At 54.0% G+C, this 119,261-nt stretch overlaps 6 protein-coding genes across 19 annotated transcripts; 5 read left to right on the forward strand and 1 right to left on the reverse strand.

Annotated features, from left to right (window-relative positions):
• Positions 1 to 2,420: 2,420 nt before the first annotated feature.
• Positions 2,421 to 9,526, forward strand: GAREM2 (GRB2 associated regulator of MAPK1 subtype 2). The gene is made up of 6 exons (XM_075147967.1): positions 2,421 to 2,532; positions 3,946 to 4,086; positions 5,863 to 5,993; positions 6,372 to 7,487; positions 8,267 to 8,430; positions 8,587 to 9,526. Exons 1-6 carry the CDS (start codon positions 2,421 to 2,423, stop codon positions 9,458 to 9,460), a joined length of 2,538 nt encoding a protein of 845 aa, XP_075004068.1. The 3' UTR covers positions 9,461 to 9,526.
• A 1,242-nt stretch (positions 9,527 to 10,768) lies between these two features.
• On the reverse strand, positions 10,769 to 38,921 carry HADHA (hydroxyacyl-CoA dehydrogenase trifunctional multienzyme complex subunit alpha). Of its 3 annotated transcripts, XM_075144764.1 has the most exons (21): positions 38,597 to 38,752; positions 35,252 to 35,293; positions 34,031 to 34,072; positions 33,872 to 33,942; positions 32,953 to 33,086; positions 31,587 to 31,725; positions 30,442 to 30,561; positions 30,255 to 30,357; positions 26,714 to 26,836; positions 25,911 to 26,029; positions 25,006 to 25,062; positions 20,636 to 20,745; positions 20,212 to 20,346; positions 19,409 to 19,580; positions 18,612 to 18,698; positions 16,156 to 16,296; positions 14,808 to 14,876; positions 14,242 to 14,437; positions 13,233 to 13,347; positions 12,538 to 12,683; positions 10,769 to 11,391 (listed from the first exon to the last, which is right to left on the reverse strand). In XM_075144764.1, exons 1-21 carry the CDS (start codon positions 38,682 to 38,684, stop codon positions 11,246 to 11,248), a joined length of 2,355 nt encoding a protein of 784 aa, XP_075000865.1. In that variant the 5' UTR covers positions 38,685 to 38,752; the 3' UTR covers positions 10,769 to 11,245. The 3 variants fall into 3 exon arrangements, with proteins under 3 accessions (XP_075000865.1, XP_075000866.1, XP_075000864.1); XM_075144765.1 differs by lacking the exons at positions 35,252 to 35,293; positions 38,597 to 38,752 and adding an exon at positions 38,836 to 38,921; XM_075144763.1 differs by lacking the exon at positions 35,252 to 35,293 and having other exon boundaries at positions 38,597 to 38,719.
• Positions 38,783 to 53,722, forward strand: HADHB (hydroxyacyl-CoA dehydrogenase trifunctional multienzyme complex subunit beta). Of its 6 annotated transcripts, none has more exons than XM_075144771.1 (16): positions 38,783 to 38,850; positions 40,591 to 40,665; positions 41,052 to 41,093; positions 42,588 to 42,687; positions 43,287 to 43,331; positions 44,603 to 44,702; positions 45,938 to 46,025; positions 46,622 to 46,809; positions 48,105 to 48,285; positions 49,378 to 49,499; positions 50,783 to 50,862; positions 50,952 to 50,999; positions 51,408 to 51,495; positions 52,054 to 52,128; positions 52,617 to 52,781; positions 53,597 to 53,722. In XM_075144771.1, exons 2-16 carry the CDS (start codon positions 40,599 to 40,601, stop codon positions 53,630 to 53,632), a joined length of 1,425 nt encoding a protein of 474 aa, XP_075000872.1. In that variant the 5' UTR covers positions 38,783 to 38,850; positions 40,591 to 40,598; the 3' UTR covers positions 53,633 to 53,722. The 6 variants fall into 6 exon arrangements, with proteins under 6 accessions (XP_075000872.1, XP_075000873.1, XP_075000874.1 ...); XM_075144772.1 differs by having other exon boundaries at positions 38,831 to 38,850; positions 42,591 to 42,687; XM_075144773.1 differs by lacking the exon at positions 38,783 to 38,850 and adding an exon at positions 38,966 to 39,045.
• Positions 53,723 to 56,516: 2,794 nt separating this feature from the next.
• On the forward strand, positions 56,517 to 58,049 carry LOC142081274 (sterile alpha motif domain-containing protein 12-like). The gene is made up of 3 exons (XM_075147968.1): positions 56,517 to 56,647; positions 56,919 to 57,189; positions 57,302 to 58,049. The coding sequence occupies exons 1-3, from the start codon at positions 56,588 to 56,590 to the stop codon at positions 57,304 to 57,306; spliced, it is 336 nt and encodes a 111-aa protein (XP_075004069.1). The 5' UTR covers positions 56,517 to 56,587; the 3' UTR covers positions 57,307 to 58,049.
• Positions 58,050 to 62,515: 4,466 nt separating this feature from the next.
• Positions 62,516 to 75,844, forward strand: LOC142080002 (interferon-induced very large GTPase 1-like). 6 transcript variants are annotated; one of them, XR_012672836.1, is made up of 4 exons: positions 62,516 to 62,619; positions 66,130 to 66,322; positions 67,483 to 75,169; positions 75,594 to 75,844. XR_012672836.1 is itself a non-coding variant. In XM_075144738.1 (3 exons), the coding sequence occupies exon 3, from the start codon at positions 67,485 to 67,487 to the stop codon at positions 74,796 to 74,798; it is 7,314 nt and encodes a 2,437-aa protein (XP_075000839.1). In that variant the 5' UTR covers positions 62,516 to 62,619; positions 66,130 to 66,322; positions 67,483 to 67,484; the 3' UTR covers positions 74,799 to 75,844. The 6 variants fall into 6 exon arrangements, 5 of the variants coding, with proteins under 5 accessions (XP_075000839.1, XP_075000842.1, XP_075000840.1 ...); XM_075144738.1 differs by having other exon boundaries at positions 67,483 to 75,844; XM_075144741.1 differs by lacking the exon at positions 62,516 to 62,619 and adding an exon at positions 63,425 to 64,028 and having other exon boundaries at positions 67,483 to 75,844.
• A 4,333-nt stretch (positions 75,845 to 80,177) lies between these two features.
• Positions 80,178 to 118,838, forward strand: SELENOI (selenoprotein I). 2 transcript variants are annotated; one of them, XM_075144743.1, is made up of 10 exons: positions 80,178 to 80,325; positions 98,397 to 98,465; positions 98,791 to 98,899; positions 102,679 to 102,753; positions 103,216 to 103,478; positions 106,296 to 106,404; positions 108,316 to 108,364; positions 109,357 to 109,537; positions 110,357 to 110,539; positions 112,670 to 118,838. In XM_075144743.1, the coding sequence occupies exons 1-10, from the start codon at positions 80,278 to 80,280 to the stop codon at positions 112,784 to 112,786; spliced, it is 1,203 nt and encodes a 400-aa protein (XP_075000844.1). In that variant the 5' UTR covers positions 80,178 to 80,277; the 3' UTR covers positions 112,787 to 118,838. The 2 variants fall into 2 exon arrangements, with proteins under 2 accessions (XP_075000844.1, XP_075000845.1); XM_075144744.1 differs by having other exon boundaries at positions 112,670 to 112,735.
• The last annotated feature ends 423 nt before the right edge of the window (positions 118,839 to 119,261 follow it).

The following is a 119,261-nucleotide window of genomic DNA, read 5'->3' on the forward strand; positions in this document are numbered from 1 at the left end:
GAGGCTGCCGGCATCTGCCTGTCCTGACGTGGAGCCCCCGGGGTGGGGGTACACCCGGCTCCCGGGTGCGTGGCCGCAGCACCCCAGGAACCCCCGGCTCTTGGAGAGGACCTTTGCAAATGCATTTAGGGAAAGTGGCCGTTCAGCCCTTCCCTCTGCACGCCCGCGGCTCCCAGCCTGGATGTGCACTGCGGGCGGGTTTTCCAGCTCTCCAGGAGCCCCCGCCGCCGCGCCAGCAGCCGGGGACTGCGCTGGGGCCGAGCTGCTGTCCTTCCCCACCGAGCAGGATCCTTTCGCGCTTGCCAGTCCCCTCTCCGCAAGCTCTCCTGCCCACGGCGAGCGGGTGCCCCCGGGGTCTCCCACAGCCTTTGGGCGCTCCCGGGTGGGGGATGTCACCCCCCTGCGAAAGCTCAGCGAGGGGCCAGTCCCTGTCCGCTGTGGTGTGGGATGGAGGAGCGGGGACATGCTTCTCCTCCTTCCCTCCCGCTGCCATGGTGTCGGTAACCGGGAGAGGGTGTTTTTGTGCTGCTGTCGGTAATAAAGCTGCTGCTGAGGCTGCGACTGTGTCACGGCTGCGGCTGCAGCCCCTGCACCCGTGGGTCCCCCTCGCAGGGGGATGAGGCTGTGGGGAGCAGCTCAGCGATCCTGAATCCTCCCCATCCCCAGGGACTCATCAGCGTTTTGTGGTGGGGAGGAAGGACTTCATCCCTGACCGAGTCACCTCGGCTCGGCTGCTGCTGCCAGCAGGAGCCAGGGCCTGGTGCACCGAGGCAGGGCCCGGGGGCTCGCGGCGTGGCGGCTCTGCGCAGCCATTGCCATCGCGGTGGTGGTTGTGCGAGGGGTTCCAGGGGGGCTCAGGGAGAGAGGACCTGGCAGGGCCTTTGCCATGGACACTGTCCAGTGGCTGTCAGGGTGCTGCTTGTCGGTGTCATCCCCATCAGTGAGTCTTGAGTCTTCCCTTGTCCTCCTGCTGCTGTATCGTCCCTGCTCCATCCCCATCCCTGCTCCATCCCCGTCCCTGCTCCATCCCCATCTCTTCTTCTTCCCCATCCCTGCTCCACCTCCATCCCTGCTCCATCCCCATCCCTGCTTCATCCCCGTCCCTGCTCCATTCCCTTCCCTGCTCCATCCCCGTCCTTGTTCCATCCCCTTCCCTGCTCCATCCCCGTCCCCGCTCCTTTCCCATCCCTGCTCCTGTCATATCCCTGCTTCATCCCCGTCCCTGCTCCATTCCCTTCCCTGCTCCATCCCCATCCCAGCTCCTTTCCCATCCCCGCTCCTTTCCCATCCCTGCTCCATCCCCGTCCTTGTTCCATCCCCTTCCCTGCTCTATCCCCATCCCAGCCCCTTCCCCTTCCCTGCTCTATCCCCATCCCAGCTCCTTTCCCATCCCTGCTCCGTCTCCATCCCTGCTCCTTGTCCCTGCTTATTCTGGCAAGTTTTTTGTGTGTTCCAACACTTTTGGGCTTTGCCCCGGAGGACTTCACTGCTGCTCTGATGGCACCTTTGGGTCCCCCCCACTAATCCGCACCAGGACCCCACTGCTGCGCCGGGTCAGGCCCTGGAAGAGGGGTCGGGGTCTCTGGCACCCATCGCTGAGGGGCTCTGGCAGCAGCCCCCGTGCTGTGCCTGGGGGTGCTGCTGGAGGGGTCCCTGCTCCGTGTGCCGGTGCCACTTGTGCCTCGAGTCTGAGGGGCAGCGCTGGGTCCGGGGGGTCCCTGTGGGGGAGTCGGGGCGTGGGGCAGCGTCGGGCTCCTCCACCTGTCCCTCACCGCGGCCCTCCGTACCCCCCCGGCCCCCCGCAGCCCCCCCCGCGTCTGGGCCCCTCCAGCCCTGGTGTCTCCTTGGGAAACCCCCGGCGAGGTCCCCGCGGCTCCGGGCCCCCCCGCAGCCCCCTGCTGCCCCCAGCTCCGGGTCACCCCTCGCCCCTTCCCTCGGCGGCCAAAGGAAGCCGAGCCCCCCAGCACCCCCGTGGGGGTCCGGGCGGTTGAGGCTGAGCCCCCCGGCACCCACGGAGGGCTTCGGGCGTTGAGACTGAGCCCCCCGGCACCCCCGGGCGAGCGGCGGTTCCTCCGGACGGCGCGGGCGGAGCCGCCCCCATCCCCGGGGGCCGCGTCCCCTCCCCGGGGCACCCCCGGGAGCCGCCCCCACCCCGGGGGGTCCCCGCCGGGGGGGTGCCCGGCCAAGGAGGGGGGGGTCCCGCCGGGGGGTCCCCGCCCGCCGCCACCGCCTCCCCCCGCCTGCCGGGGCGGGCGGGCAGGAGGGGCCGGGGGCGGGCGGGGGGCGGCTCCCGGCTGCCCCGCTCCCCGCCGCCCCCCGCCCCCGGCCCCGGCCCGCCGCTGCCCCGGCCCGGCGGCGGCGATGGAGCCCGGCGCGGCCGCCCCCCCCCGCGGCCCGGGGCCGGCCTGAGCCGCGATGCGATGGAGAAGCTGGCGGCGGGGCTGGCCCGGCTCCGCTGGAGCCCCGCGGCGCTGCCCCTCGATGCGATCGTCAGCCAGTGCCGGCTGCCCACCCTCGTCTGCCTGGGGCAGGGTGAGCGGCGGGGGCCGGGGCCGAGCGGGGGAAGGCTGGGGTGGGAGTAGCCCAGGGGAGATGAGGGCCGGAGGGGCGAGGAGGAGGAGGGAGGAAGGCTGGAGGGAGCAGGAGGAGGGAGGGAGGAAGGCTGGAGGGACGAGGAGGAGGAGGGAGGAAGGCTGGAAGGACCAGGAGGAGGGAGGGAGGCTGGAGTGATGGGGAGGAGGGAGGGAAGAAGGCTGGAGGGAGGAAGAGGAGGGAGGGAGGCTGGAGGGAGGAGGGAGGGGTGGAAGGCGGAGGGATGAGGAGGAGGGAGGAAGGCTTGAGAGTGAGGAAGAGGAGGGAGGGAGGAAGGCCAGAGGAAGGGATGGAGGGTGGAGGGACGAGGAGGGAGATAGGAAGGCTGGAGAGGTGAGGAGGAGGAATGAAGGCTGGAGAGGTGAGGAGGAGGAGGGAGGAAGGCTAGAGGGATGGGGAAGAGGAGGGAGGAAGGCTGGAGAGACACGGAGGAGGGAGAGAGGAAGGCTGGAGGGGTGAAGAGGAGGAAGGAGGAAGGCTGGAGGGAAGAGGCTGAGGAAGGAGGAAGACTAGAGGGACCAGGAGAAGGGAGGGAGGCTGGAGTGATGAGGAGGAAGGAGAGAGGAAGCCTGGAGAGGTGAGGAGGAGGAGGGAGGAAGGCTGGAGGGCCAGGTGAGACATGACCAAGCTGCTGTCCCAGCTGCTGCTGTTCGGACCCTTCTCCCGTGGGGGGCCGGGGGCTGGGGCGGGAGGGGGCAGGGGGCCGGGGGGGCCGGGGCAGGGGCTGCCTCTCACCTGGATCCTTGGGCTCCTGCCCCGGGCCTGATGTGCCGCCCGTGGGGGTGTGGGGGGGTGTGGGGGGCCCAGCTGCCCCCCGCCCCCCAGCCATGGGGCCGGGCACTGGTTGCCCTCGTCACCCTTTTGGGGTGGTGGCACCAGGCTGGCAGGGCCTCGGAGCCACCGTGTCCCCTCGCCACCCTCCCCGGGACACAGCCTGGCTGTGACCCCCCCGCACAGGCTGGGTGGGGAGCAGGGGGTGCAGGGGAGCGGGGTGCACCGTGGGGTGCACAGGGTCACCCCGGCGTGGCCGTGCAGGCGGTGCCCCCCTCCAGAGCAGGGTCCCCTCCGGAGCCGGGTGGGTGCTCGGGGCCGTGCCGGGGGTGGGTGCCGGGGCCGCGGGGTGCAGCGGCGGTGGGGGCCCCCGTGCCGGCCCCGTCTCAATAAACTTCTTGTTTGCGGCGGCTGCAGCTTCTCAGGGGGGACAAAGAAATTGTTTCCTGGGCAACTGGCGGCTCTTGGCAGCGGGCACCCGCTCATCCCTCCGGCCCCTGTCCGTCCGCCCGGGCACCCCCGGGTGCCCCGGGGAGCGTGGGGGGCGTCCCGGGGATGGTGACAGCCCCGTCCCCCCGGCAGGCGAGCGCGTGGAGGGGGTGAGCGCCCAGGACGTGCTGCTGGTCCACTCCTGCCGGCAGTGGACGACGGTGACGGCTCACAGCCTGGAGGAGGGACACTACGTCATCGGCCCCAAAATCGACATCCCGCTCCAGTACCCAGGTGGGGGCGGCCGGGGCGCGAGGGGCGAGGACAAGGTGTCGGTGTCCCCTGGGGCATCAGGGCTGGGACCCCCAGCCCCCCGCTCTGGCGGCTGAACTGGGGCTGCTCCAGTATGGGCCAGTCTGGGGGAGGAGATGCTCTGGTTTGGGGGCTGCTCTTTGCCTCTCCCAAAGCCGGGGTGCGGGGGGGGGCTGGCAGGGATGGGGTGGGGATGAGGATGGAATGGGATGCGGACAGGGATAGGGACAGGGACTGGGTGGGATAGGATGGGATGGGAGAGGGATGGGGATGAGGATGGGGACAGGGATGGGGATGAGGATGGGGACAGGGATGGGACGGGGACAGGGATGGGACAGGGACAGGGATGGGATGGGGATGAGGATGGGGATAGGAGAGAGATGGAGATGGGGACAGGGATGGGATGGGATGGGGAGGAGGATAGGGGTGGGGAAGGGATGGGATGGGGACAGGAATAGGGATGAGGTTGGGATGGGCTAGGATGGGGACAGGGATGGGGATGAGAGATAGGGGTAGGGGTAGGGGTAGGGATAGGGGTGGGGGCAGGGGTACAGGTAGGGATAGGGGTAGGGATAGGGGTAGGGGTGGGGGTAGGGATAGGACTGGGGGTAGGGATAGGGATAGGGGTAGGGGTAGGGATAGGGACGGGTAGGGGTAGGGACAGGGGTAGGGACAGGGATAGGGGTAGGGCCAGGGCTGGGGATGGGACCGGGGCTGGGGCTGGCAATGCAGACGAGGGTGCTGAGATGCCGGCGGCCGCTTGTAGCAAGAGCCTTAATGACCACTCTAAGTGCTCGTCATGTCGGTAATGAGTCCTGCTAATAAATAAATAATGGGAAATGGCGTGGGGGAGGGGTTAATCACCCATCCCAAGGGGGAGCCGCGGAGGGGAGGGCCAGCAGTGTGTTAACCGGCGTCAGGGGCTCGGCCGTGCCCACCCCGGTGCGTGGGGCTGCCCCCGGCTCAGGCACCGCGGCTCCAGCCTCGACCGACTCCTGTGTCCCCGGTGCCACGGCCCCGGCCGGGACCCTGCCCGGCGAGGGGCAGCCGCGGGCCCGGCACGGCTCGGCACGGGGCTGGCAGCGGCGGAGCCGGCTGGCGCGGGCGCGTCGGGGCATTGATATTCCCCTCAGGTCCGTCCCTGCCGAGCCGATGCCAAGGGCCGCAGTTTTGCTGCCGGCCGCAGCCCCCCCTCCGCTCCCGGCTCCTGCCATCGCCTCCGCCGCCGGCTCTGCTGCTGAGCCCTCGGTCCCCTCCCCGGGGGCTCTCCTGCCCGAGGCGTGGGGCGGGGGGGGTCGCGGGGCCCCGGCGGGGTGGGGGCTGGGTTTCGGGGGGCAATGGGGCTCCCTCTGATCTTGGCTGCCCTTGCTCCAGGCGGGTTCCTCCGTCCACGGGGCATTTCTGTGGCCGCTTTGGGGTGTTCCCGCAGCTCGGGGGGTGCCGGAGCAGCATTGCCAAGACACCCCATGTGCCCGGGGCTTTGTCCCAGCCAAAAGCCCCCCTTGATGCTGTGTGGGTGGGGAGCAGGTATGGGGGGGTGCTCTGCTGTCCCCTCGCAGCACTTGGCCACACTGGGTGAACCCCTCTACCCACAGAGGTGCCCCCCCCAAAGTGTGGTGGGGACCCCAGGCCAGCCTCGAGGGTGGCTGCCCCCCGCGACGGGCCGTGCTGACCCCAAGGTGGGTCACAGCAGGTCCCTGCGGCCAGGACCTGGAGATGGGCTCTTCTCACCGCCGCGGGTCTGGCTGTCCCACCCAGGGAAGTTCAAGCTGCTGGACCAGGACCGGGACATCCGCGAGCCCGTGCAGTACTTCAACAGCGTGGAGGAGGTGGCCAGCATCTTCCCAGACCGCGTCTTCGTCATGGAGGCCATCACCTTCAGCGTGAAGGTCGGTATGGGGACAGAAGGGATAGCAGGGGACGGTGGTGGGACAGCAGGTGAATGTCAGGGAGTGGTGGTGAGGCAGCAGGGGATGGTGGTGGGACATCGGGGTTGGTGGTGGGACATTGGGGATAGTTGTGGGTAGCAGGGGATGGTGATGGGAACAGGGGTGTGGTGGTGGGATATCAGGGGTCGGTAGTGGGACATCAGGAGAGGACAGTGGGCCAGCAAGGGATGGTGGTGGGACATCAAGGGTTGGTGAAGGAACATCAGGGGATGGCGGTGGGGCACCAGGGGTTGCTGGTGGCACATTACAGGATGGTGGTTGGACATCAGGGGACAGTGCCAGGGCAGCGGGTCCCATGGCGGGGCTGTCCCGGGGCAGGTGGTGTCGGGGGAGTTCAGCGAGGACAGCGAGGTGTACAACTTCACGCTGCACGCGGGGGACGAGCTGACGCTGATGGGCCAAGCGGAGATCCTCTGCGCCAAGACGGTGAAGGAGAAGTCGCGCTTCAACACCATCCTGCGGAAGCTGGGCAAGGCGGCGCCGGCGGTGGGGGCCAGGCAGGTGAAGGGCAAGATGCCCTGCCTGATCTGCATGAACCACCGCACGAACGAGAGCCTCAGCCTGCCCTTCCAGTGCAAGGGCCGCTTCAGCACCCGCAGCCCCCTCGAGCTGCGGCTGCAGGAGGGCGAGCACACCATCCGCAGCATCATCGAGAAGGTGCGGCTGCCCGTCAACGTGGCCGTGCCCAGCCGCCCCGCGCGCAACCCCTACGACCTGCACGCCATCCGCGAGGGCCACTGCTACAAGCTGGTCAGCATCATCTCCAAGACGGTGGTGCTGTGCTGCATCCTCCGCCGGGACGAGCTGGTCCCCTTCCACTTCCTCCTGCTGACCGACATGCCCCGCTTCCAGCTGCCCGAGGGGCTGCTCGCCGGGGACCCCCAGCTGGAGAAGCTGCTGCGGGACAGCGCCGCGTACTGCCACGACCGCTTCAACCCCGACGAGTACTCGCGGGCCGTGCGGGAGGCCAAACCGGACTTTTCGGAGGAGTGCGCCAGCCCCCGGCGCCTGCGGCTCTGCCTGCCTGCCTGCGCCCGCGAGGAGCTCTGCCAGCCCCTCCAGCGCCTCTCCCTCTGCGCCTGCAGCACGGGGGTCCCCCGGGAGCCCGCCGCCCGCTGCCAGGGACCGCGCGGCGTCGCGGGGGGCACTCTGCGCCCGCCGCTGCCCGACTTCCCCGACCCCGACCGGGAGTACATGACGCCCGACTGGGCTGAGCCCGAGTTCAGGACTCAGGAGCCGCTGGAGATCCCCTACGAGGAGCTCTGGAGCAACCCCAGCCCGGAGGGCTGCTGCGAGCCCGGCGGCGGTGCCGGCCGGCAGGACCTCGTCTCCTTTGGGGCCGTCACCCCACTGGGCTCCCCGCACCGCCCCGGCGTGCCCGGGGACGAGCCCCGCGGGGACACCCCGCCCCCCGTGCCACCCAAGTCGGAGGCGGTAAGAGCCGCGGTCCTGTCCCCAGGGATGGGGAATGACACCCCTGGGGTCCCGCCAGCCACCCTGGCCGGGGCCGATGCACCGGGACAGCCGGGCGGTGAGCTGTCAGCCCCACGGCGCAGCCAGCCCGGCCCCTCCCCGGGGGCTGCGGGGCTCTGGGCTGGGAGCCCCTGGTCCCTGGCTGCGGGGTCCCTCCCCAGCTCTGTTCGGTCACCAGAATCCTCTGGGCTCCCCGCCACCACAGGGTACCCAGTTCCCCAGGGCTCCCCATCACCAGGGGGTACCCAAATCCCCAGGACACCCTTGTATCATGGGGTACCCAGTTCCCCAGGGCTCCCCATCACCAGGGGGTACCCAAATCCTCAGGACACCCTTGTATCATGGGGTACCCAGTTCCCCAGGGCTCCCCGTCACCAGGGGGTACCCAAATCCCCAGGACACCCTTGTATCATGGGGTACCCAGTTCCCCAGGGCTCTCTGAACCATGGGGTACCTGAATCTCTCGGGCTTCCCAGCACCATGGGGGTACCCAAATCCTCTGGGCTCCCCTGCACCGTGGCTATTGGAGTCCTTAGGGCTCCCCTGCATCGTGGGGTACCCAAATTTTTGGGGTCCCTGCACCATGGGGTAACCCGTTCCCTGGGGTACCCAGAGCTTCGTGGCTTGACCAGGGCTGGCTGCCCCCGAGCCCCCCATCGCCCTCTCCAGCCACGGGGTCCCGGGGGCAGATCCCCCGGCACCGGTGACTGGGGGCCTGACGGCGCTCGCCCCCCTTCCAGGTGAAGGAGGAGTGCCGGCTGCTGAACGCTCCCCCCGTGCCGCCCCGGGGCAGCCGCCCCCCGGCGCCCTGCAGCCCCCCAGCACCCCTGCGCTGCCCGAAGCTGGCGCCCGCTCCCTCGCCCAGCCCCAGCCTCTCCTACTACTCCTCGGGGCTCCACGATGGGTGAGTGGCTCCGGTGTGGCCGGGGACTTCGGGATGCTGTGGTGGGGACGGGGTGGCGGGTTGGCACCCTGGGTGGGATGTCCCTGCAGCATGGGGCTGGGGCCGGGGGGGGAGCGTGGTCCCGGGGCGATGGTGATGCTCCCCTTCCTCCGGCAGGTCGGTCCCACGGAGCGGCAGCGGCTCACCCTCGCCCGACGCCTACTCCCTGTACTGCTACCCCTGCACCTGGGGCGACTGCAAAGCCGGGGAGGCCCCCGGGCGCCCGCTGCCCCCCGCCGCAGTGCCCCCCGCCGCCCAGCCCGCCCCCACCTCCTGGTCGGACCCCTGGGCGTACGCCGAAGCGGGCGCCGGGGCGGGCAGCGGCTGCTCGACCCCGCTGCCGGGGGCCGAGCCCCCCCTCAAGCCCTACCGCAGCTGCCCCCGCCTCAAGCCCATGCACCCCCAAAAACGTTTTGCCCCCTTCGGGGCGCTCAACCCCTTCGCCGGCCCGGCCGAGTGGCCGGAGAGCCCGGAGTGGCCCAAGCTGCCTTCGGCCCCGGCCGCCCCCTCCTCCTCCTCCTCACCAGAGCCCTTTGCCCCCGTCGAGGAGCTGGCGCCCCCCCCTCGCCCACCCAAGGGCTTCGAGGGGGACAGCATCGTCATCCGTGGGGCGGCCCCGCTCTCGCCCGCCGTCCTGCGCGGGGCCGAGGGCGGCGTCACCCGCGTCTACCTGGCGCAGGGCGTCATCGAGGTGCCACCGGCGGCACGGGGTGACGGGGGGGTCCCGCCGGCCGCCCCCCGTCCCAGTGGGGACGGCTCGCCCTGGCTGCCCCCCGCCGACCTCTCGGCCCTCTCGCTGGAGGAGGTCTCCAAGTGCCTGCGCTTCATCGGCCTCTCCGAGGACGTGGTCAGCTTCTTCGCCCGCGAGCGCATCGACGGCAGCATCTTCGTGCAGCTCAGCGAGGAGATCCTGGCCGACGACTTCCGCCTCACCAAGCTCCAGGTGAAGAAGATCATGCAGTTCATCAAGGGCTGGCGCCCCAAGATCTAGTCGCACACCGGGGACCCCCTGGGCCGCGGGGGTCCCTCAGCCACCTGGACCATAGCTCCGGCTCTCCCTGCTCCCATCCCCTGTCCCGCTCCGCGGGCGCCCCGAAGCGGCAGTGCCCACCGGCTGTGGGTTTTCCTTCTCCCCAGCAGCTCAGCCCTATTGCCCAGCCCTCCCTCCTTCCCATTTTAACACTGGACGGTAATTTTGGCTCAAGTGGGCTGGAAAATACTGGAGTTTGCGTTGACTGGTTTAACTTAATCCTTGTGGATTAGCGTAATAAACGTACGGGAGAAAAATGAGCCACCGGAGAAGCCCCTTGCTCGGGGAGGAGGGGGAAAGGGGCTCTTGGTGGGGACGGAGGCTCCTTACATCCTCCATGCAAGGGAAGGCGTTGCTCTCGGAGCTGCTCCGGGCTGCCCACACCCCGGGGTGATTTCAGGGCCCTGGAAGGAAGCTCCCCTGCCTGACGGACATGGCTGACCCTGGGGAAGGGAAGCTGAGACCTGTCCTCGGGGCCGCATCCACCACCCAAAGCACCCGACTCACCCAGAGGTGCCCCAAGCCCCGCGAGCTCCCCACGCCCCACCGCGCAGAGCTTGGCGGGGCCACAGCAACGGCGGGTCTGGGACCAGAGCGCCCCAGCCCCAGCTCCAGCCCCTCGGCCACGCAGGGGAGCAGGGCTGCCCCGGACAAGGCTCAGACCCCCCCCCACAGCCCCTGCACTGCCCTCCATGCAGGGGGCCCAGGGGCTGCTGCACCCCCCCGGAGGGCTGAAGGCTGGTCACCAGCTCCGCAGGCAGCCCGGCGCCTCCCGCAGCAGAGGCAGGATGAGACGATGGCTGAGCCCGACTTTGTCCTGGTGGCTTTGAGACATGAACACCGAGGTGACATGGAAAGAGCAGCGTCACCCAGCTCCCGACCCAGGGCCTGCCAGGGCACAGGGAAAAGGCTGGAGCCCGAGGAGGCAGCGAGGCGGAGGCCAGGCCAGCTCCGAAATCGGTGGCAGGTGCAGAGAGATTTAAAGCCTTTTAGTTTAAACCGAGCTCTCCCCGCGGGGGACCCTTCTGGCCTCTGGCTGCTTGATTTGCAATTACAGGCGGCTCCATCTGCCAGGATAACCCCGGCGGCAGCGCTCGGGGCCAGACAAAAGAGCCGGAGGCTTCTCACAGACCCTGATTGATGGCAGAGGTGACAGAGCCGGTCTTTGTTCCGCACTGCCGCCCTCCCCTGCCTTTCCCCACCCTCCGGCAACTGCCGGCAGCCCCTTTGTGGGTCTCGCAGCTGGCAAGCACAGAGAAGACCCCAGAGGATTGCCTGAACGCTTTATTTCCGACTCGAGCGGTTCTCTTCCTCGGTGCCGAGAGTCTGCTGCCCCAGCGAGATGGGAGGAGAAGCAGGCATGGAGTCCAAATCCAAGAGACGGGGATTTATGGTTGGAGGTTTATGGAAAGGCAAGGCCTCGGGGCCAGACGTGTGCTGGATGCTGCCTGCCAGACCGGGAGCTCTGGAGGTCGCAGCATGGAGGTGAACGCAGAAGAAATTCTCTCTTCCAGCAAGGAGGAACCAGGCCCACGCTGGCAGGGGACGGGCGTGCCCAACACACAGTAGCTGGTAAGGCACTTGAAATGACTACGAGCCCCGAGGCCACCCACTGCCACCCTCCTTCCGTCCCTGCCCTCCCTGGGTGCTTTGCAGATTAACCTAGAGGATGGGGTGTCGCTGGAGAGCCGGTGGCCCCCGGCTCGAGCTGTCGGCGTGTCACGGGTGGGCGGCATCGGGCCACGCTCACTGGTGGAATTTCTTGCTCGGGCTGTTGGCGTAGTCCAGCAGCAGCTGGCACGGCGTGAACTGGCTGCCGTAGACGGCCTCGTATTTCCGCAGCTTGTCCACCAGCTGCTTGGCTCCGTACGAGTCTGCGTACCTGAAGGGACCTGCCAGGACAGGGGGACACATCTGAGACAAGGAAGCGAGAAGCACCAAGGTGCCTGGAAGGTGAGAGCACCGGATTCGGCCAATCCGCCCTCCAAAAGCGATCCCCAGCCTCTCGGCAGGACAATGCAGGACCCTGCTCCCTGCCTGCCCACCTGCGCCGAGCAGAGGCAGACTGGATTGCCGGGGACAAGCACAGGTAACCGGGACTGCTCCCTTAGTCCGAGTTGCCTCAAGGCAGGGAAGCGCTAGGTACTCAGCAGAAGCACCACCTCATGCCCGAGAGCCCTCAGTACCCTTCCGTTGTGACCCAAACCACAGCTCGTGCTTCGTCCACTGCCCAGGCCACGGCCACAGCCACCCAGCCAGGTTGCAGATGGGTCCAGGAGAACTTTGCCCATGCTCTTGGCTAGTACCTTGGCCTGAAAAGTGCCGTGCACCACGGCCGAGGTTATCAGCTCAGCTTTATCCGTGCCATGTGCAGGCATGGGGGGAACGGCGTGTCCTTGGGCACCATTTCTCAACTCTGCGTGCAGCACAAGACCTGGTTTCCAGAAGAGCTGCGAGACGCCTGCCTGCCCGCCCAGGCAAGTAGCAGTGGCAAGAGATGAGATACCAGAGCCTCATTTTTTCACCGAGTGCCACAGGCTGCACAAAAGCCAGGGATTTCTTAAAAATGTAAGGCTTTTGCAAGTCTCCCATCCCACCTACACCCCCGTGACTATCAGGCATGGTAAAAGCTCCTCCTTTGAAGTTCTCACGGGAAGTGCTGATGAGGCTGGGACCAGCATGGCTCTGCCTTCATATTCAAACCTGAAGACACAGCAAAGGGCCTGGTGAGAGTCCCTTGATCCTCGCCAGCCACAGCTCTGTGAAACAGCTGTACCAGCAGAGGAACTCCACAGGGTCCCGGCAGAAGCACCTCACAGCAGCTCTAGGCTCACTGCCACCTCTTGTGGGGTGGGAATGCTGGAGCATTCTCTGGCTCAGGCTTTACGTGGGAGAAGGACACTCAGGCTTGTCAGACTGCAGCTCAAACCTGGCCTTAACAGCTGACTCGCCGCTGGTGGCTAGAGCCCACTGGGCAAGCCCACTACGAAGCTTTCGAGCCAAGCCATGTAGCCCAAACCCCAGCTGAACCCACTTACCTCCCAGGCATGGCGGGAAGCCCAAGCCGAACACAGCACCAATGTCTCCCTCCACAGGGTTGCTGAGGATCCCTTCCTGCAGGCACATGGCTGCCTCGTTCACAAACCTCGTCACAAAGCGCATCTGGATGTCCTCATCTGTGCAGCTGCAAGAAAAGGGTCTGTAAGGGCTGTGCAGGTAACGCAGCGGCGGGATGGAGGAGCACGTGAAGCCAGCCCAGACCGGGGACAGAGCCAGGCCTCACTGAGACTGTCCCTATCTGCGCGAGGATAAGGACTAAGTTCTGTGACGTGTCCTGAAGCAGGCACGTAAGAATGCCAACGGCTCGATCGGGCCAGGTGGGAACTTGCTCCAGAAGATGTTTCGGTGCCAGGCTGTACAACAGGTCTGATGCCAGGAAGGCCACAGCAGGGGCTGCACCAACTCGCCTGCCCGGACAAGCCCCACCACAGAAAAGCTTTCTGCAAAGGTGCCCGAGCAAATGCTGATAAATTCGAGGATGCCCCATTCGTGGTAGCACAGGCTCTCCAGAGCCAACAGCCTGCCCCCCCCCACGCCAGCTGGGAACAGCGAAATGCCGTCTGCAGCGACTCCGTGTTCAGCGCTGTCCTCCGGCGCTGCTGCTCAGGGGCAGGAGAAGGCGCTGGGGTGAGAGCCAGCCCACACCACCGCTCAAGCATGCACAGCTACTTACACTTCAGGTTTGGCTGGCACTTTGAACCGCGCCAAGATCTCATCCATGCCAGAATTCACGCTCCTGTTCTTCACCCCCTCCTGGTAAACATAAAAGCCTTTCCCTGCCTTGCGACCTGCCGGGGATAAAAAGAGACATCTTTACATCCTGCCACGCGTCCCGTTTGCTCCCGACACCTTCGCTTCTGATCTTGCGACTCCTGCTTCTGTTAGCACGAGCAGATCCTCCCAGCACAGGCAGCCTCTCTGCACTTCAGAGCGAGCCTGCTTCCTGCCTCACCGAGGCCGGAGGGAAGGGGCCCACGTCCAGCTGGCTCCTTGGCAAGATGTTGCCACTGTGCCAGGCCCTAACGCCTTCACTAGGTCCAGAGGACAGTCAAATAACGCCACCGTCTCCATGGCTACAGCAGCCAAAGGACACAGTCCTTGTCCACGCTTGGGAGCAAGGCACAGAGGTGACAAGATCTCCCGAGTAACCCTCGCTGCCAGGGGTCTGGTCGCAGCAAGGGTCATTGGAAGGTGAGAGCCATCACGGTCCAAGTGCAGGTCCCACTGCTGCTCCGTCCTGGCGTGCCCAGAGGCACAGCGGCCTCTGGCACCCAGTGCCACCAGGGCACAGCTTTGGCCACGCAGACAGAGCCATCATCTTTCCTTGCACAGAGCTTCTAAACCTCAGCTCAGGGCTTGTTTCACTTGAGCACATTTATTTCCAGCCATTTGCGCCCCATGTCCCAGAGCACTTGCGCAGGTTTCACGAAGGGGCCAGACACAGATTCATGAGATCCTGTCTGCTGCCTTTGCTCCGGGCAGCATCTTTGCCTGCTGCTGCCATTTCTGCAAAGGAAGGTCTGGCCACAGCCAAAGGTCTACCCAGGGTACAGCTGGGAGGGATTCCTGACCCATTCCAGAGCTGTTCTCTGACTGCTCTCACCTGAGGCAGAAGAGGCAGATAGATGCTTTTCCTTGACGAAAGGGGAAACATGTTCAATTAAAATAGCCTAGCATCTCACCTAAGAAGCCTTTTTGCACCATGAGCTTGAACAACTCGACGTCGCCTCCTCCAAAGCGCTCGCCAAAGGCCTTGCCAAGGTCCTCAGCCACGTGCGCAGCCACATCCACACCCACCTCGTCGATCAGTGTGGCAGCACCCACAGGAAAGCCAAAGGCTGTAGAGAGGGCATCTATTTTCTTTGGGTCAGTGCCCTCCTGCAGGTATAGAAGGGGAAGCAATGGTATCTCTGGTTAAGGTCCTGGAAAGCCAGCGTGGGGGCAGAAAGCCCTCGCTCATCTGGGGCCACGGACTGTGACCAGCCCCATTAGCCGTCCGATTACAGACAGGAGCAGTGTGATCATGCTTGCAATGCTCCTGACTCTCCCCTGGTGCCGTCTGGGGAGGAAAGAGCCTCATCACTGCCTGCACCAGGTCTCATCAGCCAAGAGCAGGCTGGGGACAACCATGGGCACCGGGACTGGTTACCCACCTCCCTTCTTGGCCAGGGCTGGGGTCAGCCTGATCGGGGTCAAGGAAGAAGCAGAGTTTACACGACTATTTGGCAGATGCTGTCGGAATACACACCTGGAGAACTCGAACCACTTCTGCGAGCATCGGCCCCAGGCACCTGGTGGTGTAGAAGCCAGGCCCATCCTAGGGAAGAAGAGTGCAGCAGGAAGGCAGGTGAGTACGACCTGCAGGAACACACCCTCTCTCCGCAGCACAAGGACTGTGTTTCACAGCCCGGGCTGCAGTTCAGGCACTGACATGCAGGGCAGACACACTGAACTCCATTTCTAACAGTATGTTATCAACTGCTAGAATAGCTTTTTCCTGTAGGGCTCAGCAGTGTTTGAAGACTTCCATGAACTTACTCCCTGGAAGAGTGTTTTTACTTGAAATAGTGCCTGGAGGTCCCAAGCAGGCTGCAGAAGTCCCCTCGCTTCACCAAGCCCAACACGCTGATGGGGGAAAGGGTGCTCAGCGCAAGTGAAACAGGCATAAACTGGTTGTTTCACCTCTGATATTGCTCACAAAGTCAGGAAGCAACAGATCAGCTGCAAACTGCCACTCATGGAAGCGTCTGATGTGGAGATGTGGGTTAGAGAAGCAGCACTGTATCTCCGCTGGCCTTTAGAGATGCCTAGAGCACTTTTAGACAAGCCAGTTTTCCCGGCACCACAGGAGAGACCTGCTCAGCGTTGCTGGCAACCTCACACATCACTGAAGAGATCAATCCAAAAATACACTCAAACTGCCCTGAGCCTACTGGCTGAACTTCCCACACAGCTGAAACAGCATCACTGATGCTTTTTACTAGGGAGCATGAGACCAGCTCTCTCTGGAGGGCCGTGTGTTCAACAGCAGCCATCAGCCTAACAAACCACCCAAAGCCCATGGCTTTTCTGAGAGCCTGCTGCCTCTTCCTACAGGTCACAGTGGTTTCTTCTCAACTCCTGCCTCGCTGTGCTGCGCTCAGTCTTCTCCCTCTGCTTGGTATAGCTCTTCCCCTATGCTTGCACGCGTATTTCTGCCCTCTCTCACACAAGATTTAAACCCAGAAAGAGGAGGGTTACTGCTCACAGGCCCCTCTGTCCTTGCAGCTTGCCAGGGAGAAGAGTTGGTGAGAGTCCTGGTCAGATTCTGCTCCATCTCGGACGCGACTACAGATTTCAGCCTCCTGGAAGTTGTGTGGAACAGGACTGCCAGCAAATCGTGCTGGCCGACCAGACCGTTCCTGAGCCCTCTGGCCTTCCATGGCTCCAAAGGACATCTGAGAGATCACCTGGGCACCTTCTAACCTTCATTTTTACTTCTCAGCATGAGTAGCTAATGCCAGTGTATTCACAGCCACATTTCAGCCTCCTCTCAGTGCACAAGCCTGCCCTTTTATTCATTATCCCAGCTCATACTTTGTGCAGTGTTTCCTCACCTTTACCACGATGACGACCTTGCCCTGTTTGAGGCCAACAGCAACAGCAGAAGCAGCCGTGTCCTGGGATGTTTTGTCTGTGGTGATTATTTCCAGCAGCTGCATTTTGTCAACAGGGGAGAAGTAGTGCATCCCGATCACCTAGGCAGAAGGAAAAGCTCAGGGTTAAGCAGGGTTAAGGCAGACTTTGGCGCCCAGAGTAATCTGCTGGGCAAGTCAATGCCCAACTGCAGAGGGAAGCAGGCCAGCAGGGGCTGCAGCACCCACCACCACCGTGCACTATCCATTCAGCCACACACTCCACTGTATCCCTCTGACGGGAGGGCTCTCCAACTCCCTTTCCCTCCTCGGCTTTCCCAAGGACACAGCACATGCCCCACAGCTCTTGCCTCAGTGAGGATTTAGGGAGAACGCTTACAGGACCAAGAATGCTGCTCAGCTCTCTCTGTACTTGTTGATAGTCTGGCAGCAAAACCTGTCTGGGAATCTTAGCCGAGCTCAGTCCCCAGGCAAATTACAGGCACTGCGTGATCTGCAGGTACTGTCTGAGCTGGCAGAGGAGCCACACGCCTGGATGGTGCTCCTGGACTCTGAAAGCGGAACAGCAGTCACGGAGACAGATGTTGAGCACAGTCCCTGTGTTCTGCTCGTGAATGTTTTGGTTTTGGTGGGTTTTTTTTGGTGATGAAGTGAATTTAAGGACAAGAAGGCGTGTTTCCAGAAACTAATTACAGAGGTAAGTGCAGCCTTTCTCTGGGAACAGCATTCAAGTGGAGATTAGTCAGCTGCGTGCCTCACTTTCTTAACACGACCATGTAATCAGCGTGTCACCTTCATGCCTCCTGGAAGCTACACTTGGCACTAAGATCTGTATAAGTCAGAGGCACCTTGCAGGAGAGTTGCAGACTGCAAAAGTAATTAAAGAAAATACACTAATTAGTTAACTGATTTCCTATTAGTTTCCCCATAAAGAGCCATTACACAGGCAATTTATACAGCAAGAGGATGTTATTTGCAAGTATGAACAAATAAGACTCGGTGTGCATTTCCGATGCAACTAAGGTCCGACAGCAAACCAGAAGAGGCTCACGAAGGTCACAGGAAGCTCCAACAGTGGGAACACACGCTGTTACTCTGCCTTTGCAGAAGTCCACAGAACTTCTGCAGGAAGACAAGCAGCAGAGGCAATGCACTGACCAGGGCAGTACTTGAGACCCTTGTAAGAGTTTAGGGAACCAGCCAAGGTGCTTTTGCATTTGTGTAACACTTTCCAGCTGAGCTCCAGAGCTTCCCCCTCCTTTTGCCCAAGCTGCTACTGCCTCCCCAACCCACCTGTTTTAGAGAGGGAGATGGGATTACCTAGCAGGAGAACTGCTTGCCCTTTCCTTCATTTTCTGCAGCCCCAGATTCCTCAAATGAGGGGGAAGTGTTTCCCCCCTTTTTATATCAAGGCCCTAGACTGATGCTTAGCCCTCGGGAGGTGACTCCACCTGGTCACACAGATCCCTCACACTACTTCGGACACTGCAGTGTCACGTCTGGTCTCCTGCTGCTGCTCCCTGAAGGGAGCAGGTCTCCTGTAGGGCCTGCGTCAGCTCTGCCAGCCTCACGCTAGCAGGTATTACAGGTACCCTCGGAAGTCACAGACGGCAATGAAAAGCAGCACGCAGCTGACTCCTCCCAATCCTCATTCACACCCCTCAGATGGTAACTCCACCAAGGACGTCCCTCAGGGCAGGCTGCTCCACACGAAGCAGTGTTCCTACTCAGCTGTGTTTGCCTGGGCGAAGGGATGAGGATGCAGCTACTTTATATGCTGTTTAGACTTCAAGCAAAGGGATGAAGAAGTCCCTTGCTCCAAACCTCTGCCACAAGCTGCTATGTTGCTCTTGGTGTCCTGTTCACATGGATCATTTGGAGCCAGAGAGAAAACCCCACCACTCCCCCAGGAGCTGATCCCATGGCTGACCAAGGCTTCAGTTTCAGCACCTCCGAGTTCAGCTTCCAGCCCCAACTTTTCTTCCCCTTTTGCTGCTAGGTTAGTGCCTTCTCCCTGAGAAGGCATTTTCCCATCATGGCAAGTCACTCCTATGTCTAATCAACATAACAAAATGACTGAAATCTTCCTGGCTGGAATTCTCTCAGCTTGAGTCCTTCTATGGCTTCTCTGCCCCGTTGCGTGCATTAACATTTCCTGAAGTGCTCTCACCTCCCTACTGCACCTTGCCTCGCCAACATCGTACTGGGGCTGAGTCTACCTTCACACCCTTCCTACCCGTCCAAGGACCACAAGCTCTTTGTCCAAAGCTTGCACTGGGGGCAGAGGATGAGCTGTTTCACGTTCTGAGGAGGAAGCAGAAGATCCCAGCGCTCGCCTACAGCAAAGCCAGTTTGCCCCTAACAGGCAGCTCAGCGCAGAGCAGGTTCACAGCAGGCACATTGCACTGGGTACTCACCTTCTCTGGCCTCTTGCTAACAGCAGCAATTTGGCTGATTGGGAGGGCAGATGTGTTACTGGCGAAGATACAGTGAGCGGGGATCACCTGTGGCAGGGGGTGGAAGAGAGAGCGTAAACGCACAGGCTCCTGAGCCAGATCCAGAGCATGCTGTGCAGAGCCCTGAGAACAGCACCAGCACCCGGTAACCCTGACAAACAAGGCAAGCTTGATTTTCTCTGTCAGGGCAGACAGCATTAGAAACTAATTCTAAAGCAGCAGCCCAAGTCAGCCAGATCCGACTTCCCCTGAACTCTCCCCAGGCCTGTAATATTAGTCTCAGAGCACCCATGTTTCTGCCAGACCACTGCAACTACATTAAACACTGCAGGGAGGGATTTCAGAGAGGTGCACAGACCAGCTCCTTTACCATACGCTTATTTTCCCAAGAGTGCTCTTGAACAGAAAAGAGCAGCAGCAGCAGCAAGCTAGAGATAGTAAGTAAAAAGTTACGGAGATACCAAAAGACATTACTGTCATATCAATGTTTTTTTGGAGCAGCTCCCAGGAGTCAGGGAATGTCAGAACTGCCCCATCCAGCTGAGAACTCGTGACTCCTTACTGAACACTGAATATCCTTAGTCAATAGGAAGGCTGCCCTTGACACTCACCCAGGTACTGACATAAAAACTTGCACCAAGCACCAAACCGCAGCACAAAGGAGATGTGACAAACCCAGCAGCACAGGACAGGACACCCTGAGTCTCCACCATACAAGGGGCCACATCTAGCACAAGCTGCTCAGAACTGATACTCACGGCCTCCACTTCCTTCAGCACTTTGTGCTTGATGTTAATGTCCTCGAACACAGCCTCGATCACCATGTCTGCCTTCTCAAAGCCCTTGTAGTCCAGCTGGCCCGTCAAGTTGCTGAGAATGGAGTCCCTCTCAAACGATGTCAGACTCTTCTTCTTCACCTTGCCGTTCAGCCTAGGGAAGGACAGCTCTGTCACAGCTCCTGGGCAGGCCAGCCCAGACTGCTAGAGGTGCACCACAACACCAAGGGCATCCCTCCCTCCTGGAGCTGGGACCCAAAACACCGTCTCCAATCCAGCAGGACTGTCACTTTGCCTACTGGCCCCTCCTTCCATCTGGAAAAAGGAGAGCCATGCTCACACAACTCAGCTGGTACATTAGTCTGAAGGTCAATCGCTGACATCCCTGATGATGCACAGCTGAGCACTATTACTGCTGAGCCAGGAGGACAGGGGGAAAGAAATCCAGCTTTCCAGAAGTCTGACCCGATGCCTCCCGATGGTCCTCTAGGCAGCCAGGATTACTCCCTCCCCCCCTTAGCTCTATAAGCTACTGCTAAATCTAAAAGCTAAAGCAATCATCTGTTAAGTCATCTACCTACCTAAGGAGCTAAGGCTGAATACACTGGGCCTATTTCGTAGCAATATCCCAGCACACTGCATAGGGCAACCTTAAAAGAAAGCATTTCTGTGACATCTGATGGTAGAAGACCCCAAAGGAACAGAGGTGTCAGGAGTTCCTGACTGCCTGAAAGCAGAGGAGCAGCCCCATCCCATCCCGAGCAAATTCCTTTTAACTCACGTACCCCTTGAAGACCTGCTGCTGTCCTCTGTCCAAGCCTTGCTGTGCTGTGTCCTTCAGAATGGTCTTCAGTCCCTTATCCACTGAAACCTGTGCGATCCCAGCTCCCATCAGCCCTGCTCCCAGCACTGCCAGAGTCCTGCACAGAAAAGGACCAGCAGACATGTTCAAAGCTACAAATAACTGAATTTCCATTGTTACCATCACTCGCACAGATCCTGTCCACCCAGGCACTATTTTTAGTGAGGTCATGCAAGAAGATTTCACTTGTGGGCGAGACCTCCAAACTGCAGAGGATTAGCCTTCTGGAGGCTGGAAATCTCTCTGCTCTGCCGCGCTGCTTTTCAGGACTCTAGGCCACTCGGTCCCAAGAGCCTTTCAGCAGAGGTCCTCCAACTGCTCCTCAGGCATCCCACACTTGCACTTACTTGACCTCTCGCTGAGGTGTTCCAAACTTGTTCTTCTTGCAGCGCACCTGTCCGTGGTAAAGTCCAATCAGCGCCTTGGATTCCTTAGTCACTGCAAGTTGGCCAAAGCTCTGGAAGAAAGGGGAGAGGGAAGCGAGAGTTTAGCATTTAACAGCTGTCTCGCTTCCTGCACGCACCCATCAAAAACATGGCAAGGGGAGAGCACAGCCACCCGTGTAACCGCACAGACTGGTAACCTGGTCAGAAAAGGAAGAACGGACAGGGCACGTGTATCCTCTGCAGAGAGGCACCTTCTGTGCTAAGCACAGCCCGCTCTGCACCACTACTTCCCTATGGGCTGCCAGAAAGGAGTAGGAAACTGCTTGTTCAATGTCCTTTCCCATAAACAATATAATTTAAAGCATCTGAAAGAGCGTGTACCTCTAACACTTGAGCCTGGAGGGCCGGGGGGTCTGCCAGGGAACAAGAGCAGCCATAGTATTTCCATAGTCTCCTTCCCATCCACTGAATCATTCACAGCTCATTTCCCCCCTCCCAGCACAGCTTTGGGAGGAGCATTCCCTGGCAGTTCACTGGTGTGACGGTGAGCCAGAAGCAGCTGCGGGGTCCTACGAGATCAATGCAGGAGCCACTTCTACCTCCCCAGCGGCAGGACTGTATTTCACCTTGGGACCCTTCCTCCCCCACGTGCATCCTGCACTAGCTGGGGCCGTTGCCCCAGTGGCTTCCACGGGGAAGGGCCCTGCCCTCAGGCTTTGAGAAAAACCTTTAAACAGGCCAATTCTCACCGACAGCAGTAGCCTGATACTATTTTTGGAGGATCATAGACAGGCAACAAAATCAAAGGCCTGCATAACCTCCCAGCACTCAGCATGAAACGGGAAAGCAGTCAGGAAGACAAAAGACAGCGTAAGGCAGGAGAAAACTAACGCTGTCTACGTCAAGTCAGCTAAGGAAAGCCGCCAACACAATGTAGTTTAGAGCAGGCTCTATCTTCCTTCACCACTGTTCTGTGAGTTAGAGGCTTGCTAAAATATCAGAAACACAAAGCCTGGAAGAGAATCTGCAAGTCTCCTATTCTAGGGGAAAGAGGGAGGCATTAAAAAAAGACACGACGCTGACACTTATTATTCCTCAGAGGGTTCTGGGAAGATCTCCATCCTGCTGCTATTCTCAGGAAAAAAACATTCATTCTTTTCTGTAAGGAACAGAGTATCCCAAGCCTTTTATTCAGCACCAGACCAAACGTGGGTGGAATGCATAACCAGAACAGATGGGGTATACCCAAGAAGTCACTGTTAAGGTAGGAGGCACCCAGCTACACCTCAGACCAGGACCTTATCAGCAGAAGACAACAAAAGGAGCAGGAAAGGCTGCGGGATGTGACAGAAGCAGCGTGAGAAGCTGGTGAAAGTTACAGATAGTACCACAGGGGACGGATGGATTTCACCGGCGGTTAAGGGGCAGCGACGTGAGAGATGACACAAATGCAGAGATAACCAGATGGGAACGTTGTGGGTCTTCTGGGGAGTCAGGTCTGGCAGAGCCGGCAGTGCCCAGGCAACCACACCAGTGACACTGTGGGTGGCCAGTATTACCTCATCAGTATCAGAAATACCAAATTTGAGTACAGACTCAAAAACTGGGACCAATGAGGAAAAACTAATTAGGGGCAGGTTGTTTATTAAGGCAGAGACAAGGGCAGAGAAAGGGAGGGATCAAGATGGCTGAGGATGAACAAGCACGGGAAAACAAAGACTCTGTGTGTGTGTGGAATAAAAGGGTCACGCATAAGCAAGCTGTTGGTGAGTACGCTGGCCTGCTCAAGCCCTGGACCAGCCCACCACAGGCTGTCCTACCTCCATATTAAACTCTATTCCTATTTTCCCGAGCGTGTCACTAGCAAACCTCAAGCAGGACTGGATGGCATTTAGGACATAAGGTCCATGTGCCAGCAGCTGGTCAGACTGGGCCCTGTGGCCAACTAATTGACAGATGAAACATCTACAGCCAGCTACTAACGGGGGATGTGTGTGTGCATGCACACGTGCACTTACTGCCGCACATGAACTTCAATTCTGATGAGCCAACCAGGGGGAACAGCATCAATCATCCACACTGGCCATGCCTGTGAGCCGTTTGTGCTTATGTGGGTCTCACCAGCAAAGGCCGCGCTGTCTGTGCAGCCAGCCGTGCGTGTACTGTGTTTGTGAACGTACGTGCGCGTGTAGCTACGCCTCTCAATAGGATACGTCTTCTGCGATTCTAACACCTGCTCAGCCTCACCACTGGCTGGATCTACGAAGGGGAAAAGCAGCAAGCAGAACAAGAGGTGAAGTCTTCTGGGCTTTAAAGTGCAAAAGACTTGACTTCTCTTAACAGTCATCATGGGTGCTGAACAAAACTGGTGTGCCAGGGAACTAAAGAACTGAAAGGAAAGGAAGAATGAAATAGAGGCTCATTCTACAGAATCACAGAACCACTGAATAGATGAGGTTGGAAGAGACCTGTGGAGATTGTCTTGTCCCACCCCATCAGTCAAAGCAAAGTCAACTACAGCAGGCTACTTAGGACTGTCCCCAGTTGGGTTTTGAATATCGCAATGGAGGGAGACTCCACAGCCTCTCTGGGCAACCTGTTCCAGCGTTCAATCACCTTTACAGTAAAAAAGTTGGTTTGCATATTTAAGTGGAACTTCCTGTTTCAGTTTGTGCCCATTACCTCTTATTCTGCCACTGGATACCAATGAGAAGAGTGCAGCTATGCCTTCTTTACTGCTTCCTACCAGGTATTTATACACACTGATAAGATCCCCCCGCGCCTTCTCTTCTCCAGGCTGAACAGCCCCCGGTCTCCCGGCCTCTCCTCGTGTGCCAGATGCTCCAGGCCTTTATTCATCCTTGTGGCCCTTCGCTGGACCCTCTCCAGTCAGCTGGCCCCCAGCCTGTACTAGTGCACAGGGTTATTCCTCCCCAGGGGCAGCACTTGGCACTTCCCTTTGCTGAACTTCATGAGGTTCCTGTCTGCCCAGTTCTCCGGTCTGTTGAGGTCCCCCTGAATGGCCAGAACTAGCCAGTACACTGACTGGAGTGGCTGCTAAATAGGTAAGTTCGACCAAGGGATAAGGAAAAAGAAGTCTTGTTCTGGGTGAGAAACTACTACTGAAAAAAACCCACCTAACTTTCAGAAGCAGCCCAAATTATCAATGGGTGAAAAAGGACCAGCACAAAGTATCTGGACTAGAAAACAGGACAAACAGCAAAACAAGAGTAATGGAGAATCAACACCCTGAACAAAGATGATGGTGAAAAAAGGTGACAGAGTAAACAGAACACTGGTAAAAATGAAAGTTAATTATTGGAGGAAATTACTTGTTTGCACCAAATTGCCTGGAAACACTGATGCCAGCAGGAGTAGGGAAGTGATTGTCCCCTTGTACTGGGCACTGGTGAGGCCGCACCTCGAATCCTGTGTTCAGTTCTGGGCCCCTCACGACAAGAAGGACATGGAGGTGCTGGAGCGTGTCCAGAGGAGGGCAACGAAGCTGGTGAAGGGCCTGGAGCACAAGTCTGATGGGGAGCGGCTGAGGGAACTGGGGGTGTTCAGCCTGGAGAAGAGAAGGCTGAGGGGAGACCTCATCGCTCTACAACTCCCTGAAAGGAGGTTGTAGCGAGGTGGGGGTCGGTCTCTTCTCCCAAGTAACAGCGATAGGACGAGAGGAAATGGCCTCAAGTTGCACCAAGGGAGGCTTAGACCGGACATTAGGAAAAATTTCTTCACTGAAAGGATTGTCAAGCACTGGAACAGGCTGCCCAGGGAAGTGGTGGAGTCACAATCCCTGGAAGTATTTAAAAGACGGGTAGATGTGGTGCTTAGGGACATGGTGTAGTGGTGGGCTTGACAGTGCTGGGTTGACAGTTGGACTCGATGATCTTAAAGGTCTTTTCCGACCTAAACGATTCTATGATTCCATGAGACTGAGAGCACTACACCCACGCCTCCAGGTTACCCGTTCCATCTGACAATCAGAAAAAACAAACAGTGCTCAGAGACACAGAGAAATCAAAGTCCTGTTATGTGAAACCTGGATCGGTGAACTCCGTCTGGTTATTCCCCACTCAAAAAGATAACACAGACAGGAATGAGAAAAGGCGCAAACTGTTTTCACAGATGAAGAATCCCGACAAACAGTTCTGTTGTTCAAGACAGGCCTTTTTCACAGACCTACTGCCAGAAGAAAGGGCAGGGAGCAAGACACCATTTTGAGCAGCCTGTGACGAATATTATCCTTTGTCTATGGTTAAACACAAATCCTGCTCCCCCCCAACTCCACAACTTACCAATTACTGCCAGGGATCTCATCTCCTTACCTGGGATTCAGTGAGGTATCCAGTGTCACGCCCCTGATCAAGACCAGTCTTTACAACCTAGTCAAAGAACAATAAAGATACGCTGCTGTTAAGTCATGTCTGCCAACAGCTACGCTTTAATGAGGTTACTTGTTTAGCTGCACCTCCTGTTTTCACCAGTGACCCCTCCTCAATATTCAAGGCACACTTCAGACTCTCTGGGTTCTGTCCATGCTGTTCAAAGCAGAGCTATGAATCACCTTGTCCTAGCACAGAAAATTCCTTGCCACCGTAGCTATTCTATCAGGTTAATTTTTACACATACCTTGTGGTTTCAGGAATTGTTTTCAGTAGGACTGTGTTCCTGTAATGTCATTGCTCTCAGAGTCAGAGAGGGGCATTCACAGGTTTTAGAGAAGTCTTGGCAACAACTTAAATAGTGAAAAGTCATTTTAAAATAAGGATGCAACCATGGACAGTGCCTGTAAGTAATACAATGCCTGTGTAACTCAGGGGACTAACTTTTAATGTATTGTGTGGTTAGTGCTATGAAAACAGCAATTTATATTTTCCTGGCTTCAAACAGGTTAACCCAACTCTTTGGAAACTGTATAGGAAACCTGGAAAAACTGCAGCTGAAAGTTTCATGGACGAAGTATTCCAGCTAAGCCTTTCCTCGATTTGGATTCTTGATCTTCCCCTTACTGGTACCAGTACCACATAAATTGGTGATCATATCGCGGGAAGCTACGCTGAATTTTACCGTGCTTGCTCGATACACCACACAGCTAGCACTCATCAAGACTGATCTTCTGTGAATGCATGGCTTGACTCAGAGGAAGGAACCACGTTCCCTCCGTCTGTTGCCATATCATCCCACAGAACCACCTTCACTGTGGTTTCCTGGGCCTCGCATTGGGAGTTACCTCAATGATCTTTAGTGGAGCAGGGTAAAGTCCTTTGGTTTGCTTCTGAACTTTGCTCTCCACTGTCTTGTAGACTTGCTGCCTCACAAACGGAAGAGCCATAGCATAGTCTGTTATCTCTGCAAGATGGGACAAAACATGTCTCAGCACAGTGCTATATGCACAATCATCCTTTAAATGATTAACCTGAAAGTTAAGAGTATAGATGTGAATATTGCATATCTGCAATAGAAACATGCACCTGAAACTCAGCCACACGTAGCATGGTCTGCTCAGAAGGGTCTCCTATGGCTCGTTCCACAGACAAGCCTCATTTAGGGCTAAAGTATCCTCCTAATACAACTGGTGACAGACTGAGCTCTGTGGGGTAGAACTCACACAGAGATGTCATCATTTCTGGGCTCTGCTAACTGCATAAGGGCGCCGCTAAAGAGGATTAGTACAGAGCAGACCCACGTGCCTCTTCCCACTTGATTACACAAGCTTGGTACAGAACTTGCTACTAAAATTTTCAAGATGGATAGTCCTCTGGAGGTAGCTGCTGCTCTCTCCCCGAGGTCTGGCTCCCTTCTAGTACACTTCAGGAGCCACCACGTGCAGCTCTGGCAACGCCACTTGAAGATCAGATCTGCAGAGCAATGTTTTTTCTACCAACCCACCTGGCTCAAGAGACAATTACAACATGAAATAACTTTGTTTTGAAAATGTAATTAAATAGGAGCACGAACACATCCCTGAGAAGCAAAGCTGGATTATACTCACTACAGTCCCTTGGGATTTGGCTACGACGCCCACAGACTTACTCTGTATTAGCCCTTTCGATCGTTTGGCAGACACAGTCCTGTTGGCTAGTCCTCTGGCAAAGCCAATTGCCACCTCCTCCAAGTATTCAATCGTCCGTGCTTCTGGAGTCTTCGCACCTGGCCCTGTGAACAAAAGAGACATCTTGAGGAAATGCAGCACAAGTTATCACTGACGGATGACGACGCAGAAAAGCAAGGATGACAGAGAAACATGATATTCCTTTGAATCGCTACCACTCTATTCCCCCCCGCCTGTTTGACTTTTCTTGATTATGAACAATGATGGAAAGGCTCAACAGGCAACTATATGAAGGCCCCAAGGCATTTAATATTCATGGCATTATACAGAAATGCCAAAACGCCAACTCCCAATGGGAGCAGACAGCAGTATGCAACTTAAACATCAACACTACTTTCACAGAGCCAGGGAGCAGCTTTGGTTGGAAGGGGACATGGGAGGCCATCTGGTCTGATCCACCGCTCAAAGCAGGGCCAAGTTCAAAATTAAATCCAGCTCTGGAATTATATCAGGTTGCTCAAGGCCATGTTTCGCCAGTCTCTGAACACCTCCAAGGATGGAGGTCCCATCACCTCTCTGGACCCCTCTTTCAGTGCCTGACCATCTTGTTGCAAATTGTGCCCTTTATTCCTCAACCTTTTACTTTGCATAATTGCAGGCATCCCCGTATCTCAACAGAACTTAAGTGTTCTGCCTCCCCTCCGTCTTGTTGCACCTCTCCTTTCTTACGTGGTACAGTAAGTCTGCACAAGTAAGTTGTACCAAGACTGTTGCTATTAAACATACAAACAACAGCTATGAAGCACTGCGTCCCTGAAAATTACCTGTACTGGAGCTGATGTCCAATGAAACCTCAATCTTTGATCTCAGGTGCAGGAAATCTCTCACTTGCTTTAGCTCGTGCCACACACAGCAACACCTAGCCAGGCTCCAGGTGGTGTGCCATCCATCTTGTGGCCCGTCTGTGCTAACTTAAAGCTGTCCCACAAACAATGAAGCAAGCCACCACAAAACGAGTTTTTGCAATCTCTGAGGGCGGGTTGCACAATTTGCAAGCACAGGATTTGTATCATCCGTACAGGAGCATAGAGTACAGGGCTGAAAAGGCAGCTGTGTAAAGTTGCTGGAGGCAAATACAATGAGTCATTAATGAAAGAGCAATGCCCAGTGAGTCTGCACAGGGCCACAGCTAAACGTGCAGCCTTGGGCTGCCTCGGACCTAGCAGAACAAACCTGATGAGGTTACAACACTATATCCTTACAGCTGGGCAACCTCATTAACCTTCGCTATAAGCTGCTCTAACCATACCCAGATGCTGCGCAGAGCCTTCAGATCTAAGAAAACACCACAGCAGACAACTACTCCCTGACACAGGAGACAGTTAAAGAACAAAAACAAACCAGAAAACCCTTCCTCTTTCACCTCCCACTACTCTTTCCCTCCGCCAAAAGTTGAGGTCTTCAACTTTAAGGTTTCACTTCTCTTTGCATGAAAACTTGAGAGCGTATACTCAGCAGACCCCAGATGCTGCTGCCTGCTGGAGGGTCTCTCAGCAAGAAGCAAATAAAAGAGCACGTACGTTTTGACCAGATCGTGAAAGCTCACTGTTAGGAAGTCTCACTCATACCCTGGCAGCATGTCAGGGCCAGAGTAGAGGAAAATAGTCCAAACAAAACAACACATTTCATTTTACAGGCAGCTCAGAAAACTTAACCCAGAGCTGCTGCATAATCTACATTTCAGCAATGCCCAGTGGATTTTAGGGAATTTACTGGAAATTTGATAGCATTTGGGATTTCTGAGCTCAAACCCTACCAGCTTCCAAATTCTCTTCCCACCACGTCAAGGCAACATGTCGGAGACCTTCAGCTTTAGTGACCTGATGTGCTACAAGATGCGAATACCTGATTTCCCCTTTCCATTAGCTTGGGTGTTCAACATCAACAAGCGCTGGACTTCGATACTACAGCTGAAGAAAAGAGCTGTTTATTTGTAAGTCTGAGCTATAAGAACTGTTCAGGCGAGGTGGTCAAACCCACATATGTGGGTTTACTTTACCTGCAGTTACCTCTCAACATTTTGTGGTGCCCTAACCCAGTAGCTCCAAGCTGTCAACTCACATCTGCTTTCTTATATAAAAAGCACACGCCAGAATTAGATCTGGGCACAGTAGTAAATACATCAAGAGAATGCTGTAGACCTCCCTACTGAAGGAGAACTGATTGCACCCCATGAAATTGCCTCCTGATTAATGCCGTCTCTCTCCTTCAAAGCTTTCTATAATCAGTGAAAGCATCACCCCAGTTAAGGCTGCTTTTGCCCAGATGTTAAAAACGAAAATGAGAACGCTCAGCAGAAAGCCTTCTGGCACTGGCTGCTATTTGAGTGAACAAGGAATGCCTCTAATGCTTCCATATAATTTGTATTTTGTGTTCCTCCTACGTGCTTCTCTGCTCTGAGCTAGGATTCCAAACACCTCTTCAGAAAGTTCAGGTTTCCTTTAAGCAAGGCAGTGTAATCATTGGTATAAAAAGCCACATTTGCTGGCTCTTAAAAGGCAATTCACATTTAAGCCAGTATACAGTGGTAAAGTTTACTCGGCCGATTTTAACTCAAGCCTGGGTATCAGTGATCCGTTTTACAAGCAAGAATACAGCTAAGGACATCTCATCCCGCTGAACACTGGCATGTGAGACAGAAGAGACACAGGGCCTTCCCCTGCATTTCTCAGGGTAGGCAGCAGCACCTCTTCTTTTTGTTTATTTTATTTTCTTCAACTTCAGGAGCTAAGGGCCACCAGGGTACTCTGGCCATGCTCTGCCTGAGGAAACAAAGCTCAGCACACAGCAACTGCATGGCAGCACCAGCTGGCACAGGCTCTAGCTCCTGGCTGCAACTGCTCAGACCTTTCAGAGGAGGCTGTGGAGGGTTTGCCCCTCCGTTTAGTCACCTTCCAAGAAAGTCCCCCTAGTGAAGGAACAGCAGAAGCAAGAAATTACTCACTAGCCCACACAGCACTTGGAAGTGCAATTTGGTCTGCAGCTTGCAAGGAATTTCTGCATCCAACTTAAAGTCAGTTGGCAATTCAGAGTGCCTAAGCTGTGGGGGTTGACTTCTTCTCAAGATCTTGTCACAGAGATTAGCATCTGCAGACTGCATAAACGTAGGCATCGGTCATCTATTCTCCTTTCATTATGGGTTGCAATCTGTCCCTCTGACATGATAAATGAGGAATGCAGGCTCTTATCTGCATAATTAGCTTATGCAAGAAAGCGAGCAGGCCTGCCCTCTATGCTAACCTTTCCTTACTCACTTAGCTTTAGCAGGAGCCTGACGTTTCAAGGGCCCCACGCACTTGCCTCTAAGGTGGGACTGGAGATTGCACTGCAGAGCATGGTCAGGACTTTGCAGTCCACATGCTTTGCCCCCACTAGGCTGCTGACTGCATCAACGGCTTCTCCACCCATTTCAGTAAGGTGGAGAGGTTAACTGGCAGGCACCTGAGAGGCATCATGTCTGACCTAGTGGGTCCACGAGCTGGTCAACCAGACCCATCTTCTTTGCTCTGTCAGCACGGATGTTCCTCCCAGTCAGCATCATATCAAAGGCAGCAGGAAGTCCCACCTGGAAGGGCAGAAAGGGGATTTCAGAATGGGAGCATGCCATGCAGCAGAAGGGGCTACTGAGTAAAGTTTTTCTCCTACTTACCATCTTTGGCAGCCTCTGAGTACCTCCTGCCCCTGGCAGGAGACCCAGTAACACTTCAGGTGTTCCCAAGACTGTTTTCTTGTCCTTTGTTGCTATTCTGTAGTGACAGGCAATGGCAACCTTAAAAGAGGAAGAGAAAACTAAAGGTTTCCCTGTGAAAGACCACAGAAGAACTGGGCATCCATCACAAAGGTCTCTTCTACACACTGCCTCAGCTTTCTTCTCGACCCTACCCCAATTCCCTAATTCAACTGCACAAACTCCCTCTGTGGTCACTGACGGCTTCTTCCAGCAAGAGAAGCGCACACTGGGCGGATGATAGCCAGCAGCTATGACATGAACATGAAACTACCAAACTGAGCCAAGTGATTTTTAAATCTCATCTAGACCATCAAGGACTAAATTCATTCACTACCTCGAGAGCACGGTCCCATTTACAGATCAGCCACGATACTTGGTTTATCACAGGATCACCAAGTCCAGAACTGTCACCATAGTGCTGGTAAAAAGCTGTGACTGTTTCAGAAATCAGTACGCAACTGAAGAGACTCGACTCCCACAAGGTTATTCTGTTTTAATAACAACTTTGCTCCAGGAATTACCAGAGTCTTTCAGTTTACAAAATCCTAAATGGAGATTACGAAGCAAATACTGCACCCAGCCGAAGTGGCAAGCGATGGAGCAGAGTACTCAGGCCAGGGTGGAGCCTGGCCAGGTTCCCCACACTCATCCCTCTCACAACAACCTTTAAAAGAACAGAAGTTGCTGGGATACGGGACTCAGTTCATCTGAAAAGCAGTAATTTCCAGCCTGAACTCTGCCAGCAGCATTTATCCAGATCCAATGCCTGCTGGAAAGAGCACGTTTTCCCTGGGATGCTCTCACCTAAATATTACCCTGGCCACACAGCTTCATATTGGATTAGCTGTCTTTCAACAGAAGCAGAAAAATTAGCATGGCAGAGCCCTGAAGCACAACCAAGCCATTAACTTGCCACAAACTCATTTGAATGGATGTAATGAACCCATGTCAGGTTCTCAAATCCTTCTCACACTAAGTAGTCCTGCAGGCGTTGTTTGGATAGTTTAGAGAACCAGTGCTATCAACTCCCACTGCTGCTTGTCAGACCCAGAATTGTTCAATACCTCCAGTCCTCCTCCCAGGCAGGAGCCACTGATGGCAGCTACTATGGGCTTTGGAGACTGCTCAACTTTTTCTAGCATCTTCTGTCCTTCCTGAGAGAGCTGAGTCACTTCCTGAGAAGTCTTGCAGGCTTCAATCATGCTGCAGTGAGGCAGAAAGGCTGATCAGAATGGGAAAACCACGGAGAAAACAGCAGTAAAACGGAGAGTGCTTCAAGGAGTTTGTTCTCCTTTTCCCACAAAGCTCTGACAGACAGGCAAGAGCTATTTAGTCCCCCAGACTTAGAGTAACAGACAACACGGGAAGACTACTAAATTCAGCGGGTTAAGTCACTGCATGCTGACACCGGGCTGCGCCTGCAGGCAGTGAATGAGTTTCCTTGTGTCAGAGCTGTGAAAGCCTTTCGGGGAGAGGAGGAAGGGTCATAGGAAGCCTCAAAGCACTTGCCAGGAAGGGTGGAGGGGAGAGCCCAGGATCACTTTTTAGAGGAGCAGATGGCCACTGCTCTGATGTTGCACTCCGCCAATTAGAGACTCCCTGTGCCAATTATTCTTACGGAGGCTAGCAGCGTTTGCCAGGCAGGCACAATTCAGGAGACTCGTAGTGTTGAGACCAGCAGACACCTCTTAAAACACAGCCTGTCCTTCTGCTCTGCTTACCAGGTCTAGCTACTGGCTCCTTCCCACCACAACACATATCAAGTCTCTGCCCCTGAATAAGGCCAGCCAAAAAGGTAATAAGATTTTGAAGGGCCTATTTGAAATTCACCTTCTTTCCTCAGAGCTTTCCGGCTTTTAATGTCTTTAAACAACTATTCTGTCCTGTGTGATGTCAGGACTAGGAGCCAATGGCACTCCAGGTCCCAGTGAGAGCACGTACACGGGTCATCCCACACCCCGCGAAAGTTACCCATGCTGAATCGCCTGGGAGGCTGCTCAGATGCGGAGCGCCAAATCCTGCCTAATCAAGGGGCCACGCTGGCAGACTGCCAGGCACTCAAACCCAGCTTAAATGGAGTCCTGCATGTAAATTATCTGCTCTTGTTGTGTCCCAGACCAAGGGACAATGCTCACCCCGGAGCCGGGAAGGGTTTCCTTGGCTGCACCCCAGCACGCAGGAAGGAGTGACCAAGTTACAGCCAAATGGGGTTTAACGACTAGCCACGTTCCTCTTTATCAAGGTCCTAACTTCATTTGAGCAAGTTAGGCATCCTGTGCACACAGATTTCATTCCCAGCCTCTACCTCACCCCTGGGGAGATTGTCAGTGACAAACTGCTCGGACTTCACAGCGCACCAGGCCGCTGGCCCTGGATGCTGGACTCCAGAGAAGGCTCCAGCAGCGTAACTTCTAAGGCCCCCATACTTACTCGATATCTGCTCCAGCAATGAAAGAGCCTGGCTTTGAAGAGATGAGGACAGCACTTTTGACAGATTCATTGGCCCAGATCTCATTCATTACATCAGTAAACTCTGAGTTCAATTGTCTGGATAGAGTGTTCACCTGAAGGCAGCAAATAAGCATCGTAAATAGGGAGCCCAGCAGACAATGAAGCTTAACCTCTGATTAAGTATTGGACTTAATCATCATATCATCAGAAAACTTGCACAGAAGACAGACTGACAACAAAAAGCCAAAACCAATAGTAGGTCTAAATAGATTTTCCAAGCCAGTAGGAGCAGCGGCTCTACAGCCTTCCAAGATTTGCTGTCTGAAAAGTAAAGGACTAGACCATCCAGGAATTCGCCCAACAGCCAGACCATTGCTTGGCACAATTACAACACTTCTGCAGCGCTCAAATTGAGCCCAGATTTGCTATAAAAGTTAGTTCATCTTGTGTTGTAATACAGCAAGAAAAAAAACTCCAGGATGAAACCCTGGGGCAGGTCATCAGGTAATCTGTTATTAAGAATTTCCTCCTTAATCTCACCAACAGTGGGTTTGTGACCTCAAACACAGATTTTATGAGCTTCTAAGCTTTTTTTTTCTATATATAACGGACACTCTCCTTATCCACCTTGAATCCAAGAACTTAATAAGATTTAGCAGTATATTGTGCCAGTGAGAGAGACAAGTTAACTTAGTACATACAAAATATTTCCACGAGGCGTTTTTAGATGTCTCATGCCCAAATGCTTAAATGCCCAAATGCTCGTTTTCCTATTTCTACTTTGCTCGCAACTTTGAAAGGCTGCAGGTTAGGAAAGTTCTTGGTCTTAAATTAGAATTTTGAATGCCTTCTCCATACAACTGATATGCCCATTAACCACAGCCAGCTAAAACAGTACCTTTGAATTTGGTGTGTTGAAGCGTACAACAGCGACATCTCCTTTGATATCACAGGTAACGTGAGTTCTAGCTGGAAGCAAACAGAAACGTGTTATCAGCTTATGCTCAGTGGATTTTAAGAAAGAAAACGAACTCGCATAGAAAAGCTTTACACTTACTCTGGAGAGCAGTGGAGGTGGAGATGTTACGGCAAGCATAACCTAAAGAAAAGATGTTGCAGATGTTAAAGGAATTCCCAGTAGTCTCAGCTTAACTCTCCTTTATTAATGCATCCTCCCCTCTCCCCGCATCTGCCGAGTACAGCGTTTCGGAAAATCCCGAGTATGAGCCAGTTCCTTCTCTTACGGCTTGACCACCAGAGTTCAGCAGACTCCACGCTGTTGAAGTGACCTTCACAGCACAGATTCCACACTGCAGCTTCCAACACCGGCAATGCCAAACTGAGGGCAAAAAAAAAAATCAACGCCTTCTTCCCAAAGAGCTGACAAGAGATGACACGGGCGGCACACAGGGGTGTTCTGCCTTCAGTATGCACAGTTCAACACTTCTTCACACGCTAAACCAGCAACCTTGCTGCACTTTGGAGAGTTTCAAGCCTGCAAGTTAACTTCTCTGCAAATCAAACATAACTGCCCTAGGATATTTCTGCAAAAACACACTCTTGTGCCAGTGAATGGTGCCACCCCAAGTATTACTTCACAGGTCTCAGGGTGTACATCTGGTGAGCCACAAAAAGAGCACACAAAATATTTATTCTCGCCTCCACCTATCAACAAAATACTTGATCCATCTCTTCTAATTACATATGAAGCACCTAGACAAACTTGTCGTGTTTCAAAGCACTCAGAAAATTCAGACCACAGTATGAACGAGTTCTGCCCACAAAAGTGAAATGCCACTTTTCTGACTCATAAATCCCAGATCCCCTTTCTCTGCTGAGAAATTGTATTTGGCCTGATGATCTCTCACTACACGAATGAATCTCAGTTCCATTCAAGCGACCTTGATCTTGACTGAGAGGATCCTTTAACGCAGGTCTAGGCTGAATCACTGCCAAAGCTGCTTTAAGCCTGAAATCTAGTAAAAGCGTTACTTCTTAAGCACCACATGCACATCTATCGACTGGAACACAGCCGTTTAGCTAGGGGAGGTTTACTGCTCAACGCTGATAAAGTGTTCAGAAATGAAACATTCCCATTCCCAGCAACAAGAAGGCAGAAAAGCCAGAGCAGGGAGAACAAACTCAAAACCTCAGCCTGCACCCCACCAACAGGTGCTTCCCCCTCCTCGCAGCCCCGTGACACGGGCTCAGGGCTGGAGCTCCGCTGCACTTTGGCCCTCTTTCCACTTTGTCTCCAGCGCTGGCAGCAGGGACTGACCTTTGCGCTCCATTCCCCGAGCCCAGGATACACGGTGTGACGCTGTGGGGATGGAAATTCGGTGTCAGTCTGTCCCGGCAGACAGGTTTGCGTGCGCGCGTGTGTGTCATGTGCCCACAACACCATTTTACAAACAAAGAGCGAACTGGTTTCTACTCCAAAGCTACTTTAAAGTATTTTTGGACTAGGACTGATTGTGATTGCTGGCAGCCAACATTAATTTCCCTAAACTTTTTGTGTGCTGAAGTCAGGTACTCCTGAAACTAAGTGCCGATGCTCATTTCCCACAAAACTGAGCGTGGTCTGACAACAATTTCTCCGCTAACAGATGCTCCTCAGCAGAATATGATGCGCTTTCAGTGGCAGTATTTTAACTTGATAAAAGCCACACAGCTCCATTACTTTAAAAAGAAGGCAAGGACTGAACTATCTTACTGAATTAATTCACTTAAATCCTGTATTGCTGCACATGGCTAGGCACAGCAGGAAGGAGAATGAGGCCAAACAAATCTCAGCTGCAAGGCAAGTGATAATGTTTTCCTTCCACACCCTCAGTCAGGCGTCTGCTAAGGCTGGGATGCGGGAAGGTAAGCAGCACATCACTCTCCAACACTTTCCAAAAGCAAAGCACTGACTACATAGTAAAAACTACATCGCACGCAAAGCACACAATCTCAATTAAAAATAAAAAGTGAATGGATTAATTAACTTTTTTCTGTTTCTATGGTCTAACATGCTTTCCTCTTTCACATCAGTTCCCAAACAGACTGCTTCCATGAAAACAAACCTTGAATTCCACTTTGCCTTTCAGTTCTAGCAAAGCAAAAGATATGAAACAGGAAAAAAAAAAGATATCAAGGGCACGACTGAACAAATCTCACTACATTTTAATACAAACTCTTTTGGGAAAGATACTGTCATTAGAGTAACAGCTGCTTAATATTTGAGTGAGGTTTCTTTAGTCTGACAGTATTTTATTTTAGAGCCCAGCATACTTGTGGAAAACACGTCTCAAACTAAAAGCACATTTACTTGGTCACAGTCACAGCACATCTGCTTTAGGCGCCGATTCATTCAGCAGTACTATGGTAACTTGCCAAGACCGCAGCCAGGAAAATCCTCCTTCAAAATGCTGAAGGAAGCAGCAGCAGGCCAGATGTACGCTTCCACCATTTTACTAACATTCACTCTAGAATTAAAAGTCTTGAATATTGATTCCGCTTTCACTATTTCACTCACTCCAATTAAAAGACTCTCTAGAGATGGGGACACCAACACTTCAGACAGTTGCTCTCAGGACTCCACCGAGAACTTGGATGTAGCAGAGAACAGAGAATACTCCTTTCACACAGTCTGGCTGGGACGTGTTTCTTCCCACTTCCTCTTTTTTCTGTTATTTCCTCGCCTGCTTCCCTGTCCAGCACTTCCCCTTCCCGCCCTTCCACTCACCCGGACGCAGCATGCCACTTGAAGTGGGAACAGCATCCATGGATGGTTCAGGAGAAAAGCCTTCTTGCAGTCCCGGACCAAGCCAAGCACCAGCGGAGCGAACCAGCTGAAGCTCAGGACGATCGCCCACGCTGTCAGCCCGTACCTGCGAGCCGATGGCACAGAGCGCCGAACTGCGAGCCGTGGGACGGGAAACTTTTGACAAACTGAGCTTCCCTATCCCCTCTGGGAACCTGCTAGCACACGGCATGTGGCCCAGCAGGTACGGCCAGCTCTCGAGCTCACACTGCCTGCTTGCTGCCTTCTGGGTGCTTTCTGGCCTGCCCTGGTGAGGTCTGCATCCAATTTAACCAATGCTTTGTTAGGGCAGAACAACGCTATTAATTACGGCGAGCTACAGCGTCCTCACAGCAGCTTCAGGACTGTCTGTGATGAAGAACATTGCCAGTTATAACAAGAAGTCCAACCAACGACAGCCCGAGCGCTCGCTGGAGCTACCACAGTTCTACTCGTTATCGATCGCAGCGCCCTGCTCCTGGAGCCACCAGCTCACGTACAAACTCGCTCCAACACTGCACCTAAGACAGGAGTTAGGTTTACATGAAATGTAAACTGCTAGATTTCAGCTCGACATCGATACCAGACCCTGAGGCCCTTCAAAATGCAGAAACAAGAACTGGTTTCCAATGCCTCTGAGCCTTGTGCTTTGGCCTTCCCAGGGGCACCTGGCGACTCCTTGCTTCGGTACCTCTGCGAGGAAGCACCACGATCCAGCACTGCAAACAAGCAGGAGCACCCGAAGGCCCTGCCGGGGTCAGCAGATCGCAAGGGAGCATTAGTCAATGGCTGAAGACGCTTGCATACCAAAATAAAGACAGATCGTGAGACGCAAACAGGCCTGGGGGCATTCTCCCCACCCACCGGGGGACACGGGGACACCCCCATCCCACAGACACACCTGCGTGCCCGGAGGGCAGCCCCAGGATCCAGGCATCCAAGGACATAGGGACATCCCCCCCCGGGCATGGCCACACAGGCGTCGGGGACACGCACACGTGCAAGGACACAAGGACACTCTCTCCCTCTGGATCAGCTCACGTGCTGAGGACGATCCTGCCCGGAGGGTCCCCCTCACCCCACGCAGGGTCACAGCGACCCCCCAGAGCCATACATGGATTCCCAAAATGTACCCATGCGCAAGGACACAGGGACCGTGGCCGGGCACACGAAGGCCAGCCTGCCTCGGGGCTGGCGTGGTAGCAACTCCCCCGTGGGGGCACACCCACACCCACGGACACCCCACCCCCCCGTGACCCCCAGGACATGCAGGCACCGACCTCTACCCTGAGAAAATCTTGGTAGGGGGTGTTAGGGACGTGCCAGGGAACCCCCCGCGCGATTCACGGACCGTGGGGACAACACCCTGGCATAGGACACATACACACGCAGGGAGACCTCCACGGCGGCAGCTCCCACCCCACAGCTCCCCCGGGGACACGCACACGGGGAACACCCCCCGCGCCGTTCCTCACAGACCTTTCCCCTGTAATACCCCGTTCCTCACAGCCCCCACGCTGACACGCGAGGCCACCCCGCCCTCCCCCCCCCCCCCAGCAACACCCTCACGCGTGGGCACACCCCCCGCTGCCCCTCACAGCCGCACGGCAGTTCCACCCTCACGCGTGCCCCCCTCAGCGACACCCCATCCCTCACCCTCCCCCCCCCCGGTGCCACCCTCACGCGTGGCCACACCGCCCGGGACACGCTCACGCGAGGATCCCCCACCCAGCCCCGAGAGACCGCGCCCATTATCCCACCGCCGCGCCTGCCCCCCCCCCCCATTCCATTCCCCCGGCGCGGGAGGTAGCAACCGCCGCGCCGGAGGCTCCGGCTCACCCGCGGGCGGTGGGCGGCGGGACGGGCTGTACTTGGCGGCGGCCGTGAAGCGCCCCAGGCTGCCGATAGCGCGCACCGCGGCCGCCATCTTTGCTGCGCGCGAGGTCGAATGAGGGAGAGGCCGCCCGGGGGCTTGGCCGCGCCATGCCCCCACCCCTCGCACCGTCCGCGGCTTCCCGCGGCACTGCCTGTCCCTTCCGCCGCCGGCACCTCCTCCTCCCTCGCTCCTCTCCGCATACCGCGGAGCCTCGGATGTTTGTGGATCATACGGAGCGGGAGCGGCGGGCGGTGAAGCGGGGGGGCGCGGGCAGAGGCTGAGGGGCGGGCGGCGTCCCTCAGGCGGGCGATGGGGCAGCCCGGCGAGCGGGGAGGGCGCGGGGCCCTTCCTGAGTGGCGGCGCGGCGGGCGGTGGCGGCGGCAGTACGGGGCGGTGCTGGGCGCGGGCGGAGGTGCGCGGGCGGCTTGGGGGGGCGGCGGGGGCCGCTGAGGGTGAGGGGGCGGCGGATGGAGGGGGGTCGGCGGGTGAAGGGGATCGGCGGGTGCCTGGGGGGGTCTTACTTAATTTTGGGGTGGTCTGGTGGGGTGCGTGCGGCCCCGTGAGTGTGTACCTGGGGAGGGGGGGGAGAATTGTCCGTGCGTGGCGTGTGCGGCCGAGGGGGTGCGTGGCGGCTCTGGGCTGTGCGTGGGGCGAGGAGAGGGTGTGGAGTGTCGGGGGGTGCCTGGGGCAGTGCGAGAAGCGGGTGCGTAGCGGGGGGTGTAGCTGCGGGTACCCGGGGTGGATGCGCAGCGTGCGAGCGGGTAGCTGAAGGGTGTTGCGGTGTGTACGAGGGTGAGGGGTGTTGGGTGTGCGGAGGGAGGAAGGGGAGGAGGGGCCGCTGTGGAAGCGGGGCAGATGCTGCAGGCTCTGGAAGGAGCTTTGGGCAGATTGATTTGTAGGGGTGTCTCCTCAGGGGGAGTACTTCTTTTGTCCGGGCAGGAAAAACGTGGAGAAAAGTTTCAGTCAGGCATGGGGAGGGAGCTCGGCACAGATGGAGGAAAAGCGCTGTTGCAGAGAGGCGACACAGAGAAAGATGCCGGGGAGGAGGAGGTCTGTTTTCTGGACCTTTACTGAGTCTAGGTTTGGTTTGTGGGATGCCAGCGTAGCCGGAGCGGGCTGGGGAATGAGGAATGCTGCCTGGCGTGTCGCAGGCGTGGAGCTGTAGGGCGTGAGATGTAAACGTGGAAGAAGGGTGGCTGGCAGCTTACGCTGAGTTTTGAGAAGCTGTAGAGAGCTGCAGTGCCTGAGTGGGCTGGGCTTGGGACTGCAAGTGTTTCTCTAACCCTCCAGGGAAAACGCCTGTATTTGGGAGAGAGAGTGCTGTTAGCTTGAACGCTAAAAGCGTGAACGTTGCTGTGAAGCAGTCAAAGAGCTGGAGCTGCGGGGACCGTTTTTTGCCTCGGGCAAGAAAAACTGCAGATGAGGATTTGTTTGTAGGGAAACCCTGTTTTGGAATGAGCTTTGGGAAAGCTACAGAGGAAGTTTCTGGGGTAGCAGATGCTGTTCTGCTTCCCATGGGGATACGCAACGGAAGTTACTGAGGTTAGCGTCAACAGTTAAAACGAGGGGTAGTGGCATGAAATTATGCCAAGGAGAGTCACGCTGGCAGTGAGATTGGCTGGGCACTGGGACAATTTTCCAGTGGGGAAGCGGTGGAATGTTTATTGGGAAGGGAATTGAAAACTGCGCTGGCTGCTGTTAGTACAGTGCTGGGTCACTGGGGAGTTGAGTATTTATTTACAGGAACATTTGCAGGCCACAGTCATAAACCAGGCTCCTTGTGTGTTAGGTGCTGTTCAAAAAGCGTAATAGAAAGTAATTCTCAGTGCTGCTGCCCTTGGAGCGTCTTCTGTTTCTTCGCTTTTTTGGCTCTGTGTGAAGCAGGCAGATCATTTACCTTGAAATTGTTCCAAATAGACCAGATTGGACTAATACCAGTCTTTCTTCACCTCTCTAGATATCAAAATGAGTTCTATGCTGACCCATGCCATCAGAAACCTCCCTGCTTCCTCAGCATGGGCTGCCAGGGTCTGTAAGTATCTTTACATTTATTAAAAGCTTGAATTGGTAGGTCATAAAGTTCTGGTTTAAGTGTTGGGTTTGGAATGGATGGTTGTAGCTGAATCTCTGTTCCCTTGTCATCTTAAAAAAGATGACAGTGGTTTTTTTAAAATGACAATTCCACTGTTGCCATATTTGTCCGTTACCACATCAGATGTGGGAGGAATCTCATGTTAACGGGTAGTATGAACTGTGTCATTTTTATGAACAGAGTAATCTAAAAAATATCTCCCGGATATTGAGGTGCAGTTGTCTTACTGACATTATCTTATTTTTTTAACAGTTCTTTCAGAAACTAGAAATGTTGTTAACATTTCAGGTTTGACAGACCCTATTTTTCTGTTTCTTGTTTCTCAGTTGCTCGGTCCCTCTGCTGCTCTTCACAGTTACAAGCTGCAGGTAACGTAATAACACCAGAAATCTCAGTGGGTCTGGGCTACTGAAGACTATTTTTGAAGCCGCCTCCTTTTTCCAGAGCCTCATTCGACATAAATCTCAGAAACGCAGTGCAGACAGCTTTAGTTTGAGTGCCCCTCAAAAGTCGCAAACAAGTAAGACTACAGGCAAACCACTGTGGGCAGCAGAGTCCTCTCAGCCTCTGCGTGCCCCTCGCTCCCAGCAGCTGTGCCCAGTCCAGAGCTCACGCCCTGTCGTCGCCTGATAGATTGCTATTTCTAGAATCTAAACTAGAGGCTAAGCTCGGGGTTTATAAGCTGTCCGGGCATAACCAGATCGCTTGCCCAGAGGGGAGGGGATTGCCCCTGACAAGGAGAAGCTTGTGGAATTAGCTCTGAAGTCCAGCGAGACCAGTAAGAGGCTTAGGTCTTGGCGGAGCCGCTGAGCGTGCACAGTTACGTGGGTTTTTAGCTGTGGCCCTTAGCGAGCGGTTGGGGTGATCCGGTGTTCTGGGATTCATTGGGGGGGGTTGCTCAGGTGACTAATGGTTTGAGCTGCCTGGATTTTGGAAACCAGCCTAGACAGCAGCTCCCCCTCGTCTCCTTGGCTTTGCGCAGAGTGCCTTATATAACCCAAGAACAGTGCTGGCGTTTCGTCCTGGTGCTTGCACTTGCTTGAGCACAGTATTTAGCTGGACTTAATCTGCTTTTACGTGTCTGTCCTTTTCCTGCTTGTAAAAGGAGCTGCCCCGTGCTGCTGTACATGCTCGTTAAGATTTGCAAGCTTGATTGCATTAGGAAATTCTCATTGAACTCTTTGTTAATCATTGCTCCAGAAGAGCTCTGACAGTGGCCTGTTGCACGATACTGTATCATGACATGCTTTGTCTTGAACCTGAGATGCTCAGACACCTTACGGAGAAGTAGCAAGTTACCCACAGCAACTATATGCACTCTTCTTTCTACTGCTTTCCTATGGGAGTGAAAGTTAGTTGCCTTCTTGAACTGTGTTTTGATTTACCTTGAATTCTCTCACCTTTACTGTGCAGTAAGAGCACATATTAGGCAGTTACTGTGGAAGGTGGATTGCTATTTGCAGTCCTTGCAGCTCCCCAAGTGAGAGATCTTACTCAGGCTTTGAATTTGCTCTGCCTCATTCATATTGTAAGCTGTACAGCATTTTTAGAGGTATCTCTTCCTGCAGCATTCTTGTCAGTGGTAACAGGCTGGGAATTATGTGCCTTTGTTCTCAGCTGTACTGGCTCGGTGTAGCTATAGATGAATCTCGCTGCTGATGGGGGACGTACTGAGTTGTTAAATCATTTTTCACAGATCACGTAATTAGCCAGACAGAGACAAGATTACAGCTCATGTGTCCTACCTACTCTGCTTTTGACTTAGGCACCAAAAGAGAACAATTTCTCTAGTTTTCTGATAGTTTTTACAGGGTCTTACTTTAGGCTTGCTGGTATTCTTGTTAACATCTCTTCTCTCTTAGCAGTCCAGCCTAAGAGTAAGAAGACCTTAGCCAAAAGTGGCGTGAAGAATATCGTTGTGGTAGAGGGCGTCCGTATTCCATTTTTGCAGTCTGGCACCTCGTAAGTATAAAATGAGCAGAAAATATGTGCTGACTTGGTTAATAGTAGAATCTTTCTGTGGAAAAAGGTGGCTTACTTGTTCACTTCAATGTAGTTATTCTTATGCCTAAAAGTACTGAAGTGGCAATGAATTAGCCTGCTATAGTTATTCCAGCTTACCTAATGAAAAAACGTGATTTGAAGAAGATTGTCCATGTATATGAATTCTGAGAATGAGGATTTATGCTGCACGTCTAGAGGAAGCTGTTGGTGAATCTATAGCAGATAAAGCAAGGAGTTTCACAAAACTAGCCGGACAGGTGCAGAGAATCTGCAGTAGACTCTTCTTGTTATGCCACCAAATTCACAGCTGACCTAACTCTTAGTTAGGATGGATAGGGGATTTCTTTCTTCTGCTGCTTTTCAATGTTTTTAGTACAGTGATCGTGTGCTGACCTATGCATAGATAGTCTTCACAGCCTGGGGTATGAAATGTTTGATTACAAATGCGGTGGAGCATTTCTGGTATGTCACCAGTTCGTGCTGCTGATGTGCACTTACAGACATCTGTATCGGTTTCTGACACTCCTGATTTTCTGCCTCTCTTTTTTAAATTCCAGGTACGCGGATCTTATGCCACATGACTTAGCAAGAGCAGCGTTGCTGTAAGTAAATTGAATACTAGAAGGGCCCAGGAAACTCTCTCTTATTGAACTGCTGGAGTCCCGGTGTTGGTACGGTGGCTTCAACAGATTTGGAAGCCAAGGCTCTAGCTTTGTTTCTGAACGATGCGATCCAGGTGCTTCATTCTTCATGGTCTGCCACCACCTTAGTAGGTGGCTTAAGCAGTAGGGTTTACAACAGGCTTGTGTTAAAGTGTATTGTTACACAGAGATGACATTGTTGTCTTGCTTGACAAATTTTAGTTAATTTTAATTCTGACTGTAGTTTTCTTAATACAGAGATCATAACTACTGTTGAGGTGTGCTTACAATTTTAGGGAAAAGCAATCTGGGCGATTCAGAGAAAACTAAGTGGTAATGAGTAACAAGCTAATTCTGTCGTCTTGCCTGTCCTTTCCATTCTGCAGTGATCTGACAAAAGCTGTAGGTCATTAGCAGTGGGTTTGTTTTGTTGAAAAGCAGGGCAAAGTGCTGTTGAAAAGAGAGAAGGCTTTACTGGGGGGAAAGGAGATTTCAAGGCCCAAGGAAAGATTGTGAGGTTGGGGTGCGGTCATGCCAAATCTGAATGCCACGTTTAGCCAAGGCAGGCTAATTTGGTTGACAGGCAGTGTGTTAGTCGTGCGTGAGGGCTGTGTCCCGGGCATTGAGGGGATTTCAGTGTGCTGCGGAAGACAAGTTATTGATTGAGGTGCCTTTAGTTTCATTTTTATTCGGTGCTTTGTAGTGCATGAAATGACATTTGAATCCCAGTGAATCACTGCCTGCAATGGGATTTGCTGTGTTGGCGTGTTTGTCAAGATGTTCTGGCAAATTACACAGTATATTTTCTAATGAACGGTGAAAACGCACTGCTTATTTTCTGCATGTCTTTACTGAAGTTTTACATGTTCCTATACCAAAGGTGATTGGCTTTGTTATCTCTTAAGGCCCTGTTCCTTTAATTTTGATGTCAGAATGCTCCAAATAGAGCAAGATACTACAACCATTTGTGGAGGGTGTAGAGTAGTTGCTTTCATGAAATTATGTAATCATTTATAGTGATACTATCGCCATGATTATTTGCAGTCCGTAGTCAATTACACTTTTCATTAAGTACACATGCACACAAGTTTTCTTCTGAACTAGGGGCAGAAGATGTGGCTCCATTGTTGCCTTATTCTCCAGCCAAGCTGGTGGAAAGAGGATGTTTGAGGACTGCGACAAAGTTACTGCTTACATGGTGCAAATTCTGTTTGTTTTGATCTTCTCCTTAGGGGGTTGCTGAACCGGACCAGTGTCCCAAGGGATGTTGTTGATTACATTGTTTACGGCACAGTTATCCAGGAGGTGAAAACGAGTAATGTTGCCAGAGAGGTGGGTTACGTGCAGCATTTCCTGAGTCTGATTTCTGCAACTAGTATGAAGATGACAAACACTTGCAAAAAAAAAATATTTCCAGTATTATTGTTCATTTAAGCGTGATTTGAGAGTATGAACTAGTTGTGCAGTATTGTCTGTCAAATAACTGTACGGGACTCTGCCTCCTGTTGAAATCTGCCATAGATCAAGTGCATTTTAATGCTGTGAAGCCTCTGCTTGATTGTTCCCTGCAAGGGAAGCTTTTGTTAACGATTGCTGATCACTCAGCTCTAACTATCAGTTGGACTCAAATGCTGCTTGTCCAAAGTACTTGAGAGGACCAGTGTGCTGTGATAGATTTACTGTGGTATTTATTTATTTTAGTTGGCTGATCAGATGCAGCTTTTGAATGATTTGAAATGCAGTAGCTTAGCTGCCCTTTTTCCTGGCAGTCAGAAAACACAATTCTCATATTATGCACAGAAAGAAGCTGGTCCACTGAAGTAATGTCACAGAGGCGGCATGTGATTTTCTATAACCTGGCGCCTCTGCTGTTGTTCTCTGCAACTGGGCAAAACCATGACGTAACCTGGGCGGGAAAGACTTAGGAGGTTATGAGGCTCTCCAGTTCCATCAGCAGCTTTAGCTGTGTATATGCAAATACTTGCTTTGGTCACCTGCCAGTCAGATGCGGCTGCGGTGTAATTTTAACTTGGGAACAACTGTTGAACTTTAAACCAGTTGGCCACGTCTCAACTAGGGAAGGTCCTGCTGTGAGCAGTTCTCCCGTGATGGGAGGCCGTGCTCTAGGCTGGGTCAAATGAGACGCTGCTTTCTGAGTGCAGGAAATGTTTTCTGTTCTGTGTAAAGCGAGTCACGGTGCCTCGTACTCAGGGGTCTAAATAATTCCTTTCACATGCTGCCTTTGCAAATAAGGTGAAGCAAAGATGATGTCAAGTAGTTGGAAGCTCTTTTGAAATTGTGAGGTGTGTGATTAGTTTGTGCCTTTATTAATGGGGGGCCAGTGACTGTCTGCCTAACGGGATTGAGAGCCCTGGCAGCTGGGCAGCTGCGTCTCCTCCTGTTTCCAGGGTCTGGGGAGGGGAAGAGCTGCTGCAGTAATTGGCTGAATGAAAACTCAGTGTACTTGTTTTCAGCTTAGTCTGCAAAGGTGTTGCTGGGCAGAAGGCAGCTCTGACCCTGGGGAGCAGAAGGTGTGGGTTTTAACAGTCATTCTTTGTTGCTCATAGGCTGCCTTGGGAGCAGGTTTCTCTGACAAAACTCCAGCCCATACAGTCACCATGGCTTGCATTTCTTCAAACCAGGCTATGACCACAGGTATGTTGGCTGGAAGAACAAGCTGTGGGTTTGGGAAGGAGCTTAGCAACTCCTCTACATCCCTCCTCTAAATTGCATTGCTTAGTGAATATAAGTAAGCATCGGAAGAAATTCTGGAATGGAAGGAAAGTTTTCAAACCAAGAAAATATAATGTGAATAGAGTGTCTGCTGTAGACCTGCCAGCAGCTGGATGCCCTTTGCTTTCAGTGATAGTCTCTGCTCAGTATCCACATTAGCTTGGGAGGTAAAGGCTACATCATGATAAGGAAGTTGCTACTTTCCAGGCTACTTTCATCTTTGCCTTAGCCTAAACAGAGCAAAAAAATTGAGACCTGGTTACTGTTCTGAATCACTGGGGATATTCTTCTCCCAACTGCTGCGTGTGACAAAGAGAAGTGGAAGCAAAGTTACAAAACTAGTATGATTCAGAAAATGTCTGCTCAACCTGCTCCGTCTCTCTTAAGCACGTGTTATGTAACTCGGCCAAAGCCAGAGGCTGGAGAAGGAAATAAAATGTAGTAGTATCCACGGCACTGATGGGGTAAGTGTCGCTTCTCCACACAGCTCTCATGGGAAACTCTGTCTCGTTCTGCAGGTGTGGGTATGATTGCAGCTGGACAGTGCGATGTCGTCGTAGCGGGGGGTGTGGAGTTAATGTCAGACGTTCCCATTCGTCACAGTAGGAAGATGAGGAAGACTATGCTCACTCTTAACCGAGCCAAGACCTTGGGCCAAAAGCTCTCCCTGATTTCCAAAATTCGCCCTGACTACTTTGCTCCTGAGGTAATTTTTTTTCAAGCATTAAGACATTTAAGCTAAACTGTTGTACAAGGAGGTGCAAAACAAGTTGGCTTAGGTAATTTTTTTAGCCTCAATGGAGAGGATTTAAAAGGGCAAGGTGGCTGCCTGTGGCTCGCCTGTATCGGATCTTTGTCCTGTGCTTTAGGTTAAAACTGCAGTTGATTAATGCATCTCATAGCATTTGTGACTCTCTGTCTCCTTACATGTTGCTCTTCAGTAAACCAAACTTATTTCAAAACCTCCCTCTCCTTCTGCAACTCCTAGACAAGCTGTGCTGCAGACTACAAAAGTAGAAGCTTTTCCCCATAAATATAAAACTTACGCAAGGGTCCTAAAGCATCAGAAGAATTTTTGTTTCCTAGATAATAGAAGTAACATGCTTAATATCAGAGAGGAATATCCTCAGTATATTAACATAATTGTTGTTTGATTAATGCATCTTAAATATGCCTTGTGATTACTGCTCCCGGCCCATCCTGCCAGGTGCTGAATGTGTTCAGCTCCCATGTTTGGGCCCTGATGAGAATCTGCGGTCTGCTGGTTAATGTCAGGAGTCTGCTGTAGAGGGAGCGGCTCTTCTCTGTCTTGGAGGTCATGAGAGAGGTGAATTAGGGGTGGTGGAGATGGGAAGGAAAAGCACTTCCCTCCTTACCACCACCGAGCTCTTCACATGAAAACTGTGTGCGTCTGTGCTGCTGCTGGCTGCCTTTAGCGTGAGTGCAGCGAAGCACGGTGTACGTACAGAGATGAGACCCAAAGCCCAAATAAGATATGAAAATTGCAGACTTAAATGCATGCAGGGATTTCCTGTGTGCTGCTGGAAGAATAAAAGCTAAGCTGAACTCACTTGCTGTCTCTGGTTTTGCTTGAGGAGGTATGCGACAAGAAGTTTTAAGGTCCCAGGATGTGTTGTTTCACCTTGGCCCAAAATGTCCGGTCACCCTTCATAGGGGAGTCCTTGTTAAATGGACAAGGCAGCTGCTCTTTGTCTGCACGTGCAAATCCAATGCAGTTCTGGAACGCCTGGAGTAAGCAGTAGTCTGGATCTCATTTGTATCCATTTTTTTTTTTTACAATCTTTGAAAGTGATGGTTCCTCTCATACGTTCTGGTATGGTTACCAAGTGTTAATTGCATAGCTTTAATATTAACTGCTCTACTTAATAAATGGAAGGGTCTCACTGGCTGACTGTGCAGGGCTTAACCAACTTCTGCACCTTACGGAACTGCCCAGGGACAGGGGTTTATGTGCGCTGACTTTATTTTTCCGTTTTGTAGCTCCCAGCTGTGGCAGAGTTCTCCACCAGTGAGACTATGGGTCACTCTGCCGATCGTTTGGCTGCTGCCTTTGCCGTTTCCCGTTTGGAGCAAGATGAGTATGCCCTCCGTTCACACACGCTAGCCAAGAAAGCCCAGGATGGAGGCTTGCTGCTTGATGTGGTACCCTTCAAAGTGCCAGGTAAAAGTGCACATGTTTCATTGCTAGCATGCACTAGTTCAATAAAGAAATACGTTATTTAGAAAAGCAGGGGAAGTACTGGGGTCGGATTCATAATGTTCAGTGTATCTGATATGGATTTTAAATCTTTGATATGCTGTCTGTTTCTCCCTGGAAAACTACTGACACAGGAGCATGTTTCTAAACATGCATATCTAAATACATAAACATATCCTTGCATATCTAAATTTTGTCATACCCACCTCCTATCCTTGATGATAGAGCAAGGAAAATCAGAACGGTTGGACCAAGAATCCCCCTGCTCTTTCAGTCAGGCAAGAGAACCCATTTTGATACCCCAAGCTATTAACAACAAATAGAAACCCTAATAAAATCCCGGTCTGATAAATCAGGTGCTGGATAGGAAGAGCTGAAATGTGTTCTGCTTGGCAGACTCCAGTTCACGAGGCCTCACAGTCGTTGCTCAGATATGAAACAGTTTGAGGAGAAACTTTAAGCTGCCTGATTTCCACCCTCATCCCCCATCAGCCCATGGGCACGCTTTGGTGTAGCCATTACTTTTGGGCACTTTACTCTGTAGTTAGTTTCCTGGAGAGACCTTGCTTTTATAGATCCACAGTTACATGTAGTCTTTATACTAAAATTGGTACTTTTTGTTAACTGGCTTATTTAAGGAGTCAATATAGTTAAAGATACATATATTTGGTTCTTCCCAGTGCTCTTACTTCCTCAAAACTTGGCACATAAGCGTGTACTGATTCAGGCTCAGTTGTCCAATTTAGGCTTTATAACCTGAATTTAAATTATTTTATCAACTGAGTTTTCCATATGGTAGTTTTTTCTTACAGTAAATGGACTGCAGCGCTTTATTTTTGCAGTCTTCAGAAAGAAAGTAATGTAGCTTCTATTTTTAAGTGCTATTTTTTAGCCATGTTAAATATCCTGACGCCATGAAGGATTTTCCCTTTTTTCCTCCTCCCACTTGTCATAAAAAGCACAGTTTTCTGAATTTTTTTTTCCCTGGACTCCTGATGTGCAAATTCATATATGTTGCTGACTTTCTTAGTTTAAATATGCTTTTTTCATCAACAGGCAAAGATACCGTTACCAAAGATAATGGGATCCGTCCTTCCTCGATGGAGCAGATGGGCAAGCTGAAGCCGGCTTTTGTCAAGCCGTACGGAACCGTCACAGCTGCCAACTCCTCCTTCCTGGTAATTCCTGTTCCCATCACTGTGAGCCAGAGGGGAAAACTGTCCGGTTTACCCTCTGCCTCCCATAGACATGTAGATCAGGCTGTATAATCTGTGGGAATGAGTTGTCTCCTTTGCAATATCACCTGCTTTCAGATTTTTCAAGGGTAACTTTGAACTGTATTATAATCTGGTGAACTTGGGTACTGGATTGTTTCATTTTAAAGTCAACAACTAACCCCCTGAAGTTTTGGTCTGTTTGGTTTTCTGTATCTGCCTCATGAGGGTTGATCATTCAAAGGCACGTGTAGAAATTCTGTCCCAGGATGGGACTGATCACATTGTAAGTCTAGAAGTTAGTAGTTTTAGTCTAAACTTGTCACTTTAGGGCTTGCCGTGTAATCCACAGAGGGGAAGGAGAGATTTCTCTAGCACATTTACGATGAGCTCTCTTCTGCATACGCTCCTTTTTCTCTCTTTGGCGCTTTTAAAGGAAGCTTTTTTAGACGCTGAAGTGTAAGGTAGTTGTGTAAGTTAGCTGAGGTGTATCTGAGCCCCAGTTCCTGAGACTCGATAGAAGGTGATTGCCGCTGAAAGTCTCCGCAGAGGGCTCGAGGTCACCGTCTTGTTCCTGCACGCAGCCCTGACAGATTCTTGTGTGTTTAAAAGGCTGTTTCACAGTTTGTGGTGAGCACTTCAAAGGAAGCAAGTAACCGCTGCTGAGGCTCTTTCAGCAGCAATGCTATTTACTCCTTAGCATTCTTGGGGACTTACAGACGCCTGGTAATGCCACAGCCTTGGCATTAGAAGAGCTGAAACGCTGTTGGTGTGCTCCGTGCCGCAGCCTGTAGGCCAGCTCAGGCTATTACTCCAGAGATGAGTGGTCATGCGCCAAAGCCACGGTGTTCATTTTGGCAATGTGGTGAGCCTGTGGCTTGTGTCGTCCCAGAATTATACTCCAGTTTTGGGATGGAGCTGAGCGGACAGGTGAGTGTTTGGGGTACCAGCTTGTCCCCAGGACTGGCACGGCAGTTAGGCACCTCTGTCCTGTTTGAATCCAGGGGGAGTTGTGGGTCTGGACTGTAAGGAAGCGCTTCAGCAGTGTGTGTGCGAACACCATTCGGAGATCATCCATCCATCAGCTCCATCATGCAGACTCGTTCTTTGTCCCATTCCGTAGGGGGATGTCCTGAAGCTCTGGCTATATTTGGGTCCTCTACGGGAGGGCTGTCAGGCTCGCTTTGTGCGCGGGGTGTGCTTGCTCTTCGGGCAGCAACCTCACTGGGTTTGTCTGCCTCTTTCAGACAGACGGTGCTTCGGCAATTCTGCTCATGTCTGAGGAGAAGGCTCTGGCAATGGGATACAAACCAAAGGCCTACCTAAGGTAAAGAGGGACTGCTCTACGTGGCCTCAAGCCTGCTCTCACGTCCTCCTTCTCCTCTTTTTGTTACTAATAGCATTTCTCCTGTGCAGGGACTTCGTGTATGTGTCCCAGGATCCAAAGGACCAACTGCTACTGGGGTAGGTGGCGATGATCAAGAGCATCCCCTGACAGTCCGTACTAGCACAACAGCCTTGACTTGCCATTACGTGTTTGTTTTTTGGGAAGTGTCTCATGAGATACTACATCTCTTCAGGCCTTCTCGCAAAGGTGCGAGAGCCGGTGTGTGAGGCGTGACTCAGCAGGGAGAGGTGGCTAACGAGGGAGAGCAGCTGTGGCAGAAATATTCACCCTGATCTGCTGGGGGGCTTCTCAGCGTGTTGGTACTAGCAGCAGTGACTTGGGGTTGCGTTTCAGTTGGAGTGGGACAGGCAGAGAGCCAGGCACCCTAGAGAGAAGGAAGGTAACGTGGGTCGCTGTGGAAAAAGGGGACGATGATGCGAGGAAACATATTCATGCAAGACTTCTGTTTCTTAACTCTTCTTCAGTCCAACATACGCTACTCCCAAAGTGCTAGAGAAGGCTGGTCTAACCATGGCTGATATCGATGTGTTTGAATTCCATGAAGCTTTTGCTGTAAGTACTCTGAACACTGAGGATGCCTCTAACTGTAAAATGCCATTCTGTAGACATCTGTTTTCGTGTTGGTGAAAGCTCTTGTTAAGATCTTCACTAAATGTAGATGGGTGTAATTCTACGTTTGTGTCTAAATACAAGTACTGTATATATTTTAAATATATAACATTTTTACATTGACACAATCCATGCCAAGAATGGCTTATGTTGCTTGGAGTCACCAAAGGAATACAGATTCTTCTAAAATAATATGTAAAAAAAATCTTTCCCAACACCCTCGTATGAAAGAAACCACTTCTGCACATCATCTACTAATTGGGTTGGGGTTATGTGTTACTATGGTGAGGTGGCCTGTTAATTGGATGGCGTCTTTTTCTAGCGAAGGTCGAGCTAACATTGATTAACAGGGCTAATCCTGTAAAATGCTTTTCTAAGTTGGCTGTATTAGTTTTGTGGCTGTAGCTAGTCTCAAGATATCTCCTATTTCCTAGCACTGTCCGTAGGCTTTCCTTAAGTCTGCCATTATCCTTGTTAACATTGCCCTCCCCTCCTTTTCAGGGGCAGATACTGGCTAACCTGAAAGCCATGGATTCGGACTGGTTTGCGCAAAACTACATGGGCAGAAAGTCAAAGGTAAGACACAGTCAGGACGCTTTTATCTTTAGTTTAACTTCGGGATTGATTGAATTCCATGTTGCAGCGGGGCATGCTAGTGCTGCAAAGCAAGGCTTTTGTTATCTTCTGTGAGGAGAAGCGATGTTTCTTGAACTCTGGGTTAGCGAGTCCCAAAATGCAGTTTCTTTGGGAACGATGGCATTCCCGTTGTCAGCAGGAGGTGGAGATCTAGAGCTGTAATAGTCATTGTTGGAGAGGAGGGAATTGAAAACAGTGGGCGGGGCTCAGTCCTTCTGCATGCTTTCTGACAGCACGGGGTATACCTGTCTGACTGCAGGTGAAGCAGTAAAGCCTGTGGCACAGTTTTGTGCTGTCATCAGGCACCTGTACGTGCCAAAGAACACTTCAGAGCGGTCCTGGCTGGCCACGTAGGTTGGTGTTGTGGCGGTAAGGCCAGTCTCCTTCCAGACAGGTGATTGCGTGTGTCCCTCTGTGTGTTCTTGCAGGTCGGAGCCCCTCCTCTGGAGAAGTTCAATAACTGGGGCGGCTCCCTCTCGCTGGGACATCCTTTCGGTGCCACTGGCTGCCGTCTAGTAATTACTGCTGCCCATAGATTGAAGAAGGAAGGAGGACAGTACGGCCTGGTTGCTGCCTGTGCTGCAGGAGGGCAGGTAGTGATGCTGTGTGGTCTGGCACCGTTCCCTCTGGAGAGGGGCAGTAATTACGTTCCTGCTCCTGTGGTACTATGAAACCCTGTCCGGTTACGCCAGGTGTGGGGGCACCTCTGAAGTCCCGTGGCACTGGGTGTTCATAACGCCCTCCGCTCGGCTGGCTGCCTCCTTATCGCAGCTCAGTTCAGTGAGCTCCCTCCGCCTCGTCTGCTTTAGAGGCTCTCCATCCCGTCTCCAAATCATCCTGGGCGATGGCGACTGCAGCCCGTCGCTGCCCGGATGGTGCAAAAGGGAAGGAGAAATTTCTGCCATGTTCTGAGGGTTTCGTTTGGTGACTCTCAAAGACTTCCCAAATTGTGGTTTGTGAGCATTATTCTTCTAATCTTGGGAAGAAAGATCTTTACAAGAAAATGGGGGTGAGACTCCTCCTACAGCTCTTGAGGCTGCAATGGGAGCCCTGGTTCAGGTTGCAGTGGCTGGTGGCAGTTCTGTGGGGACCTGGCACAGCTGGCCCTCTGCAACCTGAGGGTGCTGGTCGCGACGTTGCCTCCTCCCTGAATTCCTGGTTTGGCCCTCGGGAGAGCCTGGTGCGTTGGTCAGGGTGGACTCTGCTGCCTTGGCCAGCCTGAAGCACGTCTGTGCTGTCCTGAAGCCATCAAACCCCTGTCTGCAGAATCCTCTTAGTGAATCGGCTCTGGATTTTCATCTCCCCTTTTATTTTAAGACGGTGGGGAGATGGGCGTCTCCTGTTGAGTGCGTGTCTGTAATAATTAGTCCTTTCTGTGACCGTTCTCTCTCTTTCTCTCTCCTTCCAGGGGCACGCGATGATAGTGGAGCTTTACCCTCAGTAACAGGTCAAGGGACTGCTGAGTGGGTGTTCATACGTCCTGTGCCTGGCAATGCCATTTCAATGCACTAATAAAAACATACATACAATCCTTCTCGGAAAGGATTTTTGGTGGCCTTTGTAAATACCTTTTAGCTACTCAGCTGGTAATTTTCAACTAATGAACACGCTCTGGGAAATATTCCACTTCCAGGAGAATAAAAGTTAATGTGGCTCTCGGTCTCTCCAGGGACCTTGTAACCTATCTGATTTCTACTGTAACTCTTCAGTAGGCAACATTTCTCCACCTCCTCCATTCTTCTTCTAAGAGAAGAAGAATGAATCCAAAGCCGTGTACGGAGAATAAAGTTTGGAGATAAGGAGAACGTAAAGTACTGGAGGTCAGTGGGCTGAGAGGAGGGTTAATGTGTCCTTGTAGGGAGTAACAGTGTTTTCAGAATCAAACTGAGTTGGCTGACCTGGTTTGTAAGGAGGACGTTTGCTGCACGATGGCCAAACAGCATTGGAATTAGCAAATTGCTTCTGACAAATGAGTGTCACTGATGTTAGCCACAATAAATCAGGAAGAAAAAAATAGTCCGGCTTTTTTCTTTCCTTCCCCTTGTCTGAAATATGGGGACGGTTTCTGTGGTGTTTGTTGTGGGTGCTGTGTGCTCTGAGGTGGCCCCCGGTGTCTGCTTTCTGAAATGGGAGACAGCTGCTCTGAGATCTGCCCAGAACCCACCTGGAGCTCCAGAGCCCAAATGAATCATCAAAATACATGCTTTTGAGACTGTTTGGGTAACTCCTGCTTCTCTGTGGCACCTTGATTACACACTTTTTTTTAAAATCCAGAAATAGGGGCAGGGTAATGCTTATGCAGAATCAAGTTGTTGATAAACTTCAGGTGTGCAGACTGGTGGTCTTTCTCCCAAGATTTTGGAAAGATGAGACGGTTGTTCTTGCCCTTTTGGTTAATGTTCTGGGTTATTTTCTTCGCTCGTCTCTGTGGTTTTGTTATGCTGAGGGTGGCTGGTGTTACTTGCCGGGGAATAGAGATTCTTCCAAAAACCTGCGAGTCCTTTGTGTGAAAGAAACAGCTGCAACCCACCAGCTGCTGCACAGCCCCGCAATTCGGGAGGCACACCTGAGATAAGGAACGGGGGTGGCGGCGGGCGGTCCTTGTTTATTCCTGGTTGGAATTCTTGTGCAATGCTGCTCCTCCGCGCCGGCGGGAACGCGGTGCGGGGAGGTGGCTGCGGGTGCAAGTGGGAGCCGCCTGGGTGAGGGGAGAAGGGGCCTGTTTGGTTTTGTGTGCAAACACCCCTCGCTTTTCCTGCTCAAACGCACGTGGGAACGTGCTCGGTGTCCCGCTTCCCAGCGGATGGAGGTCCTGGAGAGCTCAGCGAACTTTTAGGTGGCAGCACTGCGATTCCCGTTGTTCCCACGTGTGCGAGAGCCTGTTCCCAGGGCCGCGTCGGCGTGGTGACCGTGTGATCCTGCTTTGCAGGATGCCTCGAGTTAAACAGTCTTTAAAGGTAACGTAGCACCGCGCGACAGGGATGTGCAGCTGCTTGCTTGGTTGATGAGGCTGAGCCCGCTCGTCCTGCCTGCGTGGGCACGGACCCGTCTGCAGCGATGGATGGATGGTGGGGGGCACAAGCACCCCCGCTGCAAGTCTGGGTGGGCTGTGGCTGTGCTGGGGGGACAACCCTGGATGGGGCTTGCTGCAGGGACCAGAGGGAGCTGAAGCACGAACGCTGCTCGGTGCTGGCGTGTTTGGGGCTGGGGAGGTGCTGTTTGTGCCCTGTCCGGGAGGTGAGCTGGTGGGGCGGCTCAGGTGCGAGCGTGTTGCCGTGTCCTGGGGCAGCCCTTGCAGCCCCGTGGCCCTGTTGGACCGTTCCGGCCTGCCTGTTCCGTGGTGGATCGTTTTCACAGTTATTTGGGGGATTTAATGCCCCCCCAGGGTCTCGGGGGCAGAGCAGCGCCGTGGGCTGTTGCAGGCGGTGGCTGGGTCCCTACACGCTCGGCGGGGCAGGGCTGCGGCCCTTCGGGATGTGACTCATCCTTGGGGCTCATCCTGCTCCTCCCGCCTGCTCTGCCGCTGCCTCTCCCGCGTCCCACCGGGACCCTCGCCGCCACCGTCCTTGTGGTAGGTGAAGCTGCTCCGGTGCGTCCCGTGCCGGTCTGTGCGGGGAAGGTGCTCGGGGCAAACGGGGCGGGCTGGCTGCAGCGAACCGGGCGGGGAGATGGAGGAGCCTTTGCAGAGCTCCTTCACCGGCTCTCGGTATGGATGGAGCCTGGCTGTGCTCTCCTGTGACCCGGCCTGGGTCTGACCCTCGGCTCCCCGGGACGGGCAGGCGTCCCCCAGCAGCCGGGCAGTGCTGTTTGCCGGGGGAAGCCGGGCCGGGGGGTGTGCACGGGGCTGTGCCCGCAGAGGCAGGGCCGGGGCAAAGGTTTCTTTCGCTCTCCCGGTGTTTGGCACCGACCTGGGACGGAGGGCGGTGAGGAGGAGGGGGTCAGGCTGGGGAAGGGGTCCCGGCTGGGCTGGGGGAGCCGTGCCATGCCGGTGTCCCCCCCTGCCCCGGGCTCACGGAGGCGGCGGGCATGGGCGAGCCAAGGCTGATCTCACTCTGGGTGCGCCGGGCTCCGCACGCCCACGTGGCGGGACGGGCAACGGGGCCTCGCTGCGGCCCCCGGCTTGGTGCCCCGGTGAGCAGCCCCCTTCTGCTGGGGGGGCCGGGGGACGCGGACCAGGTGGCATCGGGGAGGATGGCCACCCCCACCTGCATCTCCCTGGGGAGGTGGTGGTGGGCAGGGACCACGGCATGGGGTGCTTTGTCGTGGTGGGATACTAGGGGGGTTATTTGGCTGGCAGGACATGGGGGGCTGGTCTGGGGGCAAGCCGCAGGACCCCCGGCTGATGGAGCCCTGTTTGCAGGGAACCTGAGCTGCCCCCGTGCCCTGCCCGCTGTCCCGCATGGACACCCGGGTGCGGGATGGGGCCGAGGCACCGCCGGAGGGATGCCCAACGGCCGAGGTGAGCGTGGGCAGGGGCTCGGGAGCTGGAGACACCCCACAGGTAACTGGGGCTGGGCCCCGGGGGCTGGGGCACCCCCACGGGTGGAGGATGGGGACGTGGGTGCAGCCACCAGCATCAGTGCGGGGATGGGACCGAGGGTCACGTTCAGGCTGGGCAGCGGGGACTGTGGCATGGAGGAGCCAGCCTGACCCTATAGCTTCCATGGGGCTGGAGGGACAGGCTGGGGACGAGAGGACCGTCCCAGCTCACCCCTCTCCTCCTGGCGCAGGTGTCGGAGGGGGCCCGGCGGGAGCAGCGCCCGGCGGGGCAGTGGACGGTGGCGGAGGTGGGTGCCTGGCTGGCTGCGCGGAGCGGGGCCGGGGAGCTGGCGGAGCTGGCGCACCAGCACGCCGTCTCGGGCCGGGCCCTGCTGCGGCTGACGGAGGGGACCCTGCGACGCATGGGGGTGGCCCCACGGAGCCGGCGCCGGGAGCTGCTGCGGGAGCTGCTGCAGCTGCGGCTGCAGCAGGAGCTCGAGGAGCTGCTGAGCATCGTTGGGGGTGAGCATCCCCCACGCTGGGGCCGTGGGCTGAGGGTGGGCACCGGCTGTGACGATGCCGGGGGGTGCATGGGCTGGTCCTCCCCCGTGGTCACCGTCACCTCTCTCCCCAGAGTGAAGATGATGTCCCTGCGGATGTGCCGGAGCCCGCAGACGGAGAGAGCTGACGCCATGGGAGGGCAAAGCAGCAGCTGGAATTGAGCACCCAGGCAGGAGTGGTGCCGGAGGGAGCCCCGAGGTCACCGGGGCCCCCCCCAAAGAAGCCCAGACCTGGCTGGTGCTGGCAGGGAGAAACGGTCACCGGGCCCCCGGCGGCACAAGTTGAGGGTGGCTGCCCCTCACCCCCATGGGGTCCCACCGGCTCTGGCCTCGCAGCCCCCCGGGATCCTGCTGCAACCCAGGGGCAGCCCAGCCCTGGGAGTGACCCTCCAGTGACAAGGCTCAGCCGTGTCCGTCTGTCTGTCCGTCCATGGGGCAGAGGGGGACGAGTTCCCAAATCGCTGTGCTGGGGAAATCTGTCGCCTCGGTGCCCGGGGCTGGCAGGAGGAGCACGGCATGGTGCAGAGCCAGCTGGCCTCAATAAACACCTTCCTGGTAGTGACCGAGGGGTCCCCGCTCCCAAATTTCAATCAGGGCTGAAAGCCCAAGCCCACCACAGCCCTGTCCGGCAGCCCGGGCGAGGGAGGCTGCAGCGTCCTCTCCCCTGCTGTTTTCCCAGCCCTAAACCCTTGCAGGGGTGGGAAGGCGGCACCAGCCCGGCTTCCCGGGCAGCTCTGAGCCGCAGGGGCAGGATCCGTCCCCGGGACCTGGTTCCCCACGGAGGAAGGGGGTCGAGCGCTCCCTGCCCCTGCAATACCCTCCCGCGGCACCCCGAGTCTTGTGTGGTCCGAGGGGTCCAGGGGCTCCGGCTGGATCCTGTGCCCCCCGCAAGGAGGGAGGGGGTCCGGGAGGTGGGGGAGACCCTGGGCAGCGGGTCTGGGGGGCAGGTTTGGGGGGACCCTGGGTGCAGGGCTGTGGTTGGGGGGGGTGATGCTCATGGGGTGCCTTTGGGATCCCCCCGAGGCAGCCCCGGATCAGCTCCCCGGGGTGGCTCGCGGGAGCGAGGTGCAGAGGTGATGATGGCGGGGGGGCTGGGGGGCACAGTATCACCCCGAGGGGCTGGAGCCGCGCTGTGCTTCACGCCTGTGCCCGCTTTCTCAGCAAAAGGGACGTCGTGGCTGCGGGGACGCGGCTGGAAAGGCCCTCAGGGTGCACCCTAGGGTGGGGGCACCCATCCGAAAGCAGCTGCTGGAGGGGGTGTCTCCAGCCCCGGCATGGGCACGGACCCGTTTGTGGCTGATGTGCAGGGGCCAGCGGGCCGCGGGAGTGGGGTGCAAGCGGCGTCACCCCGCTTCATGCACCGTGCTTCATTCAGTGCTTCAAGCGGGGTTTGGTTTCTTCTGCCTGCTGCCGGCCGGCCACCACGGCTCTTCCCGGCCCCGAGCTGGGGACGGGGCGCGGTTTCGCTGTGAGCTTCTTCACGGTGATGTGGGGGACTGGGTGAGCAACAGCCTCCGTCCTCGCCCCCGGACGTCCGTGTCCCTCCTCTCCCACCTCCAAAGCAAGGCTGAGCACCCAAACGGTTTGCCGGCGCTGCCGCTCCGTCCCCTGCGTGAAGCCGCCTTGCACGGGGGAGATGTGCACCCCCCGTCCCCTGCCTGTCCCCAGCCCTTGCTCGTGGTGGGGGTGGTCGGGGGAGCGGAGGGGAGGACCGGGCATCTCCTTCCCAACGTGCCCGGCCCCATCCCGCCGCAGGGAGAGGTTGTCCTGGATCCCGGGGCCCTTTGCGGGGAGGCGTTTCTCTGGGTGATGTGGGTGTTAACCGTGGGCGTATTTTGGTTGTGCCGATGAATTGAGGATGATGCGGGGGGGGATTCGGGGCTGAGACCTGGTCTGCAGCCTCATCTATGAGGCTTTCTATGATTCCATTAAAACCAGTCGCTTCTCTCCTGGCCCCTTCCCTGCCGCCCGGGGCAGGGGGAGGACGGGCGTGGCTGCGGAGTGCAGCGTCACGCGTGGCCGGGGACACGGGCCGGTGCAGTGCTCCATCTCCTGGTGCGGGACGGTGCCAGGGAGGTGATCAGCCCCAGCTCACCGAGAGCAGCCCAGCAACCACAGTGAGGGGCTGGAAGCAACGTCCTTTGGGCCAGGAAATCCCTAAGGAGATTGGGGAGAAGCATCCGTCCCTTGTCCTGTCTCCCAGGAGCCTTCCCGCTTCTCCCCACGCTGCAGACAGGACCCTCTCGCGTCGCCTCTCTGCCGGACCCCCAGCAGCCGCCGTGGCATCATCTCCTCCAGAGTCGCCCCGCTTGGCACCCCGGGGCCCCACAAGCCAAATCTCCCGTCCCCAGGCGCCGGGGGGAGGGCTCCCCGCTGCAGCCCCCCGCACCGCGCAGCTCTTCTCCGCGCTGCCCCTGAACGCTCCTGCCCTGGCGGTGCTCGGTCCCCAAACCGGGGCTGGCCCGGGGGCACCGGCTGTGGGGCGCAGCGGGGGGGGCTGCGGCGGCGCTGGGCAGGGTGGGGGGTGCAGCGCCCACCCCTGAGAGCACCCGGCTGAGGCCCGGGCTGTGCAGGGGGGACCCAGCCAGGGCTTTGCAGGGGGGGTGTGGGGGGGTGTACACACACGTGTGCCTCTGTGTGTGTGCATATGCATACGTACACGTGTGTGCCTGTGTACATATGCATGCGTATGTGTACGTCTGTGCACAGGCATGTGTGCACATATGCATGGTGTGCGCATGTGTGTGCATGTGTGTGGGTATTTGTGTGCATGCAGGCACGTTCGTGTGCATATGTGTGTGCGCATATGCATGGGTGTGCATGTGCATATGCATGTGCATGCATGTGTGTGCACTTGTGTGTATGCATGCACATGTGCATATGCATGTGCATATGTGTGTGCACATGCATGCATGTGAACATATGCATGTGCATGGATGTGTGTGTGCATGTCTGTGTGCATGTGTGTGCGTGCACGTACGTGGGTTTGTGTCGCGGTTTAACCCCAGGCGGCTGCTCAGCCCCACCCAGCCGCTCGCCCTCTCCCCCCTGGGTGGGATGGGGAGAGGATCGGAAGGGTAGGCAGGAAGGCTTCAAGAGCCGCCTCGCGATGTTAATGACCCCGCTCCCCATTAATTGCTGACGGGGGAGGCCGTGGGTCTGCAGCCCTGACCTCGGGAACCGGCACGCAGCAGTTTGCCCTCTGCTCTCCCGGGCTGCTGCTGCTTGCGTGGACTCTGGGCAGATTCAAAAGTAATTTCACTTTTGCCTCCTGCCTTTGGCCCGGCTGCCGCTCTGCTCCTCAGGAGTCAGAGCCCTGCTTGGGGGGGGCTCGGGCAGCTTGTGGAACGGAAGCTGCTCCTCAGGCTCACGGGCTTTCAGGCAAAAAGCCTCTTTTCTCTCTTCTCAGGTCAAGTTTATCCTCCAAACCCCTCCCGAGGCTGGGGGATGCCAAGAGGCGCCGCTTTGGCGGTGCTCCCTGCAGGAACCAGGCGGCCGGCTGCTCCCAGTGCTCCGGCAGCCCCCGGACCGGCGCCTGCGGGGCTGGAGCATCTCCCGCAGGGCAGCCGGAGGTATGCAGCGGATCACCGGCTGCCACCCGGGCCTGACCCGTGCTTGGCCAAGCCTGGAGCAAGAGGGAGCTTGCCCCGGGGCAGCCGGCCAGAGCCACTCTCCCGCAGAGGCAGAGGGACCCCTCTCCTGAGCTGAGCCCCCCGGCTGCCCCGGGCGGCGGCGGTGCAAAACCGGCACAAAACGCATGGAGCGGAGGGGACGTGGGCGCTGGTCGGGATGAGGATGAATAAATCCTGCAAGGCTTTAGGAATGGCAGATGCAAAGGGAGCTCTGAAGAGAGGGCACTGGTGATGCAGGGATGGGGAAAGGAGGATTCAGGATGGATTTGGTGGATGAAGTATTTGGTGGATGAGGAATTGGCTGGATGGTCGCATGACCACCAGGCAGTGGTCAATGGCTCGATGTCCTTATGGAGATCGGTGACAAGTGGTGTCCCGCAGGGGTCCGTACTGGGACCAGTACTGTTTAATATCTTCATCAATGACACAGACAGTGGCATCGAGGCCATCCTCAGCAAGTTTGCAGATGACACCAAGCTGAGTGGTGCGGTCGACACTCCCGAGGGACGGGATGCCATCCAGAGGGACCTGGACAAGCTCGAGAAGTGGGCCCATGTGAACCTCATGAGGTTCAACAAGGCCAAGTGCAAGGTCCTGCACCTGGGTCGGGGCAAGCCCCGGTATCAGCACAGGCTGGGGGATGAAGGGATGGAGAGCGGCCCTGCCGAGAAGGACTCGGGGGTACCGGTGGACAAAAAGCTGGACATGAGCCGGCAATGTGCACTCGCAGCCCAGAAGCCAACCGTGCCCTGGGCTGCACCACCAGCAGCGTGGCCGGCAGGGCGAGGGAGGGGATTCTGCCCCTCTGCTCTGCTCTGCTGAGACCCCCCCTGCAGTGCTGCGTCCAGCTCGGGGGTCCTCAGCACAGGACAGACAGGGACCTGTGGGAGCGGGTCCAGAGGAGGCCACCAAAACGATCAGGGAGTGGAACAGCTCTGCCATGAGGACAGGCTGAGAGAGTGGGGGTTGTTCAGCCTGGGGAAGAGAAGGCTCCGGGGAGACCTTATTGCAGCCTTTCAGTGCTTAAAGGGGCTTATCAGAAAGGTGGGGACAGACTTTTTAGCAGGGCCTGTCGCGACAGGACAAGGGGGAAGGGTTTTAAACTGAAAGAGGGGAGATTCAGACCAGATGGAAGGAAGAAATGTTTTACACCGAGGGTGGTGAAGCCCTGGCAGAGGTTGCCCAGAGAGGTGGTGGATGCCCCATCCCTGGGAACATCCAAGGTCAGGTTGGACGGGGCTCTGAGCAACCTGGTCTGGTTGGAGATGTCCCTGCCCACAGCAGGAGGTCAGACTAGGTGGCCTTTGAAGGTCCCTTCCCACCCAAACCATTCCATGATTCGATGATTCGGGGGTAAGAGGAGCAGGTTGGGGAGGTTTCCAGCCAAGAGCCCCAAGCGCTGCCCAGCCTCTGCTGCCTTTCGCCCCGATTGCAGGCAGCACCTTTGCCAGCACCCCGCCGGCGCTGGACGGGCACACCGGGCACCCCTGTGCAGAGCCCAGGACGGGATTTGGGAGCCTGCGGGTGCCCAGGGCTGATGCTGCCTTCTGAGCAGCCTGGCTCAGCTCCAGCGCAGGCAGCGGCCACCGAGTTTCACTTTCACACTCTGCTGCAGGCAATGGCTTGATTTCCAGGAAGGCAGGCGCCCTCCCCATTGCCTCTGTAAAGAGCAACCCCCCCAAGAGACCGGGGCTATATAAAGAGAGGGTTTGGGCTGGGCTGACGCCAGCCTGGGCGCTGCCGAGCACCGGAGGGAGACGGTAGGATCCTGCTGATGAGTTCTGGGGCTGGGAGCTGGGGATCGGCACAGAGCAGGGATCTTGTTTGTCTTATGCTTCATATTTCATGTGTTTTCCCATCACTTGAGAGATGCCAGGGAAGGAAAAAAGGGGTTTTAGGGCAGCAGGTGAATGGTCTCTGCTCTCGGCGTGGGATGGAGGAGGCAGCCTTTGCTCGCCAGCCCGTTTGAGGAAGCTCGGGGGACCTGCGCATGCTGCAGTGGTCGAACTGGGAGGGTAGGAAGGAGGCAGGGGGGTCAGAGCCGGAGCAGGTGGGGAAGGAGGAGGCATGTGGGGGGATTCAGGGGCAGACTGATGGCCGCAGAGGTGCAAAGCCTGGCTTCAAGAGCTGGCAGCAGGGCTGTCTGCTCTGGGGACAGACCCCTTGCAGAGCCCCTTCCCCGCTGCGAGCCCGTGCCCGGGCTGGGAAACGCTCCCCCCAGCCAGGGCCGATCCTGCACGCCCCGGGCACGACCCAGCCCCACGGTGGGTCAGGATGGGTGCGCTCGCCTGAAGCCCAGCCGTGCCGGCGGCTGGGGGCCGGGAGCCGGGGCGGCTGCGGAGCTGGGCGTGCGCCTGCGCCCCGGTGCCCTTTGCTTCCCTGCTCCGGGGACAGGGGACCGGGCTGGGACGTGTCAGAGCGAGACTGCAGGGCCAAAGGGGAGGTGGGAAGGCAGCCCTGCGGGCACTCCCGTGGCCTCGGAAGCTGAAACAGGTAATTAGGGGAACAGCACTGATGATAACCTTTTCCGTGGCGTGCTCTCTGTCAGCATTAACGGTGCCGTCCTCGGGCAGCTTGGGTGGTGGTGCCCGCCTCCTGCGCCGCTCGTTAGAGAGCGTGGCAGCACTGGGGTAACCAGCGGCATTCGTGGGACGTCCCGCTCTGTCCCCAAGCCTAGGGGGAGCGTTTTTCCTTTTCCTTTCTATGGAGTGATGGTGGGATTCACCTCTCCCAGCCTCTCCTACAGTCTAAACTTCACCACCCAAAGCGCTCTGGTCCCTGGTGCAGCCCCTCAAAGGCACAAGCGCTTCCAGAGCCCGGTTCCCCTGGGGAAAACACTCTCGAGGGGGCTCTTCCCATGAAACGGGGTGCAGGCAGTCCCATGGCAGGTCATGCTGGCAGCCTTAATGCTTCCCTCGTTCGCTTCCAAGGAAGAAAGCGATCCCGAGTTATTCCATAAATATGCTTAGTGGTCCTCTGCGTGCACTAAGACAATTGCATGTGGCTTTTTTCTTATTCTTGAAGAAATACGAAGCCATGCTGGGACTTCAAAGCGTGCCTGGGTGCTAGTTCAGGATCCAGCTGGGCTGGAGTTGATGTTCTCCATCGCAGCCGTGCGGTGCTGTTTTGGGCATCTGAGACTGAAATAGCGTTGGTAACGGGCTGACGGGTGAGAAGTTGGGAGGGGACAGAGCTGGGAGGGGTGGCCTGAGTGGACCACGCCGCACAGCGTCGTGCTCAGCAATCAAAGCTGGGGGGAAGGAGGAGGAAGGGGAGATGTTTGTGGCTGCAGTGTTTGCTTTCCCAAGAAGCTGTCACGCGCGCTGAGGCTCTGCTTCCCAGGGAGCGGCTGGACATCTGCCCACCGATGGGACGTAGTGAATAAACACCCTTCTTCACTTTGCGAGCACACGCAGCTTTCCTTCGCTTGCTAAACTCCCCTTATCTCGACCCAGGATTTTTTGCTTCTGCTTTTCCACTTCTCTCCCCCGTCCCGCTGGCGGGACTGCACGAGCTGCTGGTGGGTGCTTAGTTCCCGTGGAGGCCAACGCACCGTGGTGTTTCTCTCCGTCTCTTTGGGGGCTTGAGCTTCACTCACAGCAGCAGCTGCATGATCTGGCCAGTGGTGGGATGGGGCACGTGCTGCTGCATTGTCGATGCCGTTGCCCCAGGCTCTGCCATGTCCAGACTTTTCTTGAGGCTGGCTGAGCCTGACTGGAGAGCACAGTCGTTAACTGGACAGCCTGTGTATCTGGAGCTGGGACTTTTCTGCAGGTCTGCAGGCTTTGCTCTTGCAGACCAGCCTACTCTCCATCCTTCAGCCTGCTCACCATCCTTCCACGTCTTATCCCATCGAGAAAGCAGCCGTGAGCCCTGCACTCTCCCTTGCTGGTGGCTGCACGGTGGTGGCAGGAGGGCCAGTATTTGAGAAGTCAGCAGGTAGTTGGGTTCTGGGGGATCCTTTTTAAATTACAGTCAGATTAAGCTTTGACTTCATGGCTGTTGTGGTTTAACCTGGCAGCAGCCAAATACCACGCAGCCGCTCGCTCACTCCCCACCCCCCAGTGGGACAGGGAGAGAATCGGAAGGGTAAGAGTGAGAAAAACTCGTGGGTTGAGATAAAGACAGTTTAATAGAACAGAAAAGGGAAAATAATAACGATAATGATAGAATATACAAAATGAGTGATGCACAATGCAATTGCTCACCACCCACGGACCGATAACTGGAAGGATTTTTATTAAATAACGGTCATCCTATGAACATTCCAAGCACTGAGGATTTGTTAACAACAGTATAAGGCAAAGGGTTGCTAAAGAGCAATTGTAGTTTTAGAGTCTCTGAAGCGATAGCAGAATAGGGAAGCAGGCTGAGGAATGTAACTATCAGTAGATTAGGTAACGGAACGCAGGCGGGGAAAGCGTTCGCGTGGACACCTGCTTTTGACCAATCTGTGTATGTTAAGATTCGTGTGCTTGCTGACTGTAACCAATAGAGGATTCGTAGGTGCGCGTGTTAGTGTGGCTGGCTTATAAAATTAGCGCAGTATTTTGAAATAAAGGAGAATGACCATACCCACATTGGGACTCATCATTACTCCGGGAACGCACTCCCACTCCGACCCCTGGTCACTCCGACAGATAACCAAGTGGCGATTGCTACTTCCTGGATCACGCCTACCATTCATATACTGAGCATGACGTCACATGGTATGGAATACCTCGTTGGCCAGGTGGGCTGGCTGTCCTGGCTGTGCTCCCTCCCAACGCCTTTTTTTTTTTTTTTTTTTTTAAGCTGAATGTCCTTGACTAGCAGGGTACTTAGCAACAACTGAACACATCAGTGTGTTATCAACATTCTTCTCATTCTAAATCCAAAACACAGCCCTTGGAAGAAATCTAACCCTATCCCAGCCGCAACCAGGGCAATGGCCAGGCTTGGTCTTCCTCCCCATGATGTTGTTATGGTTCCAGGCATTACAGTCCTGTCCTGAGTCACTCCTGGGCACCTTTTGCTGTGTGCAGCGGAGACCCTGAATGCAGGAGATCCGTGCTTTGCAAACGGTCCCTGGGCTAACGTACACAGTGGGTATGTGGGTTTAGGTCCCAGGCAAAACTCTAGTCTGGTCACCACCCCAAAAAGGCCCTGATGAGTCTTTGCTGGCTGGGCAATCATCACCGGTGGAGAAGGGATGGCCTGCACCGTGCCATGCAATGAATCCTCCGCATTGATGGGTTGCCATCTCCTGACTCTCTGGTCTTCTCCTTTAGGATTTTGGGCCTTTCCCTCCTGGTGTTTTTCCTCCTGAATTGTTGAGGTGTTCCCCATCATCTTCTTAACACCCCAGCCTTGTCTACCAGGCCTGCCGTGTGATGGTGTGCTGTCTCGGTTGAGCTGGGGACCTTGGCTGCCTGTGTCCTCTGGAAAGTCAAGCGTCTGACCAAAAGGAGTATCTGCTGTGAGGTGAGTGTATTGAGTATATTGCCTAAATCTTCACTGACTTTAAAGGAGAAGCTGACCCTAACAGCTCTGAGAGCGTCCAAGAGCCCCATCGCAAGCACCTTGGATCAATACCTGTGTTGGTAAGAGTCTTGTGTCGTTGGTGGGACAAAAGCTGAACGCACGGGAACGTTTTGTGCACTGAATAAATCTCTTCAGTATCCAGCTGAATTGAGACAGAGACAATGATCAGGTTTGTGTGACAGCGGAAAGAAAAAAGAAGGTGTAAAGGCACGTGTACAGTGAGAGCGTCAGCTCCGTTAAGGTTGGCGGTCAAATGCATATGGGATAATAAGTGAAGGGGGAAGCGATAAACAAAACCACACAGGGACACAAACTGGATAGACAGGGGGTCCCGGAGACAATGCCAAAGACCCAAAGTCTCCAGTCACTAATGATGGGCCAGCAGGATGCTCCAGGCACAGCTCTGGACAGGGACAACTTGGATTTTTCCCATCCACTGGGGTGGGAACGATGTGTGTCCCGAGAACCAGCTCCTGGGGGACACGGGCGTGAGTGAGGGGCTCCGCGCCGGCAGCTGGAGCTGGACCACAGGTCACAGCCCGTGTGCCCGGTGCTGGGTATTTGGGGTGAGCGTGTCTCGTGAGCGTGGGGTGCCCGTGAGGTGAGTGTGTGAGTGCGTGCCTCTGCTTGCTGGTGAGCACCAAGCTGGACCAGCCAGCGAGCCGGAGACCCGTGGGGCTGGTCAGAGGGTGCAGGGTGCAGGCAGGGGTGTTGGATGGACGGAGGGGCTGTGCTGGTGCTCGAGGGATCCAGGAATGCTGACAGCTGTCTGTACGTATGTATTTATGAGTCCTGTTGGGTACACACGGGCGCTGTTGAAGGCAGCACCTTGTCCATGGCAGGTTGTGTGGCCAAGTCAGAGTGCGCGTGTGCGTGTTGGCTCCGGGACACGCGCTCAGCTTCAGGGTTGAACCTGCACATGGGAAAGCAGCAGGCACATCCATTGTCCTGGGACGGAGACCCCCGGGCCTTGGGGCATCCCAGGCTGGGCTCCAGCAGCCAGGTCGGAGGAATCCCCGGAACTGCTACAGAGCCCTCTTATAAGAGGCCGGGGCCCCTTACAACATTCCTTAAAGAAAGTCTGTTTTCTTCTTCCGCAGCCATGGGTTCAGAGGAGGACATACTAGAGGATGATGAAAAGGCACATCTTGCTAAAAAACTACTGGCAGAAGTGTGTGAGAAAGAAGGACTGGATGATGGATACTGGCTCCCCAAACTGTCGGAGATACTGGGAGTCAAGTCGAGAGAAGCCCTGAAACACCTGCAATATGAAGACTACCTTAAGCTGGAGTGCGAGGTACGGTACCGCTGGGAAAAAAAGGCGCTCCGAAAACTCCTGGAACTAACAGACAACAAAGCAACTTCTGAGGAGCTGCAGAAGGAGCGCTTGGAGATGACAAAGCAGAGACAAGAAGCGGCCAAGCGAGCTCTGATGGAGCTGAAAGAAATGCACAACAGCCGCAGCCACAGCAAGGACGTTATAAGACAGAAAGAGGAGGCTCTGTGGCAAGCCATGGAGATTCCCAAAGAGTACTGGGCACCACCGGAGAAGTCATTGGTGGATGTGCTGGAGAGCATCCAGAAGCAGCTGGAGAAGCAGGAGTCGTCAGTGGGCAGGGGGGAGAACGTCTCCGACATGGAGGTCCTGAGGCGGGCATCAGGGGGACTGGCCCTGCAGGGCATTTACAGAACCAGCAGCCTTGCGGATGTGCTGGCAAAGCGAGACCAGCTCATCAGGGTTCCCGACGGATTCAAGCTCGCCGGTCCAGAGCAAGGGTCGCTGCTTGAGAGGAAGGAGTTCTCCTCCTCTGCAGCAGAAGCCACTTTCACCAAGTCCATGGAACAGCTGGGGTTCAGCATCAGCGTTTCTGCCAAAGCCGGGTTCTGGGGGTTTAATGTTGAAGCTGGTGTAGATTACAGCAGCTCCTCGCAGTCGGAGGACGCCCACCAGTCCCACTCTGAGCAGAGCTACATTTGCACCACCAAGTACCAGTACATCCCTCTGGCCTCCTGCTACTTCCAAAAGCATCAGCTTCGCCTCTCGGCTGCGGCCCTGCGGGAGCTGCAGGACATCGAACACCTTTTGAGCATCTCTCAGGAGGCAGACAGGCCCAACACGCTGCAGAGCAGGTGTGCGAGCTTCTTCAGCAGGTTTGGGTCCCACGTAAACCAGGGTCCCCTCCACTTTGGGGGGATATTCTGGTGGAAGGCATCTGCGGAAGGATTCAGAGCTGAGCAGCGGGAAGAGGTGAAGCGACAAGCATCTGAAGCCCTGAACTGCCACATTGGGGCCAGCTACAGCGGCTTCAGTGTCAGCGTAGGAGTGGACACGGACGTTTCGAAATCCAGATCACAGGCTTCTTTTCAGGGAAGAGATGGAAGCAGTGCCCACACAGCGGTTCAGCTCTACGTGACCCACACAGGGGGCCCATCAGGGACGGATTCTCTTCCGCAGTGGAAATTGGGGCTTGTAACTAATAACACAACCTGGTGTGTTATCGACCGAGGCTTTCAGCTGGTCCCAGTGTGGGATATAATCCTGTTCAATCACAGCAGTGATTTTAAGTCCATCTACCAAATGAGCAGCAGCCTCAGGGCCGCGTACGAGGCGCTAACGAATCACAGTGTCGGCACCATGTTTGGAGAGGAACTGGTCAGTGCCGTGGAAGATGCCAGAGCTTTCCTGGAGTGCGTGAAGGCCTGGGAGGTGACGGTGGATGAAAGGAAACTGCTCACGCTGATAGATTTCAAACAGAATCTGAATGAAAAAACCAAAAACCATAGTGTCTGGATCAACGTATGCCTGTCGGACAAAGCACTGCAGGAGTTCCTGGTGAATACCGTTCAGTTTTGCAAGAAGTCACCTCCAGAAAACACCACCTACATCAAGTCTCTGTTGAGGTGCCTCCTGGATCCTCATGTCTATTCTGTCAAGGACTTCCCCAAGTCTTCCTTCATTATGCAATGGATCTTCCATACTGAGCACACACTTCCCGAAACTCCCAATGTTTCTGAGCTTGAAGATCTCACCAAGACCCTGCTGCAAATGAAGGAGTACATCCAGGAAGTCACCTACGCACCAGAAACCTCTGCATCTGCCATTCATGAAGCAAAGATAAAAGCCACCTTGACTGCAAGCCTAGCTGTTTATTCCTTACTCCAGTTTCTCCAGGAAAGGGCACAGAAAGACATAGAACTGTTGGTGCTCTTAATTACGACCAGCACGGGATACCAGGTGGAAAGGAGCACTTTTCAGTACCTCCTTGGATGTCCAGAAATTAACTTCATGATAAATGAAATGCAAATGGGACATAAGGAGTATCTGAGTCTGAAGGAGCAAGATGTTTACAGAGCCCAGGCCTTCCTGCTGCTGCTGGGTCTAACTGTAACACCCAAATATAAAGAGGTGTCCCCTGAGCGGAAGAATAAGCGTTTAGTTTTCATGGAAGATCAAATGAAAAACTTATGGTCCACAGAGATAGAAACTCTCCTCAAAAAGCACAGGACATTCAAAGACTGGGAGGTGCTGGAAAACGACTTGCATTCCTTCATCAATGGGCGCTTGGATGACACATGTGACGATCTGAAGAAAAACAGTATAATCAAAGACATGGAAGACACTTTTCAAAGAATAGAGCCTTCCAGTCAGTCCAAATCCAAATCAGACGGCAGCAAATCCAAAGCAAATCAAGCCATTACAAACCAAGAGTTCTTCCACTTACTTAAGCGCCTTGGACTAGAAAGTCACTATCCAAGAAAAATGGGGACAGAAGATTTCCACATCATATACCAGACATCTTTACATGACAGCCAGCCCAGCAAGGACAGTGAACTACCATTCTACTTCTTGCAAAAGCTGTTAACTGTGGATTATCGGGTGAGGTACCTGACTTGCAAGGATCAGAGCAACCCAGCACTCGCACCCGTGCCAAAAACCACAGAGCAAAAGCAGGAACCCTTGGATTCCTTTGATGACTTTTTCACTGATTTGGAGGAAGAAGCCCGTGAATCTGCAACCAGGGACAGTCGTGTGCACCCCATGGACATCCAGATGGCAATTTTTCATTGCGCTGATGATTTCATGAGACAGTACATTTCAACAAAGCTTGCTTTCTGCCAATTTGCGCTACCTCTGCTGGTACCAAACCCGTGCACTTCACGGATAGAGTTCCCCCTCTGGTCCCTCAGCCAAATAAAAAAGAGCTGGAAAGGGGCTGAGAAGTCGGGACAGCAGGCCAGAATTACCAGTTACAAAAACAAACTCATTTATCAGGCAGAGACACCCATCGTGTCCTTCCTACGGATCGGCAGTTCTCCCTCCTCTTCCAAGTCTCGGCTCCTGAATGCTCTGCTGAGCAAACAAAAGCATGACACTTTTTTCCACCGACATTGCAAAGGCAGCACCAAAGACTGTTTGCTGATGAAAGGTGTTGTGGAGATCTCCTGGTACTGTCCCCGGGGTAGTGACGATGACAGCTTTGACTGCTGTGTTGCTTTCTGTAACCTTCATGGAGATGCAAGGGATCACGAAGAACAGCTACAGTTTTTACAGGAGATATCTGCTGTGAACGTGGCTCTCGTATCCGAGTCTGATCAGAGTGACAAGAAAGGGATGAAAATTTTACGTGACCTGTGGCAGTCGCAAAGGCCTTTGGTTTGTCTTTTCACTGAAAAAGAGAACGTTGCAGCTGGCCGATCTAGCCAAAACATAAGAATAGGTATCAAGAACAGAAACGAAGCAGAATTAATGGGCGAGCTGACAAAAACCATCAGGGATCTCCTGGAAGGGTCTAACACGCTTTTCAGCCTTGACGCCTGCCTGGACAAAGCTCGCAAGCACGGATTCTTAGTTGATGAAGATACAGACGCGTGTGTGACAGCCAAAGAAAAGGCAAAGGCGCTGGTGAAGCTTCTGAAGAAAGAGAAGTTGTTTGAGATCAAATCCCAGCTACTGCCTCTTCAAGGAAAACTGTGGTACATGTGGTGCAAAAAGGACAAAGAACTCACTCGCCTGCAGGAAAAGAGAAACAAGAGCATAGAGCATCATCGGAGCCAAATTGAAACAGAGAAGCTGGCAATAAGAAGAAAGCAACTAAAGAAAGCATTCCCCCTCAATCAGCTGATGAAATCAGTCCTTGGCTTTCTCCAGTCACAGCCAGCAGATACCAAGAAATACTTCCTGCAGTGGATGAAGGTCTTTATGGATGACCTCTCCTCCGATCGCCTTGACGAACTGAAGAGACAGTATCATCAGTTATGGTCTCAAATCCTGGCAATAAAGAAAAGCAATGAAAAAAACAATCTGAAACCTCTGTTGCTGAGTAAGTTAGATGCCCTCTCCAACGAAATCAACGATTCGTCCATTGGCCTTGAGCATATTTTGAGAGAGGTAGGGCAGATTTATGAAGCTCTGGAATCAATGAACTCAGAGGACAAATGTTTTGTCAAACTACCTGAAATTGCAGCTGATCTGATGGTTTCAGGGTATCCTGTTGAGCTGATGGATGGTGACGCTTCTTACGTACCATTACGATGGGTTGGAGCAATCTTTGACAGATTAATCGAGAAGCTAGGGGACAAACGAGTATTTGTTCTTTCAGTGCTTGGCATCCAGAGCACAGGGAAGTCAACCCTGTTGAATGCCATGTTTGGTCTTCAGTTTAACGTCAGTGCAGGGAGGTGCACCCGGGGAGCGTTTATGCAGCTAATTAAAGTGGACAAGAAGCTGCAACAGGATTTGGACTTTGATTACATGCTAGTTGTTGACACAGAGGGACTTCGTGCCATAGAGATGGCCAATAAACAGTCCCTTAATCACGACAATGAGCTGGCCACCTTTGTCATTGGCATCGGCAACATGACTCTGATCAATATCTTTGGAGAAAATCCTTCAGAAATGCAAGATGTCCTTCAGATTGCTGTGCAGGCTTTTCTGAGGATGAAGCAAGTAAATCTTTCCCCAAGCTGCCTGTTTGTACACCAAAATGTGGGAGAAATAACTGCCAAGGAACAGAACATGGAAGGACAGAGACGTCTGCAGGAAAAGCTGGATGAAATGACCATGACAGCTGCCCAGCAGGAATTCTGTGACATCTACTGCTTCAACGACGTCATTCGCTTTGACGTGAACACCCACATTCATTACTTTGCTCACCTCTGGGAAGGAAACCCCCCAATGGCACCGCCCAATCCCACCTACAGCCAGAACGTCCAGGAATTAAAGAGCAAAATTCTCCAAGCTGCCAAGAAGGAGTCGCAGGGCAGCATTTTGAGGCTCTCAAGCTTGAAAGTTCGTATTAGTGACCTCTGGAATGCTTTGCTGAATGAAAACTTCATTTTCAGCTTCAAGAATTCAGTGGAGATTGCTGCGTACAAGAAACTGGAAACCGCATTTAGTCAGTGGACCTGGCAGCTGAGGAGTCACATCTTAGACTTGCAAATGAAGCTGGACAATAAAGTTCGGAATGGGGATTTGCAGAAGGTCACCACAGAACACCTTGAAAAACTAGTGCAAGAGACAAGCGATGCCATCACAAAAGACATGGAAAAGTATTTCAGTGAAGACAAAGACTGTGAGATACTGGTCCAGTGGAAAGGCAGCACGGAACTGAAGCTAAAAGAACTGAAAGAGTCTCTTCTTCTTGAAACTAGAAAGAAGTGTGAGAATCTTATTGAACTAAAGAAGAACCAGTGTAAACTGGATGAAAGGAAGTCAGAATACGAAAACGAGCTCCTGAAAAGGAGTAGGCAGCTGGCTCTGTCTCTAAAAGGCCAGAGCCTAAGTGAAAAAGAACTGAGAGACAACTTTATTTCTCTCTGGGCAATCTGGATTGCTGAGGTCTCCTCTGCTGCTCCCCCTCCGGAACAGGTTGATATCGATGTGGAAATAGAAGATGTCCTTCTGGATCACTTTAAGGAGCCTCACTTACATGCCCGAATCAGCACGTTTCCCAAACACAGAGTATTTTCTGTTGACTTGGAGAAACACGTCGCTAAGAAAAAACATTGGGTCTTCTTTCGTGTGAATTTTGATGATGTTGATGTGAGCAACATACACCGCATTACAGATAACATCATAGCGTGTGTGAGGGCAAACATTGATAAGAAGGAAAAGGAGAAAAGGGATTACAGTCGAAGTTTTATCCATGAAATACTAAATGAAGTATGGAAAGGTATGAACTCTGTCCCTAGCAATGCAAAATACACTTTTAATAAAGATTACAGAATAGATTTATCACTGTATCTGTGCAGAATGGCAGCAGAGAGGTTTAAAGCCATGCATGTAGCATTCAAAAATGCAAATGATCCAGTCATCTACCTGGAGAGCAAGAGAGAAGATTTCTTTAAATGTTTCCAGATTTCCTGCCAAGGGGCCACTTCTATCACAACATTTGCTGTTTTCCTGTGTGACAAGATTGCCCCAGCTCTTCACCAGGCGGTCTATGAGAGGACAGCTCTTACCATAGCTCGAGACATAAAGGGTAAAATCCCAGATTTCAATGGCAATAGATCCTCTCTGGAAGTTTGCATACTGAGATACCTGGCACAAGAAGAAAATTTTGAGAATTTCATGGAGTACCTTAATTGCCCAGGACGCTTTTTAGAGAGTTACATTGAGAGACGTGTTGAGACGTACTGTTTAGATAAGAACAGGAGGCTGGAGAAGTTTTTAGATGACTCCCTTACTCACTACTATGAAAGCATCCAGTCAGCTGTTTTTGCATCAACTGATGTTGTCAAAGACAGAAAAGACAGAAATGACAAAATCTCTCTTTGGCTGGATGAATTTTGCAGCGCACTTGGAGAGGTGCTGAGCTTGCCCAGAAGGGACCTGAAGGGCATTGAGCATCAGGAGATAACAGACATAGAGTTCCTGAATAATGCCATGACAGAAGCACTGGCTCCCCTGAAAGATCATCTCAAGGAAGAGTTTGCCAGTGCTGATATGAGCTCATTTGAAAGGCAGCCTCACACAATCCTGGCTGAACAGTTCGCAGGGTGCTGGGAGCAGTGTCCCTTTTGTGGGGCTGTTTGCACAAACACCATGCAGAATCACGATGGAGACCATCAGCTTGACTTCCATCGTCCGCAAGTTTTGACGGGATACAGGTGGCATAAAACAGACAATCTGGTCATTGATATTTGTTCTAGTAGCGTTGCAAGTGACTGTACATTCAGGATTGGTGAAGACACATGGATCCCCTACAAGAGATACCGGGATGCAGGACCTCCTTATTCCACTTGGAACATTTCTTCTGATTCATCCATGCAAGCGTACTGGAAATGGTTTGTGTCTCATTTCAGGACAGAGCTAGAAAAACGGTACAATGGGAAATTCCACGGCAAAGGGGAAATCCCTGCTCCATGGCAGAGAATCACAAAGCAGCAAGCACTTGATGGATTGGGGAAGTTTTAGGCCAAGTTGATATGAAGGAAGAACCGCAACTGCTTTGCATTTTAGAAGAACATAATACAAGTCTATCCACAAAATATTGTTATAATGACTATGACCTCAAGCCAGATGAAGAAAACGATACCTAATTGCTCACAAAGTTGGGTGAAATAAGGCGTGCTGCTTCTGCCATTGCTCAGAAATTCCCTTACTTCATGATAAAGTCAGAATCCTCTTCCCTTCTTGCCATAGACATTTACATCTGCTTTGTCTTACAGCAAAAAAGAAAAACATGCCTCCAGCGAGCAGTCATATGGCCAAGATTAAGACCAAGTGCCAGATGAAGAGCAAAGGCAGCATTAGAAAGTACCAATTTTATCAGCTGCTATGAGAAAGTAAGTGATACTGGCAAAAAAATACTTTTCCTGCAGCAAGTACTTGTCACACTCAAAGAAAGGGCTGCGGGATCTGAGAACAGCTCAAGATCGGCTGCAAGCTGTGCTGTTTTGCTTTTTGGGATTATCATTCCCTTATTGATCCCTTATCGATCGCTTATTGGTAAACTCAGACCAGTAGCTGTTCTGTCTCCGATGTCACTAAAGCAGTTAACACAACAGCTATGTGGATTTAGACAGTGATTTAACCCAGTGTTTACTAGGTATACTTCATATGTTAAGGTGAGCCATTCCTGCGCAGCTGCCTGGACCTGGTGAACTTTCCTCCAGCTCTTAGCCGTAGTAGCAACTGCTCTTGCCATTTGCTTAGCGGTTGAGCTAAGGCCTTTGTATGACCAATGTGGAGAAATACGTATCTTTGCAGCTTCTGCAGCAGCATCGGCAGTGTGTGACATTAGTGTTTGTGCCGTCAAGACAGGCTGGTGGCAATGGAGCCATGGTCTGGAGAACGTGTAACCAGCTGGGACTGCACTAGTGAGGTGGTCGGCAGTTTTTGGTGTGCAGTTCCTGCAACGCCACAGGAAACCCAAGGACCATGCCTCCTGGAGAGTGGCCAAAGTAGTGATTCAGTAATATCCCTTGTAGTCTTTGCTAATAAACTAATCAGTTGGACTGGACTGGCCTCTGTATCCTTTATTTTCAGGTGAGCCACAGTTGCGTGTGACTTGAGCGTTCGTGCTGGGAAGACGGGCGATGGTCTGTGTAAGGGTGTGTGGAAGGAGAGCGTCTGCTCCTTTCAGGGTGTCTGGTCAAGGACCTTCTTCAGTGTCTCAAGGGATAATAAGAAGAGGAGGAATCCATAAACAAGAACATCCAGTTAAACAAAGCTGACCGACAAATGATAAGGGAGGCCGTGGTGGGAACCAAGCCTGGTCAGCCACACTGATTGATGAGTGAGAGGGTGAGAAGGTTTATTCCAGCGAGGTTATCTGATCAGGGAGCTGGTCAGATGGGAAACTAAGGGAAAAAAGGGGAACCAAACCCAAAATATACCAAGACACAGACCTGACAAAACAGACGCGGAGACAATTACAGGAAACAAACCTTGCCAGTGTGTGTGTGCTGCGAGGACTAAGCGCCAGTTACTGGTGAGACCTCTGTGTGTGTGAGTGGATTTGGGGCCAGCTACTGGAGTCAGACTGGGGGTTTGAGTGCCCCTGGCCTGTGGTGTTAGCTACTGGAGCGAGTGGGGTCCCAGTGCAGCTACTGGAGTCAGTGGGGGGGGGTCTCAGTGCCAGCTACTGGAGAAAGTGGGGGTCTTTAACCTCCAGCCACTGGTGTGGGAATGGTGTGTGTCCTGAAAATGAACTATGAATGGGGTAAGTGAATGGGGTAAGTGAAGGGCAGAGCACCGGCAGCTGGAGCAGGACCATGGGTCACAGCCCACGCGCCTGGTGCCGGCTGCTGGGCGGGGAATAAGTGTCTGTATCTCCCAAACCGGCTGGGCGTGTGAATTCACCAGCAACCTTCAAGCTGGACCAGCCGGCGAGTAGGGTGGCCTCGGGGCCAGGCTGGGGTATCAGGCGGGTAGAGGGTCCGTGCTGGTACCCTCGCCTTGCCACGTGCCTGAAGCACTCTTTTGGGACTTTTTTCTCCCATGTGTACGGTGCATTGCTTGCAAGCTTTAGGTAATCTTCATCTTTCAGATATCTCAAGCCCTGTGCGCCAGTGACTCCCAGCTCCTTCTCCAGTACAGGGAGCCAGTACTCTATGCGGAGGCCCACACCTTTCAGTGTCTCTGCCAGTCCATTCTGGCCCGCATCTCCCTCAGAGGGATCGTCTGGCATGTCCTTCCTTGCAGACATTGCTGTGGGAAGGAAGGCAAACATGCCTTCAAGTGACACGGGATGCAGTAGCTCTTCCTGTCTGCAAGGTTTGTAACTAAGGTTCTCAGTGACACTGACTCGCTGAAAAGCAAAAGACCTGATGATGGTGGGATGTGAATGTAAAGCTGACCAGGAACTGTCTGGTGAGGGTCTGTCTGATGCATACAGTGGGAAAGATGGGGGCTGCAGAAGGCAGGTGACAGGGCTGGGGCTGGGGTGACAGGCTGGGAGGAGGTCAGGATGGTGCTGGAAGTGGAGATGGGGAGATCCAAGTGTACCAACTTTGCTTTCACTCTCTTTGCTTTATCTCCTTCTCCCCCTCTGTCGTGGTTTAACCCCAGCCAGCAACTAAACACCATACAGCCGCTCGCTCACTCCTCCCATCTCTGGTGGGATGGTGGAGAGAATCGGGAGAGTAAAAGTAAGAAAACTCATGGGTTGAGATAAGAACAGTTTAATAACTGCAATAAAGTAAAATACTACTACTACTGCTACTGCTACTGCTACTACAAGAATATACAAAGCAAATGATGCACGACGCAGTTGCTCACCACCTGCCGACCGATGCCCAGCCAGTCCCTGAACAGCGATCGCTGCCCCCCGGCCAACTCCCCCCAGCTTATATACTGAGCATGACGTCACATGGTATGGAATACCCCATTGGCCAGTTTGGGTCAGCTGTCCCAGCTGTGCCCCCTCCCAGCTTCTTGTGCACCTGGCAGAGCATGGGAGGCTGAAAAGTCCTTGGCTTATATAAGCACTACATAGCAACAAGTAAAACATCAGTGTGTTATCAACATTATTCTCATCCTAAATCCAAAACACAGCACTATACCAGCTACTAGGAAGAAAATTAACTCTATCCCAGCCGAAACCAGGACACCCTCCTTGCTCTATCCTTTCTGTCCCTCCTCCCTGTGTGTACCCCCCGATTGCCCCTTCCCATGGGATCCCAAACACATATCCCTTGTCCCACCTGTCCCTGGTGGTGGGACACGGACAGGCTCCCCGTGGAGCCCACAGGGTCCCCTCACCACAGCCCTGCCCTGTGTGGTGGTGCATTCCCCCCCTCCCCCTGGGCCGCTCCATGATTTCAGAAACTCCCGTTAAACCTTAGCCTTTGTGTAATGAGTCAGGCGGTGAAGCGTCCCTTGACCATACCAGGAACTCTTGCGTGGCTGAGGAGGGGGGATGACACTGACCGTACCAGGAACTCTTGCATGGCTGAGGAGGGGGGATGACACTGACCGTACCAGGAACTCCTGCTGCCTGGCCCGAGTGGGGGAGGAGAGCGGGGATAATTCGTCATCCCCGACACCCTTATCTGAGTCATAGCTCAAGTGGGACGGTACCGTTGTTACTGAAACCTGGAGAGTTTTGACGGATGACTAAAGTCAACCATCTTGGGACCCTATAAACAGCGGTCCCAAGCGAGACCCTTTGAGCTCTCCTGGACCGCAGGGGCTGCGCCCAGCATCTCCCTCTGAGATGAACGCTCGTCAGAGTTTGCAAACTCTCAAGTCTGCGATACTCGGAGGATTGTCTCCAGCTGCAACACTCCTCGAGGATCAACCCTTTGCCCGTTGAGAAATGCCAAGACATTTTACGTGAGTATTTCACTGGACTCGAGGGGAATTTTTAACAGGTATCCCTTTTGTACTTTTATATGTATTTCTGTCTCTGTGTGTGTGAACTGATTTAGACAGCCGATAGTAAGCATAACCTCTAATTAAGTCACTGTCATGATGGTAGTAGACTCTACTAACTTACTTTGTAAGTGTTAAATTAGTCAATGATTAAGTCGTGCTAAAATCTTGTGATTCACCTTAAAACTGTGAATGAACCTTAGGCTGCTGCTAAACACATCTAATCCCTTAGGCATAAACCGTTGGCCAAGTCTGGGACTAGGAGTGGATCCAGCTGCACCCAGACTCCTCTCTGAGAAGGAGTTAAGAAAGCAAGGGGGTCTTCTCTGAACCTTGTGACTCAACGGGAGGGTCTCCCTTACCCTTTTTGCCCTGTCTCTGTATAAATCATTCCAACTCAATTCTAACGCAATTTTCCTTTGTACACTTAATCCGTGTAGTAAGTGATAGAGTGAACTCTGCCATCAAATTCTGCTAAGTTGCGCTTTTATAAATTTCTATTAAAATCACTTTCTGCTAATACCTTTGACGGTACTAGCACTAAACCACTCATTTGCAACACCTACGTGCTCCTGGGGTTCTCCTGCTGGTCCATGGAGCCTGGGGTGCTCCCAGTCCAAGCTGCATTGGGAAGGTCCCCCTGTTCTGGCCCCTTCGGACCACCTTTCTCTTTCACTTTCCGTTAAAGGAAAAATGATAGAACGGCAGCAAAACGCACATGTGGAATAAGCAGGGCTGGGACTGGGCCGATGTTCCTGTGAGATGGGAAACTGAAAATGTTGATGCTTTTCTTTCCGTTTGGCGGAAAGTCTTAAATCCCAGAATGCCCCGTTGAATAGCGACGGGGGATGAGGTGTATGGGGGAAGACACACAGAATCATAGAATCATTTACGTTGGAAAAGCCCTTTAAGATCATCGATTGCAACCGTCAACCTAACAGTGCCAAGCCCACCGCCGCCGCTGGTCCCCTCAGCAGCCGCCTGCGGCAGCCCCTGCTCCTTCTTCCCCCGAGGAGGGGTTTATTTTTAACCAAATGCCTCCTCCCGGCCCGCAGGCGTGGCGAGAGGGGTCAGCAGCCCCCGGGGAGGGACAGCCTGCCCGGGATGCCGGCTGCGAGCCCGGCCTCACCGAGGCGGGAGGCGACCTCCTTGTCTCCCCAGGGAGAGCCGGCCTCCCCCGCCTCCTCACGGCCTCCGCATCGGAGAGGTGCCCAAGGCAGGCCTGGCTCGCCTTCCCCGGCGCTTGCGGCGGGGTCCACCCCTACGGAACCTCCCCAGCTCTTCGTTTTCCCCAAAAAGTCACTTTTTAGAGCCGAGATCCGCCCGCAGCTGCCGCGCGCCGCCCGCGGGCCGCCCGCTCCCCTCAGCGCCCGGCGCCCTCCCGCCCTGCAGGCGGCGCCCTCCCGCAGCCGGCCCCTGGCCTGGCCGCGCGGCGGGCGGGGCGCGGTGACGTCACGGCCACGCCGGGTGGGCCGATGCGGCGGCGGGAGGCGGGCTACGGCGGCCGGCGGGGGCCTGGGCGGGCGCGGAGCGGCGGGACCGGTACCGGTGACCGGGACCGGGCGGCGCGACCGCCATGGAGTACGTGACCGCCGAGCAGCTGGCCGGCTTCGGCAAGTACAAGGTACCGGCGCGCAGGGCGGGTCGCGGGGGTTGGGGGGTGTCGGGGGCCTGGCCGGGGGGCGCCTCGGGGCCTGGCGCCGTGAGGGGGGGGTCTGAGGGGGCCGCCGTGCCTGGGCGGGAGCTCCCGGGGGACGCCGTTTGGAAGGGAGATGCGGGGGGCGGGGGGCTGGGTGCCGTGGGGAGGGGTGCTATGGGACCCGGAGCCTGGGGGGGGGGGAGCTGCAGCGGGGCCCTGTGCCGTGGGGGGGAGGCGGGGGCTGCCGTAGGTCCTGGCCCCGTGGAGGGGGAGCCGCGGGGGCAGCCGCAGTGGGACCCGGGGCCGTGGAGGGGGGGTGCCATGCAGTGTACGGGTGGGTGTATGAACTGTGTGTCCCGCCCCCACCGGTGCCCCACCGTAGGGTGCGGTGAGGTCCAGGGCAGTGCGGTGGGTGCTCGGCTCCCTGCAGGGCCCCCCACCCCACGCGCAGTTCCCCGGGTGGGCCGTGCCGTGGGCCGTGCAGCAGGGGCCAGTGCAATGCAGTGTAACAAAAGGCTTTTTTCCGCTCTTACCCCCCCACCCCAGCTGTTTCACGGTGGGGTGTGGGGGGCACTGGCCGCAGTGAGGACCAGTGCATCAAAGGCGTGACCGTGTGAGACGTGAGACCCCCTCCTTGCGGGAGGGGACCGGGGGACCGTCCTGTGCCCCACAGCGAGTCAAAGGGGTGTCCACCTGCAAGCTGGGCACCCCCAGCCCGTTTCCCAGTGGGGACGAGGACGCCATGTGCCATGCTGTGGGGTACAACATCCAGCGCAACGTGGTGCGAGCGTGTCCGTGTGCCGGGTGGGCACCCCCAGGCTGTTTGCCCCTCTGGGGGAGCACAGGCTGCGTACCATGCGGTGGGATCCGGCGTGGGGACAGCAGGGCGTGGGGCGGTGGCAGTGTGATGGCACCCCAGCTGTGCTCCCCCAGCTGTGCTCCTGGGGTGGGGACACACTTCCACGTCCTACAGCAGAGCACGGTACAACATTACTGAGTGGGGTGTGATCTCATTCACCGTGTCCCTGGGAGTGGGGGGCATTGCTGGGCGCCGTGTGGGTGTGATTGGGAGTGGCGCTGTGGCAGCTTGCCTGTCCCCCCACCCCTTCCTGGGCTGGCAGCGACGTGGTCAAGAGAGGCGGCTGTGGCATGTCACCGCATGCAGCGAGGTCGGCGCCTTGCCGGGTTGCGCTGTGGTTGCCTCTGCCCGTGAAAGGGCCGCGGAGGAGGGAGCTCTGGGTGCGTGCAGGTCTGTATCGCGGTGGGAGCACGGCCAGCCCAGGGACTCCCCACACATTTAGCTCAGGACCACGTTTGCTCCTGCCCTGTGGCTGCTCCCTGCACAGTCAGGCGCGCAGAAACGTGCCAGAGATCGTCCCCATCTCCTTGCGCGAGCGTGGCAGTCTGTGTCTTGTTCAAAGCACTGGAAACCTTTGAAGGAAGCTGCTGTAAGTGCTAACAGGCTCTGCTGTGGCAGTTTAGATCTCTCAGGGCTGGTTTTGGGCCAATGCATGTGGCATCCTTAATGCAGGGGAACACTGGATTGTGTGATTGTGTGGAGGCGAGGGTGTTTGCCACATTTTTTCTTCTCCCGCACCAGCAGTGAAGCTAAAAGGGTTCACCTCACCTTCTCCTTTGCTTTGCTCTTGTTCTAGGATCCATCACATTGGGCCACACTGCAGTCGTCCTTCCAGGGTGGTTCATGGGGTGTCATTTAAGTGTGCGGGATGGTTAGGACAACTCTGTTTTGGTCCCTGCTATACAAAAAAGATGTGGACAGGCTGGAGAGGGTCCAGAGAAGGGCCACAAAGATGATCAAAGGACTGGGAAGCCTGCCGTATGAGGAAAGGCTGAGAGAACTTGTTCAGCCTTGAGAAAAGAAGGCTTAGGGGAGACCTTATCACCATGTTCCAGTATTTAAAAGGTGGCTACAAAAAAGATGGAGACTCCCTTTTTACAAGGAGTCACGTGGAAAGGACGAGGGGTAATGGGTACAAGTTACTCCTGGGGAGATTCCGATTGGACACAAGAGGAAAATTTTTCACAATGAGAACAATCAGCCATTGGAATAATCTCCCCGGGGAAGTGGTGGATTCCCCAACATTGGACACTTTTAAGATTCAGCTGGACGGGGTGGTGGGCCATCTTGTCTAGACCATGCCTTTGCCAGGAAAGGTTGGACCAGATGGTCATTGAGGTCCCTTCCAACCTGGTGTTCTATGATTCGATTCTGTGATGCGTTCAGGGAGTGAAGCAGGTGACATTCTGTCTTGTACAGCTGGGTGAGGCCGTCTGTGTGGGTCTGATCTCCCCCTGGAGCAGTCTGTGGGGGCAGGAGTGGTCAGGGCTTGCTTACGCTCTCCTTTTGCACACTCAGAGCTGATGAGCTGGAGATAAATGGACTTGGTAGAGCGGGTTTGACCAATGTGACAGGTTGCGTGAGTTGTCCCGTGAAAGACGGATTGTATGGGGGTTCATCAGTAAACTTTAAGTGTGTTTAGAAAGGCAGTGAAAGCGGGTTTGTGTGGGTGCTGGAAAAAGATAAGTAAAATGCATTCAGCTTTGAGCCAGGCCTCCCAAAGTGACTAATTTTGCTCCTGCAAAGACAATGCTTTTGGTTGAAGAGGGAGACTGTTGCGTGTTCAGCCTGTTTCCAGTAGTGCCTGGAGGGATTTGTGGTGTTGCTGCCTTCCCTCCCAGTACCTGTGTGGCGATGAGAGGGTCTCCACCCTCTACAGGTGGTGCTGGCACTTGAACTTGGGAGGGTCCAGACAACTGCAGCAACCTTCTCATTTGTGTAGCAGGCACCAAAGATCTGCTCCTAGGTCATGGTCTTTCTGGAGACGCCTCTGATGGAAATGCTGTTGCAGTTTAATCTATGAATAGGACCCTGAACGCAGACCAGGCCGAGAAGGAAAGTCCCATCTAGCATGTAAAGCACAGCATGGGCAGCATCGGCCGCAGACTGTCACCAGTTACCCACTAGTGTTGTGTTTACTGGCCTTGGTTTCGGATGGCATAGGGCTGAAATGCATAAGCAGGTCTCCGATGGAGGTATTGCTCCCGGCCTGGCAAGCTGAACCAACAGGCAGAGGCCAATAAAGCTGTGTATGCCCTAAGGGTGGGAGTGCTGTCTTACTGGCAGAAATAGCTTTGCTTGAGAGGTTGTGGTTTTACTGAGTCAATAGGGACTTTGATAAGAGAGGGCGGGTTCACACTTCTTGCTCAAAGAGCATAATTTCTGCCCTACGCTGATCCTCGTCTGTGCGTGCTCCTCAGGGCGGTGCAGCGACGTCAGTATGAGTACCTGCAGGTGAAAGCACTTTGCTGGAGGTGGCAATAAACTGTACTGAGAAGAGCAATCAGTGCTGACACACTGGATTACTGTAGGGGGTAATGAAGCCCCAGTTGGTCTCTCTGCAGTGCTCCCTTCCTACGTGTCTTGTTTGCTTGGGCAACTTTTTTTTCTTTGCTATTTTAGCCTTGAGAAAGCGGCTGATCCAGGCACAAATCTCTGATACTGGGTCACATTTTCCAGCTTTGCTTCAGGTATTGAGGCTTGTCCTGCTCTCCCCTTTCTTTGCCTTCAAGGTGCGACTCTAGATCCATCACTTTTTTGATGAAAAGCCGGTTGACCTTCTGGGTACAACTAACCGTTCTTGCCCAGAAGACTTCTGCAACAGCCTAAACTGTCGTCCCAAATGGACAGAGCAAGGAAGGAGCAGTGTGGGATGTGTATGGATGGCAATGCAAAATAACGGAAGAGTAACGTAGCTGTTGCTGAGCTGCTTTCTCTGCCTCATCCCCAACGTGGGGGGATGTATTGGAAGAGGTCAGCGTGTGGCAGCAGCACAGCAGGTCACCTGAGAAGGTGGCTCACATTCTGTAACTCGAATATGTACCCGAAGCCAGTGTAGCTGCAGAGCAGCTAGGACGTGTGATTGCTTTTAGGTGGGACCGGCCAAAAAGGTGATGTGTGGTCAGAACCAAACCCTCCGCAGGAAGACTCCACCAGTTCCTGCTGCAAACGGCTCTGCAGCCTTTGACTCTGCCTCAGGCTTTAAGCTGTGCCTGGCAGAAGCTCTCCAGCCTGCACGTGATAAATTTGAAGAAAAGCAAGCAGATTCGGGGGGATGTGGAGGAGGCAACATGTGTCCAAGGGGAGGAACATGTCCATGCTCTTGGAGGGGAGCTAGTGTCCCTGAAACAGCAGGAGCAGAAGAGCTTCATGCAAGATGATCCAAAGCTTTCTCCAGCCCTGGCTGGTTTACTCCTCCCTTTGCTGCCAGAAGCGCATATGGGAAGCAGCGAGTCAGAAGTCCAGATGGTTTCAGCTTTGCAGCGTGCACATTTCTCCTGGCTGGGGGAGAGGTAGGTGTATGCTCCTGCTGTCAGAGGCTGGCTCAGCACCACGGGTGGTAGGGGTATAGAGGGAACCGTCCTTCATCTGCTCTTGAAGGGACACTGAAGAGCTCATCTGCCTGAGGAGCTAGCAAAAAGTGCAGCGTTATCGGAGAGTTTTTATTTGTACCTCTAACACTTCTTCAGTAGGAGACCGTGGGATTTGGGTGTGGCGTATGTACCTTTGGAGAGCATTTAAGTTAAGCTAACCTAAAATGGGAAGGAAGGGTTTCTCTGCCAGAACAAATACATCATTTGTAGCTAATGCATTACAGCCCTGCCTGGCAGCAGCGTGCTGAGGCTTCCCCCGAGGAGATGCTGTACGTGGCGGTCAGAGAGCCGGACAAATCCTAAGTGTGTCTGCTTCAGCACTTCCTCCGGCTTGTCAGCCTAGTGCAGATGATTGATGCTTCTGGCAGGGCGGAGGTCTTGATATCAAAAATAAAGCTCTTGTTTTGAGGCTGTAGAGTAGGATGCATGTGTCGACCTTCCGAAGAAAAGCAAACCAGATGCTCTGCTGTTGTCGAGTATTGAATGTCCTCTGCCAAAACCAGACGCTCTGTTACTGTTCAGTATTGAATGTCCTCTGCCAAGAAAGATGCAGCCAGGCACTGCTGTTTCAGAGTGTAAACCTTGCAGTTGGATGCCAGAGGTCGTGATCTGCTTCTTAAAACCTGTCTGCAGATCGCTTTCTGGCAGGCTTCTTGGCAACCTCCTCCTAGAAAATTATGGGGAGGGGGAAAATGGGACCATCTGCAACATTCACAGAGGTGTCTGCTCCTACTTCGCTTTCTCTAGGAGAAAGACCTCCCCCTTTCTTCCCTCCAGACTGCTTCTGAGTCCTGTTTTCACAGAGCAACCCAAACAACTCTCCCTTGTGCAAGTTGCCTCTGCCTTTCCCGAGTGTGGTGCCCAGAGCTGGATGCAGCGGGTAAGCTGGAGCCTCTCCAGTGCAGCGGAGAGGGGAAGGATGGCTTCGTGCATTGCATACAGCACTCGTATTACTTCTGCTCGTGCGTCTCGATGAGCTGCACGTCGCTTTCTGTGGCATCGTGACTCTTGTGGCTCATTTCAGTGGGTCGGAAGGCTGCACTCGCAGCTGCCGCGGTGCCAAAAGCAGCTGCAGAAAGTGAGACTGACTGCAAGTGAGGGCAAAGCGCTGCAAATTCACGTGTCCTGTTAGAGAGCTTCGATGGTTTGTCACTGTCTTTTGGTATTCCAGTCACATGCCCTGCATTTCCTGTAGCCTTTTCTTGCCCGGTGTTGTCTGAGCTGCTTGTGATTCTGCTTTATTCAGCTCTATCCTGTGGGGTCCTGCACTGTACTGGTGTCTTCTGGTGTGATGGAGTTGCTGATGATTATTCTTGGGGCATGTCTTACAGCCAGATGGGTGGTGGCTGTGTGGCTCTTTCATCCAGCTCATGTAGGAGCAGGGAAGGTACTCGAGTGATGTGGTCGTGTATGGGGCTCTGGCCATGTGTGTAAGTGGTCCCTGTTTTCCTCACCTTGTGAGCTGGGTGGAAGTGCAGGTACGAGCCTCTGTTGTGCTGCTGTCTGGACCTCGGGCTTTTCTTAAGGGTATGTGTTATCCTCAGGAGTAATGGTTTGGGGGAAATGCCAGCGAAGGAGGATGTAGGAGTGCTGCTCCTTACACGTGGCATGGGAGGGACGCGAGAAGTAAGGCAATGACATGTGTCGTGTTTGGGTCCAAAGGTGGGACAAGCTGGTGTCTCACCCCAGAAGCTTTGGGAGCAAGTACGAGTCCAGTAAGAGGAAAGTGAATTGGGGCTTGGGAAGTGCCTTTTATAGCAAAACTACTGCACCCTAAAATCCTTCCGTTTCTGTGTCCTCGCTCCTGAGCAGGAGCTGGTGATGGCAGCCCATGGGGAGCACCTAACCAGCAGCGGTGGGGGGGAGGCTGGCGGCAGCCCACTCACCAGTGGCTCTTGTGAAGAGGTTCTTTGTCTCGTTACCTGCATGGGCAGTAAAATGAAGTCCTCTTGGTGTCTGCTGCCACATGCCTGCTGGGCTGAGGCCTGGGAGCAGCCGGCAGTGCTCATGCACTAAGAAAAAGTGTCCAGACTCGCTGCTCATCCCACCTTCTCTCTGCAGTGACCTGCACTTTGCTGCGGGCTTGGCCATTGATCTGCTGTGAGCTGATTCCATTCTCCTCGCACAGAGGCCCTTGGCAGGTCCCAGCAGGTCCCTGCTCTCCTACCGAGGCGTAGAGCTGCCCAGAGCAGCCACGGCAGGACAGCTCCAGCAGTGAAGGGTGGCATCTCTTGCCTTGGGAAGGAGGGCTCTTCTCCGACTGCATGTTCCTGAGAGTGGAGAAGCATAGCTGTGTGGTTGAGAGCGTGCAAACCCTGTGGTGGGTTCATACGTAGCAGAGATTTTGCACCAGGAGGTGCTGGTCTGTTATCCCAAAAAGAAAGTCACTCAGACTCTGTAAGGTGCCATTTAACATGCTATTATTAGAGCTAACACTATAAAGAGAGAATAGTGTAGGTAATCTTACAAACCTTTGGATGGTGGGAACCCCAGGTGGTGTAGCATCAAATGGGCCTCGGATCCATGCGCGGCATGTTGGGCAGACCCTGTACATAGAAGGTATTTCCCTCATTTCGATCATTTGAGCTATTATAGGATTTTCTTACAGGAAGACAACTCTGTTCCTCATTTCCAGTGTCAGATGGAAAGGATGTTCATCAGAGCTTCTTGCTGCACTTCTAGATAAAGGCAAGGACACGCAGGCGGCCCAGTCATTGATGCTGAGTGGGAGCTGCCTGCAGGCTCCGCTGCAACGAGCTGGCTGAGTTTGTCCTGCGGCCGAGGGATCTGTGCAGCACAGCACGGGGCTGGGCACACTGGGGCTGACTGCGACGTGGGTCATGGACTCCTTGAGGTACAGCGGTCTCCTGGTCAGGGTCACTACAGCAGACTGGGTTTGCAGTATGTCAGGCATGGTTGTCCTGCAGCATCAGATGAGACCTTAGCTTGGGAGACCTGGTGCACTGAATGCGCCAAAGGGCTAGGCATCTAGCTTGAAGGATTTCTTTTTATTGTGTGTCATGGTTTAACCCAAGCTGGCAGCTCAGCACCACGCAGCTGCTCGCTCGCTCCCTCCCCGGTGGGATGGGGGAGAGAGTTGGAAGGGTAAAAGTGAGAAAACTCGTGGGTTGAGATAAAGACAGTTTAATAGGTAAGGCAAAAGCCGCACACGCAAGCAAAGCAAACCAAGGAATTCATTCCCTAATTCCCATCGGCAGGCAGGTGTTCAGCCATCGCCAGGAAAGTAGGGCTCCGTCACGCTGATGGTGACTTGGGAAGACAAACGCCACCACTCCGAACATCCGCCCTTCCTTCTTCTTCCCCCAGTTTTTAATTGCTGAGCATGATGTCATATGGTATGGAATGTCCCTTTGGTCAGTTGGGATCAGCTTTCCCGGCTGTGTCCCCTCCCAACTCCTTGTGCCCCCCCAGCCTGCTCGCTGGTGGGGTGGGGAGCAGAAAAGGCCTCAACTCTGTGTAAGCACTGCTCAGCAGGAATGAAAACATCCCTGTGTTATCAACACTGTTTCCAGCACAAATCCAAAACATAGCCCCCTACTAGCTACTGTGAAGAAAATTAACTCTATCCCAGCCAAAACCAGCACACTGTGAAAGTACTTTCCTCCTAGATGCTATTCTCCCTTTTCTGCACCCTTCTTCTGGGTGGGAACCCCTGATCTCCTGGGCTGTCACCAGCCAGGCCCTGCAGATCCACGAGTCGTATGTGTATCACGCTTTGGCTGTTGATTGAACAGTTTCTGTAGGTCCCTTAAGCCGGTCCCATGTGGTGTCCTTTCTGCCCTGAAGAAGATGGCGCTTTTCCCCTCAACCAACCTCAAGAAATCCTCTTGCCTTCAGACTTCAAGTGCCATGGAGAGCAGGGCTACAGATGCTGCGCCGCGGGAAGCAGATGGCTGGAAGCTGTCCCTGGCAGGCTTTTATAGGCTGCTCTGGAAATACGAGCCCTAAAGAGATCTCTGCAGGGTTTGCTCTGCCGAGCAGAGACACCAATATATGCCAGTGGCAGTTCAGACCAGTGGAACAACAACAAAACTGGTAGCGAGAGGAGCAGAAAGGAAAGCTTTTTGATGCTAGCGATGTGGATGTGAGGCTTGAGGCCACGATGATTAAAAGGCCAGTCTTCCTCACCCCCAGACAAACAGCTTGCCTTCTCCTGCAGGGTCCTTAGCAGGAAGGGTGTGAAGGAGAAGCCTTTCAGCCCTGTTCTTGAATCACTTAACTCCTTCCCCAAGGGCTCTTTTAATTGCTCCGAGACTGTGTGTGTGTGTGTCTGCCTTTAAACAGCACCCAGCTTCCCAAGGTGCTGCTTGGCTGTGCTGTGTTGTGGAGAATGCTGTAAGGAAGTCCAGAAGTCCTCCTAGACTCCATGACTTCCAAGATGAGCAGCTGTAAAAGTTAGAGGCATTTTTCTTCTTTCTTCTTCTGTTCTGCAGCTAAATTCAGGGTTTTGAACCTCTGCCCACCTAAGTGTGTCCCTTGCAGCTCTTGTGGTCTGAAAACTGCCCAGCTGCAGTGGCTGGAGGAGAGAGTAGGTTAACTGGAAATGACCTGGCTAACGAGCTTTTGCTCTGTGCTAAGCATGAGATGAGGCTAAGGCATTTATCTTGCTTTCTAAAGACACTTCTGATGTGTGTTGTAAGGTATTGATGAGTGATGAGCTAGTTCCACTCCCGGGACCTAGTCTGAGTGTGTTTACATTTCTTCATCTTCAGCAATCCTGAAATTGCTGCCAGCAGCGCGAGGTGCTGTTTGCTGCTGCCGCAGGTCTGGTTTCTGAGCGGTGGCCTCTGCATTATGGGATATTGAAGATATTGAACCATATTTTGATGGGAGATTCCCAGACTCTCTGTTTTTAACCACACAGTGGCAGTGATGAAGCCCTTTGTGGTCAGGGACTTACTGCTACTTCAGTCCACAGTGGGTCCTGCAGGGTTTCCTAGGGGGAACCTCAAACCTCTGTGGGTTTGTGTACGAGAAGATGACTCCCCTGGGGACACGCAGCTCGGCTGTATGGGCTGCCGAACAGCAGGTGCATCAGCACGACTGTCGGGCCAAATCTCTGGGTGATTTGGTTGATGCTCACAGGGTGATGCTTGTGCTGCTGAAAATCACCTCTCTCCCCCTTCTGGGGAGGGGAGCTGTCTTCGGCTCCACACTGCCGTTTGTGTGGATTTTTTACTGCAGTCCCTACCCTTAAAGGCATGAACTGGGCAGCTTGTGTGTGCGATGGGTGCGGATAGTGGATTCCTTGTCCTGTCCTGCAGCGGGACCCTCCCAGCTCTTCTCTTGCTGTGCAGGTGAAGGATGTGACTCCTGCTCTGCCCAGCTGACTGCAGCCCACATCCCTCTGCATCCTTTGCCCCACCTGAAACAGAAGATTGCTGTCCCCAGCTGGTGGTTGGGGACATCTGCTAAAACCAGGTGCCTTTCTCATGGGTGTGAGTTCGATGGAGGAGTAGGAAGCGGAGGTGCTCCTCAGCAGCCTTTTGCTCTTCAGATTCCCTTTAAAAAGAAGAAAATCTGTTACTTACTCTGCATTTTTGCGTAGGATATCTGATAGATCTTTGCACATGTCTTCCTCCTTTGCTGTCCTGCGATGGTTGTATGCATCTCCCGCACCCTCTACAAGGAGCAGGGAGCCGGCCGAGCGCTCCGGCACTGCTGGGCTCCCCCGTCCCTGTTGTCAGTGTCAGCACAGAGCCGGTCCCAAAACTGATGACTGCAGACATGTGGAAAGGAAGGAGTAGTTGAGGTGGGTGACACTGATAAGCGTGCTGGTGTATTTGGCTCTTTGACCCCTTTCTGCGTGCTGGAGGAGCCTCTCTAGCCCTGTCGGAGAGGCAAGGGTGGTGGGTGGCATGCGGAGGAGAGCCGGGTCACAGCTCTTGCCTTGAGTGTTGCAAGGTGTGCAAAGCAGTCACTTAAAAATAGTGTAGGCTGCTTGTTAGTCCATCTTGGGTCTCTTTAACTGCACTGAAAGTCTACTGCAATGTTTATTGGTGCGTGTTGAATCTTTGCTACAATGAACTCCATCATAAAAGTCACTCTCTGCTAATGAGCAGCAAGTATTTGGCTGTCGGGGCTGTTGGGAAGAGAACCGGAGTGCAATGTGGAAATTAAAGTATCACTTCCCATAGCTGGCTCAGAAAATGGCCGCGTTATTAGGGCTTGTATAATTGACCTGACTTGCTGTGCTTCAAGTCTTGCACAAAGCAGGATGTCAGGGCTTTCGAAGTAACGCAGCTTTTTTCTGTTAATGGTGAATTTCCTCTTTGCGGAGAGGTGGGACGAGGGATATAGAGAGGCAGAGTGTTATGTGCTTTGGAAAGAAAATGTTTTATTTGTGCCTTCCATATAAGCTCTGTTGAAACTTGAAGGTAGTCTTCTCCCTCCTTCCCCGCAGTGCCTTGCTTCATCTGTAATCATCTCCAGCTGTGCGTGGGCTTGTGTTTTCATTTGGTAGGTATACTTAAAAGTTCAACTTGATTTCTTTTTCTAGGGATTGTGACGAATCCTCTTTTCTTGCTCTGACTCCTGTATTCTCCTGGTTGGTGGGTTGGCATCAAACCCAGCTCTGTGCTGGATTCGGCCCAGTCCTGCCATGGCCTTGTTGTCCTCTGGAGAGGGGACTAGGGCTGCAGCTCCCCGGTGGCTTACAGGCACCTGGAGAGGCCAATTCACCTCACCGATCCAGCAGGAATCGGGTTTTGGGGTGGTCTGTTCTGGGACTGAATGCTCTTGGGAGGGTGCAAGGTGGGTGTCGAAGTGTGCCTCGGGATGGTGAGCGACTGCTGCCCCCTTGCCTGGGTTGCACTGCCATGGTCGCCCTGGTCCCTTCTGTCTTCCTTGGGCACCAGGAGCAGGCTTGCAAAACTAGTCTGATCCCCCTCTCAGGTAGTTCAGCCCTCTTTTTCGAAATCCAGAACAGCTCTGGCAGCAGTTGGAAGGTCTTTTGGCTGTCGCAACGTTATTGTAACAGGTTTCCTGTTTGTGCATTTTTACTTCTGCCTTTTCTTCCTCTCCCCGTTTTTCATCCCCAGAGTCGCTGCTCTGATCCCTCGATTCCCACTCCAGAGGCTCGTTGCTGGCTGATCCTCCTCTAACTGCACCCCTGCCTCAGGCCCCTGAAGGTTCATCTTTCCCACTCCTGTGCTCACCATCTGTGCATCCTTTCTGCAGCTGATCACCTCGAACTGTAGCGGAAGCAGTGGTGACCCATATTCATGGATATTTAATGCTCCCAAACAGAGAGAGCTCCTGGATGCAGTGGAAATTGGCAGGCTGTTTGCTGAAGCCTGCCATCAACATCGTGTTGCTCCATGTTACGTGTCCACGGGGAAATGATTTCCCATCCCACAGCACGGTGATGGGATGGGGTCAGGACTCGGCAGTAGGGTGGTGGGGCTGGCTGCCGGCTCTGTCCCACCGCGGGACGACCCTGGTGCCGGCGCAGAGCTGCAGCCCTCTGGGTGAGCTGGCTGGAGCTCAGATAGCCAAGGTCTGACTCGAGTGTGGGCTCCCTGTCGGATGGGTCTTTGTAAGGTGAGCTCCTGGGGTGACCACGGGCAGGTCCCTTCATGAGCTGCTGTTCTGGAGGGCGAGTCTGGCCTGTGGAGGGGCCGGGTCTGGGCTAGGCTGGATGGAGGTGTGCCGTGTATCAGCTCAGCCCAGGCTGCTTGCCGATGCTTTGCATCCAAGCGTGCTTGTTTTATCCCTCTGCAGTACCTCTGCTCTGAGGTAGAGCTGTTGCCCCGATGAGCGTTGCTCTGTCCACAGCCGATTCCTCCTGCCGGAGCGGGGCTGTTGCTGCACGCTCCCCACCTACCACCTGGTGGTCCTAAACACCTCTTCTGCCCCCTGAGCTGCGGGGAAGAGCGAGCTTCTCCCCGATGCTTGTCACCATTGGCTTTGCTGGAGGAGTGGTCCCACGTCCATGTTTGCAGAAGGTGGGGGATAATCTCCCAGCTGGTGCCAGTGAGAGCTGAGGCTCTGAACGTGAGAGGGTGTCAGCAGGGCAGAAATCTGGTTTTCCAAATGAATTTGTACACCCCGTGGGGCTTGGGGAGCAGGAAGGAGGCTTCCGCTCAGTGCGGTAGTTCCTCTTGGGGGAGAGGGGCTCTGACCTTGCCGGGACCCCTGCACGCTGTGTTTTGAAGCATCTTTAATTGCTAGATGTCTAAAACCTGCATGATGAAAAACGGCAGGAGGAGGGAAGCGATGCTGGCATTGAAGCTTGCGCTGCCGGCTGCTCGGGCCGTCCCTCCCTGCCGCGGGGCAGGCAGACGGGACATCCTTCGTGCTGTTTTCTGCCTGCTGAGCTGCTGCTGCTCGCAGTGGGAGCCAAACCCGTCGGCTTATGCGGCGGTTGTGGGTTTACTACTGCCAACGTGCTCCATTCTTATGCCAGCTGAGAAATGACCTTAGAAAAGATAAACAGGACTCAAGTTAATAAGTACCATTAAAGCACGATGTGACTTCTCGTGCATCAGTGAAGTGTGTGCATAGTGCAAATGTGACTTGTTTGCACTGGCATGGCCCCGCTCAATTATGTTCGCCGGGAGTTCGCTGCCTCCTGGCTTATCTCGAGCCTGATGGGAGAAGATTCTTAGCCTCATGCCCTCTTCTTAAGGAGATTTATAGGAAACAGCCTTATGGACTTGCTGCTCTGCTGAGGCTCCCTCTGCCCTGCTCCCGCTGCTGGTGCAAGCGGTGAAACTCAGGCTCGCGGCCAGCAGCGCAGGCTGCCGTGGACCTTGCCGGAACGCCTGCGAGCAAAATGGGGTGTACAAGTCCATCCTTGCTTGCTGTCCCCAGGGCTGGTGCCTGTGCCACCAGCGCTGTCCTCCCCCAGCCCACCCTGGATCCATTCGGGTGTCTGACATCGGTGCGCCCAGGGCACCCGTGCGACAATGTTTGGTCTGCCGCTGGCTCCTGGTAACCGGATTACTTAAAAGCGGCATTGTTTTTCTGGACAGGAAGGCTATTAGTAGAATCTGGGCTATAAATCTGTATTTTTTTTCCTCCTCGGACACATAATTGGATCTTCCAGAAACGTCCTGGTTGCATGATTAATGTTGTTTTTAAGCTGTATGAGCCATTTGCGTCTTCAAATCCCATAACGATGCAGTCAGGTCACCGCTGCGCCCGCGATGGCTTTGTGGGAGCCGGGACCGTCTGCTGGCTGTTGGGGTGCCCTGTGGGGTGGCTGGATGGGGGAAGTGTGGGGCTGAGCCGTCCCGTGGCCATCCTGGCACGGAGGGGGTGCAGGAGAGGCTGCCGCTGTACAAGTGATGGGATTGTTGCTGCCAAGTTGGCTCTGCTCTTTTCTTAAGAAGTTTAAAACCAAATCTCAAGGGGACTGCCTGGGCTGAGTTCCCTCCTTCCTGCAGTCGTAAGGAGAAGCAGTGTTTGCACGCACGGTGCTATTTTAGAGCAGGGCCCGTTACAAATGCCTGTCTGCTTTGAGAAGGAGGCTCTGGAGCGTACAAAATTCCTTCCATGCACTTGTGCTTTTTGTTTGGCCTTCTCTCCCTGAAAACGAGGGAGAAATCAAGAGTCCTAGCTGGTGGTAGTCATCGGCCGTGAAAGAAAAATGACTTGGAGAAGGATAATAGTCACGTGCGTGAGTCACTAGACCAATGCGTAGAGATCCAAAATGGAAAAGGTGATGCTAATTTGCAGTGAGGGTGAGGTGGGTGAATGACAGAGCTGGTGCCGTGCGTGGTGAGCTAAAACGCCGCTGTGTTTATAGCCTTGAGAGCGTTTCATCAGAGCAACCGCAGCAGCTGAGTGTGAGACGAGCTTTGGGGGAGTACAAGCCCCATGCCTCAGCCTGGTGCTCTCGGGGGCGGTCGGGCCCCTTCCTCCGTTTTGCTCCAAGGCACAAGCGTGTATGAACAGGCAGATCGAGGCAGATATCCTGAGCCTGTATTTCTCTGGAATGTCAGTCTCCAAAAAGGTTGGCCCTGGAGGGCTGACGCAGGAATGAGGAGCCTGGCTAAGGGCTTCCTTCAAGGACAGGCTGCTGCCTCCATCACCAGCATGCTCTCTTCCCGTGGCGTGGGCTGGAGGGTGAGCGGCCAGAGGAGTGAGCTGCAAGTGAAGCATCTCCGCAGCTTGCTTTGCTTCCAGCTCTGACAACGCAGAGGCCCTGCTCCCTGAGGAGGTGGAGAGTGTGCCTGCCTTGCCTGTCCTTGCCTGTCCCTCCTCCTTCGCCTGCTGCCAGCGTCTCCAGCAGCCCTGCTGGCTTGCTGTCCCCTATGGAGCGGAGAGCTTGCGTGCCGTGCAGGACGGAAACCCCTTCTTGCTAGCGCAGAAAGGTAAAGAGGTGGAATGTCTGTAGGAAGGAAACCAAATGACAAAAAGCAGTTGCGGGGAGGCTGGGCATGGCAGATGTTTTTTGAGTTTTGTAGCTGAAGATGCCTGGCAGGTCATTGGTATTCTGGCAGGCGGCTGTCCTGGGCAGGCAGCCTTGTCCTGGCTGCCTTGGAGCGCCGTCCCTTAGGGTGGCAGGCAGCCTGGCGCTGGAGCCAACCCCAGCTTGGTCCCTTTGGTCTGTTGGTGTCCTCTGAGCTGGCAGAGCACCTACCTGCCTCGCTCAGCAGGCAAAGAAGTGTCCCTCCAGGAGACTGGTTGAAGCCGGGGTGGTTGTATCAGCAAACCTCTGCAAAACAGCTGCCCTCTCCCCCAAGAAACGGGTCATTCCAGGTCTTTGAGTTCTGCAAGCAAAGTGGCAACATGTGTGACCATGGGGACAAGCTGCTTATTGACTATTATCCCCCGTCCCCAAACATGGGGGGAGAGGGGAAAGCTTCCTGGGACATGGGCCTGGGAAAACTTCCCAAGGTACCTTACAAACACGAGCATAGCGCTTCCCCTGCCTTGCTGCAAGCATTGCGTCTGTTTTCTTGTTCCAGGCAGTTTTCGGGATAATGAGATTTAATCAGTCTCCAGCTCTCCTCCTCCCCTAACCAGTGGTTCAAATCCTATTATCTCGTAAGGCGTTTGGAATTCTGTCCCCCGAAATTGCATTAAGCTGGGATGGAAATTCCTTGCGGGTTAAACCTCGCCTCCGTATGGCATCGAGTTCGGGGTTTTGTTGCTGCTTGCTCTGCAGCTCCTACGGGCTTGCTGGCGTGGGGACGTAAGCGCTGGGGCTAACCCCCAGCGAGACGGACTGATCCGTCATGGGGGGGCAGGGAAGAGCTGGTGGGGGTACAGAAATGCTTGCCAAGGATGGGATTCACCCAGTTAGGAACAAATGCTGTAAGCTCTTAGCCTGTGTGCTCAGAGCCCGGCGAGACCTGGTGCCCCTTCCTCCTGCTGGCAGCTCTCTTGTGGGGTGTTGCTTTGCCCTTTCCCACCGCTTTCTTCCCAGCTTTTGAAATGGACAGACTGCTTCCCGGGGAAATGGGGTTTCCAGCCAAGGAGAGGAGCACAGAGGGAGGAACAAACCGTGGATGCGGAGACGGTGGCTAGTTCAAGGCCGTGGGGTGGGTGGGGACCCGGAGCTGCTCCCTGCTGATGGGTTTCCTTTTGCCAGCCAAACTCCCCTTATCTCGGGGAGTGCACAGGTTATGTCCGTGGCGGTGTGCAGGAGGGGTGGAGGCCTTGATTGCATTCCATAACACTGCTCGTAAACTTGGGATTAGACTCGCGTGGGACGGCGGCAGGCACTGCTGCAGGGGTGCTGTCTCAACCATGGGGACCGAGGGTGGGTGGGCACCAGGAGCTGACCTGCTTGGCACCCACGACGTGAGCCGAGGAGTTTCGTAGCCTATGAAATTTTTCTTGGGATTCTTATCAAAGTGTTACTTGAGGAAGAGGACTTTAGACGGGGTAATCTTTGCTAGGAAGGGGCTGTGAGCTGGAGAGCAGATAACAGCTCATGGTGCTCTTGAGAGCCAAATGATGTCAAATTTTAACTTTCTAACTAGAAACTGTTTCATGGCTTGTCTGGGTCTTTGGTTTTCTTATTTCTCCCCCCTCCAAATGATCTAAAAGCGTTGGGGTGAGGGGTAAGAGCTCTTCCTCCCCATTTCCCAAGGGCAGTAGCTGCCTCTGCAGAAATCTCGGCTCCTTAACGGAGAGGAGCCCTTCTGAGCAGCCCTCTGAGACCCGTCCTGCGTGGGATACCCACAGGCCTCTTGGTGTTCACCCGCCAATCCTCCTCCTCTGGAAATGTGGACTCCAGCTTGCTGAGCTGGGCAAGGAGCAAGATGCTGATCCTTCACCAGGTCAGCAGGCAACTGCTTCAAACTGCTAACTGAATAAGGAAAAATGACATGGGTCCAACCTCCAAACAGTGAAACCTGTCACCTCTGCTGCTACGATCACTTTGCTCCCTTGCTGGCCCCAATCTCTGTCCCCACCTCCTGCGGTGGGGCTGGGAGCCCCACGTCCCGTGGTGCCCACGAACCAGCCCAGGTCACCTGCGTGGCTGCACTGGGAAGCTGGTGCCTCTGCCTTCTCTTCAGTGCCAAATGACCCTCTGCACCTGAAACTGTGACGGGATGTGCAGGATTCGGAGATACTTGTGGATGCGTGGTGGTATGGTGGTGTACGTGTCCTGGAGCATCTGCAGAACAAGGGAGCGGGTTGAAGACCTTGCTCATAAATATCTGCTGTCTTTCTGGGAGGAGGAAGTCTCTTCTAAGTGACCGGAGATGAGTGGGACAGCGATAACTGGCATCTCGATGGCTTCAACTGAAGCATGCAGGACGTCTGGGGTCAGTCACTGGTTGTGTCTGGGTCACTCAGAGCTGTCAGCACAGAAATCCCTCGAAGCTCCCTGTTAGTATCCTGTCCGCTGGAGAACAGTCTCCCATTTTGGGGACACCACCAAGGGGGCTCATCGCTGTCCTCCTGCAGCCTTTGGCGAAAGGGGTGCCAGGGTGTGAGAGCTAAGGAGCCTGGAGACCAGCAGGGCTGCAGGAGTGTCCCCAGCTCTCATGGTTGGTGGGGAGGTCTCCCGCTGCCCTTCTGCACAGCACCTTTGGGTGCTGAGCCAAGAAGGTCCCTGGTCCTGCTCATCTTGTGGGGCATGACTCTACAGGGTTGCTCAAGCAAGAGCACACCAAGCTGTCCTCGGTGGGTCGGTCGCATGGTGTGGGTGCTTGGGGCCATGGGACTGTCATTTCTTCTCTGGCTTGTGAAGAGTGCCACCAGGCCTGCGGTGTGGCCATCGGGGTGCGGGGCTCTGGTGGGAGCGTTGGCTGCAAAGGAGGTTGCGCGTCCTTGAGTCTCTTCCCGCCTTCCAAAACCCATTGCGGTGGGCATGCTACCCACCCTTCTCGTGGGGCTGCTCCCTGCGGAGGGGAGGCATTGGGTGCAGGCACGAGATATGCACGAGAGAGCTGCCTGCGTGTGTCCGTGGCCAGTGTCGCTGGAGCTGGTGGGTGCTTTTCGGGTTGTTTAGCACCATCCCTGGTGAGACTCCATCCTTGACCCAAGTGTTCTTGCAATGCCAAGACTCGGGTAGCAGGTGTCCTCACAGAGAACTCAATATTCAGGATCTCTGGCTTTTTGCAAGTGTTGGTGGAGCCCTAACTATTGTTTTTTTGTTTTTCCCTTGTCGTTCACAGTACAGTGCCGTGGACAGCAACCCCCTGTCTCTGTATGTCATGCATCCCTTCTGGAACACGATAGTGAAGGTGAGACCTTGTCCTGCCCTGAGTGGGACAGCAAAACTCCAGTCACCACAAAGTCTTCTCTGTAAAACTGCCAGCTGAAAAGTCCTGCTTCGTTTGTGGTGCAACTAATTACAAAGGGCGCTGCCTTCCAGCCTGCAGCCTGCCCCGAGCTCACTGCATCGCAGCCTAAAGCTTCCTGCTGCCCCGTGATATGCCAGATGCGACTAAGCAATGTTGCCTAACACCCAGACGATTGTAACCAGCTCTCTGCCATGGCTGGGAGCAGCGCGTGGTCCTTATTACATGTTTTAATGAGTTCATGTGTTCTTTTGCTGCTTTCCCATAGATCTTCCCTACCTGGCTGGCCCCAAATTTGATAACGTTTTCTGGCTTCCTGCTGCTTGTCTTCAACTTCTTCCTCATGGCATACTTCGACCCTGACTTTTATGCTTCTGGTAAGGCTGCCTGTTCCTGTTTGGATTTGAAGCATCAGAGTGGTGAAATCTGTCACCTCCTCTGCTGTGACTTCTGGTGCTCATTGATAGTCTGGGCCTTCCCAGAGGCAGGTGGCTGTGCCAGAGGAGGGACAGAGCTGAGGGGCTGAACTCGCTGGGCTTCATGGCAAGGACTTGTCCGAATATGACACCTTCCCTCCGGCTGGTGGGTGGACGTGAGCCTGGCTGGCAGCATGCGGCAAGGGAGGAGGAAACGGCCGAAATCCTGAGTAGGAGTTGGCTCTGCCTACAGAGCAGATGAGAACCCAGTGCCCTCCTTTTAAAATCTAACAGGGTTATGTGGGAAACTCTGCTTCCCTGACGTCAGCAGGTAGGGCCTTGTTCTTTGCATCCAGGCTAATTACCCTCTTGCAAAAACATGCCAGCACCATGGTCAGACTAACAAAGGCAAAAACCTCTTTCTCAGTTTCACTATTCTGCATAAGGCAAGGATGTGCACAGCTTTAAACTTTTTAACAGTACCCATAGAATCATTGAATCACAGAATGGTTTTGGTGGGAAGGGACCTTTAAAGTCCATCCAGTCCAACTGCCTGCCGTGGGCAGGGACATCTTCAACTCGATCAGGTTGCTCAGAGCCCCGACCAACCTGACCTTGAATGTTCCCAGGGACGGGGCATCTACCACCTCTCTGGGCAACCTCTGCCAGGGTTTCACCACCCTCAGAGTAAAGAATTTCTTCCTTCTATCTGGTCTGAATCTCCCCTCTTTTAGTTTAAAACCCTTCCCCCTTGTCCTGTCGCGACAGGCCCTGCTAAAAAGTCTGTCCCCACCTTTCTGATAAGCCCCTTCAAGCACTGAAAGGCCGCAATAAGGTCTCCCCGGAGCCTTCTCTTCCCCAGGCTGAACAACGCTGTTGTGGTTTAACCCTAGCTGGCCCCTAAGCACCACACAGCAGCTCACTCACCTTCCCCACACCCGGTGGGGTGGGGAAGAGATTGGAAGAGCAAAAGTAAGAAAACTCATGGGCTGAGATAAGAACAGTTTAATACTTGAAATAAAATAATAATAATAATAATAAATTGTAATGAAAAGTAAAACAACGAGAGAGAGAGAGAGAGAGAGAGAGAGAGAGAGAGGAACAAAACCCAGGGGGGAAAAAAAAAGTGATGCAGTTGCTCACCACCTGCTGACTGATGCCCAGCCAGTTCCCGAGCAGCGGTTGCTGCCTCACGGCCAACTCCCTCCAGCTTATATACTGAGTATGACGTCATATGGTATGGAATATCCCTTTGGCCAGTTTGGGTCAGCTGTCCCGGCTGTGCCCCCTCCCAGCTTCTTGTGCACCTCCTCACTGGCAGAGCACGGGAAGCTGAAAAGTCCTTGACTCAGTTCCCAGCGCTGCTTAGGAACAACTAAAACATCAGTGTGTTATCAACATTATTCTCATGCTGCATCCCAACCACAGCACTGTACCAGCTACTAGGAAGAAAATTAACTCTATCCCAGCTGAAACCAGGACAAACCCCCACCCTCTCAGCCTTTCTCCATAGCAGAGCTGTTCCAGCCCCCTGACCATTTTCGTGGCCCTTCTCTGGACCCGCTCCAATAGGTCCCTGTCTGTCCTGTGCTGAGGACCCCCGAGCTGGACGCAGCTCTGCAGGGGGGTCTCACCAGAGCAGAGCAGAGGGGCAGAATCCCCTCCCTCGCCCTGCCGGCCACGCTGCTGGTGGTGCAGCCCAGGACACGGTTGGCTTCTGGGCTGCGAGCGCACATTGCCGGCTCACGTCCAGCTTTTTGTCCACCAGTACCCCCGAGTCCTTCTCGGCAGGGCCGCTCTCCATCCCTTCATCCCCCATCCTGTGCTGATACCAGGGGTTGCCCCGACCCAGGTGCAGGACCTTGCACTTGGCCTTGTTGAACCTCATGAGGTTCACACGGGCCCACTTCTCGAGCTTGTCCAGGTCCCTCTGGATGGCATCCCGTCCCTCGGGAGTGTCGACCGCACCACTCAGCTTGGTGTCATCTGCAAACTTGCTGAGGGTGCACCTGATCCCACTGTCTGTGTCATTGATGAAGATATTAAACAGTACTGGTCCCAGTACGGACCCCTGTGGGACACCACTTGTCACCGATCTCCATCCAGACATTGAGCCATTGACCACTACCCTCTGGATGCGACCATCCAGCCAATTCCTCATCCCCTGAACAGTCCACCCATCAAATCCATACCTCTCCAATTTAGAGAGAAGGATGTTGTGGGGGACCGTGTCAAAGGCCTTACAGAGGTCCAGATAGACGACATCAGTAGCCGTTCGCATATCCACTGGTGTAGTCATTCCATCATAGAAGGCCACTAGGTTGGTCAGGCAGGACTCGCCCTTGGTGAAGCCATGCTGGCTGTCTCGAATCACCTCCATACGCCTTAGCATAGCTTCCAAGAGGATCTGTTCCATGCTCTTCCCAGGCACAGAGGTGAGGCTGACAGGTCGGTAGTTCCCAGGGTCCTACTCATGTTCATCTGTTCATGAATCCGAAGGTTCAGTTATGTCCCCTTCTTCATGGGGGTGTCCCAGGGAAAAGATAACTCTGTCATTTATCAATAGCTTCCTCTAGTTTTTTTCTCTCCTTTTGCCCCTGCCAGGTTTGGTTTAGGTTGCTCAGAAGAGTTAATCTAGTTCTTCTAAAACTGGGCCAATCCTCAAAATACACTTAAGTGGGAAAAATACTGGTTTCTTGGGATTGTCTTTATTGGTAGGTAGACAAGTACTGTTTTCAATATGCCAGGCTTTCAAAAGCTCGGGTGGCAGCAGTGGCTGTTAGCTAAGATTTGGACTGTGTTTTGGTCCATGAGCCATAGGAAGAAAAGCTGACGGTAGTAGCTCAGGGAAGGAAGCTGAGTGTGAGAATCCCCAGGACATCCGATTTCCAGAAACTTGGGCTCTGCCAAAGGGATGGTGAAGCTCATGTCTTGAGTCCCTTTTGTACATACATGTTATGCATGTCCTGCTTGGAAAGACAACTTTTCATTTTGCTGGTGAGGCCTCCAGAAGCTTGTGCCTTCCTTCCTTGTTGGATGGTTTTGCAGACGTGATGCCCTCCATTTGCTGCTGGAAAGGCACCGTCATGCTGCTCTAAGGAAACAGGAGGTGGCATTTCATGGACTCATTGCTCCCCCTAGGAGACCTCCGTGTGCCCTCCTGCGAGGCTGCTGCCAAGAAGGTGTGCCTCTTCCTGCTGTTTTCAAATGCACCTTTGGGCTCCTTGAGTTGCAGACAGCGAAGCTGGCTATCTGCCAAAACAACATTGGAGGAGGTGGGGACGTTATTAAGGAGGAACTCTGTTTCAATTGGCAGGATGCAGACTGGAGACTGGGAGGGGAATCCTGACGTGTTTCTGCAGAGGCAAGGTGTTGCCACATCTCAGAGAGGCTCTACTTGATGCTCTATGAGCAAATGATTGAGGAGGGTCTGATCTGCACACACTTCCATGTCATGCATTTGGGCTACAGTTGCTAGCTGCCATCACCAGTTCTTAGATCCCATGACTGGGGAGCTGGGGACAGAGGACAAGTATGTCCTGGTGACCTGGTTTCACTGTTGTGGAACAGCTCTGCCATCACGTCCTGGAAAGCTGGTATCTCAGTTTCACTGTTTGAGTTGTGTAGGTGCTTTGTCTTGGTGAGCCGCCGGTCTTTGTTGCTGTGCCTCTTGTGCCAAAATAAACCCATCGAAAGTACATACCGAGCCGTCCTGACTTGGGTCTTTCTGATCTCTGCAGCTCCTGATCACCAGCATGTTCCGAACGGGGTGTGGGTCATTGTCGGTCTTCTCAACTTCATGGCCTATACATTAGGTAAGACTTTATCTAGTTGATTATGGGGGTTTGTGTCTGTCGTCTGCTCATGCTGCGGCTGCATGTTGTCTTATCTCCGAGCCCGTTGAGAAATTTTTGATCCTGGGCTTCTGCCATGCACTAATCCAGTTGCTGCTCAGGCTGCTAGAGCAGTTTCCGGGAACTGCTTTGCAAAGTGGATAGAAGGAAGTTGTCCCGGAGCAGCTGATGTGAAAGGAGGATGCTGGAACTGACTTCGAGAGAAATTGTGACATTCTGTCTTCAGTCTGCTTTAAATAAACATAATCTCGTCAGACTTTATTGTATTTTTCAGTCTCAAGTAGAGCAGGGGGTGTGAAGTGCACTCCCCATTAGAGGATGGAGGTACTGAAAGCTGCTGTTTGCTGCCTGCGCCCGCTTTGTCAGCTGCTTTGTGTGGGGGTGTCCAGCAAAACTCCCCGTTTCTCCTTGTTCTCTTCCCAGATGGTGTTGATGGGAAGCAGGCTCGCCGGACCAACTCCAGCACGCCCCTGGGAGAGCTCTTTGATCACGGCCTGGACAGCTGGGCATGCGTGTACTTTGTCGTGACAGTCTACTCCACCTTTGGACGGGGCTCCACGGGTGTCAGTGTCTTCGTTCTCTACCTCCTCTTATGGGTGGTCTTGTTTTCGTTCATCCTCTCCCACTGGGAGAAGTATAACACAGGGATCCTCTTCCTGCCCTGGGGATATGACATCAGCCAGGTGGTAAGTACGCGCCGCAGCCGCTGCTCGGCTTCAGCAGAAGCTCAGTGACCTGCTAGCGCGCCTGGGTGCAGTAGTGCCCGCTGAGGTGTGCGAGGGATGCGTGCAGCTCTGCTACTTGTAAATGGGTCGCTGCAACGCTCTCTGGAGGTGGGTGTCTGTCCTGGTGTAACCCGGCAGGCAGCTCAACACTGCACAGCCGTTCCCTTGCTCCCCCCACAGTGGGATCATAGAATCATTAAGGTTGGAAAAGACCTCTAAGATCGTGTCCAACCGTCAACCCAACACTACCATGCCCACTAAACCATGTCCCTAAGGGCCTCATCTACACGTCTTTTAAATACCACCAGGGATGGTGACTCCACCACTTCCCTGGGCAGCCTGTTCCAAGGCCTGACCACTCTTTCTGTAAAGAAATTTCTCCTAATGTTCAATCTAAACCTCCCTTGGCGCAACTTGAGGCCATTTCCTCTCGTCCTATCGCTGTTCCTTGGGAGAAGAGACCAACACCCACCTCACTACAACCTCCCTTCAGGTAGTTGTAGAGCGATGAGGTCTCCCCTCAGCCTCCTCTTCTCCAGGCTGAACACCCCCAGTTCCCTCAGCTGCTCCCCATCAGACTTGTGCTCCAGGCCCTTCACCAGCTCCGTTGCCCTCCTCTGGACACGCTCCAGCACCTCCATGTCCTTCTTGTAGCGAGGGGCCCAGAACTGAACACAGTATTCGAGGTGCGGCCTCACCAGTGCCCAGTACAGGGGCACGATCACCTCCCTGCTCCTGCTGGCCACACCAGTTCTGATACAGGCCAGGATGCCGTTGGCCTTCTTGGCCACCTGGGCACACTGCCGGCTCATGTTCAGCCGCTGTCGACCAGCACCCCCAGGTCCTTTTCCTCTGGGCAGCTTTCCAGCCACTCTTCCCCAAGCCTGCAGTGTTGCCTGGGGTTGTTGTGGCCGAAGTGCAGGACTCATAATGGGATGGGGGAGAGAATCGAAAAAAAGGTAAAACTCGTGGGTTGAGATAAATACGATTTAATAGGACAGAAAAGGAAGGGAAAATAATAAGAATGATAAAAGAATATACAAATGCAATTGCTCACCACCCGCTGACCGATGCCCAGCCAGTTCCTGAGCAGTGGCCCTGCCCCCCCAGCCAACTCCCCCCAGTTTTTTGTTCAGCATGACATCATACGGTATGGAATATGCCTTTGGCCAGTTTGGGTCAGCTGTCCTGGCTGTGTCCCCTCCCAGCTTCTTGTGCACCTCCAGCCTCCTCGCTGGCAGGGCAGTATGAGAAGCTGAAAAGCGCTTGACTTAGTGTAAGCACTGCTCAGTAACAACTAAAACATCGGTGTGTTATCAACATTATTCTCATCCTAAATCCAAAACACAGCACTATACCAGCTACTAGGAAGAAAATTAACTCCATCCCAGCCGAAACCAGGACAGCATCTTCAGCCTGTCTCCAGGCATTGTGGAGGAAGAGAGCTTTCCAAGACTGCTTGCATGACTTTGAGCTATAATTGCTTTAGTGAGATGGGGTCATGTGGCAGTAGAGTTCGACTGCTCAAAACCATTAAATCCAAGGAGGTTTGTGCGATGTGGTTTTTATTTTGTTCCGAGTAGCTTTTGTAGATGGACCATCCACAAAAAACGAGGCTTGAAGAATGGATATTGCCTTGTGTTTCCTCTGCCTGGTTTCTGCTGTCCTAAGATGCATGTTTTGGCCATCTAAATCATTGCTTTAGTTAGTTTCCTGCCTTACACCAACGTGGGTACGTTCAAGTCTAGAAGTTTGGGGTGCCTGTTGGCACCAGCAGGCCGTGTGCCAAAATGTAGCAGAGTAACGAATTGGCATGTTAATCCCTGTGCCTGGAGCAAAGGTTCCTGGGGAGGTGCCCCTCTGTACCGTGGTAACTGGGCAGTCGATGTTGAGACTGACCGTGATGGATCCTTTGGTAGGTCCGTGTCCCATTAAGGACTTATCTGCAGGAGGCTCTGTCTGCAGAGCCCATCAGAACTGGGAGCAGGCTCTGGATGATGCAATTCACCTTTACTGCAGCAGCAGTCCTTCCCAGCCAGGGTGCAGTCGCACAGCACCGCGCAGCACACAGTACTCCTTTACCCTCTGGCTTATCAGATGCTGGGTGGGAAATGCAACAAGTTGGAAGGAGAGTGCAATTAATGCAGCTGCATTAACTGCAATAATCATCTCTGCTAGTAAAAGGAGGCCGTAGCTGGTCTCCTCTGACTGTACTCTGACCCTTTTCTCCAAAAGCATTGCTTAACCCTAATGCTTTCGGATCTCTGCCTGTTGCAGAAAGGCAGGGGGCGGAGGGCTGAGCTGCCCTGCAGGCATGCTTCACCCAGCTTCAGGGTTACTATTAAAACTGGAATATCCCTTGTTAGCTCTTTCCCTGTAATTGCTTCAGCAGACGGACAAGAAAGAGTCCCTGAACAAACCCTCCAGGGTCACTGCAACTTGCAGTATAAAACCTCTCATACTTCAGGCATCTCGTGAGTTCAAGCTGTGCGAGGGCATCTTTGCTCCTGCTGCGAGGAGCAGCTCCTGGTCGCATCCTTCTCAACAGCTCAGCTACTACACTTATCAGACCTGGTCTCGTAACAGGGGATGTTTGTGGATTTTTTTATTTTTCTCCTTCCTGCCGGTGGGGGGAACTGAACATGGTGTAGCTTAGAGCGTGCTTCTCGAGCTGCCTTTCCCTGACGCTGTCTGGCACGCACGTTGCGCTGCCGGTCGGGTGCTGCCAGACTTGCCCGTCCGGTTGCTCACGCCTGCTTGTCCTGTGCTTTCTTTCAGACCATTTCAATTGTCTACATAGTGACAGCCATTGTGGGAGTGGAGGCCTGGTATGCACCTTTCCTGTTTAATTTCTTATATAGAGACCTATTCACTGCAATGATTATTGGTAAGAAACTCCATGTTGAAGCCTGTCTTTTAAACTCCACCTTTTTAATGAAACCCAATGTCTTAATTATATGATAACGCTGTTCTGTTTGCTGTAATGAAAGCTCCTGGAGGCTGTTATTGAAGTGACTATTTGAGGGTGTTCTTGCAGCCTCCCCTTTCCCAGGATTTCAAAGTATTGCTGTCTTCTGCATAGTTACTTTGGAGAAGTTAACTCCCGTCTGCCTGGGTCTGTGTTGACCAAAAGAGCAAGGCAGCGGAGCGCTGCGCTCATGCCTCAGATGTATTTTGTGCCAATCCTGGGGATATAGGTGCATGCTGCTGCTTGGGGGATCAGCCCCGGTGCTGCCTGCCTGGAAAATGGTTCCTGGCCTGGAACGGCGTAGCGGGCAGACGAGAGCGGCTGAGGGTTGTGGCTGCTGCCTGGGGCCGGGTGTGCCAGGGCGCTGGGAGCCAGCTGGAGCCGAGCACCGGACCCTGGATGCTAAACAGGAGACTCCCTCCTGCCTGGGACCCACGAGCGTGTGAATGCACGTCTCCTCCAAATAGCTGCGTTGCCCGAGTGTGGGGCTGCAGGCATCGCACTGCCCAGGGGAAGCACGGTCTGTTTTCAGCGAGAGCCGTGAGGTTTTTAGGGGGTAAAACGCAGCCCAGCACGTGGGTGGGTGCTGGCAGCCGGCGGCCAGCGGGGATCCCCCGGCGCTCGCGCTGTTTGCCGAGCATGCTTGGTTTGCTGCCTGGGGCTCCGTCTCGCCCCGCAGCATGGCCAGGGCAGGACCCAGAGCCCAAACGCTGCGCAGGAGCAGGGGGCTGCTGCAGGAGGGAGGTTACAGCCACGGAGGTGGGGAAAAGCACTCTGCTGTTTGGGGGTCCTGCCCTGCATCCACCCATCTAAAAATTAAATAAAAAAAGAAATAAAATTAAATAAAACCCCAGCCTTTTCCTCCAATGGTTGGTCAGAACAAGACACTGCAAAAGGGGGAGTAATGCAGGTGAAGCTTAGCCGGGGAGAGCTGTCTTTGCTGAATGAAATTTGGCTTATTCAGAAGTTCTTACTTAGTTTAATTTTTCTTAGTCTGTGTCCCTTTCTTTAGGGGTTAATTGTAACCTCTTAATTTCAAATCAATATGTCTTGAATTGTTATGTTAAATCTAATGCTTGCACTTTTCTTAATCAGGTGGATATTCTGAGCTGTCCTTTAGCAGACGTATAACTTAACACAGAATAATAAATGCACTTTTCCTATGTGAAAAATAGAGCATGATGCCTACATTGCCTGGATTTGTGTACTTGGATAGGAGCTGGGTTATTAAAAGCAGGAATATTTACAGCTCTGTTAAAATACCTAGTGCTTTATAAACATGGAAGGAGTTGTGATAGACTCTCACAGGTTTGAGTGTAGCGGATGAATGTTCCCTATTGAGGTCTAAATTTTTTCAGACTTATTGAGACTCTTAGTATCATTTGTCAAGTTAAATGACAAGAACTTTTTTGCACAATGGGAACTGAAAATGGTTGTTCATAGTGGGAGAAATAGCAAATTGGCTTTATTATGGAGACTGAAAACTCTGTTGTGCGCAGCCATGTCGCTTGTGGAGTTTGAACTCACCTCATGTCTCTTTAAAGACAGTATTATAACTAAAGTTTGTAACTGTTTAAAGCATAATACTGGGCTCATTAATGCAGCTTTTTAAAATTGAAATGTCTTTAATTTATAGCAGACCTTAACTTGTAATTACAGCCCTTGGACCAGAATTATGAGCACCTACTTTTAAACGTGCCGAGCTATTCTTGGTGCACCTCTGAGCTATTTTTCTTGCAAGGAACTTAAACCAGAGCACAACCGCTTCATGGGGTGCACGAGATGGTCTCCCTCTATCGTGGGGCAGTAACGCGGCTCTTTCTCTTCCAGCTTGCGCGCTCACTGTGACGCTGCCGATGAGCCTCTATAACTTCTACAAGTAAGTTTCTCTGTCCTCAAGTCTCCCTCCCTGCACTAGCACCTTTGCAAGAACCCCCAAAGCCTCTTAGAACTTGGTTTCCTTAGTTTTCAGTAGTTTTCAGAGGACTGTTTTCAGCGTGGCAAAGTGGCTCTGACACGCCAGAAGGTCCCAGTTTGCGGGGTGCGCTGGCAGCAGCGGGCTGGCAGCCTGCTCAGCAGGGTCTTGCAGAAGGGCCCCCAGCTTTTGTAGGTTTGTCCTGTTGGTCACAACTGTCCTGATTTCGGCTGGGATAGAGTTAAATTTCTTCCTAGGGCTGTGTTTTGGATTTAGTACGAGAAGAATGTTGATAACGCACTGATGTGTTCAGTTGTTGCTAAGTACCCTGCTAGTCAAGGACATTTAGCTCAAGAAAAAAAAAACAAAACAAAACAAGCGTTGGGAGGGAGCACAGCCAGGACAGCCAGCCCAGCTGGCCAACGAGGTATTCCATACCATGTGATGTCATGCTCAGTATATGAACGGTAGGCGTGATCCAGGAAGTACCGATCGCTACTTGGTTATCGGTCAGCGCGGGTGGTGAGCAATTGCATTGTGCATCACTCATTTTGTATATTCTATCATTATCATTATTATTTTCTCTTTTCTGTTCTATTAAACTGTCTTTATCTCAACCCACGCATTTTTCTCACGCTTACCCTTCCGATTCTCTCCCCGTCCCACTGCGAGGGGGGGGGAGTGAGCGAGCGGCTGCGTGGTATTTGTCTGCCTGCCAGGTTAAACCACGACAACAACCCAGAGAGCCAGACAACCAGGTGCCTCTGTAGTTCAGGCGTTTTTTGAGTTAACAATGAAAGTGTGTGTCTTGCTTGTCTGACCGTGGTTATGACTGATGTCAGCAGTTTTGGGTAGCAGAATGGCCAATGAGATTTTGCAGCCCTCTCCTGAAGGCAGGGGCCAGGTGTTTCTCCACTGTGGTTCCATGTATTTTCATTTTTTTGCTTGTGTTTCAGGGCCTATAAAAATAACACCTTGAAGCACCACTCTGTGTATGAAATCATGCTGCCACTGGTATCCCCAGTGTTGCTGTTCCTGCTCTGCACCACGTGGATCTTCATGTCCCCGACAGACATCCTGGAAGTTCATCCCAGGCTCTTCTATTTCATGGTCGGAACAGCCTTCGCTAACATTTCTGTAAGCAGCTTTTGCTTTATGCTCCAGTTTATCCCCTGGGGAGTGTGAAGCCTGCCAGGACGCTTGGGAGGCAGGTCAAATGTGAGGAGAGAAGGGAGATGCGAAGATTAACGTAACAGCTTTTCTATTTTGCTATGATTGAAAGAACGAACAGGAAAGTAGACGGGGTTCGGGGTGTGCGAATTTTGTGCTGCAGCTCTCGCTCTTGAGAAACTAGAGAATTAGTTAAATTGAGTGTGTTTGCTCACACATGCATCCTCTGTGGTGTGAATACCAAACTGCTAATATCAAAGGAGTTCCTGCTTCCTTTTTGGGACAAACTTAAAATGTGGGGGACTAAAGCTTTTGTCAAAATCCGATTTAGCTGCATATTGCATCTGCATATTGCTTGCTTGAGACCTTAACAAAGGCACCTGTGCTCGTCACCTCAGACATGTGGCTGAGCAGCTCTGTGTGTCCGTGTCCTGGGTCCAGCAGCTCATGCTGCTGCTTGGCAGCATTTTCTGCTGATCGTGCAGATAACGCTGGTAAGGCTCGGTCAGCTCAAGGGAACTCGTTTTTCTTTTAAAGAAACAGGCCTTTGCTGCCTGTTTCCCTATTACCTTTCTGCCCCACGGGGCTTTGCTCTGTGTGTCCCACAGGAATTCTAATGCAAAGAAAGGTCCTGAGTGAGAAACTTGGGGAAACTGCATGATGGTAGTTGTAAGCGCAGGCAGTTGGTACACGTACATGTGTGACTGTCCTCTCTGCACTGCGGACAGCTCTGCGCTTGCAGAGTCGATTCTGGGTGCAAGCACTGACAGCTTTCTCTTCCTGCAGTGCCAACTGATTGTCTGTCAGATGAGCAGCACACGCTGCCAGCCTCTGAACTGGATGCTGCTCCCCATAGCGGCGGTGCTCTTCGTGGTGATGTCCGGGTTCGTGCCGAACAGCGAAACACTTCTCCTCTACTTGTTAACTGCTTTCCTCACTCTGGCGCACATCCACTACGGAGTGGTCGTGGTAGGTGAACTCAGCCCGTGGGCTTCGGGCTTGGCTGCCGTGCTCTGACTGCAGGCTTTGCTTGGGTGCTGCTGCTGTTTGGGGCAGAGAATTCTCCGCTTAAAAAGGGGAATATCAGTGGGAATGGCTCTCTGTGTCATGCTGTCTGTGACCACACGAAACTTGAGCTGACTTCCTTGCGAGAGGCTTGTGCGGGCTGTCGCGTGGGTTTGAAGCAAGCTACGCACAATGTGACGGGGGGCTGTTGTACCGGAGATTAGTTTGAAACAAATGCACGTATCTCTGCTGCCGTGTTTAACTTATCCTGGCTGCGGTTGCAGCTTATGGAGCCGTTTGGATGTAAGCCAGCAAGGGTGACCTGCAGCCTTGGGCGGTGGGAAGGGCAGCTCCAGTCGATACCCAGAGCAGCAGATACTGCGTCTGCGTGTTGGGCAGGAGCGCTTAATTTGGGAGTCTTAGTGTAAAAAGTTAAACGGCTGTCGGTGTTACTCTGGCTGATGAATTCGATCTGCGACCTTGCTGACGTGCCCTGCGCTGGGAGTCACTGGGTGAGCCAGGAGGGAGGGGGGATGTCCCTGCTAGGGAACGTGGGGACGCTGCAGCTGCTCTGCCTTCTCCCCTGCTGCAAGGGCTGTGTAGAGATCCAGGGACCGGTTTGCTCCCCTTGCTCTGTGCCAGCTCTGCCTGACTCCCTGAGTTTTGATTTAAGAGAGGAAACAAACTCAGAGGAGACCGAGTCCCATTAGAAATGCCCCAGGAAGCTGCTGAGGAACCAGGGCAAGGGACCCCATGTCCCCTGCGGAGCTGGCCGCTGCCACGTGCGTACACCCTCCTTGGGAAGCCCTGTCCCCTGGGAACCCCAGCGCTTAACGTGGGGCCTCCGGAGTCGAGTTCGAACTGTAATTACAGCAAAGAAGCAATAGCCAGGTTGTCTTGTCTTTCCAATTAGTGTAATGAGGCTTCTATGCAAGAAGGATTTGAATAGCTAAGAAGCTTAAATTTGGTCTTGGAATCATAGCTGGAGATGGGGGCTGACTGGGTGGTGTAATCCTCCTGTCTGCCCGGGCTTGCCCATCCCCTGCAGGGAGCTTCAGTCTCTGCTCCCCGGAGTTTGTGTTCCCCTCGTTTCCCCCCACCTCCAGCTTTCCAAGGGCCCATCTGTGCAGACTTCCCTTCCAGGATAAAAGAGCCTTTATTGAGCTGAAGAGCCTTTTAAGGCTTTGTGACTGGGACATAAGCCCAAACTGCTCTGAATTTGGGAGTAATGATGGGGAATAAACCCTCTGCCCTGACTCTGTGCCCAGCTCAGCCTCTGGTGCTGCTCAGCGCTGCTCGTCTTGGTTCTGCAATGACTGTACCTTGCCGGTGCCACACCACCTTTTTTTACCCTCCTGCCTGCGGTTCTCTGAACCGTGCCCGAAAGCTCGTTTTGTGGTGCAGCTCGCAGTCCTCTGTGGTTTTCTCATGTCCTCCAAAGAGGTGGTGAAGGCTTCTTCCAAAGGCTAGTGTAAAAGGCGCTTGATTATCCAAAACCTGGTGTTGGGTTCCCCTCCTCTCTGTAACCCTCCTGTGTGTGTCAACGCAAAGTACTCGACCCCCAGTGTGAACTGCAAATGGGTTCAGGGAGCAATTTTTCACATAGATGTCTGAGATTATCAAATTAATTTAAGCAAAATATTAACAGTTCTACTGGGAGGGGCAGAGAGGGAGCAGTACCGCAGGGTAAAATCCTGCGTGCCTGGGCTCAGGGCAGGCGATTCTGACTCCTGCCCCTGAGGAGGGCAGGGTGGGGGCGAGTCTGCTCCCGGACAGACCAGGCTGTTACGTGGGAAGGTGTGGGAAGGGAGCAAGGCTGCACCTTGCAGGGCCACGTGCCCGGCTGGCCCCAACGTCGGGCTGGCAGGGATGGGGCTCAGTGCCTGGGCAGGGCAGCCTGGCCCCACAGCACAAGGCAGAGGCTGCGGTCCGGATCCGCTGCGCCCGTGGGGAGCATGTAGGGTGGGGAAAGTGGTGCAGGAAGGTGGCAGGGCTTTGTCGGCCGTACAGGGAACCGGTCTGGCGCTCTGCCTGCTTTCCTCCTTGTCCCTCCGAGCCTCGCTAACCCAGTCCTGTTGTCCGCCTTGTCCCCAGGTGAGCCAGCTGAGCAGGCACTTCAATATTCGGCCCTTCTCACTAAAGAAGCCCACGCCGGATTGACTAGGAGTGGAGGAAGAGAAAATCGGCTTGCGGTCTGCAGAAGTACTGTAAATAACTGCTGCAAATACCTGTAAATACTTCAACCATCACCACAGATCTAAACCTATCCTCTGGACAGACATCGGGGCAAAGTACGCACGGTATCCGGTGCAGCCAGGGCAGGACTGGGACGGGGCAGCCCCCGCTGCTGTTCGACGAATGCAAGCTTTCAGTTTTGGGTGAAACTGGACGAGGAGAGTAGCCTTTCATATACTGTTGCTGTATATGAGACCAGCTGAATGTTCCCAGTGAAACCTCAGACCCCAGCTCTTGCTCCGGTAAAGGTGGTTGGGGATGCAAAGGGCCTTACCTGAGCAAAGCGTCTTGACTTGTCACCAAAACCAACATAACAGCTGATTTCTGCAAGGCCAGGGGAACGTCTGGTGGTCGGGGGAGTTCCTGTCTGTCTCTAATCCTGCTAGACAGCCCTTGTCCTGGGTACTTAGGGAGCAGATGGTGACAGTTCTCCCACATTCTGTCCCGCCTTCCTGCATTCACCTATTTGGGCAAACACTTGCACCTGTTTTTTTAAAGAGGAAAAGAACAACACACAGAACTTCTAGTAATAGTCTGCTCGGGGGGCTTAGAAAATCGGGGCTCAATTTCCTGTAAAAGTGGAAAGGCGGCTTCTGCCTCCCCTGCTCGAGCTGTGGTACCTGGGACCACATCTCGACCGTGTTCCTGCCTGTCCGTGTGCGTTCCCCGGCTGGGAGCGGGGTCTGGGCTCCGATCGGCAGCAGACAGTGGCTTACGCCAGCCTGTCTAACACAGGGCCAAACTCCCCCCGCTTCCTACCAGTATGAACTTGCTGTTTCAGGTCGGCTCTGCTGGGTCATCGCATGCTGCCTGAGCCTCTTCTTTTGTAGCAGCGCAGCCAGGCTCGGTCCGCACATCGCCCTTCCCACCAGACCATCAACGGCAGCAAATCCACCGCTTAGAGAAGCACCTTAATAAGTGTTGTGTTATTGTGTGTGCACTTTCAGAAAGCTCACAGGCGTGTGTGTGGTGGGGTCCTTTCCAAATACCGCTTTATTTTCAAAACCGTTGTCCCCAGCAGCTGTGTGTCTCATCCAGGGATGTATTTGTTTACTGTCCATTTGTAAAAGACATGTTTGCATTGATTATTTTTTTTTAAACTTGTTTTTGTAATTGAGTTAGAGTGGTGTGGTGAAGACTGAATGCTGATTTTCTTTTCTGTTCACTTTATTTAACGAAGACCTGTGCTTGAATGAAGAGTGTAGCTTAAACCCAGGCTCTGGAAAGGCTGCATCCGGAAGCGAACAAGCACAGCAGATTGTGCATATGTAATCTACCATGGGAACAAAGTCGCGTATACACTGATTATTGTGCAAAGTGGTTCGTAGAAGCTTGGTCACAGCATTTTCCTTCTGCAGGTGAAGACTCCTCCTGCTTTAGGAAACCTTCAAACTGTAACGACTATTTAATGCGTTTTCTTTTGTAAATTTGAATCATTGTCATGCAGACTATGAGACTTGAAATCCTGAGGCAAGCTCACGAATTCACTGCGCATGGGGCAGGGTTGCTCGGTCACGGTGCGCCCTGCGAGGAGCGAGCTGGTGCGTTCGTCTGGGCTGACGTGGGAGGGCTCGGCTGAACGTCTGTATGCGCACGTGTCTGTACGGCTACGCCGCGTCTGGGAAGGGTGGCTCACCTGGGAGAGGGGGCAAATGGTTTTCAGAGTTTATTTAATAAAGTAGTTTACTCCTATATATTTTACTGACGTCGTACAGAAAAAAACCCTAAGTGTACAAAAGAATTGGGCTGCGCTTGAATTTTTGACTCTTGCTATTTAACGAAATGTAATTGTGAAGGGAGATAAATTTAAGTCACACTCGCACAAGAATTACAGGGAATCTTAAAATGGGACACAACGCTTATCTATGGGACGTGTTCAGATAGCAAAATTGTGCAAGCAGCACTGACAAAAAGTGGAGGTTGGATGATTTACTTTCTAGTTATGTGTTTGCAGGACCAGGGAATAACTGAGCTGTTCCCTCAGGCTTTCAGCTGAGCTCTGGGTCCCGAGCCTGGAGCTTGCCTTGTCCTGTCTCTTCCCAGTAGCATTACTGGGTCAGTGCTAATGCTGTGAGAAGTTGTCTGATCTTAAATCTTAGGATGTCACTTTGTCTGCATAATACACTGTTTGTCTGTTGTCTCACCCAGCTGTGAGCTGGTGCGCTTTTGCAGCACGTAATACACCCTGAAAAACCCCTTTGTGAAGTCACAAACATGTGGAAGCAGGGCTTCCTCTCTAAAATCCTGCAAAGACTTGTGCTGTAGGAGAAAGATCTCTTAAAAACTGGAACCACTTCCTCTCCGCACAGGCTTTATCTTTGGACAGTCCTGCGTTTTTGGTGCCTTAATTTATTGCACCTTGAAACTCAAAAAATATCTCCTTAAATCAGTGCTGGAAAACAGGCTCGCGTGTCTCTAGTGCCGCCAGGCTTGTGGCAGAGCGAGAGAGCAGACCTGATCTGGGCACGCGTGCGGCTCTGTTCCCGAGTCGTGCTGCTGTGAAGCTGGGGACAGTTTCTCTTTGGGCTGTTAGAAATTAAGTGATTTCTGCTCCCAGACTCTGGGAAGGGAATGAAAACAAACAGAAAGACCAAACCATCTTGCCATGGTGGGGTATGGCATGCTGAGAAACAAACTATTTATTAATGACAATGGTTTTAAGTCTTAAGAATAAATGTATTCCTCGCTAACAGCGTCTGAGGGTAACCGTGTTGCGGTGGTGGTTGCTTGCCGTGCTGGCTAGATTCTGTCCTTGTGGTGGGATGTGTTCCCTGGGACGGGAGAGAGTCCTGCGCAGGCTGGGTAGGACGTGCGCTCGCTCCTCAGCTCCTCCTGTCCGGTATTTGAGAGCTGATCTGCGTTGTCCCTTCTTCCAGGGACAGCGTCAATCATCTTTTCTTAACGGACCTGCTGAGTCGATGGTAGGACTTCTTACACTTTCCTAAATCTGTTTTGCACGTTTTATCTCAATACAGAGTATGACCAGGAAAAAAACCTGATCAGGGAGAGGTGCAGTCCTTCAAGACCCGCTGGGATGTCGGGCTCCTGGCCTCGGCCCCAGGCAGGTGGGAGCTGCCCGCTGCTCCCGGTCCTCGCCACGCTGCGGCCGGTCAGCCTCCGCTCCAAAGCAGGTTTTTGTGGGATCCTGGGACATGCCAACGTGTCGGCACAGGGCTTGCGCAGCCGAGGCAGAGGCGGCCTCGCAGCCTTTTTCATCTCAGTCTTGTGGTTCCTATCACAGCTCCTGCCTCTGCACCGATCCACGGACCTAGTGCAGGAATTCACAAGCGGAGCCGGGGCTGAGGGGGAAGTGCAGGGAGGTTTTGGGACCTCCTGGGGTTTGGGCAAAACCGGCCGTCACACTAAAAGCAACGTTTTACAAGTCCAAATGCTGCGGCTGGCCTGTGGGCCGACAAGCACCTACGCGCTGTGGTTTTAGCTTGTTCCTTCCCCCGGTGTCTCTGTGCCGCAATTAACTCCTCTTCTGCGGTCGGTCGCTGCAGGGGCTCGGCAGCAGTCTCTGCGCTCGTAAACGTCAACCACCTGATACAGGTGGCTTTGCCAGGGCCAGGGGAGCAGCATGTTGTAAGCATGAGCTTTCTAAGGCTCTGGAAACATCTATTTAAGCTCCTTAAATAGAGCTGGCCTGATGTTACCTCCCGGGTGCATTGAGTACCTGCAGTTTGTAGTCCGAGAGCTGTTTTGATCTCAGTCAGGTCAGTCCAGCAGGGCCCCTAAACTCTTCTCCTCTGAGAGCATCTGCGCCTGCTTGTGATAGACCTGGAAACTCTCTGCAGAAATGGTGCTGCTTGGAAACTCGCTCAGATCTTTTGGTTTTTTCCATACACGGGTCCAAGGGAACAGTTGACTTTTGTGCAAACACAAGCTGTAGCTGAGCTCCGGTCACCTTAGTTTATGGCAAAACTCTGCATGGGGTTCTGTATCCTTCCGAAACCTGCAGGAACTTCCCTGAAGCAGAGGCTTGTTTCCAGTTGTCCCTTTTTTGCTTAGCGTGCATCACTCGCTTGAGAAGGGGGGACACAGCACACCAGCGTTCCCTTACACGCCCCCCATCCCAAAATCTTTCGGTGCAGTGCGTCAGCCTTGTTTCGGTGCCGTTGGCCAGCGGTGGCGATGGAGCTAGGTCAGCTACAAGCTCGTTTACTCTTTGCTTTTCTAACGCAGATCTGCAACGCTGGCGTGGGGTTGCAAACTTGATTCATCCTGCTTGTGCCCGCCTGTTCTACCTTGCTGTGCTGTGTCGAAGCAGTGGCCGAGGTGACGTGGAGGCTGCTCTCGGTGGGACGTGGTGACAACGCGTGCTACGCTGACTTCTTTGCTTCTGGAAAAGGTCACTGTTAGTTTGTAGAAGACCCTTTGGCCCATCCAGGTGTGGTCAGACCTGGCTTGGGAGGGCTCTAGGCTGGTCTCCGAGGAAGTGGTCAGGGCGTCACTGCCCCAGGGGTGAAGTTCTCGTTGAAGTTCGCTGCTCAAGGTGCCGTTCATCTCGGCCAGCGGCATCTGTGATGGCTGTTTGGTAGGAGCGGGTGCTGTGCTTCAGCTTGGAGACCTCCTTAATCAAAATCTTCCGCCCCGCTCCCCCCGGCAGTGTTTCAGACTGACCTTCTTCTGTCCCTCGAGCTTTCAGCTGAAGCGGATGCTGGTTTTGGTAGTGGTCCGTGTTGTGCTGGTGCCAGCCCCTCTGGAAGAGGAGCGTGGTGGGTCCCAGACTGGTTTTGGCTCTGGCCTTCTGAGCGAGTGCTGCATCGCTCTCTTCTCCAGCTGTAACCCTGCCCCTAACGGTAAACCAAGGCAGCAGCGTCAAACCCAACCCGCAGAGGGGCTCCATGGGGTGAACCGGAGCATTTCAGACTCAACCCTTACCTCTGAGTGGTTTTGCAAACAGTCCCGGCTCTCTGGGCTCTTAGCACTGGGCCCCTGGTATCAGTGCAGGACAGGGGGCTTCTCTGCAACCCCTCAGAGCTTCTTCGAAGGCCTGTGTCCATCTGGCTGTTCGGTTTTCCTGGGCAGGGTGGGGAAGGGGTTGGGGATGCTTCCTCGTCCTTCTAGAAACAAGTTTGGAGGCCCTAGCTGGACTCTGCAGCCCGGTCTTCTGCCACCACCCCCTGCGCAGCGGGGCTGGAGAGCCAATGCTGCCGGCTGCTGTCCTGGGGCCATGAAATGATGCAGGGAAAGGCGCGTTCGGTGCTTGTGCCGGTGCGGTGGTTTGGTTCTGTCCCTTCTTCCCCACTGAGCCTTTCTGAGGAGCCGCCGTCGGCGGGGGCCTGGCTCCCCGGGGCTCGGGGTGCTCGCCAGGCTCCCCGCGGGAGCTGAGCAGGCCCGGCCCCTCTGCGCGGGGTTGCCCCTAAACAGATCAGACGAAGCAGCCAGGCTGTGAGCAGCGGTCCCGGCACTGCCGTGGTCCCAGGGACCCCGATCGCTTCCCCGGAGTCCTGTCGCTGGGAGTTCAGGTACTGCAGTGCGTTTGAATTCCAGTCTGTTAAATGCTATTACTGAAATATTTATTGTGTTTAAACCAAACAAAAAACTATTAAAGTTCAGTAAAGAATAAAATTTTCCAAGCCTTTTAATGGTGTTTGTCTTTTTTTTTTTCTCCTTTCTGCTGAGCAGGCAGCCCAGCACAAGGGGACAGGTTTGGGCAGCAGTGCCCGGGCTGGAGTTGCAGCCCTGCTTTGAGCAGCTGTGCTTGCCGTGGCAGAGGTGGAAAAACTCCTGCGGGCCCTCCCGGCAGCCATGGGTTTTGCTCGCCTGCTGCGAGAGGCTGCGGTTGTGGTGCTCGTCGAGGTGCTGCAGGCAAGGGAGCGAGCTGGCTGCACCCGGGGCAGGGCTTGGCACGGCGAAGGCAGCGTCGCCCGGGGCTGTGCCTGCCCCATGGCACCCTCCTGGGTTAACAGGACCCTGGGAGGTGCTACAGGGGCACAGGGGGTTGCGTGGGGGGGTGCAGCACCCTCTTTTACCTGAAACACTGCCATCCCAAGGGCTCTCCCTTGACCTGTAGGCTTCTCCCCTTTGCTCTGCCACTTCTGCAGCCAGTGCTGACCCCTGGGTCCCCCCGGCAGCATGACTGGGGCACGCATGGTGAGGAAGAAGAAGGTAGGGTGAAGCAGAGAGATGGTTTCTTACTCGCTGGCTGCTGCTTAGCAGCGAGGGTAGGGCAGTCAGTACTGGGGGGGCTGTGGGTTACGGCCGACGGGGCGGGTATGGCTGCGGCAGAAAGACCAGCAGCAGGACGTGGACGGGAAGGGTGGTGGGAGGAGGGAGCAGCACATCGCGCCTGTGCAGAGCGCCAGTTTGGGCCCTGGGGAAGGAGGTGGCATCTCTGACCTCCCCCGGGCAGGCATCAGGGCTCCTCGGAGGAGAAGAGAGTCCCTGTCCCCAAACACCCTCTTCTCAGGGCTTTGGCCCCTGCTCAGGCTCCCCCCCCAGCAGC

This window comes from Calonectris borealis, chromosome 3, assembly GCF_964195595.1.
Source record: "Calonectris borealis chromosome 3, bCalBor7.hap1.2, whole genome shotgun sequence".
In the NCBI taxonomy this organism is placed as follows: Eukaryota; Metazoa; Chordata; class Aves; order Procellariiformes; family Procellariidae; genus Calonectris; species Calonectris borealis.

Excerpts from the sequence above, each read along its gene's own strand:
- SELENOI (XM_075144744.1), top strand. The coding sequence starts at position 80,278 with ATGGAGTACGTGACCGCCGAGCAGCTGGCCGGCTTCGGCAAGTACAAG. Across the intron at positions 98,466-98,790 it reads TCTGGAACACGATAGTGAAG|ATCTTCCCTACCTGGCTGGC; the intron begins GTGAGACCTTGT and ends GCTTTCCCATAG. Across the intron at positions 98,900-102,678 it reads CCCTGACTTTTATGCTTCTG|CTCCTGATCACCAGCATGTT; the intron begins GTAAGGCTGCCT and ends TGATCTCTGCAG.
- GAREM2 (XM_075147967.1), top strand. The coding sequence starts at position 2,421 with ATGGAGAAGCTGGCGGCGGGGCTGGCCCGGCTCCGCTGGAGCCCCGCG. Across the intron at positions 5,994-6,371 it reads CCATCACCTTCAGCGTGAAG|GTGGTGTCGGGGGAGTTCAG; the intron begins GTCGGTATGGGG and ends GTCCCGGGGCAG. Across the intron at positions 8,431-8,586 it reads TCCTCGGGGCTCCACGATGG|GTCGGTCCCACGGAGCGGCA; the intron begins GTGAGTGGCTCC and ends TTCCTCCGGCAG.
- HADHB (XM_075144771.1), top strand. The coding sequence starts at position 40,599 with ATGAGTTCTATGCTGACCCATGCCATCAGAAACCTCCCTGCTTCCTCA. Across the intron at positions 40,666-41,051 it reads AGCATGGGCTGCCAGGGTCT|TTGCTCGGTCCCTCTGCTGC; the intron begins GTAAGTATCTTT and ends CTTGTTTCTCAG. Across the intron at positions 52,129-52,616 it reads ACATGGGCAGAAAGTCAAAG|GTCGGAGCCCCTCCTCTGGA; the intron begins GTAAGACACAGT and ends GTGTTCTTGCAG.
- LOC142081274 (XM_075147968.1), top strand. The coding sequence starts at position 56,588 with ATGGACACCCGGGTGCGGGATGGGGCCGAGGCACCGCCGGAGGGATGC. Across the intron at positions 56,648-56,918 it reads AGGGATGCCCAACGGCCGAG|GTGTCGGAGGGGGCCCGGCG; the intron begins GTGAGCGTGGGC and ends CTCCTGGCGCAG.
- LOC142080002 (XM_075144738.1), top strand. The coding sequence starts at position 67,485 with ATGGGTTCAGAGGAGGACATACTAGAGGATGATGAAAAGGCACATCTT.
- HADHA (XM_075144764.1), bottom strand. The coding sequence starts at position 38,684 with ATGGCGGCCGCGGTGCGCGCTATCGGCAGCCTGGGGCGCTTCACGGCC. Across the intron at positions 31,726-32,952 it reads ATTGCTGGAGCAGATATCGA|CATGATTGAAGCCTGCAAGA; the intron begins GTAAGTATGGGG and ends GCCTCACTGCAG. Across the intron at positions 30,358-30,441 it reads CTCAGAGGCTGCCAAAGATG|GTGGGACTTCCTGCTGCCTT; the intron begins GTAAGTAGGAGA and ends CTGCCCTTCCAG.